Source organism: Chiloscyllium plagiosum, unplaced genomic scaffold (genome assembly GCF_037043375.1).
Source record: "Chiloscyllium plagiosum isolate Xiang-an unplaced genomic scaffold, Cpla_swu_hap1 HiC_scaffold_24, whole genome shotgun sequence".
NCBI lineage: Eukaryota > Metazoa > Chordata > Chondrichthyes > Orectolobiformes > Hemiscylliidae > Chiloscyllium > Chiloscyllium plagiosum.
Window position 1 is genome coordinate 72,912,179 of NW_028270162.1, and position 144,179 is coordinate 73,056,357.

Below are 144,179 nucleotides of genomic sequence, written 5' to 3' on the forward strand. Positions count from 1 at the left end.
TGGTTTGGTGTACACAGCCCTACATGCTGGGAGGGTAACTGCTCCTCGGTTACAGATCAATGCCCTGGTTTGGTGTACACAGCCCTATATGCTGGGAGGATAACTGCTCCTGGGTTACAGATCAATGCCCTCGTTTGGGGTACACAGTCCCACATGCTGGGAGGGTAACTGCTCCTGGGTTACAGATCAATGCCCTGGATTGGTGTACACAGCCCTACATGCTGGGGGGGTAACTGCTCCTGGGTTACAGATCGATGCACTGGCTTGGTGTACAAAGCCCTAAATGCTTGGAGTGTAAGTGCTCCTGGGTTACAGATCAATACCCTGGTTGGGTGCACACAGCCCTACATTCTGGGAGGATAACTGCTCCTGGGTTACAGATCAATGCCCTGGATTGGTGTACACAGCCCTACATGCTGGGAGGGTAACTGCTCCTGGGTTACAGATCGATGCCATATTTTGGTTTACGCAGCCGTACATGCTGGGAGGATAACTGCTCCTGGGTTACAGATCAATGCACTGGCTTGGTGTACACAGCCCTACATGCTGGGAGGATTACTGCTCCTGGGTTACAGATCAATGCACTGGAGTGGTGTACAAAGCCCTAAATGCTTGGAGTGTAAGTGCTCCTGGGTTACAGATCAATGCCCTGGTTTGGTGCACACAGCCCTACATTGTGGGAGGATAACTGCTCCTGGGTTACAGATCAATGCACTGGCGTGGGGTACACAGTCCTATATGCTGGGAGGGTAACTGCTCCTGGGTTACAGATCAATGCACTGGTTTGGTGTACACAGCCCTAAATGCTGGGAGGGTAAATGCTCCTGGGTTACAGATCAATGCACTGGGGTGGCGTACGCAGCCGTCCATACGGGGAGGGTAACTGCTACTGGGTTACAGATCAATGTCCTGGTTTGGTGTACCCAGCCCTACATGCTGGTAGAGTAAATGCTCCTGGGTTACAGGTCAATGCACTGGGGTGGGGTACACAGCCCTACATGCTGGGAGGGTAACTGCTCCTGGGTTATAGATCAATACCATGGTTAGCGGTACACAGCCCTACATGCAGGGAGTGAAACTGATCCTGGGTTACAGATCAATGCACTGGTTTGGTGTACACCGCTCTACATGCTGGGAGGGTAACTGCTCCTTGGTTACAGATCAATGCCCTGGTTTGGTGTACACAGCCCTACATGCTGGGAGGGTAAATGCTCCTTGGTTACAGATCAATGCCCTGGTTTGGTGTACACAGCCCTACATGCTGGGAGGATAACTGCTCCTGGGTTACAGATCAATGCCCTTTGTGTGGGGTACACAGTCCCTCATGCTTGGAGGGTAACTGCTCCTGGGTTACAGATCAATGCCCTGGATTGGGGTACACAGACCTACATGCTGGGAGGGTAACTGCTCCTGGGTTATAGATCAATACCATGGTTAGCGGTACACAGCCCTACATGCAGGGAGTGAAACTGATCCTGGGTTACAGATCAATGCACTGGTTTGGTGTACACAGCTCTACATGCTGGGAGGGTAACTGCTCCTTGGTTACAGATCAATGCCCTGATTTGGTGCACACAGCCCTACATGCTGGGAGGGTAACTGCTCCTTGGTTACAGATCAATGCCCTGGTTTGGTGTACACAGCCCTACATGCTGGGAGGGTAACTGCTCCTGGGTTACAGATCAATGCCCTGGATTGGGGTACACAGCCCTACATGCTGGGAGGATAACTGCTCCTGGGTTACAGATCAATGCACTGGCTTGGTGTACACAGCCCTACATTCTGGGAGGATAACTGCTCCTGGGTTACAGATCAATGCACTGGCGTGGGGTACACAGTCCTACATGCTGGGAGGGTAACTGCTCCTGGGTTACAGATCAATGCACTGGTTTGGTGTACACAGCCCTATATGCTGGGAGGGTAACTGCGCCTGGGTTACAGATCAATGCACTGGGGTGGGGTACACAGCCCTACATGCTGGGTGGGTAACTGCTCCTGGGTTACAGATCAATGCCCTGGTTTGGTGTACACAGCCCTACATGCTGGGAGGGTAACTGCTCCAGGGTTACTGATCAATGACCTGGTTTGGGGTACACAGCCCTACATGCTGGGAGGGTAACTGCTCCTGGGTTATAGATCAATGCATTGGGGTGGGGTACACAGCCCTACGTGCTGGGAGGGTAACTGCTCCTCGGTTACAGATCAATGCACTGGGCTGGGGTCCAAAGCCCTACATGCTGGGAGGGTAACTGCTCCTGGGTTATAGATCAATGCCCTGGTTTGGGGCACACAGCCCTACATGCGGGGAGGGTAACTGCTACTGGGTTATAGATCAATGCCATGGTTTGAGGTACACAGCCCTACATGCTGGAAGGGTAACTGATCCTGGGTTACAGATCAATGCACTGGCGTGGGGTACACAGTCCTACATGCTGGGAGGGTAACTGATCCTGGGTTACAGATCAATGCACTGGCGTCGGGTACACAGCCCTACATTCTGGGAGGATAACTGCTCCTGGGTTACAGATCAATGCACTGGCGTGGGGTACACAGTCCTACATGCTGGGAGGGTAACTGCTCCTGGGTTACAGATCAATGCACTGGTTTGGTGTACACAGCCCTATATACTGGGAGGGTAACTGCTCCTCGGTTACAGATCAATGCGCTGGGGTGGGGTACACAGCCCTACACGCTGGGAGGGTAACTGCTCCCGGGTTACAGATCAATGCACAGGGGTGGGGTACACAGTCCTACATGCTGGGAGGGTAACTGCTCCTGGGTTACAGATCAATGCACTGGCGTGGGGTACACAGTCCTACATGCTGGGAGGGTAACTGCTCCTGGGTTACAGATCAATGCACTGGTTTGGTGTACCCAGCCCTACATGCTGTGAGGGTAACTGCTCCTGGGTTACAGATCAATGCGCTGGGGTGGGGTACACAGCCCTACATGCTGGGAGGGTAACTGCTCCCGGGTTACAGATCAATGCACAGGGGTGGGGTAAACAGCGCAACATGCTGGAAGGGTAACTGCTCCTGGGTTAAAGATCGATGCCCTGTTTTGGTGTACACAGCCCTACATGCTGGGAGTGTAACTGCTCCTGGGTTACAGATCAATGCCCTCGGGTGGCGTACACAGCCCTACATGCAGGGAGTGTAACTGCACCTGGGTTACAGATCAATGCCCTGGTTTGGTGTACACAGCCCTACATGCTGGGAGGGTAACTGCTCCTGGGTTACAGACCAATGCCCTGGTTTGGTGTACAGAGCCCTACATGCTGTGAGGGTAACTGCTCCTGGGTTACAGATCAATGCCCTGGTTTGGTGTGCACAGCACTTCATGCTGGGAGGGTAAATGCTCCTGGGTTACAGATCAATGCCCTGGTTTTGGGTACAAAGCCCTACATGCTGGGAGGGTAACTGCTCCTGGGTTACATATCATTGCCCTGGTTTGGTGTACACAGCCCTACATGCTGGGAGGGTAAGTGCTCCTGGGTTACAGATCACTGCACAGGGGTGGGGTACACAGCGCTTCATGCTGGGAGGTTAACTGCTCCTGGGTTAAAGATCGATGCCCTGTTTTGGTGTACACAGCCCTACACGCTGGGAGTGTAACTGCTCCTGGGTTACAGATCACTGCCCTGGGGTGGGGTACACAACCCTACATGCTGGGAGGCTAACTGCTCCTGGGTTACAGACCATGCCCTGGTTTGGTGTACAGAGCCCGACATGCTGGGAGGGTAACTGCTCCTGGGTTACAGATCGATGCCCTGGTTTGGTGTACACAGCACTTCATGCTGGGAGGGTAACTGCTCCTGGGTTACAGATCGATGCCCTGGTTTGTAGTACACAGCACTTCATGCTGGGAGGTTAACTGCTCCTGGGTTACAGATCAATGCACTGGGGTGGGGTACACAGCCCTTCATGCTGGGAGTGTAACTGCTCCTGGGTTACAGATCGATGCCCTGGTTTGGTGTACACAGCACTTCATGCTGGGAGGGTAACTGCTCCTGGGTTACAGATCAATGCACTGGGGTGGGGTACACAGCCCTTCATGCTGGGAGTGTAACTGCTCCTGGGTTACAGATCAATGCACTGGGCTGGGGTACACAGCCCTACATGCTGGGAGGGTAACTGATCCTGGGTTACAGATCAATGCACTGGTGTGGGGTACACAGCCCTACATGCTTGGAGTGTAAGTGCTCCTGGGTTACAGATCATTGCCCTGGTTTGGTGTACACAGCCCTACATTCTGGGAGGATAACTGCTCCTGGGTTACAGATCAATGCACTGGCGTGGGGTACACAGTCCTACATGCTGGGAGGGTAACTGCTCCTGGGTTACAGATCAATGCACTGGTTTGGTGTACACAGCCCTATATACTGGGAGGGTAACTGCACCTGGGTGACAGATCATTGCACTGGGGTGGCGTACGCAGCCCTACATTCTGGGAGGATAACTGCTCCTGGGTTACAGATCAATGCACTGGCGTGGGGTACACAGTCCTACATGCTGGGAGGGTAACTGCTACTGGGTTACAGATCAATGCCCTGGTTTGGTGTACACAGCCCTACATGCTGGGAGGGTAACTGCTCCTGGGTTACAGATCAATGCCCTGGTTTGTGGTACACAGCCCTACATGCTGGGAGAGTAACTGATTCTGGGTTACAGATCCATGCACTGGGGTGGGGTACACAGCCCTACGTGCTGGGAGGGTAACTGCTCCTCGGTTACAGATCAATGTACTGGGCTGGGGTTCAAAGCCCTACATGCTGGGAGGGTAACTGCTCCTCGGTTACAGATCAATGACCTGGTTTGGGGCACATAGCCCTACATGCTGGGAGGGTAACTGATCCTGGGTTACAGATCAATGCACTGGTTTGGTGTACACAGCCCTAAATGCTGGGAGGGTAAATGCTGCTGGTTTACATATCAATGCCCTGGTTTGTTGTACACAGCACTACATGTTGGGTGGGTAACTGCTCCTTGGTTACAGATCAGTGCCCTGGTTTGGTGTACACAGCCCTATATGCTGGGAGGGTAAGTGCTCCTGGGTTACAGATCAATGCCCTAGTTTGGTGTACACAGCCCTACATGCTGGGAGGGTAACTGCTCCTGGGTTACAGATCAATGCACATGGTTGGGGTAAACAGCGCTACATGCTGGGAGGGTAACTGCTCCTGGGTTAAAGATCGATGCCCTGTTTTGGTGTACACAGCCCTACATGCTGGGAGTGTAACTGCTCCTGGGTTACAGATCAATGCCCTCGGGTGGCGTACACAGCCCTACATGCTGGGAGGGTAACTTCTCCTGGTTTACAGATCAATGCCCTGGTTTGGTGTACACAGCCCTACATGTTGGGAGGGTAACTGCTCCTGGCTTACAGACCAATGCCCTGGTTTGGTGTACAGAGCCCTACATGCTGTGAGGGTAACTGCTCGTGGGTTACAGATCAATGCCCTGGTTTGGTGTGCACAGCACTTCATGCTGGGAGGGTAACTGCTCCTGGCTTACAGACCAATGCCCTGGTTTGGTGTACAGAGCCCTACATGCTGGGAGGGTAAGTGCTCGTGGGTTACAGATCAATGCCCTGGTTTTGTGTACAAAGCCCTACATGCTGGGAGTGTAACTGCTCCTGGGTTACACATCACTGCCCTGGGGTGGGGTGCACAGCCCTACATGCTGGGAGGGTAACTGCTCCTGGCTTACAGATCAATGCACTGGGGTGGGGTACACAGCCCTTCATGCTGGGAGGGTAACTGCTCCTGGGTTACAGATCAATGCACTGGGGTGGGGTACACAGCCCTACATGCTGGGAGTGTTACTGCTCCTGGGTTACAGATCAATGCCCTGGTTTGGTGTACACAGCCCTACCTGCTGGTTGGGTAACTGCTCCTGGGTTACAGATCAATGCCCTGGTTTGGGGTACACAGCCCTACATGCTGGGAGGGTAACTGCTCCTGGTTTATAGATCAATGCCATGGTTTGCGGTACACAGCCCGACATGCTGGGAGAGTAACTGATCCTGGGTTACAGATCAATGCACTGGGGTGGTGTACACAGCCCTACGTGCTGGGAGGGTAACTGCTCCTCGGTTACAGATCAATGTACTGGGCTGGGGTTCAAAGCCCTACATGCTGGGAAGGTAACTGCTCCTCGGTTACAGATCAATGCCCTGGTTTGGGGCACATAGCCTACATGCTGGGAGGGTAACTGCTCATGTTTTATAGATCAATGCCAAGGTTTGCGGTAAACAGCCCTACATGCTGGGAGGGTAACTGATCCTGGGTTACAGATCAATGCACTGGTGTGGGGTACACAGCCCTATATGCTGGGAGGGTAACAGCTCCTGGGTTACAGATCAATGTTCTGGTTTGGGGCACACAGCCCTACATGCTGGGAGGGTAACTGCTCCTGGGTTATAGATCAATGCCATGGCTTGCGGTACACAGCCCTACATGCTGGGACGGTAACTGCTCCTTGGTTACAGATCAGTGCACTGGGGTGGTGTGATCAGTCCTACATGCTGGGAGGGTAACTGCTCCTGGGTTATAGATCAATGCCATGGCTTGCGGTACACAGTCCTACATGCTGGGAGGGTAAATGCTCCTGGGTTACAGATCAAAACACTGGGGTGGTGTACACAGCCCTACATGCTGGGAGGGTAACTGCACCTGGTTTACAGATCAATGCCCTGGTTTGGGGTACAGAGCCCTACATGCTGGGAGGGTAACTGCTCCTGGGTTACAGATCAATGCCCTGGTTTGGTGTACACAGCCCTACATGCTGGAAAGTAACTGCTCCTGGGTTACAGTACAATGCCCTGGGGTGGGATACACAGCCCTACATGCTGGGAGGGTGACTGCTCCTTTTTTACAGAGCAATGCACTGGAGTGGGGTACACAGTCCTACATGCTGGGAGGGTAACTGCTCCTGGATTACAGATCAATGCTCTGGTTTTGTGTACACAGCCCTACATGCCGGGTGGGTAACTGGTCCTGGGTTATAGATCAATACCCTGGTGTGGTGCAAACAGCCCTTCATGCTGGGAGGGTAACTGCTCCCTGGGTTACAGATCAATGCCCTGGGGAGGGGTATTCAGCCCTACATGCTGGGCGGGTAACTGCTGCTGGATTACAGATCAATTCACTGGTGTGGGCTACACAGTCCTACATGCTGGGAGGGTAAGTGCTCCTGGGTTACAGATCAATGCCCTCGTTTGGGGTACACAGCCCTACATGCTGGGAGGGTAACTGCTCCTGGGTTACAGATCCATGCACTGGGGTGGGGTACACAGTCCTACATGCTGGGAGGGTAACTGCTCCTGGGTTACAGATCGATGCACTGGGGTGGGGTACACAGTCCTACATGCTGGGAGGGTAAAGGTTCCTGGGTTACAGATCGATTCCCTGGTTTGGTGTACACAGCGCTGCATGCTGGGAGAGTAAATGCTCCTGGGTGACAGATGAATGCCCTCGTTTGGGGTACACAGCCTTACATGCTGGGAGGGTAACTGCTCCTGCGTTACAGATCAATGCACTGGGGTGGTGTACACAGTCCTACATGTCGGGAGGGTAACTGCTCCTGGCTTACAAATCAATGCCCTAGATTGCAGTACACAGCCCTACATGCTGGGAGGGTAACTGCTCTTGGGTTACAGATCGATGCCCTGGTTTGGTGTACACAGCACTTCATGCTGGGAGGGTAACTGCTCCTGGGTTACAGATCAATGCACTGTGGTGGTGTACACAGCCCTACTTGCTGGGAGGGTAACTGCTCCTGGGTTACAGATCGATGCCCTGGTTTGGTGTACACAGCCCTACATGCTGGGAGGGTATTTGCTCCTGGGTTACAGATCAATGCCCTGGTTTGGGGTACAGAGCACTACATGCTGGGAGGGTAACTGCTCCTGGGTTATAGATCAATGCACTGGGGTGGTGTACACAGCCCTACATGCTGGGAGGGCAACTGCTCCTCGGTTACAGTTCGATGCCCTGGTTTGGTGTACACAGCCCTACATGCTGGGAGGGTAACTGCTCCTGGGTTACAGATCAATGCCCTGGTTTGGTGTACACAGCCCTACATGCTGGGAGGGCAACTGCTACTGGGTTACAGATCATTGCCCTGGTTTGGTGTACACAGCCCTACATGCTGGGAAGGTAACTTCTCCTGGTTTACAGATCAATGCCCTGGGGTGATGTTCACAGCCCTACATGCTGGGGGGGTAACTGCTCCTGGGTTACAGATCAATGCACTGGGGTGGGGTACACAGCACTTCATGCTGGGAGGGTAAATGCTCCTGGGTTACAGATCAATGCTCTGGTTTGGTGTACACAGCCCTACATGCTGGGAGGGTAAATGCTCCTGGGTTACAGATCAATGCTCTGGTTTGGTGTACACAACCCTACATGCTGGGAGGGTACCTGCTCCTGTGTTAGAGATCAATGCCCTGGTTTGGTGTACACAGCCCTACGTCCTCGGAGGGGAACAGCTCGTGGGTTACAGATCAATGCCCTGGTTTGGTGTAAAGAGCCCTACATGCTGGCAGGGTAATTGCTCCAGGATTACAGATCAATGCACTGGGGTGGTGTACACAGCCCTACATGCTGGGAGGGTAACTGCTCCTGGGTACATATCAATGCCCTGGCTTGGGGTACACTGCCCTATATGCTGGGAGGGTAACTGCTCCTGGGTTACAGATCAATGCACTGGGGTGGTGTACACAGCCCTACATGCTGGGAGGGTACCTGCTCCTGGGTTACAGTCCAATGCCCTGGTTTGGTGTACACAGCCCTACATGCGGGAAGGGTAACAGCTCCAGGGGTTTCAGATTAATGCCCTTGTTTGGGGTACACAAAACTACATGCTGGCAGGGTAATTGCTCCAGGGTGTCAGATCAATGGACTGGGGTGGTGTACACAGCCCTACATGCTGGGAGGGTAACTGGTCCTGGGTTACATATCAATGCCCTGGTTTGAGGTACTCATCCCTACATGCTGGAATGGTATCTGCTCCTTGGTTACAGATCAATGCACTGGGGTGGTGTACACAGTCCTACATGCTGGGAGGGTAACTGCTCCTGGGTTACAGATCGATGCACTGGGGTGGGGTACACAGCCCTACATGCTGGGATGGTAACTGCTCCTGGGTTACAGATCAATGCACTGGGGTGGTGTACACAGTCCTACATGCTGGGAGGGTAAATGCTCCTGCGTTACAGATCAAAGCACTGGGGTGGTGTACACAGCCCTACATGCTGGGATGGTAACTGCTCCTGGGTTACAGATCAATGCCCTGGTTTGGAGTACAGAGCCCTACATGCTGGGAGGGTAACTGCTCCTGGGTTACAGATCAATGCCCTGGTTTGGTGTAGACACCACTTCATGCATGGAGGGTAAATGCTCCTGGGTTGCAGATCAATGCTCTGGTTTGGTGCAAACAGCCCTACATGCTGGGAGGGTAAATGCTCCTGGGTTACAGATCAATGCCCTGGTTTGGTGTAGACAGCCCTACATGCTGGGAGGGTAACTGCTCCTGATTTACAGACCAATGCCCTGGGGTGGTGTTCACAGCCCTACATGCTAGGATGGTAACTGCTCCTGGGTTACAGTTCGATGCCCTGGTTTGATGTAGACAGCCCAACATGCTGGGAGGGTAACTGCTCCTGGGTTAAAGATCAATGCACTGGGGTGGGGTACACAACACTTCATGCTGGGAGGGTAAATGCTCCTGGGTTACAGATCAATGCCCTGGTTTGGTGTACACAGCCCTACATGCTGGGAGGGTAACTGCTCCTGGGTTACAGATCAATGCCCTGGATTGGTGTACACGGCCCTACATGCTGGGAGGGTAACTGCTCCTGGGTTACAGATCAATGCCCTGGTTTGGTGTACACAGCCCTACATGCTGGGAGGGTAAATGCTCCTGGGTTACAGATCAATACACTGGGGTGGTGTCCACAATCCTACATGCTGGGAGGGTAACTGCTCCTGGGTTAAAGCTCAATGCCCTGGTTTGGTGCACACAGTGCGACATGCTGGGTGGGTAACTGCTCCTGGGTTTACAGATCAATGCACTGGGGTGGGTACACAGCCCTACATGCTGGGAGGGTAACTGCTCCTGGGTTACAGATCAATGCCCTGGGCTGCGGTACACAGCCCTACATGCTGGGAGTGTAACTGCTCCTGGGTTACAGATCAATGCCCTGGTTTGGTGTACACAGCCCTCCATGCTGGGAGGGTAACTGCTCCTGGGTTACAGATCGATGCCCTGGTTTGGGGTACACAGCCCTACATGCTGGGAGCGTTACTGCTCCTGGGTTACAGATCAATGCCCTGTATTGGTGGACACCGCCCTACATTCTGGGAGTGTAACTGCTTCAGGGTAATAGATCAATGCCCTGGTTTGGTGTACACAGCCCTACATGCTGGGAGGGTAACTGCTTCTGGGTTACAGATCAATGCGCTCGTTTGGTGTACACAACACGACATGCTGGGAGGGTAACTGCTCCTCTGTTACAGATCAACGCCATGGTTTGGGGTACACAGCCCTACATGCTGGGTGGGTAACTGCTCCTGGATTACAGATCAATGCCCTGGTTTGGTGTACACAGCCCTACATGCTCAGTGGTTAACTGCACCTGTGGTACAGATCAATGCCCTGCACTGGGGTACACAGCCCTACATGCTGGGACGGTAACTGCTCCTGGGTTACAGATCGATGCCCTGGTTTTGTGTACACAGCCCGACATGCTGGGAGGGTGACTGCTCCTGGGTTACAGATCAATGCACAGGGGTGGGGTACACAGCACTAAATGCTGTGAGGGTAGCTGCTCCTGGGTTACAGATCAATGCACAGGGGTGGGGTACACAGCACTAAATGCTGTGAGGGTAACTGCTCCTGGGTTACAGATCAATGCACAGGGGTGGGGTACACAGCACTAAATGCTGGGAGGGTAACTGCTCCTGGGTTATAGATCAATGCACTGGTTTGGAGTACACCGCCCTACATGCTGGGAGGCTAACTGCGACTGGGTTACAGATCAATGCACTGGGTTGGTGTACACAGCCCTACATGCTGGGTGGGTAACTGCTCCTGGGTTACAGATCAATGCACTGGTTTGGTGTACACAGCCCTACATGCTGGGATGGTAACTGCTCCTGGGTTACAGATCAATGCATTGGGGTGGGTTACACAGTCCAACATGCTGGGAGGTTAACTGCTTCTGGTTTATAGATCAATGCCCTTGTTTGGTGTACACAGCCGTACATGCTGGGAGGGGAACTGCTTCTGGTTGACAGATCAATGCCCTGGTTTGGTGTACACAGCCCTACACACTGGGAGGTTTAATGCACCTGGGTTACAGATCAATGCACTGGGGTGGTGTACACAGCCCTACATGCTGGGAGGGTAACTTCTCCTGGGTTAAAGATCAATGCCCTGGTTTGGGGTACCCAGCCCTATGTGCTGGGTGGGTAACTGCTCCTGGGTTACAGTTCAATGACATGATTTGGTGTACACAGACCTACATGCTGGGAGGGTAACTGTTCCTCGGTTACAGATCAATGCCCTGGGGTGGGGTACACAGCCCTACGTGCTGGGAGGGTAACTGCTCCTGGGTTACAGATCAATGCACTGGGGTGGGGTACACAGCCCTACATGCTGGGAGGGTAACTGCTCCTGGGTTACAGATCAATGCACTGGTTTGGTGTACACAGGCCAACATGCTGGGAGGGTAAATGCTCTCGGGTTACAGATCAATGCACTGCAGTGGGGTACACAGCCCGACATGCTGGAAGGGAAACTGCTCCTGGTTTACAGATGAATGCCCTGGTTTGGTGTACACAGACCGACATGCTGGGAGGGTAACTGCTCGTCGGTTACAGATCAATGCCCTGGGGTGGGCTACACAGCCCTACATGCTGGGAGGGTAACTGCTCCTGGGTTACAGATCAGTGCACTGGGGTGGGGAACACAGCCCGACATGCTGGGAGGGTAACTGCTCCTGGGTTACAGATCAATGCCCTGGTTTGGTGTACACAGCCCTACATGTCGGGAGGGTAACTGCTCCAGGGTTACAGATCAATGCCCCGGTTTGGTTTACAAAGCCCTACATGCTGGGAGGGTAACTGCTCCTGGGTTACAGATCAATGCCTTGGGGTCGGGTGCACAGCCCGACATGCTGGGAGGGTAACAGCTCTTGGGTTACAGATCAATAAACTGGGGTGGGCTACACCGCCCTACATGCTGGGAGGGTAACTGCTCTTGGGTTACAGATGAATGCCCTGCTTTGGTGTACACAGCCCTACATGCTGGGAGGGTTACTGCTCCTGGGTTACAGATCAATGCCCTGGGGTCGGGTGCACAGCCCTACATGCTGGGAGGGTAACTGCTCCAGGGTTACAGATCAATGCACTGGGGTGGTGTACACAGCCCTACATGCTGGGAGGGTAACGGCTCCTGGGTTACAGATCAATGACCTGGGGTGGGGTACACAGCTCTAAATGCTGGGAGGGTAACTGCTCCTGGGTTACAGATCAATGCCCTGGTTTAGGGTACACAGCCCTGCATGCTGGGAGGGTAACTGCTCTTGGGTTACAGATCAATGCCCTGGTTTAGGGTACACAGCCCTACATGCTGCGAGGGTAACTGCTCCTGGGTTACAGATCAATGCACTGGAGTGGGGTACACAGCCCTGAATGCTAGGAGGGTAACTGCTCCTGGGTTACAGATAAATGCACAGGTTTGGTGCACACAGCTCTACATGTTGGATGGGTTGCTGCTCCTGGGTTATAGATCAATGCATTGGGGTGGGGTGCATAGTCCTCCATGCTGGGAGGTCAACTGCTTCTGGTTTATAGATCAATGCCCTTGTTTGGTGTACACAGCCCTACATGCTGGGAGTGTAACTGCTCCCGGGTTACAGAACAAGGCCCTGGTTTGGTCAACACAGTCCTACATGCTGGGAGGACAACTCCTCCTGGGTTACAGATCAATGCACTGGTTTTGTGTACACAGCCCTACATGCTGGGAGGGTAACTGCTTCAGGGTTTACAGATCAATGCCCTGGTTTGTTGTACACAGACCTACATGCTGGGTGGGTAAATGCTCTCGGGTTACAGATCAATGCACTGCAGTGCGGTACACAGCCCTACATGCTGGAAGGGTAACTGCTCCTGGGTTACAGATCAATGCACTGGTGTGGGGTACACAGCCCTACATGCTGGGAGGGAAACTGCTCCTGGTTTACAGATGAATGCCCTGGTTTGGTGCACACAGACCTACATGCTGGGAGGGTAACTGCTCCTGGGTTACAGATCAATGCCCTGGTTTGGGGTACAAAGACCTACATGCTTCGAGGGTAACTGCTTCTCGGTTACAGATCAATGCACTGCAGTGCGGTACACAGCCCTACATGCTGGAAGGGTAACTGCTCCTGGGTTACAGATCAATGCACTGGGGTGGGGTACACAGCCCTACATGCTGGGAGGGAAACTGCTCCTGGGTTACAGATCAATGCACTGGTTTGGTGCACACAGGCCTACATGCTGGGAGGGTAACTGCTCCTGGGTTACAGATCAATGCACTGCAGTGGGGTACACAGCCCTACATGCTGGGAGGGTAACTGCTCCTGGTTTACAGATCAATGCACTGGGGTGGTGTACACAGGCCTACATGCTGGGAGGGTAACTGATCCTGGGTTACAGATCAATGCACTGGGGTGGGGTACACAGCCCTACATGCTGGGCGGGTAACTGCTCCAGGGTTACAGATCAATGCACTGGGGTGGGGTACACAGCCCTACATGCTGGGAGGGTAACTGATCCTGGGTTACAGATCAATGCACTGGGGTCGGGTGCACAGCCCTACATCCTGCGAGGGTAACTGCTCCTGGGTTACAGATCAATGCCCTGGGGTCGGGTACACAGCCCTACATGTTGGGAGGGTAACTGCTCCTGGGTTACAGATCAATGCACTGGAGTGGGGTACACAGCCCTAAATACAGGGAGGGTAACTGCTCCTGGGTTACAGATCAGTGCACTGGGGTGGGGTACACAGCCCTACATGCTGGGAGGGTAACTGCTCCTGGGTTACAGATAAATGCACTGGTGTGGTGTACACAGCCCTACATGCTGGGAGTGTAATTGCTCCTGGGTTACAGATCAATGCCCTGGTTTGGTGTACACAGCCCTACATGCTGGGAGGGTAACTGCTCCTGGGTTACAGATCAATGCCCTGGGTCGGGTGCACAGCCCTACATGCTGGGAGGGTAACTGCTTCTTGGGTTACAGATCAATGCACTGTTTGGTGCACACAGCCCTACATGCTGGGAGGGTAACTGCTCCTTGGTTACAGATCAATGCACTGGGGTGGGGTACACAGCTCTACATGCTGCGATTGTAACTGCTCCTGGGTTACAGATCAATGCACTGGTTTGGTGTACACAGCCCTACGTGCTGGGAGGGTAACTGCTCCTGGGTTACAGATCAATGCCCTGGTTTGGTGTACACAGCCCTACATGCTGGGAGGGTAACTGCTCCTGGGTTACAGATCAATGCCCTGGTTTGGTGTACACAGCCCTACATGCTGGGAGTGTAATTGCTCCTGGGTTACAGATCAATGCCCTGGTTTGGTGTACACAGCCCTACGTGCTGGGAGGGTAACTGCTCCTGGGTTACAGATCAATGAACTGGGGTGGCGTACACAGTCCTACATGCTGGGAGGGTAACTGCTCTTGGGTTACAGATGAATGCCCTAGTTTGGTGTACACAGCCCTACATGCTGGGAGGGTAACTGCTCCTGCGTTACAGATCAATGCCCTGGTTTGGTTTACAAAGCCCTACATGCAGGGAGGGTTACTGCTCCTGGATTACAGATCAATGCCCTGGGGTCGGGTGCACAGCCCTACATGCTGGGAGGGTAACTGCTCCAGGGTTACAGATCAATGCACTGGGGTGGTGTACACAGCCCTACATGCTGGGAGGGTTGCTGCTCCTGGGTTATAGATCAATGCATTGGGGTGGGTTGCATAGTCCTACATGCTGGGAGGTTCACTGCTTCTGGTTTATAGATCAATGCCCTTGTTTGGTGTACACAGCCCTACATGCTGGGAGGACAACTGGTCCTGGGTTAAAGATCAATGCCCTCGTTTCGTGTACACAGCCCAACATGCTGGGAGGGTAACTGCTCCTGGGTTTCCGATCAATGCCCTGATTTGGTGCACACAGCCCTACATGCTGGGAGGGTAACTGCTCCTGGGTTACAGACCAATGCCCTGGGGTAGGGTGCACAGCCCTACATCCTGGGGTGGGGGTGCGGTAACTGCTCCTGGGTTACAGATCAATGCCCTGGTTTGGTGTACGCAGTCCTATATGCTGGGAGGTTAACTGCTGTTGGGTTGCAGATCAATGCACTGTTTGTTGCACACAGCCATACATGCTGGGAGGGTAACTGCTCCTGGGGACACTCCGGGATTCCCTATCTCTCACGCACACTCGGGGACACTCTGGGATACCCTATCTCTCACACACATTCGGGACTCTCTGGAATTCCATATCTCTCACACACTCCCGGGGACACTCTGGGATTCCCTATCTCTCACACACTCCCGGGGACACTCTGGGATTCCCTATCTCTCACACACTCTCGTGGACACTGGGATTCCCTATCTCTCTCACACTCTCGGGGACTCTCTGGGATTCCCTCTCTCACACACACTCGGGGACTCTCTGGGATTCCCTATCTCTCACACACACTCGGGGACAATCTGGGATTCCCTATCTCTCACACACTCCCGGGGACACTCCGGGATTCCCTATCTCTCACACATACTCGGGGACCCTCCAGGATTCCCTATCTCTCACACATACTCGGGGACACTCTGGGATTCCCAATCTCTTTCTCACCCTCGGGGATTCCGTATCTCTCACACACACTCGGGCACTCTCTGGGATTCCCTATCTCTCACACACTCTCGAAGACACTCTGGGATTCCCTATCTCTCACACACATCGGGGACACTCTGGGATTCCCTATCTCTGACACATTCGGGGACTCTCTGGGATTCCCTATCTCTCACGCACACTCGGGAACTCTCTGGGAATCCCTAACTCTCACGCACACTCGGGCACACTCTGGGATTCCCTATCTCTCACACACACTCGGGGATTCCCTATCTCTCTCACACACACTCGGTGACGCTCCGAGATTCCCTATCTCTCACACACAGTCGTGGACACTCCGGGATTCCCTATCTCTCACACACACTCGGGGACACTCTGGGATTCCCTATCTCTCACACACAGTCGTGGACACTCCGGGATTCCCTATCTCTGAGACACTCCGGGACCCCCTGTGATTCCCCATCTCTGACACACACTCGGGGACACTCCGGGATTCCCTATCATTCACACACACCCAGGGATCCCTATCTCTCAGAGACACTCGGGGACTCTCTGGGATTCCCTATCTCTCACCCACATTCTGGGATTCCCTATCTCTCGCACACACTCGGGGACACTCTGGGATTCCCTATCTCTCAGAGACACTCGGGGACTCTCTGGGATTCCCTATCTCTGACACACTCGGGGACACTCGGGGATTCCCTATCTCTCGCGCACACTCGGGGACACTCGGGGATTCCCTATCTCTCGCGCACACTCGGGGACACTCGGGGATTCCCTATCTCTCACCCACACTCGGGGATTCCCTATCTCTCACCCACACTCGGGGATTCCCTATCTCTCACCCACACTCGGGGATTCCCTATCTCTCACCCACACTCGGGGATTCCCTATCTCTCACCCACATTCTGGGATTCCCTATCTCTCACCCACATTCTGGGATTCCCTATCTCTCACCCACATTCTGGGATTCCCTATCTCTCACGCACACTCGGGAACTGTCTGGGAATCCCTAACTCTCGCGCACACTCGGGAACTCTCTGGGATTCCCTATCTCTCGCGCACACTCGGGGACACTCGGGGATTCCCGATCTCTCGCGCACACTCGGGGACACTCGGGGATTCCCTATCTCTCGCGCACACTCGGGGACACTCGGGGATTCCCTATCTCTCACCCACACTCGGGGATTCCCTATCTCTCACCCACACTCGGGGATTCCCTATCTCTCACCCACACTCGGGGATTCCCTATCTCTCACCCACATTCTGGGATTCCCTATCTCTCACCCACATTCTGGGATTCCCTATCTCTCACAGACACTCGGGGAGTCTCTGGGATTCCCTATCTCTCGGGGAGTCTCTGGGATTCCCTATCTCTCGGGGAGTCTCTGGGATTCCCTATCTCTCACGCACACTCGGGGATTCCCTATCTCTCTCACCCACTCGGAAACTCTCTGGGATTTCCTATCTCTCAGAGACACTCCGGGACCCTCTGGAAATCCATATCTCTCACGCACACTCGGGGACTCTCTGGGATTTCCTCTCTCACACACATTCTGGGACTCACTGGGATTCCCTTTCTCTCTCATACTCTGGTATCCCCTCTCTGACACACTCTGGGACTCACACACACACACACACACTCTGGGACTCTCGCTCTCTTTCTCTCTCTCTCTCTCTCTCTCACACACACACACGGACTCTCACACACACACAGGGACTCTCACTCACACACACACACACACACACTTGGACTCTCACTCACACACACACACACACTCTTGGACTCTCGCTCTCTTTCTTTCTCTCTCTCTCACACACACACGGACTCTCACACACACACAGGGACTCTCTCTCTCACACACACACAGGGACTCTCTCTCTCTCTCACACACACACACACACACACAGGGACTCTCTCACACACACACACACTCTTGGACTCTCTCTCTCTCTCTCACACACACACACACTCTTGGACTCGCTCTCACTCACACACACACACACACACACTCTTGGACTCTCACACACACACACACACACACACACACACACTCTTGGACTCACACTCACACACACACACACACACTCTTGGACTCACACTCACACACACACACACACACACACTCTTGGACTCTCACTCACACACACACACACTCTTGGACTCTCACTCACACACACACACACACTCTTGGACTCTCACACACACACACACACTCTTGGACTCTCACTCACACACACACTCTTGGACTCTCACTCACACACACACACACACACACACTTGGACTCTCGCTCTCTTTCTCTCTCTCTCTCTCTCTCTCTCTCACACACACGGACTCTCACACACACACAGGGACTCTCTCTCTCACACACACACACAGGGACTCTCTCTCTCTCTCTCTCTCTCTCACACTCACACCCACACCCACACACACACACAGGGACTCTCTCACTCTCTCTCTCACACACACACACACGGACTCTCTCACACACACACACACACACTTGGACTCGCTCTCACTCACACACACACACACACACACTCTTGGACTCGCTCTCACTCACACACACACACACACACACACTCTTGGACTCTCACTCACACACACACACACACACACTCTTGGACTCTCACTCACACACACACACACACACACTCTCTTGGACTCTCACTCACACTCACACACACACACACACACTCTCTTGGACTCTCACTCACACACACACACACTCTTGGACTCTCACTCACACACACACACACACTCTTGGACTCTCACTCACACACACACACACACACACTCTTGGACTCTCACTCACACACACACACACACACTCTTGGACTCTCACTCACACACACACACACACACACACACACACACACTCTTGGACTCTCACTCACACACACACACTCTTGGACTCTCACACACACACACACACTCTTGGACTCTCACTCACACACACACTCTTGGACTCTCACTCACACACACACACACACACTTGGACTCTCGCTCTCTTTCTCTCTCTCTCTCTCTCTCACACACACACGGACTCTCACACACACACAGGGACTCTCTCTCTCTCACACACACACAGGGACTCTCTCTCTCTCTCTCTCTCTCTCTCTCACACACACACACACACACTCTTGGACTCGCTCTCACTCACACACACACACACACACACACTCTTGGACTCTCACTCACACACACACATACACACACTCTTGGACTCTCACTCACACACACACACACACACTCTCTTGGACTCTCTCACGCACACACACACACACACACACACACTCTTGGACTCTCACTCACACACACACACACACTCTTGGACTCTCACTCACACACACACACACACACACACTCTTGGACTCTCACTCACACACACACACACACTCTTGGACTCTCACTCACACACACACTCACTCTCACACACACACACACACTCTTGGACTCTCACTCACACACACACACACACACACACTCTTGGACTCTCTCTCTCACACGCACACACACACTCTTGGACTCTCACTCACACACACACACACTCTTGGACTCTCACTCACACACACACACACTCTTGGACTCTCTCTCACACATACACACACACTCTTGGACTCACACACACACACACATACACACTCTTGGACTCACACACACACACACTGGGACTCTCACAGACACACTACGCTGGGTCTCAGGAATTCACACACACACACACTCTCTCTCTGGGACACTCTCACATCATCTGGGACTCTCTGGGATTCCCTCTCACAAACTCTTGGACTCCCTCTGCCACTTTCTGGGGCTCTCTTACACTCTGGCACAGCCTGGGACTCTCACACACACACCCTGAGATACTGTTCCACACTCACGGATTCTCTGGGATTCCCTTACACACTCTGGCACACTCAGAGATTCTCTCATACACTCGGGGCTTCCGTTACACACTCTGGGACTCTCTCTCACTCACTGTGGGATTCTGTTTCACATTCTGGGATTCCCTTCAAACACTCTGGGATACTGGGACTCTCTCACACCCCCTGGGACACTCTCAAATTCTTTCACACACTCAAGTATCCCAAACACACTTTGGGACAATCTGGGATTCCGTTACGCAATCTGGGACACTGGGACCCTCTCCCACACACTCTCGGTACACAGTCTGGGACACACTGGGATTCTTTCACCAACTCTGGGACACTGTGGGACTCTCTCTGACACTCTTGGACGCTCTGGGATTGCCTCACAGACTCTGGGATTCCATTACACTCTGGGTCACACTGGGACGCTCTCTCTTGCGCGCTGACACCCTGGGACACGCTCTTGCACGCGCGCACACACACTGGGACGCTCTCTCTCTCGCGCGCGTGCACATACCCTGGGATATTCTGTGATTCTCTCACAAACCATGGGACTCACTCACGCACTCAGAGTGGTGGCAACCGTGTTGGGGCAATGGGTTTGGGGGCAAAGGAGTTGGATGGGGTGGGGTGGAATGGCGTTGCACGGGGTTGGGGGGGAAGGGCGTCGCACGGGGTTGGGGGGGAGAATCGGCGTTGCACGGGGTTGGGGAGGAGAAACGGCGTTGCACGGGGTTGGGGGGGGAGAAACGGCGTTGCTCGGGGTTGGGGGGGGAGAAACGGCGTCGCACGGGGTTGGGGGGGGAGAAACGGCGTCGCACGGGGTTGGGGGGGGAGAAACGGCGTCGCACGGGGTTGGGGGGGGAGAAACGGCGTCGCACGGGGTTGGGGGAGAACGGCGTCGCACGGGGTTGGGGGAGAACGGCGTCGCACGGGGTTGGGGGAGAACGGCGTCGCACGGGGTTGGGGGAGAACGGCGTTGCACGGGGTTGGGGGAGAACGGCGTTGCACGGGGTTGGGGGAGAACGGCGTTGCACGGGGTTGGGGGAGAACGGCGTTGCACGGGGTTGGGGGAGAACGGCGTTGCACGGGGTTGGGGGAGAACGGCGTTGCACGGGGTTGGGGGAGAACGGCGTTGCACGGGGTTGGGGGAGAACGGCGTTGCACGGGGTTGGGGAGAACGGCGTTGCACGGGGTTGGGGGGGAACGGCGTTGCACGGGGTTGGGGGGGAACGGCGTTGCACGGGGTTGGGGGGGAACGGCGTTGCACGGGGTTGGGGGAGAACGGCGTTGCATGGGGTTAGGGGAACGGCGTTGCACGGGGTTGGGGAGAACGGCGTTGCATGGGGTTAGGGGAACGGCGTTGCACGGGGATGGGTGGAATGTGGATGGGGGAATGGCGATGCACAGGGTTGGAGGAACGGGGTTCTGGGGGCAGAATGGCATTGCACAGGGTTGGGGGGGGTCGGCGACGCACGGGGTTGGGGGAAACGGCGTCGCACGGGGTTGGGGGGAACGGCGTCGCACGGGGTTGGGGGGAACGGCGTCGCACGGGGTTGGGGGGGGAACGGCGTTGCACGGGGTGATGGGGACGGGATTGGGGGAACGTCGTCGCACAGTGTTGGGGGATGGGGATGTGGGAACGGCGTTGTACGGGGTTGTGGGGAACAGGGTTGGGGGAGCAGCCTTGCACGGTGTTGGCGGGGTGGGGGGACAGGGTTTGGGGAACGGTATTGCACGGGGTTGGAGGGGAACGGTGTTGCACGGGGTTGGGGGACGGGTTTGGGGGAACGACGTTGCACAGTGTTGGGGGATGGGGTTGGGGGAACGGCATTGCACGGGGTTGGGGGACGGGTTTGGGGGGAACGGCATTGCACGGCGTTGGGGGGAACGGCGTTGCACGGCGTTGGGGGAACGGTGTTGCACAGGGTTGGAGGGATGGGGTTGGGGGAACGGCGTTGTACGGGGTTGTGGGGAACAGGGTTGGGGGAGCAGCCTTGCACGGTGTTGGCGGGACGGGGTTGGGGGACGATTTGGGGGAACGTCGTTGCACAGTGTTGGGGGACGGGGTTGGGGGAACGGCGTTGCACGGGGTTGGGGGAACAGCGTTGGACGGGTTTGGGGGGGAATGGAGTTGCACGGAGTTGCGGGATGGGGTTGTGGGGGATGGCGTTGCACGGGGTGGGGGGACGGCATTGAACGGGGTGGGGGGAACTGCGTTTCATGGGGTGGAGGGGACGGCGTTGGGGACGAACAGTGTTGGGGGAGAACAGTATTGCATGTGGTGCGGGGGAATGGCGTTGCATGGGTTTGATGGGACAGAGTTGGGGGGGAGCGGCGTTGCATGGGGTTGGGGGGACAGAGTTGGGGGGGAGCGGCGTTGCATGGGGTTGGGGGGACAGAGTTGGGGGAACGGCATTGCATGGGGATGGCGGACAGGATGGGGGGGAATGGGTTGGGGGAACGGGTTTGCACGGGATGGGGGGACAGGGTTGGAGGGAACGGCGTTGCACGGGGTTGGGGATGGGGTTTGTGGGAATGGCGTTGCGGGAAAACCGCGTTGCATGGGGTTGGGGGAACGGCGTTGCACGGGGTTGGGGGACAGGGTTGGGAACAGCGTTGCACGGGGTTGGTGGGATGGGGTTGGGGAAGCGGGTTTGCACGGGGTGGGGGGACAGGGTTGGGGGGAATGGCGTTGCACGGGGTTGGGGGAAACGGTGTTGGAGGAGGTTGGGGGGGAACTGTGTTGCACGCGTTTGGGGTGACGGGGTTGGGGGGAAAGGCATTGCACAGGATTGGGGGAGCAGTGTCGCACGGGGTTGGGGGGGAACGGCGTGGCACGGGGTTGGAGTGAACGGCATCGCACGGGGTTGGGGGAATGGCGTGGCACGGGGTTGGGGGGGAACGGCGTGGCACGGGGTTGGGGGGGAACGGCGTGGCACGGGGTTGGGGGGATGTGGTTGGAGGGAATGGTGATGCATGGGGTTTGGGGGAACGGCATTGTGGGGGTACGACGTTGCACGGGGTTGGGGGAACGGCGTTGGGGGAACGGTGTTGCACGGGGTTGGGTGGAACGGCATTGCGCGGGATTGGGGGAACGGCGTTGCGCGGGATTGGGGGAACGGCATTGCGCGGGATTGGGGGGACGGCGTTGCGCGGGATTGGGGGAACGGCGTTGCGCGGGATTGGGGGAACGGCATTGCGCGGGATTGGGGGAACGGCGTTGCGCGGGATTGGGGGAACGGCGTTGCACGGGGTTGGGGGGGAACGGCGTTGCACGGGGTTGGGGGGAACGGCGTTGCACGGGGATGGGGGGAACGGCGTTGCACGGGGATGGGGGGAACGGCGTTGCACGGGGATGGGGGGGAACGGCGTTGCACGGGGATGGGGGGGAACGGCGTTGCACGGGGATGGGGGGGAACGGCGTTGCACGTGGATGGGGGGGAACGGCGTTGCACGGGGTTGGGGGGCACGGCGTGGCACGGGGTTGGGGGGCACGGCGTGGCACGGGTTTGGGGGGCACGGCGTGGCACGGGGTTGGGGGGCACGGCGTGGCACGGGGTTGGGGGGCACGGCGTGGCACGGGTTTGGGGGGAACGGCGTGGCACGGGGTTGGGGGGCACGGCGTGGCACGGGGTTGGGGGGCACGGCGTGGCACGGGGTTGGGGGGAACGGCGTGGCACGGGGTTGGGGGGAACGGCGTGGCACGGGGTTGGGGGGAACGGCGTGGCACGGGGTTGGGGGGAACGGCGTGGCACGGGGTTGGGGGGCACGGCGTGGCACGGGGTTGGGGGGCACGGCGTGGCACGGGGTTGGGGGGCACGGCGTGGCACGGGGTTGGGGGGCACGGCGTGGCACGGGGTTGGGGGGCACGGCGTGGCACGGGGTTGGGGTCACGGCGTGGCACGGGTTTGGGGGGAACGGCGTGGCACGGGGTTGGGGGCACGGCGTGGCACGGGGTTGGGGGGCACGGCGTGGCACGGGGTTGGGGGGCACGGCGTGGCACGGGGTTGGGGGGCACGGCGTGGCACGGGGTTGGGGGGCACGGCGTGGCACGGGGTTGGGGGGAACGGCGTGGCACGGGGTTGGGGGGAACGGCGTGGCACGGGGTTGGGGGGAACGGCGTGGCACGGGGTTGGGGGGAACGGCGTGGCACGGGGTTGGGGGGAACGGCGTGGCACGGGGTTGGGGGGAACGGCGTGGCACGGGGTTGGGGGGAACGGCGTGGCACGGGGTTGGGGGGAACGGCGTGGCACGGGGTTGGGGGAACGGCGTGGCACGGGGTTGGGGGGAACGGCGTGGCACGGGGTTGGGGGAACGGCGTGGCACGGGGTTGGGGGGAACGGCGTGGCACGGGGTTGGGGGGAACGGCGTGGCACGGGGTTGGGGGAACGGCGTGGCACGGGGTTGGGGGGAACGGCGTGGCACGGGGTTGGGGGAACGGCGTGGCACGGGGTTGGGGGGAACGGCGTGGCACGGGGTTGGGGGGAACGGCGTGGCACGGGGTTGGGGGGAACGGCATGGCACGGGGTTTGGGGGAACGGCGTGGCACGGGGTTGGGGGGAACGGCGTGGCACGGGGTTGGGGGAACGGCGTGGCACGGGGTTGGGGGGAACGGCGTGGCACGGGGTTGGGGGGAACGGCGTGGCACGGGGTTGGGGGGAACGGCGTGGCACGGGGTTGGGGGAACGGCGTGGCACGGGGTTGGGGGGAACGGCGTGGCACGGGGTTGGGGGGAACGGCGTGGCACGGGGTTGGGGGGAACGGCGTGGCACGGGGTTGGGGGGAACGGCGTTGCACAGGTATATGGGGAATGTGGTTGGGGGAATGGCGATGCACAGGGTTGGGCAGAGCGGTATTGAATGGGGTTGGGGGGACAGCGTTGCACAGGGTTGGGGGAACAGTGTTGCACGGGGTTGCGGGGATGTTGTTGGAGGGAATGGTGATGCATGGGGTTTGGGGGAACGGCATTGTGGGGGTACGACGTTGCACGGGGTTAGGGGGAACGGCGTTGGGGGAACGGTGTTGCACGGGGTTGGGTGGAACGGCATTGTGGGGGTACGACGTTGCACGGGGTTAGGGGGAACGGCGTTGGGGGAACGGTGTTGCGCGGGATTGGGCGAACGGCGTTGCGCGGGATTGGGGGAACGGCGTTGCGCGGGGTTGGGGTGGAACGGTGTTGCACGGGGTTGGGGGGAACCGTGTTGCACGGGGTTGGGGGGGAACCGTGTTGCACGGGGTCGGGGGGGAACGGCGTTGCACGGGGTTGGGGGGAATGGCGTCGCACGGGGTTGAGGGGAACGGTGTTGCACGGGGTTGGGGGGGAACGGCGTTGCACGGGGTTGGGGGGAGAACGATGTTGCACGGGATTTGGGGAGAACGGGGTTGCACGGGATTGGGGGGGAACGGTGTTGCACGGGATTGGGGGGGAACGGCGTTGCACGGGGTTGGGGGGGGAACGGTGTTGCACGGGATTGGGGGGGAACGGTGTTGCACGGGGTTGGGGGGAGAACGGTGTTGCACGGGATTGGGGGGAACGGTGTTGCACGGGATTGGGGGGGAACGGCGTTGCACGGGATTGGGGGGGAACGGCGTTGCACGGGGTTGGGGGGGAACGGTGTTGCACGGGATTGGGGGGAACGGTGTTGCACGGGATTGGTGGGGAACAGTGTTGCACGGGGTTGGGGGGGAACAGTGTTGCACGGGGTTGGGGGGAACGGCGTTGCACGGGGTTGGGGGGAACGGCGTTGCACGGGGTTGGGGGGATGGAGATGGGGATGGCATGGGACGGGTATGGGGAGAAACAGCGTTGCACGGGATTGGGGGAACGGCGTTGCATGGGGTTGGGGGGACGGAATTGCACAGGGTTGGGGTGAACGGCGTTGCACAGAGTTGGGGGAAAAGGCGTTGCACTGGGTTGTGGGGGTGGTGTTGCACGGGGTTGAGGGGAACGGGGTTGTGTGGCGGGACACGGCATTGCACAGGGTTGGGGCAACAACGTTGCACGGGGTTGCGGGGACAGTGTTGCACTGGGTTGGGTGGAACGGTGTTGCACGGTGTTGTGGGGACGGCGTTGCACAGGTTTGGGGGATGTGGTTGGTGTAATGGTGATGCACGGGTTTGGGGTGTCGGAGTTGGGGGAATGGTATTGGGGGGTAGGGGGTTGCACGGGGTTTGGGGAACGGCATTGGGAGAACGGCGTTGCACCGGGTTGGGGGAATGGCGTTGCACGGGTTTGGGGGGAACGGCATTGGGGGTACGGCGTTGCACGAGATTGGGGGGGCGAAAGGCGTTGTACGGGGTTGGGGGAAACGGTGTTGCACGGGGTTAGGGGCTCGGGGTTGAGGGGGAACGGCGTAACACAGTTTTGGGGGGGATGGGGATGGGGGAACGGCGTGGGATGGGTTTGGGGGGAATTGCGTTGCACGGGGTTGCGGGCGAACGGCGTTGGGGGGAACAGTGTTGCACCGGGTGGGGGGGAACGGTGTTACATGTGGTGGGGGGAAACAGTGTTGTATGGGGTTGGGGGGAACGGCGTCGCACTGGGTTGTGGGGGCGGTGTTGCACGGTGTTGAGGCAATGGCGTTGCACGATGTTGGGTGACAGGCTTGGGAGGAACGGCATTGCACAAGGTTGTGGGGAGGGTTTTACACAGGGTTGGAGGGATGTGGTTGGAGGGAATGGTGATGCACGAGGTTGGGGGGTCGGGGTTGGGGGGAACAGCATTGGGGTGTACGGCGTTGCACGGGGTTGGGAGGACGGGGTTGGGGGGACCAGCATTGGGGTGTACGGCGTTGCACGGGGTTGGGAGGACGGGGTTGGGGGGACCAGCATTGGGGGGTATGGCACTGCACGGGGTTGGGAGGACGGGGTTGGGGGGACCAGCATTGGGGTGTACGGCGTTGCACGGGGTTGGGAGGACGGGGTTGGGGGGACCAGCATTGGGGTGTACGGCGTTGCACGGGGTTGGGAGGACGGGGTTGGGGGGACCAGCATTGGGGTGTACGGCGTTGCACGGGGTTGGGAGGACGGGGTTGGGGGGACCAGCATTGGGGGGTATGGCACTGCACGGGGTTGGGCGGAACGGCGTTGCACAGGATTGAAGGGAGCGGCATTGCACGGGGTTGGGGTGAACGGTGTTGGGGGGAAACAGTGTTGCACGGGGTTGGGGGGACGGGGTTGGGGGGAACGACGTTGTACGGGGTTGGGGGACAGGGTTGGGGGGAACGGCGTTGTATGGGGTTGGGGGACAGGGTTGGGGGGAACGGCGTTGTATGGGGTTGGGGGACAGGGTTGGGGGGAACGGCGTTGTACGGGGTTGGGGACAGGGTTGGGGGAAAGGGGTTGGGGGGAATGGCGTTGAACGGGGTTGGGGGGACGGGATTGGGGAAACGGGGTTGTGGTGGAGGGAATGGCATTGCACAGGGTTGGGGGGACGGCGTTGCACAGTTTGGGAGGATGGGGTTGGGGGGACCGGCATTGGGGGGTGTTGGGGGGGGCCGGCGTTGCACGGAGTTGGGGGTGAACGGCGTTGCACGGGGTTGGGGGAACGGCGTTGCACTGGGTTAGGGGGAACGGCGTTGCACTGGGTTGGGGGAACGGCGTTGCACTGGGTTAGGGGGAATGGCATTGCACGGGTTTGGGGGGGGAACGGCGTTTCACGGTGCTGGGGGGAACGGCGTTTCACGGGGTTGGGGGGACGGGGTTGACGGGGAACGGGGTTGCACAGTATTGGGGGGACGGGGTTGGGGGGAACGGGGTTGCACAGGGTTGGTGGGACAGGGTTGGGGGAACGGCGTTGCACGGGGTTGGGGACAGGGTTGGGGGGGAACGGCGTTGCACGGGGTTGGGGGACAGGGTTGGGGGGGAACGGCGTTGCACGGGGTTGGGGGAAAGGTTTGGGGGAGAACGGCGTTGCACGGGGTTGGGGGGATGGGATTGGGCGAACGGGGTTGTGGTGGGGGGAACGGCATTGCACGGGTTTGTGGGGGAACAGCGTTTCACGAGGTTGGGGGACGGGGTTGCACGGGGTTGGGGGTGAATGGCGTTTCACGAGGTTGGGGAACGGCGTTGCACTGGGTTAGGGGGAATGGCATTGCACGGGGCTGGGGGGGGAACAGCGTTTCACGGTGCTGGGGGGAACGGCGTTTCACGGGGTTGGGGGGACGGGGTTGAGGGAGAACGGGGTTGGACAGTATTGGGCGGACAGGGTTGGGGGGAACGGGGTTGCGCGGGGTTGGGGGGAACGGGGTTGCGCGGGGTTGGGGGGACAGGGTTGGGGGAACGGCGTTGCACGGGGTTGGGGGACAGGGTTGGGGGGGACGGCATTGGGGGGAACGGCGTTGCACGGGGTTGGGGGGATGGGATTGGGCGAACGGGGTTGTGGTGGGGGGAACGGCATTGCACGGGTTTGTGGGGGAACGGCATTTCACGAGGTTGGGGGGACGGGGTTGCACGGGGTTGGGGGTGAATGGCGATGCATGGGTTAGGGGGAACGGCGTTGCACTGGGTTGGGGGAACGGCGATGCATGAGTTAGGGGGAACGGCGATGCACGGGTTAGGGGGAACAGCGTTGCACTGGGTTGGGGGGAACGGCGTTGCACTGGGTTGGGGGGAACGGCGTTGCACTGGGTTGGGGGGAACGGCGTTGCACGGGGTTGTGGGGATGGGGCTGAGGGGGAACAGGGTTGCTCAGTGTTGGGGGACGGGGTTGGGGAGAACAGGTATGGGCGGGGACGGCGTTGCACTGGGTTGGGGGGACGGCGTTGCACGGGGTTGGGGGGGAACGGGGTTGGGGGTAATGGGGTTGCACAGGGTTGGGGGGATGGGGTTGGGTGGGGATGGGGTTGGGGGAACGGTTTTGGGCGGGGACGGCGTTGCACAGGGTTGGGGGAACGGGGTTGGGGGGTCATTGCATGGGGTTGGACGGGGACGGAGTTGGAGGAACGGGGTTGCACAGAGTTGGGGGAATGGGGTTGGGGGGAACAGCATTGCACAGTGTTGGGGGACGGGTTTGGGCGGGGATGGCATTGCACGGTGTTGGGCGGGTACAGGGATGGGGAACGTGGTTGGGGGGGAACGGCGTTGCACGGGATTGGGGTACGGGGTTGGGAGGGCGGCGTTGTGGGGGACGGGGTTGGGGGGACGGTGTCAGACGTGGTTGATGGGAGCAGCGTTGGACGCGGTTGGGGGTGGGTGGGGAGACAGGAGCCCCCTGTAAATTGAGATACATCCCACCCAGCCCCTCAGCGTCCCCTGTACACACTGACACATTCCCCCTCCTCAACCCCCCACCTCGGAGCCCCCTGGAAACACTGACACATTCCCCTCCGCCCACCCCTCTCGGAGCCCCCTGGAAACACTGACACATTCCTCTGGTGTATTAATCCGTTCCTGAAAGTTAGTGTCAACATCCCCACAATCACGCTAAATCAGCTTCTCTCAAGCTCCCACTCACAATGAAAGCAATAGCTCCCTCTACAAATGGGTGAAATGAACAATCCAAATGATACCCTTCCATTTCCTACACTAAAGCAGTGACTACTCTTCAAGCTGACAATCTGGGCCTCCAATTAATCTCTCTGTTCTAGGAATTCACTGAGTAAATATTAAAGAAATATCCATTATGAACCTGACAGACCACTTTTCAGGGATTCCCCCTGAGGGAGAATGTGTATATTGGGTATCTCCTGAATTGTCCCAACTGCTGGAAGTGTTTCTCCATCGAGATCCTCTGATTCAGAGTCCAGAAGCCGGGATGTGTGGAAGGACAGGACTGTGAGAGCTACTGTATACCACATCTGACTGTGTCAGTCACAAAAATAAATCTCTCGGTTTGTATCCTGTCATGGTCAGTGAGGATCAGTAATGGACGTCTGATTCCCTGTCTGGGAGAAAACCTTGCTATTTTGCAGGATCAACATTTTAAATTGAATATTCCCATGTATCAGAACTGTCTCCAGAGTCAGCGATGAACAATGGACCCTAATTTACACCCAGACATCAATGAGACTCAGAAAGAGTCCTTGCTGTTTCAATAGCGCAATCACAGTGCCACAGCCAAGCCAAGCAAATGAGGGGATTGTTTCTCCCAAAAAAACTTTAGCAACACAGACAGAACGATACCATTTAGCCCCAGGAGCCTGACTGCAGCTTAATAACATTCTTTGTTCTGATTAAAAGATTGTAGGCAGCACGTGGCACAGTGGTTAGAACTGCTGCCTCACAACGCCAGAGACCCGGGTTCATTTGCCGCCTTAGTCGACTGACTGTGCAAACTCCACCCATTCTCCCTGTGTCTGCATGGGTTTCCTCTGGGTGCTTGGGTTTCTTTCCACAGTCACAAAGATGTGCAGGTTAGCTGAATTGGCCATGCTGAATTGGCCGTAGTGTTAGATGTAGGAGAATGGGTCTGGGTGGTTTGCGCTTCGACGGGTCGGTGTGGACTTGTTGGGCCGAAGGGCCTGTTTCCACACTGTAAGTAATCTAATCTAATCAAATGCAAAACATTAACTCTGCTTGTCTCTCTCTACATTAGCTGCCGGTCTGTTTCAAATTTCCAGCAGCCACAGCATTTGTGTTCATTTTAGTAACATCATCGTTAACTTTTCAGAACTCACCCAGTTTCTGCAACATCTTTTGATCCACTTAGTATTGCAAACATTGCAAATTATTCTCTGGAATGTAGTCAGTGATTCCATTCTTGAGGTGGAAATGATCACAGATTCCCAGGTGTTTGAGTGAAGTCATTTCTCCTTATCTCAGTCACTCAGGCTGCTCTCCAGTCCTGAGACTGTGACCCATCGTAGATTCCTATCAGCAGAGACAGCTGCCAACATCAATCCTGCCAATCTCTTTGGTCATAATATCCAATTCAATGAAAACACCTCCTATCACATGCAGTACAGGATATCTGAATCTCACCCACTTATTCAACAATCTCCAGAACCAGGAATAAGTTGGTGCCCCTCTGTTACAAACACTCTGATGGCAACGTGTGCTTCCTTCAGTGAGGAAAACAAATTTGCACCCATCTGTGTCGATCTGTCTGCCTGAGGTTCCAATAAGTGCATTGATGGAAATCACATTGGAAAACCAAATCCCTTTCCAGGTGTTTAAATCACTTCATGCAGAATTTACAAAGGAAATCTGCATTATTGGGAGCATAATCTTATTAGTGACAGTCTGTTGCACACAGTAACATGATCCTCTCACAAACACAAGCTTTTGTTTTATGTTGAAATTGAAATATTAAGCCAAAAAGGTTATGTAAACAATCTACTGCTTGTCACTTTAATAAACGAACTTTCTGATAAGGTAATGCTCAAAGTGTTATAAAGTTGAAGGTGTGTACTCTATCTTCAAGAGGGAGGGAACACTCTTCTGAACTGTGTACTGTATATGACTAGCCAGCAAGCCAAAGTGTACTGGGAAAAGAAACAAATGTAACATTTGGCTGTGAAATATAGACCTATGTTGGTTGCTGTTTTGACAAAATTCAAATTTAACCTATCAGTTTAAATTATACCCCAAGATTCTAAAACCCAATTGAATTTGAATTTATTGTTTTGCCAGCATCAAGCCAATGAGATGATCTGATGGGGGCGTATAAAATGTGGACATTTTAAAAATTGGTCAGAGAGTAACTGCTGTCTGGGAGAGTCAACATCTTGCTCACCAATAAATTAGGAAAGTCTCTCAATCAAAGGGTACCTTTTCATATGAAACAAACTCGGAGTAAAAGAAGACAACGACGACCCAGGGAGATCCTCAGCCAGAAGCAGAAAGACACAAAATTCACGAGTCACTGTGTGGGTTAGAAATTAAATTGATGTAATTTTAATAAGTGTCTTATTGAAATAACATATAGTTATAGGGCTGGAGGCAGATAATATGCAGTGAAGAGAAAGGGAGAGCTTAGATTTATGAATAGTTGTTTAATATTCACTTTGAGTTAAAAATAGATTAATGCTATTTTCTTTAAATAGTGGAATGTGTGAGTTTTCTGTCACTCAGACTTTAACAGATTATGTGGGGAGGTGAACTTTTCTGGGTGTTTGGTTTAACTAACAGAGGGGGTCACCGTCATGTTGTAACAAAAGAAACACGACAAAGAACAGTACAGCACAGGAGCGGGCCCTTCAGCCCAGAATGTTGTGCTGAATGTGACACCAAATTAAACTCATCCTTTCTTCCTATCTTTGTTCCATATCCTTGCATATTCACATGCTCACCCAAAAACCCCTTAAACAACCCTCTCATTTCTGCCTCCTCCACCATCCCTGGCAACATGTTCCAGATTCCGACCACTCTCTGTGGAAAACACATTACCCCTCACATCTCCTTTGAGCTCTCCCCCTCTCACCTTAAATGCACATTCTCTAGTAAAGTTATTTCAACTCTGGGTAAAACATTTTGACCAGCAACCCTGTGCATCTCATGGCGATGTGCTGACTGTCCCTAATTAGGTCATTCTTAACTAAATGCACATAAATCCTATCCGTAAAAATTCTGTCCAAAGCTTCCCAACCACTGAGGTGAGACTCACCAGGCTATAACTTCCTGGATTGTCCCTATTTCCCTTCTTGAAGAGAGGAACACCATAAGCTACTCACCAGTCCTCTGCGACCTTTACACTGGCAAGTGAGGACTCAAAAATCATGTCCAAGACCCCAAAAATCTCCTGTCTTGCCTTTCTCAATAACCTGGGGTAGCTACCGTCAGATCCTCGGGATTAATCCACTTTAATGCTGTTCAAGAAATCTAACGCTTCTTTCTCGACCTCAAAAATACCCGAGCACATTAGCATACTCCACACAAATCTCATTATCCCCAATATCCTTTTCCTGGGTGAATGCCGATGCAAAGTAATTATTTAGGATCTCGTCCACTTCCACTGACTTCAAGCACAAGTTCCTTCCTTTAGTCTTGACTGGCCCGACTTCTTTCCAAGTTATGTGGAAGCTGTGGAAAGAGTGCAGAGTAGATTTACTAGGATATTGCCTGGTATGAAAGGAAGGTCTTACAAGGAAAGGCTGAGGGAATGGAGGCTGTTTTAGTTGGAAAGAAGAAGGTCGAGAGGTGACTTAGTTGACTGCAACAGTAGTAGAATTGCCGACGCAAAGGGCATTTAAATGGGCATTGGACATACATATGGGTAATATTGGAAGGGTGTAGGTTAGATAGGCATCAGATTATTTTCACAGGTCGGTGCAACATTGAGGTGCCAAAAGGCCTGTACTGCGCTGTAACGATCCATGTTCACATCCTCTTGTGGGTAATTATCTCCAGAACGATTTGGGATGCTCTTTAACCCTACTTGCGAAGGGCATGCCCCTCCTTGCTCTGCTCATTCCCGGTTCAGGTTCCTTCCAGCTTTTGTTTTTTTACGTTCCTCACATGCCATGCCCAATTCTAGCTTCCCAAACCTTGCATAGGCTTGTTTTTTTCCCCTTTTGACTAAATTCCCAGCCTCCCTTGTTATCCAAGGGGCCCTTACATTACCAGCCTTATCCCTCCTCCTTACTGGAACATGCTGGTCGTGAACTCCAATCAGCAAGCCTTTAACTAACTCCCACGTGCCCAATGTGGCATTGTCTGATGACAGCTCCTCCCAATTAACACTCCCTAGCTCCTGCCTAATACTGACATCATTTGCAATCCCACAATTTAGAAACATCCCATTTATTCGTAGCTGCCTTAAAAAAAACTTAAGTTGTGATCACTGTTTCCAAAATGGTCTCCCACTGAAAGGTCAGTCACCTGGCCAGGCTCATTCAGCAATATAAGGTCCACTATGGCCCCTACCCCTCCTTTACACTACTATTTCAAGAAACCCTCTTGGATACACTTAATAAACTCTGCACCGTCTCAGCCTCTTGCTCTAAAGTAGTGCCAGCAAATGGTGGGGAAGTTAAAGACACTTTGAAAACTCTGTTGTTATTGCCTCTGCCGAGATATTCTGCCAAGATATTTGTACCTCGAGGTATCGTTGGCAGATTGAGGGTCCTATAGTATAATCCCATTAACTGCATCCTTCTTATCCACGTTGCCTCAGTGGGCGAGCCCCTCCAGTATGTCCTGGGTGCAGACATAACATTCACCCGATTGGTAATGCAGCTCCTCCACCTCTTTTACCCTCCTCTCCATCTCATCTGAAACAATGAAACCCTGGAATATTGAGCAGCCAGTCCTATCCTTCTCCGAACCAAATCTCTGGAATGGCCACAATATCGGATCTGTGCTTATCTACTTTAACTATGTTGCGCCTTGTGTTGAAATTAACACAATCAGCCCATTCGTACAATGGTGTTCATTTCTCTGTATTTCCTTTCTGATTGACTCGTATACATCTTCCGACCTTCCTTACCCCCCACGTGCTGCCCTGCTGCTGTGATTCTCAGGACCTTGCCATTCTAGGTTAAACCCTTCCCTTGTAGCAGGAACAAGCCTCCCAGTGAGGATATCAGTTCCCCTCTAGTTCAGGTCCCAATTATTCAAGATCCTGAAACTCTTCCCCCTATACCAGCTCTTCAGCCATGCATTCATCTCTGCTATCTTTCAATTCCTTGTCTCACAAGCACATGGGACTGGTGGTTACGCAATGATTACTCGCCTCAAGGTTCTGCTTTTCAGTCGTTCCCTACTTCCTGTGCTTACTCCTCAGGATCTCATCCCTCTTTCTACTCGTGTCATTGGTAGCAATGACCTCTGGCCTCCCATTCTCCCAATTCAGAATTTCAAGCAAATGCTCAGAGATGTCCTTGACCAGGCACCAGGGATACAACAGTCTCAGACGCAGCCACAGTAACACCTGTCTATGCCCCCAACTAGTGCTTCTCCTCCCATTTTCGCTCCCTTGGATTTTGCCCGACCTTGGTCTACAGCAGAGTCAGTTATAGAGTCATAGAGTCCTACAGCACAGAGAGAGGCCCTAAGGGCCAGACTGATCCCTGGCAACCATAATGTCCATCTATGGTCACCCCATTTCCCTGCCCATGCCCCATCTCCTTCTAATCCTTTCCTATCCATGTATTTGTCCAAATGCCTTTTAAATGTTGTTAATGTACCTGCCTCAGCCACTTCCACTGACAGCTAATTCCGTATGAGAATCAGCATCTGTGTAAAAAAGTTGCTGCTAACGTTCCCATTTATTCTTTCCCCTCTAACGTTAAACTGATGCCCTCTAGTCCTCAATTCTTCAACCCTGGGAAAAAGACTGAATGCATTCACCCTATCCATGCCTCTCATGATCATATACATTTCTATAAGATCTCCCTTATGTCTCCTGTCCTCTGAAGAAAAATGTCCCAGCTTGTCCAACCTCTTCCGATAACTCAGGCCATTGAGTATTATAGACCTGGCTACCGCTGTGCTACTCCCCTGAGAAGCTATCCCCAACAATACACCAGCTCTCTCTCCTTAAACATCCCGCATCCAACCCCATCTTTGTCCCCTGTACGATCCTCAGTTTCCTGCTCTTGCTCCAACCCAACCACGTGGACACCCACCTACCTGATGGAACCTGGATGCTTGGACAGGACAAGATCATGGGTGTTTTTAAACGCAATGAATGGAATTCTGAAATTATATTTGGACTGAATGTAATGTAGAGCAGCGTGAAATGGAGGTGGATGACTTACGTGACTTGCTGTAAGGATACTGACAGTAGAACCTGAGGCGATCGTGAGTATATGGAGGTAGAATGTGGGAAACGAGCTGGGACTGTATTGGAGTAGTCATGGTGAGAGAGAACAAATGCTGGATGGAGGGTTTCAGCAGCTGACGGCCTGACACTGAGGTGAACCATTGGAAACTGTGCAAGTGGCCACCATCTAATAGGACAGAGAAACTGATCCATCGGCCTGAAACTGACTGACCACGTGGCTGTCAATGAATCTAATACAAGTGAATGGAAACATTGCTCAGAGTCTGTTTCTGTAACATTCAACACAACCAGGAAATGGAAAGTGAATAATGAGCTGAAAACAAGGCCACTGCTCTGTTAGAGTCAAAATCATTCAATGTTCAGTCACTGAATATTCTCACCTGCAGAAAGGAATCTCCCAGAATCACAGCAGAAGGAGAAAACAAACTTGGCAGAGACAGAATGAAGCCACCGCCTGCATCACAACAGCTCAGAACAAAGAGGCTGAATTCTCAATCAACTGACAAGCAATACAGATACTTTCAGAGTTACAGATAGAGTTCAGAATTATTCAGGAAACAGACTTACCAGATACATTGGTAGGTGGTGTGTGCCAGAAATCCATGAAATAGCTTTGTGATGTGCCGTTTTTTCGTTGAGAAATGATTCTTTGTTTTCGCTAAGAAGAGCAGATGCATAGTTCACTGATTATTAGATTTACAGACAAAGGAAACCTGATCAAGGACTCACAGGTCAATTACACTGTTAGTGACAGTCCATCGCACACAACAACAGCCTGTTACACAGAGAACAGAACAGATTCTAGTTTAACAGAGACACTCTCACAATGAACATCTGCTGCTTTAATAAAAATGTTACCTGTTTGAAGAAAAGGAACATATCAACAATACAGCGAGACTTTTAAACTGCCCAATGTAACTGTGGAGTTTTTACCCAATTCAGTGATCACTGTTTCTATGTATTTTGAAGCTATTTTGAGCAGGGTATGTATCGCGGGTCGGTGTGGACTTGCTGGACTAAGGGCCTGTTTCCACACTGGAGGGATACTATTCAATATAATTATCAACCTGTCCCACAGCAGGATGGGTAAGGCTCGAGGGGAGTCTGAACTGGGGTGGGACACAACCCCTCGTCTGTCTGGAGTGGAGAATTCTGTTTGCTCAGGATCTGGAGTAGCTGCAAGAGCGAGGGACACTGACAGAGGCAACAATTCGACCCACACAGTGAGGGATACCACATGGAGAGTTACTAAGTAATATCACCAGAGTGCAAGATCAAACAATTGTGCAGGAAGAAAGGATTTTGATTCTTGTTGCACTGGGATGCGCAACTTGTGAGCAGGCGAAGTAATGGCCTATTGGCATTATTGTGGAACAATTTATCCAGAAACTCAGCAAGTGTGCTCTGGACACAGGTTCAAATCCCACCATTGCAAATGATTGAATGTGAATTAAATGCTTCAAAAAAGATGTAACTAAAAACCTGTGAGTGAGTATTAAACAATTGCTGAGGTTAAGAAAAATCCACCGGGTGCATTCATGTCTTTAGTGAAGTAATCTAAGGTGGGTCTTTCCTCCAATTGTCCTCGACCCCAATAGCCCCACCCACCTGCGCATTGACCTTCTCAAGATGGCGGCTCTGAGGCCCGCACTCCCTCTTCCCTCAAACAAATGGCGGCCGTCACCCTGGGCCGCTTTCCCGACAGAGACCACCATCTCCTTATCAGGGCCTAGAGAGTCTTTTTCGGGTTTTTTCACCTATATCTGCGTCTTGTGAATTCTCTCCGCTCCTTTCTCCCAGTGAGTCTCCCACACGCCACTCTCTGAAGCCGAGCGTAGCCGCACTCGGAGAAAGCTGGTCTATGTCTCGCCGTGTCCTGGTTAATGTGACACTGCGCATGCCCTTCATAGAAACCAAACTGCGCGTGCGTCGGAGGTTATCAGTGAGTTTATAGAGAATATTCATAACTGCATAGAATCACGGGAGAAATATTAGACATGAGCAATTGCTCTGTCGAGTTACAGTCATTGAGATGGTTCATATCCAAATAGATTTTTCCATCCAACTTAATCATACCGGCCAGGTATGTAAATTTCCAATCATTCTGGGAATTTGAAAATAAGTTTGTTACTCGAGTTGTGTAAATCGATTGGAAATATGTACATTGTCAGATTTACATCTTAACGATTTCTTTAAAACCTCACATTGCTTTATGAGAGGGGATAATACTCCACTATGTCGTGAGAATGATCAATCCTACAAAACAGTTTACTTTCTGACCAATGCTGAAGCGTTCACTCCCGAGAATGCATTGGTCCCGCTCCTCAGTCACTCTGTTTGGAGGACCAGACGCTGCTCTGTCCTCCAGTTCCGCCCCTTCCTCCCAATTGCAGTGTTGATTGTGGCGCGACTCAGCAGCTAAGCAACAGAAACATTAAGGGACAAGGGAATAAGAGAGAATCTGGATAAAGTAGACTGGAAACAAAAATTTTATGGTGGGAAGTTGATGAGCAGTGGAAGAGTTTCAAAGACATTTTACAAAGGTCTATTCCAGTGAAATGGAAGGACTGTATGAAAAGGCATACTCAGCAATGGGTATCTGAGGAAAGTGATCAAATTAGACCATAAGACCATAAGACATAGGAGTGGAAGTAAGGCCATTCGGCCCATCAAGTCAACTCCGCCATTTAATTATGGCTGATGGGCATTTCAACTTCACTTACCCACATTCTCCCCGTAGCTCCTAATTCCTTGTGACATCAAGAATTTATCAATCTCTGCCTTGAAGACATTTAGCGTCCCAGCCTCCACTGCACTCCATGGCAATGAATTCCACAGGCCCCACGCTCTGGCTGAAGAAATGTTTCCGCATTTCTGTTCTGAATTTATCCCCTCTAATTCTAAGGCAGTGCCCACCGGTCCTAGTCTCCTCACCTAACGGAAACTATTTCCAAGTGTCCACCCTTTCCAAGCCATGTATTATCTTGTAAGTTTCTATTAGATCTCCCTTAACCTTCTAAACTCCAATGAATACAATCCCAGGATCCTCAGCTATTCCTCATATGTTAGACCTACCATTCCAGGGATCATCCCTGTGAATCTCTGCTGGACACGCTCTAGTGCCAGTATGCCCTTCCTGAGGTGTGGGGATCAAAACTGGACACAATACTCCAAATGGGTCCTAACCAGAGCTTTTTAAAGTCCCAGTAGCACATCGCTGTTTTTATATTCCAACCCTCTTGAGATAAATGACAACATCGCATTCGCTTTCTTAATCACGGATTCAACCTGCATGTTTACCTTGAGAGAATCCTCGACTAGCACTCCCAGTTCCCTTTGTACTTTGGCTTTATGAATTTTCTCACCGTTTAGAAAGTAGTCCATGTTTGTATTCATTTTTCCAAAGTGCAAGACCTCGCATTTGCTCACGTTGAATTCCATCAGCCATTTCCTGGACCACTCTCCCAAACTGTCTAGATCCTTCTGCAGCCTCCCCACTTCCTTAGTACTACTTGCCTGTCCACCGAACTTCGTATCATCAGCAAACTTCATTGGAATGCCCCCATCCCTTCATCCAGATCATTAATATATCATGTGACCATGCAGGTAACCATGCCTGGGATTCAATCAACAACAAGTCCAGCAGTAACTTTAGTGCAATTGCTGAATGGGCAGACTGTTCAAGTCCAAGTCGTTATCCAAGCAGCTCAGTCCTTAGTCACGCAGTCCCCTCAAGTTCAGACTGCTCAGATTTCTACTATACTTTAAAATGAAGACTCCCAGGAATCTGTGGATAGCACGACTGACTCTCAGAAACGTAGAGAAATTCTATTGAGACGGCCTTCATACAGGAAAATCCTGAATGAACTTTCTTCTGATCCCCCCAGTGTGCCAAGAAATCGATGAGGAGAAATCAGAAGAAGAGACTGTCTCAACCATTACTACAACGATGATGCAGACACCCATCTATCAGATTAGCAGTGGACAATACATTGCTATGACACAGGGGGAAGCAATTCAGCTGGCCAACAATGGTACAGATTAAATGCAAGGACTCCACACATGAACAATGACCAATACAGCCACAGCCAAGGTTGGAGCAGCTATTATACAGTATGCACAGAGCCCTGATGGACCGCAAATCTTTGTGCCGGGCAGCCAAACGCTTGTTCAAGGTGCTGCTGGAGATGTCCAAACCTATCAGATCTGTAGAACTCCTACCTCCACTGCTGACCAGGGAATGGTTATGGCATCTTCACCAGTCCTGCAAAGCCAGCCCCAGAATGCTGAAGAAACCACTCGTAAACGTGAGGTCCGCCTCATGAGAAACAGGGAAGCAGCTCGAGAGTATCATCGCAAGAAGAAATAGTATGTGAAATGCTTGGAGAATTGGGTTGCTGTTCTGGAAAATCAAGTTGAAAGAGAAGTCGGACAAAGTGGCCAAAAACAGCATGAAACTAGAACTGGGAAAATGTTAAAGGTCAACCGAAAGCCACAGGAGCTATAAAGAAAAGTAATATAGAACATGAGAAAAATAAACTAGCACAGATTACAAAGACAGAAAGGAAAAGTTTATATAAATATATATAACGAGAAAAGAATGGCTAAAGTAAATGTTGGTCCTTTGGAAAATGAGAAGAAGCATTTAGTTATGGGATATCACAGTGGAGGATACTAATATCTTTCCAGTAACTAGCAAAGAGACAAAGGTAGGTGAGGATTTGGAAACTATCATTATTACAGAACAGCGAGCTTTAGACTGTTTTGAGGTAATTGAGCTAACGATAGAATAGTCTCCTCACCTTGATGGAATGCATTCCAGGGTACTAAAAGAGATGCTAGGAAAAATAGCAAATTCACTGGCAGTAATTTTCCAAAATTCACTGGAGCCGGTGGCAGTCCCAGCAGACTGCAAAACAGCAAAGGAGGTAGACAAAAAATGGGGAATTATGTACCAGTTACTTTATTCTCTGGAGTGGAAAAGATGCTTGGGTCTATTATCAAGGAAGAAATAATAGAGAATCTCGATCGAAGTTGTCCCATTGTACAGACACAGCATGAGGGGCAGGTCATGCTTGACCAATCTTTTTGAATTCTATGAAGACTTTTCAAGCAAGGTAGACAACGGGGACCCAGTAGATGCGGTGTACCTGGATTGCCAAATGACCATCAACAAGGTGCTGTGCAAGAGGCTGTTGCATAATATAAGGGTGCATGGCATGACCGGCAGGGTATTAGCATGGATAGAAGATTGGTTGACTAATAGGAAGCAAAGTGTGGGGATAAATGAGCATTATTCTGGCTGGCAATCATTGACAACTAGTGTGCCTCAGGGATCGGTGTTGTGACTGCAATTATTTACAACTGATACAGATGATTTGGAGTTGGAACCACATGTAGGGTGTCAACGTTTGCATGTGACACTAAGATGATTAGCGGAACAAAGTGAGCGGAGGACTGTGAAACTTTGCAGAGGAACATTGGCAGGTGAAGCTAGGACAAGAGGACATCACCGCAAGACTAGAGGCAGCAAATTTAAGACTGAATTGACAAGGAACTTCTTGACCACTATGGAATTCACTGCCCAGGGAAGTAGTTGGTGCTCGTTCAGAAAACGTTTTTAAAACTAGGTTAGATTTTTAAAAATGTAATTAATTAATGAACATGGCGAGAACGTGGGTAAATGGTTCTGTGTCCATGAAATGATCAGCCATGATCTTATTGAATGGCAGAGCAGGCTCGAAGGGCAGGACGGCCTTCTACTGTTCCTAGATCTTAGGTTATACATCCCCCCCTCATTCGTGACTTGGAGGTGTTGGTGTTGGATTGGGATGGACAAAAGTAAAATTCACAGAACACCAGGCTATTGGTCAACAGGATTATTTGGAAGCACTAGATTTGCTGCTTCTTCATCAGGGGGTTTTGAGATGCTGTTGTCATTTTTGTAACTCATGAACAGCAACAAAAGCCACGAAGCAATCCGCATGCTCCAGCCAACAATGCGCCCCGGGTGATTGATGTCAGCGGCGGACCAATGGAAAGGCAGGGACAGAGCTGGGGGACCTGGCGCACAGTTGGTCCTCCGACCAATCAGGGTGAATGAGGGGCGGGACTAGACTAGACCACTTGATCATCCTCGCGGTCTGTTCGGGATGTGTGGATGGAGAGCTGTTGGTAAAGATAGAAATAAACAGCAGGAAGCGGGAGGGAAATGGTGTCGGTATGGGTTGAGAGGGTTTACAGACATTTGGTGCACATCGAAAATACAAATTTGAAACTCAGTCCCGTTTTTGCAGTAAACGGGAAATTGCCTCATCCAGCGATTGATTCGAGTAAGCACCACCATCTTTATTCGGGGCAACGATTCACTGGACCCGTGCAGCCGCCAGCTTTGTTGGGGGCAAAGTTCAGCGGGACGCATGTGCAGCCCTCTCTGGTAGGGAGTCACAGGGCAGGATTTGCACAGAGCATATTCACACCCAGAGAAATGGATTTTTTTTTTCTGGATTTGTTTTTTCATTCATTTAAATGATTTGGATGTGAATAGAGGCGGTACAGTTAGTAAGTTTGCAGGTGACACCAAAATTGGAGGTATTGTGCACAGTGATGAAGGTTATCTCAGAGTACAATGGGACATTGATCGGATGGAACAATGGGCTGGGGAGTGGCAGATAGGGTTTAACTTAGATAAATGTGAGGTGCTGCATTCTAGAAAAGAAAATCAGAGCAGGACTCACACACTGAATTGTAAGGTCTTGGAGAGTCTTGCTGAACAAAGAGACCTTGGAATGCAGGTTCATAGTTCCTTGAAAGTAGAGTCGCAGGTCGATAGGACAGTGAAGAAGGCATTTCGTATGCTTCTCTTTATTGGTCAGAGCATTGCGTAAAGGAGCTGGACAGGACATTGGTTCGATCACTTTTGGAATATTGTGTGCAGTTCTGGTCTCCCTCCTATCAGAAGGAGGCACTGAAACTTGAAAGGTTTGAGAATTGATTTTCAAGGATGTTGCCAGCGTTGGAGGATTTGAGTTGCAGGGAGAGGCATAACAGGCTGGGGCGATTTTCCCTGCAGTGTCATAGGCTGAGGTGAGATGTTAAAGCGGCTTATAAAAATCGTGAGGGACATGGATAGCGTAAATAGACAAGGGTTGGTAGACCCCAGAACTAGAGGATATAGGTTTAGGGTGGTGGTGGCGGGGTGGGCGGTGGGGGGGGCGGGGGGGGGATTCAAAAGGAGCCGAAGGGGCAACTAAAATTGTAACATTTCAAAGGCATTTGAATAGGAAGGGTTCAGAGGGATGTTGGCCAAGTGCTGGAAAATGGGAATACATTAGGTTAGAATATCTGGTTGGCATAGATGGGTTGGACTGAAGAGTCTGTTTCTGTGCTAGACATCTCTGACTGTGGGATCATAAAAATGAACATTGCTCTGATTCATCTCTGGGCTCCTTGATGTCCACTTATTTGTTATCTAGCTTTTTCAGTCTCTCTGGTGTATTTTTGCTCTGTGTAGTATTTTACTATTAAGTTCACAGACCTCTTTGTAAATGGACTGTCCACTGCTGCCTGGCTCCTGACCATATGATCCATTATCAGTATTTTTTTTCCACAATATCTTTGACAGTGAAGAGTTCTTTTTTCCAATAAGTTAGTGGATTTTCCTTCCATTTTTAACAGTCAAATTCTGCACCATTTTCATTCCCTGTAATTCATATTGCACTCCCTGAAACATGATGTGTATTTCTCCTTCTACAGATACCAGTGATCAAGGCCAAAGCTCTATTGCCTATTGAGAAGGTGATGTTTGACTTCCTTGTACTGCTGCAGTTCGTATGGTGAAGGTGCTCCCACAACGTGGTTGTGTAGGAGACATTACAGAGTATTCACTCAGAGATAGTGAAGAGTAGAAGATATCTGTACAAATCAACAAATTTTAAATTTCACAAAAAAATATTGAGAACTTCTGACATAAGGCCACAGCTGGAGAATATTATGTCCGGTGACCAAAGTTTTGCGAAATAAGCATTTTTTAAGGAATGTCTTAAAGGAAGAAAGCAGATCTTAGAGGGTGGGAATTCCAGACTGTGTTGCCTTTGAATCTGTAGAAACAGTCATACAGCTGAACTCAAAAATAAACATATCATTGGGAGTCTAAACTAAAATGAGTTATTGAGATGTGAAAGTGTGTCTGGTGCATAGAGCTCGGAATGATTACAGCTCGGAATTAAGTCAAGGGTGTGAAAGTAAATTGCTGTTGTTTATAAATGGGAGCCTTTTGATGGATCAGCAAGTTCTGGTACAAGTGAACACTTGGGTGGTAGAGTTTTCAATATTCTGGAGACTATAGGGAGGGTGATGTGGGATGCTGGCCAGGAGTGGGTTTAGATAATGAAATCTAGAGTTAACAAGATGAATGAATGAGAGTTTCAGTAAATGAGCTGAGACTGTGGTGAGGTCAGGTGATATCACTGAAGTCGAAATAGTGGTCTTGGAGTGGGACTGGGCTGTCACCCTCAGCTCTGGGATTCAGCTGTTTGTCAGTTTGTGAATCAAGTCTGTAACAAGCTCAGAAGCTGATTGGCCCTGGAAGAACCCAAACTGGCCGTCATTGAGCAGGTTATTGTGAGCATGTGCTTGACAGCACTGTCGATGACAACTTCTGTCACTTCACTGCTGAGCGAATGTGGACTGATGGAGGGAAATTGGCTGGGTTGGATGTGTCCTGCGTTTTTGTGTTGAACAACACTGGGAAACATTTCCCAATGTCGGTAGATGCCAGTGCTGGAGCACGACTTGTCTTGATGGGCAGCAAGTTCTGGAGGAGAAAGTGAGGACTGCAGATGCCGGAGATCAGAGCTGAAAATATGTTGCTGGAAAAACAGGTCAGGCATCATTCAAGAACTCATTCCTGAAGAAGGGCTCATGCCCGAAACATCGATTCTCCTGCTCCTCGGATGCTGCCTGACCTGCTGCGCTTTTCCAGCAACACATTTTCAGCAAGTTCTGGAGCACAGCCATCAGTATTATTGCCACAATGCTGGCAGGGCCCACAGCCTTTACACTACTTGTACATTTCTTGATCTGATTTGAAATGAGTTTTCAACCAATTCGATTCACATCTGTGATGTCATGGACAAATGGAGAAGGCTCATCCACTTGGCACTGCTGGCTGAAGATTGCTGCAAATGCTGTCATCTTATCTGTTGCATAAATGTGTGAGGCCCCTCCATCAGTAAGGGTGGGGATATCTGTGATGCTTCCTGCAGTGAATTGTTTAATTGTCCATCACCATTCCTGACTAGGTGTGGCAGAACTCAGATCTGATCCATTGGTTGTTGGATCACATAGTTCTATTTGGTGTTGCTTGCACTGTAGCTTCACCAGGTTGGCACCACATTTTTAGGTATGCCTGGTATTGCTTCTGGCATACCCTGTGGAAGTCTCCATTGAACGAGGGTTGATGTTAATGGTTGAATGGTGAATATACCAGGCCATGAGATTTCAGATTGGGCTGGAGTACAGTTCTGCTGCTGCTGTTTTGGCCCACACTGAGACAGAAGTTGCAGGTCAAGAGGGCTGATTGTGTTGTTGTATTTTCTAGTGCATTGGTAGATGTAATGTGGTCCATCCAGTTTCATTCCTTTGTTGAGACTGTGCAGTGATTAATACAATGAGTGATTTGATGGGCCACTGTCAGGAATGCAACTTTTTTAAAAAAAGGGTTTGTGATTTACACATGAAAGAAGTGAAACTATCATGGTATTCGAACAGATGAAAGATTGAACAGACAATCAAGGTATTTTTCAATGGATAATTTCAGTTACATCACACTATATATTTTTGCTATAAATTCTGTGCCTTTGAATTGTGCACTCCACAATCACCTGATGAAGGAACGGCACTCCGAAAGCTAGTGTACTTCAAAATAAACCTGTTGGACTATAACCTGGCGTTGTGTGATTTTTAACTGAGAATATGACAGCACTAATAACAGGGCTGCATGTAAACAGGATCAGTCCAGTTAATCAATACATTCGGAAGGATTTCCTCCAAGTTTGATGACGAAATATTCGTCAAAACCGTCAACTTCAACCTGCAATGATGCTCTTAACAAAAACTTCAGGCTGACACAAAGCTCCTCACCCAACTGCAATGTGGTAACCGGGCCCGGCCCAGGAACTGGAACTGGGACATTTGTGGACTGTGATCTCAAAGGAAGCGAGCAAACACAATTCTGACAGATTAGTCCTCAAAGATGAGTAGCAAGTTTGAGACAAGGCAGATGGTATGCCGCCTTGCACTTAGCTTAATTGCATTTCTTATTTACAGTAGTGTTTTGCAAAATATAAACAACTGGTTTGTTTTCCGTGGTTGGGGAGTTTTATCCTCGTTGATCACAGTTGCTGCTTCTCGCTCCCCAAGTCAAATCATAGGATCGATAACAAAACAATACACTGCAGGTGCTGGAGATCTGAACCCCAGAAACAAAGTGCTGGAGAAACTCAGCAGTTCTGAGGGCATCGGTGAAGAGAAAAAAATGTTACATTTCAAGTTCACTGACTCTTCATCTGAACGGACAAATGTCACTGGACTTGGAACTTACAATGTTTAATTCCCCTCAGAGATGCTGCTGAACCTCCGGTTCTCCAGCACTGTGCATTCTATATTGAACTTTCATATTTTTCCAATCTGTTTGTAAATAATCTCCAAAAGTGAAAGGTTCATTGCAAACATGAGCATAGTTTCCACACGTGAGTTACACAAGCACATCTCAGTTTAAAAACAAGATTTAACTCAAAGTAACATTCCATCACAAAATTAGCCAAGTTACACCAGTAATAAAGCTCATCCACCCAATGAGGCACTTCAGCACAACATCCTGCAGTGTTGCACACAGCCACCTTTATCAAAGAATGATCACATGTCACAAAATTGAAGGCCAAGAGCATGTCTCTTTAAAGGAGCTGAAGTCAAACTCAATTTTTGGAAGGATTTTTATTAAACCTGATTGAACATTTAAATCTCAGGGCATAATCTTTGCTTTTTTAAACAAAGTGTGTGGGAAACATCCCACATCTTGGTCAAGGTTCAGTTCGGCCTGATTCATAGAGCCAAAGGTCAAGCAAGCATCACAATTTCCATTCACTTCTACAAAGGGCTGACATCACATTTCTTCAGGATTTAAAGTATTCTATAAATTGTTTGTAAAATCCTTTGTCACATTAAAGATCTGGGCAATAAATGTCATTGTATACAATAAGAGTGAAGCCTGTGACAACAGATTTAGCTTTGGAGGGCAGTGTGTGCGCTATCTAAATTCTGGGAGCACTTTGGGAGACTGCTCCCAGATGGTGATAGTGAGCGTATCTGGAATGCACATTTTAGATTTGGTAATCCATGGGAAACAATCTGTGATTTAAATAGTACTTGGCTTATGTTGTTGGTGTACAGTAAGTAATTCATCAAGTTACTTATGTATTGTTGTTGACTACCTGAATGGTATTCAAATCTGCCAGGTTGCCTTCAATAGTGTGAATGCATCTATTGTAAATATTTGGAATATTCCAGAACTGCCCAGTGCTTGGCAATTTCAGGGGGGACAAAAAATCACATTGAGTAATTTGAAATTAAGTATCCAAGAGGAATTAACTACTGAAGTATTCAATTCAAATAGTTAAATGGAGTGCTCACATTTAAAATACCTCTTATCCATAGGAATGGATGGACTGACAGAATTGGGACCAAATTCCTGGCTGGGGAGTGTGAAATGTGCTTTGATAATGTCACCTGCATTTACCCACAATAATTTGGCAAGCTTGGAAATTAGAAACAATGCAAGCTTCATTGCTGCTCCAGTCGCGTCCCAAGCTCTGTGAAAAAATAACAATGTTCAGGTTTATTGCATACACTCTGAAACACGTGTTCCTTCTACAGATCCTGCAAGTTTCCCCAATGAGCATAGTCCATCCAAATGATGTTGCTAACTTTGGCCAACTCATTTCTTTCCGAGCCTCTATAACCTGAAGAGTGACCAGAAGCAATTACTCCACATATGTGGGAACATTAATGACGAGGATTATTTCCTTCAGAATTGACTTATATATTCAGTGCCCAGAAAAGATAAAAAGCTTGTTACCTTTTATCGAGCAACTATTCAGTGGGAGTAAAACGCTAACCTTTTCTTGCTTAATAATCAAGCTGCCTAAATTGTAAAATGAACACTTCTTAATAGTTCACTAGATCCGAACGAAATATTTTGTGCAAAACAAATCACATGATACATCGTTATTCAGATAACAAAACAAGTTTGTTCATTGAAGAACCGAGAGGAAAAGGTAATGAAACAATGTGAGTGTGATATACCTCAATCATCATTGCAAGTGCATTCTCTGCATAAATTCTCCTTTTCCTCCTCGAAGTATTCAACTTCTTGAATAATTAAGAGAATGAAGTCACAGTTGTACAACACAAAATCAGACCCTTAAGTCCAACTTGCCCAAGCTGACCAGATATCAAGAATTAATCTAATACAATTTGCCAGCATTTGTTCCATATCCATCTTAAACCCTTCCTACTGATTATCAGTTTATTTTACTTGATCAGCACTTGAAATACTGACTTTTTTTTTCTCCCAACATTGGTTAAAGAAATCATAAGTTCAGTCATCTAAGTTAATTTTGTAATCTTTCACAAAGACACAAGTGAGAACAACATATAGCTGAGTGCAAAACAAATACTGCAGCTGCGCGATATCTAGGAACACTTTTTAAAGGTGAGGCACTGATACTGCGCAAGTTTGTCAGCACGGTTTCAATTACTGATAATAATTTAGTAATGTCTTTGCCTTCACATAGTTAAGGTAAATGTGAAATATCTGAATTTCATGAATTGGTTCCTATTGCACTTTAAACCAAGAATAATTTTTGTTGATCAATCTACTCAAAGGAGAAAGTGACGACCAAAGAAGCTGGACATTGGAGTCGAAAAGTGTCATGCTGGAAAAGCACAGCAAGTCAGGCAGCATCCGAGAAGCAGGAGAGTTGATGGTTCTGGCATAAGCCCTTCATCAGGAATCACGGGCTTCAGAAAAATAACTGGCATAGACTTATGCCAATACATACGTAGAAGGGTCAAAGCACGTTACTATCAGATTAGAGACTAATTTCAGATTTGGTACCATTCAGTGCAACATTTCAGTATGATCTTTCCATATGTACCTAAAAGAAAAGCTGTCTAAAATTACAAGCTCTAGAATGATTATATGATTAAACCTGGAAATAAAGCTGGTGAACAAGAATGGCAAAGTGACGTCCCACCAGTGTCGCCTTGGGCAGTGTCAAGTAAGAATTTGAGAGCAGAGTTGCCACTTTGGTGTAACCTGCAGTCTGGCCAAATTGCAGCAAAAGTCTGTTTGATTTTATCTGCAAACTATTGAATGCAAAATTCTCCTTGCACAATAATGAGGCAGCATTTTGGGATGTCATTTTTAAAATATATCATTTTCAAAGTTACTCACAATTAAGAGTGATCACTTGGTGCTGTCTGCATAACACAGTACGAAAAGGAATTAACAGAAAAAAACATTATAACCCAAATTCAGAGTCACTAATTTATTGATATTGCATGGGTCCAGCATTTATAACTAATCGATTTTAAAAAATAAATACAGATACATTTACTAACTACATTGGAGTACAGCCAAGTTTCTTCCTGAACAGTGACAGGATTGGACAGACTCCGCATGGATTTAAGAGAGGGGAATCATACTTAGCAAATCTACAGAGTCCAATATTAAAGTAAGAAATTGCAGGACATTTCGAAAAACGTATCATTAAACATGGTAGACTGGGTTTTGTGAAAGATAAACTATATTTGACAAATTTTCGACAGTTCATTGAGGTGATAACAAGCAGGGCTGATAAAGGGCAATCCAATGATGTTCTGTATTTGGATTTTAAAAATGCAAATGATAAGGTGCTCCATAAAAGTTATTTGCACAATTTAGGAGCTCATGGTATTGGCTTAATGTATTAGCATGGATTGGGGATTGGTTAACCACACTAGCTATTGCTGAGTCCTCACTTGTAGTGCTGTATACAATGTTAGCTCCCATATTTAATAAAGGATAAATCAACATCGGAGACCATTCAAAACAGATTCACTTAGGTGCTTCGAGGACGAAAGGGTTGACCTATCAAGAATAGATATGCAGGGGTGATCTTATGGAAACAAGATTCTGAGGAGCTTGACAGAGTAGATGTTGACTAGATCTTCTAGCACCAGTGAAGTCTCAAACCTGGGGACATTACATAAGGGAACATTCATTTTAGAAAAAGTAAAGATTTTTTTCTCTCAGTGAATGGCTAAAATTTTCTCACCCAAACAATTGTGAAAGTTAAATGTGGGGTTACTCTTTGGAGGGTTGTTCTGGCTTGTTGGGCTGAAGGGCCTGTTTCCACACATTAGGGAATCTATGATTCAATCTCAAATTATTTTAAAAGAGGGCAGATAGATTTTTGAAATATTGGGCAGTTGAGGGCTTTGAGGATCAAGCATAAAAGAGGTGTTGAGTTCTGGGTTGGCCAAGCCATGGTCTGATAGAATGGGGGAACAAGCTGGAGGGGATGAATTGCCTACTCCTGCTCCGATTCCTTGAGGCTCTGTTTCATGTTTTTTATATCTCCAAAGAAGAGCGTGATACAATGTGCTTAAGATCTCAGATGTTGTGAAAATGGGGTGTTTATGTACTGGTTCAGGTGGTATTGATTCATCAATCACAGCTATACAGTCATGACTAGGAAGGCAATTCCCTCCATGAATAAAGGAAATCTACTGCAGAGCTCACACAAAGGGAATTCTTACCCTCAGCAAATTCTCCCATCACATTACCCAACATATCAGCTAAAGCAGGACGCACTGCGCATGTTCTCGCCAACAAAGGGACTCCGGGTGATTGATATCAGCACCGAACCAATGAAAGGATGGCGGGCGAGGCTGGATGACCAAGCGGGATGTTGGTCCTCCAACCAATCAAAGTGAATGTCGGGCGGAGCTAAAGTAAACCATGTGATCACCCTCGCGCGCGGCGCAGTGTCGCTGTAATGAATGCTCGGGAAGTTATGGAGAGAAAGGATACGGTAAGGAAAGAAATAAACAGGGAAACGGGAGAAAAACTGTATTGCCATGAGCGGAGAGGTTTTACAAACAAATTGTGCACGTCGGAAAATACAAATTTGAACGTCCCAGTCCCGTGTTTGCAGTAAATGGGGAATTGCCTCAGCGCGGCTGCAGGTCTGAGTGAGCGCCGCCATCTTTATTCGGGACAACGATTCACTGGACACGTGCGGAACCGCCATCTTTGTAGGGGGCAAGGTACAGCCAGGCGCATGTGCAGCCTTTCTCCAGTATACAGTCTTTGGGATTATAGCAGTCAATACTGCTCTGATTCACCTCTGGGCTCCCTCATGGCAACTTTGTCAATATCTAGCTTCCTTAGTCTCGAACCATGGGTGTATTTTTGGTCTGTTTGCTACTGTATTATTACTTTTATAGACCCTTTGCAAATGAGTTTTTCATTGGAGTCCAGCCCCTGACCATGTGCTGCTCTATTATCAGATTACTTTTTTCTTGAATATTTTTGACAGTCAAGAATTCTTTTTTCCAACAAGCAAGTGTATTTTCCTTCCATTTCTGACTATCAAATTCTACACCATTTTCATTCCCTGTAATCCATTTTGCACTCCATGAAACATCAACTGTGTTTCTCCTTCCACAGATACCAGTGATTAATGCTAAAGCCCTGTTGCTTGTGGAGTGGAGAGGGTGATGTTTGACTTTCTTGTACAGCTGCAGTTTGTGTGGTGAAGGTGCTCCTACAATGTGGTTGGGTAAGTGGCATTATATATTCTTCATTACAGCAACAGTGATGATTTGAAAATAATGTCAAATCAACAACAGTTTGTATTTTTATTATCATGCTTATAATTTCACAAAAATACTATTGAGAACTTTAGACATAAGGCCAGAGATGGAGATATTGGGTCAGGTGACCAAAAGCAGGTTTTGAGGGATGTCTTAAAGGTGGAAAGCAGACCTGTGAGATTTTGGTTGCAAATTTCAGATAATGCTGCTTCAGCAACTGTAGAAACAGCCACACAGATGAAGTAATGAATTAACAAATGGTTGGCAGTCTCAAAGAAAATGGGTTGTCGAGGTCTCAAAGCGTGTGTGTGGTGCAGGGAGCTAGGGATTATCACTGCCAGGAATTAAATCAAGTGTGAGAAATTTAAATTGAGGGATATTGGCCACATGCTGGCAGTTGAGACTAGATTGGGTTGGGATATCTGGTTGGCATGGAAGGATTGGACCGAAGGGTCTGTTTCCATGCTGTACATCTTTATGACTCTATGTTGTTGCTTATGAATAGGAGACTTTTGATGAATCAACAAGCAGATATTTAGATGTTCTTTAGATTACAGGGAGGTTGAATGTGGGAAGCTGGCCAGGGAGTGAATTTGGATAATGAAGTCTAGAGTTAACACAATGTGGATGAAAGTATATGAGCTGAGACAAGGGTGAAATCAGCTAGAAATAGTGATCTTGGTGTGGGACTGAGCTATCACCCTCACCTCACCTCTGGGATTCAGCTGGTTGTCAGGTTGTGAATCAGGGCGGTAACACAATCGGGAGCTGAGTGGCCCTGGTGGAGCTTAAAGTGAGTGTCGCTCAGCTGACTGTTGCAGAGCAGCTGCTGCTTGGTAGCCCTGGTGATGACATCTTCCATCACTTTACTGCTGATCAGTCTAATAGAGGGAAATTGCCTGGGTTGGATTGTCCTGTGTTTTTATGTTGAACATCCCTGGGCAATGTTTCGCATTTTTGGTAGATGCCAGTGCTGGAGTGGTACGTGGCTCGGTGGGTGGCAAGTTCTGGAGCACAAGCCATCAGTATTATTGCCAGAATATTGGCAGGGCCCGTAACCTTTGCACTACTTAACCATTTCTTGATGCTATTCAAACTGAATCGAACTGGCTTAAAACTCACATCTGTGATGTTGGAAACCACTGGAGAAGGCTGAGATGGATCATCCCACTTTGCACTTCTGGCTGCAGATTGCTGCAAATGCTGTCATCTTATCTGGTGCATGGATGTGTGAGGCTCCTCCATCAGTAAAGGTGGGGATATCTGTGATGCTTCCTCCAGTGAGTTGTTTAATTGTCCATCACTGTTCACAACTGGGTGTGGCAGAACTGCAGAGCTCCGATCTGTTCCATTGGATGTTGGATCACTTAGCTCTGTTGCTTACTGCTGATGCTGTTTGATATGCAGGTAATTCTGTTTGATAGCTTCACCAGATTAGCACTTCATTTTTAGGTCTGCCTGGTGCTGCTCATGGTATGCCCTCCTTTCCTGTCCATTGTGATGGGTGAGACCAGGATTTACAACCCCATGAGATTACAGATTGTGCTGGAGTACAGTTCTGCTGCTGTTGATGTCCCACAGTACCTCATAGATACCCTGTTTGAGATCCTACATCTCTTTGAAGTCTGTCCCATTTAGAACGGTGATAGTGTCACTCAACACAATGGAGGTTTTCTCAACTTTAAGGCAAGGCATTGTCTCCAAAAGGAACATGTGATGGTCGTTCTTACCGATAACTGTCATGGCCAGGCGTATCTGCAGCTTGTCAATTCATATCAATGAGATCAAGTATGTTTTTTTCCCTCTTGTTGGTTCCCTCACCACCCGCTGCAGACTCAGTTGAGCAGCTATTTCCTTTAGGATCTGACCAGCTCAGTCAGTAATTCTGTTGCAGAGCTAGTCTCGATTGTGGACATTGAAATCCTGTACCCAGAGTACGTTTGACACCATTTTGTTGCCTCAATGCTTCCTCCAAATGTTCAACATGAAGGAGAACTGATCCATCAGCCAAGGGAGGACGGGACGTGGTAATCAGCAGGAGCCATGAGACTCCCAGGGCGAATCCTCCCTGTCTGAACACCACTGTGCCACCACCTCTGTCTGGTCTGTGGACATATCCAGAGATTTTAGGAGAAATTGAAGGCTGCAGATGCTGGAGATCAGAGTCGAGAGTGTGGTGCTGGAAAAGCACACCAGATCAGACTGATGAAGGGCTGAGGCTCAAAACATCGATTCTCCTGCTCCTCTGATGCTGCCTGACTGTTGTGCTTTTCCAGCACCACACTCTCGATATCTCGGATGGTGATGGTGGTGTCTGGTCATTGTCTGTAAGGGATGATTCCGTGAATATGACTATGTCAGGCTGCTTCTTGACTAGTCTGAGGTACAGCTCTCCACATTTTGGCACCAAAAACTAGATGTTAGTGAGGAGGACGTTGCACCATCGAGAGGGATGATTCTGTGGTTGTAAAATCCAGCTTCATTCCTGTGTTGAGACTTTGCAGTGATTAGTACAGTGAGTAGCTGGCTGGGCTGCTGTCAGGTTGGCAGGATTTTTTTTACCATTGACAATGGTTTCATGGAAATCAGGAGATTCCTAATTCCAGTTATTTTTTCGTGAATTCAGATTCCACCATCTGCCCAGACGGGATTCTAACCAGGACTTCAGTCGTTTGTTTTAATAATCTGGATAAAAGCTAAATACATCAGGTTTGTTCACTCATTTTAAATATCACTAACCCTGGTTTTGTTTCTTGTAAAACACTGTCCATCATCCTGTCTCCTCCATCCTCCCCTCCAACAACGAGTGAGGAGCACATGGAGTTTCTCTGTCACCAAGACTGAGATAATCCGATCTGCTGCTTCCCTCCCTCCCACTAGCCAACCGAGCCAAACTGCCTCACGTGGTGTTCCTGGTTTTTGTTCGGCACGGTGGCATAGTGGTTAGCACTGCTGCCTCGCAGCGCCAGAGACCCGGGTTCGATTCCCGCCTCAGGCGACTGAATGTGTGGAGTTTGCACATTCTCCCCGTGTCTGCGTGGGTTTCCTCCGGGTGCTCCGGTTTCCTCCCACACTCCAAAGATGTGCAAGTCAGGTGAATTTGCCATGCTAAATTGCCCGTAGTGTTAGGTAAAGGGGTAAATGTAGGGGTATGGGTGGGTTACGCTTCGGCGGGTCAGTGTGGACTTGTTGGGCCGAAGGGCCTGTTTCCACACTGTAAGTAATCTAATCTAACCTACATCTTTCTCCAGTCTCTTGTTAAGCCTTATCAGAGCTCATCTTTACAATTTACCCAAAGCTCGCTAAACCACAGACTTTCCAACACTCTGTCTCCTCCTCCTCCTCACCGATTCACAGATATTGTTCCTTGTTCTGTCTGTCTGTCTTTTCTGGTTATGCCCTTCTCTCCCCTTCTTTGAAAAACTTCCTTTTGACCTCACGGTTTTTGGAAAATCCTGCTCCATTTCCACTCTCTCTTTCCTTTCTGAATTCCTTGCATTTGATGTCTCTCCAGTATCTATCCTTGCTCTCTCCTATATCTCACCTACATAATGCCAGGAGTTGACATTGTGAAAAAGCACCATGTTAGGTTTCACATGTACACTGACAATGCCCAGCTCTCCCTCCCCATCATCCCTCTCCATTACTCCACTGTTACTCAGTTACCAAACTGCTTATCACATTCCCACTACTCGATTAGCTGCAGTTTCCTCCAATGAAACATTGTAACAGTTAAACCCATTGCCTTCAGTTGTTATTCCAAATTCCTTTCTCTTACTGCTGAGCCTCTCCCTCTCCCTGGTAACTGTCTGAGGCAGAAATATGTTCTTCACAATATTGCTGTTATATCTGACCCCAAGGTGACCTTCTGATCAGGCATCTACACAATCACAAACACCAGGAATTCCAATCTCTTAAACATTGTTTGTCTCCTCCTCACCCCAGCTCCATTGCTACTGAAACCCCTTACCCGCCTCTGTGTCGCCTTAAACTTGACGAATCTGAAGCAAAACCCTTGATTCCGCGACTGACCCAGAATCTGGTTCCAGACTCCCTTTTCAGTATTAACACTCGGAAACATCCACTCACTATTTGTCCTGTCAAACCCCTTAAGAATCCCATCTGTCTCAATGAGATCACTTCTCTTTCTCCAAAATCCAGTGAGTAGAGTCTCAACCTGTTCAGCCTTTATTTAAAAGATAATCCCTCCAAACCAGGGATCATCCCAGTGAATCTTCCCTGCTGAAAAATGTGTTGCTGGAAAAGCACAGCAGGTCAGGCAGCATCCAAAGAGCAGGAGAATGAATGTTTCTGGCATAAGCCCTTCTTCAGCTTATGCCCAAAACGTTGATTCTCCTTCTGCTTGGATGCTGCCTGACCTGCTGCGCTTTTCCAGCAACACATTTTTCAGCTCTGATCTCCAGCATCTGCAGTCCGCACTTTCTACTAGTGAATCTTCCCTGAAATGCCTCCAATAAAGTGACACATTTCCTTATCTAAAGGGACCAAAACTGCTCACATTACTCCAGATATGGTGGTCTCACCACCACTTCCTCACGTTACTCTCAGGTATATACTCCAAACTCTCATACTGAAAACCCTCTAAACAAAACATTCCATTCCCCTTCCTGATTCCCTGTTGTAACTATGTACAGTAATCCTGCGCCAGGAGGAGGGGATGGTATGGGTTTCTAACTTGAATTGAGAGTGACAGATTTTATAAACTTGTATTACAGGATATTACAGGTGGACATTCAGATGGTAATCTCAGTAAATGTTCTGCCAAACTCTGAATTACTCAGTACATCAGGATCTGGATATTCGGATTGTGACTATTGCGTTCCAGATCAATCCCATTTGCTGCTTAAAAATTCTCCTTTGAATCATCACATTGTCTCAAAAGGTCTCCCCAAACCTTCAATGTGTAATGTAATCCTTTTATGATGATGTGATGAGTGTAAGGTTTATTATTCGAATGTGTAATTTTTGTACAAGGATGCCTCAGAGAGGGAGCAGAATATTCTTAAAGGGGAGAATAACCATTTTGAGGGGCGGCTGTTGTTTATTGGTATCAATGACATAGGAATAGAAGAGTTCACATTGTTGGATCATTCGAATCTCTTGTGGGGTAGAATTGACCTCCATCAGAAGGTTGGATTGTACCTGCACTGAAAGGGAAGACTTGCTATTCAGGAGGCATTAAACCAGTGAAGGAATGGAGGTACACTCAAAGAGAGAGTGAGGAAAGAGCCAAGTCTGAGGCTGGTACAGTTCAGGCGTCAAACAGTCAAGGCAGGCAAGGGCAAGGCACAGAATGAGGTCGGACTGAGCAGTTACACTGCATTTATTTCAATGCAGGAGGCCCGATAGGTCAGGCAGATGAGCTCAGGGCATAGTTTTGAACATGGCACTGGGATATTACAGCAATTACAGAGGCATGACTTAGGAATGGTTAGGACCAGCAGCTTAATGTTCCAAGGTATAGATGCTATAGCAAGGATAGAAAGGGGGCAACGGAGCAGGGGGGTGAGATGGTTTTGATGAGGGATAACATTATGGCTGGGCTTCAGGAGGATATTCCTGGAAGTACATCCAGGCAAGTTGTACAGGTGGAACTGAGAAATAAATAGTCAGCCGGGAATTGAGAAGCAAATTTACTAACAGATCACTTATCTGTAAGAATAGTATGGTTGTATACAAGACGTGACCTTTTTTAATTCATTCACAGGATGAGGGTGTCACTGGCTGGGCCTCAAGGGCAGTTAAGATTCAACCATGTTGCTGTGGGTCTGGAGTCACATGCAGGCCAGACCAGGTAAGGATGGCAGATTCCTTCCCTGAAGGATATTAGTGAATCTCGTTGTTTTTTTTTTTTTGCAACAATCAACAATGGATTCATGGTCTTTAATAGATTCTTACTTCCAAATTTTTATTGAATTCACATTCCACTGTCTGCTGTAACGGGATCCAAACGCTGGGACCCAGAACGTTATCTGGGTGTCTGGATTATCCATCTAGCGATAGTATCACTAGACCATTGGGAAGGGTGAGTGACTGAGGTATCAGTGGGGCAGCACATCAGCACCAAATATCCCATGGTCTCTGTGGAACATAGAAAGGGCTGGGGAGGGAAATATATGCCTGGTGGTGGGGTCTGACTGTAGGTAGCGGAAATTGCAGAGGTTAATGCGCTGTATCTGGAGATTCGTGGGGTGGCAGGTGAGGACCGGTGGATTATATTCTTATTGTGGTTGGAGGGGTGGGGGGAAGGCGGAGGTACGGGAAGTGGAGAATATGCATTGGAGGGAATTTTTGATCACGTGGGAGGGAAATGCAGTCCTTGAAATAGGAATCCTTTCTGGGGTGTCCTGGAGTGGAATTGCTTTTCCTGGAAGCAGATATGGCAGAGGCGGAGGAATTGGGAGTACAGGTTCATGTTTTTACAGGAATATACTCAAGGGAAATCAGATGAGCAAAAAGGGAACATGAAATATCTCTAGGAAATGGTTTAAGTAGAATCCAAAGCGATTCTACAAATATATCAAGGATAAAAGAAAAAATAGACAAAGAATACAACTTCTTAAAGATCAAGAAGGCCATCTGTGGAACAACAGGAGGTGGGAGAGATACTACGCTACTCTTTTCTGAAGAGTTTGGAGAACTTGATAGTTAACAACAGTGATAAGTTGAAAAGTGTCCATGTTACAGAGGAGGTGGTACTGGATGTCTTAAATGGCATCAAGGTGGATAAATCCCTGGGTCCTGATCAGGTGTATCCCAGAAATTTGTGGAAAGCTAGGAAAGCAGTGCCCCTCCCTGAGGTATTTATATCATCGTTTGTGACAGGTGAGGTGCTGGAAGACAGGTGTTGTTATTTTAAAAAGGTGGTAAGGAAAGGCCAGGGAACAACAGAACAGGCAGCCTGAAGTCAGTGGTAGGCAAGTTATTGGAAGGGATTCTGAGGGATAGGATTTACATGTATTTGGAAAGACCAGGAAAGATTAAGGATAGTCAACATGACTTTGTGTGAGTAATTCTCTCTTTCTAACTTGATTGAGTTTTTTTGAAGATGTGACAAAGATGATTGATGAAGACAGACTGTGGACGCTGTCTATATGGACACTGAACGATGTTCCACAAAGCAGACTGGTTAGCAAGGTTAGATAACATGGAATGTTGGGAGAACTAGCCATTTGGATACAAAACTGGCTTGAAGATAGGAGGCAGAGGGTGGTGATGGAGGGTTGCTTTGCGGACTGGAGGCGTGTGAGCAGCAGTGTGCTGCAAGAATGGATATTCGGTCCTCAAATAAATGACTTGGATGTGAATATATGAGATATAGTCAGTGGTTTTACAGAAGACACCAAAAGTGGAGGTGTAGTGGACAGCGAAGAAGGTTAGTTCAGAATACAACAGGATCTTGATCAGATGGGCCATTGGAGCAAAGAATGGCAGACGGAGTTCAATTTAGACAAATGCGAGGTGCTGCATTTTGGAAAGGCAAATCAGGGCAGGATTTATACACTTAATGGTAAAGTCCTTCGGAGTGTTGCTGAACAAAGAGACCATGGAGTTCAGATTCATTGTTCGTTGCAAGTAGAGTCGCAGATAGGCAGACTAGTGAAGGTGGTGTTTGGTATGCTTATATTTATTGGTCGATGCATTGAATACAGAAGCTGGGGCATCATATTGTGGCTGGACAGGACATTGATTAAGCCATTTCAGGAATTCTGTTTTAAGTTCAAAATCCCCTGTTCTGGGAAGGATGTTCTGAATCTTGAAAGAGTTCAGACAAGATTGACAAAGACTTTGCCAGGGTTGGAGGATTTGGGCTACAAGGAGAGGCTGGGGGTAATTTCCCTGGAGAGTCAAAGACTGAGAGGTGACTTCATGTAGATTTGTAAAATCATGAGGGGCATGGATAAGGTGAACAGCCAGGGTCTTTCCCCCCCCCCCCCCCCCCAGGTTAGGTGGTTCCAAAACAAGATCACATGGGCTTAAGTCAAGAGAGCAAAGATTTAAAAGGGATCTGAGAAGCAAAGTTTTCAAGCTGTGTGTGGTGTGTGTATTGGATGAGCTGCCAGATGAAGTAGTGGAGGCTGATACAATTACAACATTTGAAAGGCATCTGATTGGGTACATGAATAGGAAGGGTTTCGAGGGATACGGATCAATAGCTGGGAATAGGATTCCATTAGATTAGGATTCCTAGTTGGCATGGACAAATTGGACCAAAGGTCTGATTCTGTGCTGTACATCTCTATGACACGAATAAATGAAAATAAGATGTGTTCCTCTTTTGTGGAGAGCTAGCAGAAGCACAGATAATTGTCCTTGGAGCTGAGACGGTTAAGCAGTGAGTTTGACCAGTTGCAAATTTGTGTCTTGGATATTTAATTTGCAGAGAGAAGGGAATTGTGAACAATGCCACAATTTTAGTAACTATTTTCAGGTAATTGGCAAATAATATGTGAACATGTGAACATTATTTTATTCAGTAAAGTCTGAGCATCTGGAACTGTCTGATTGGCAGCTGGACACAGACTCAGCAGTTATTCATAAACAGATTTGGAATTTTACTTTTTAGGGGAAGATTTGGGGGGCTATGGGCAAATGGGAAGGGAATTGGGACAGATGTGCAGCATCTCCAGAGGGAGATAGTACAGTCCCAACGGGCTGAATAGCCCCCAGCCCCTGTGCTCTGAGATACTGCCCCATTCACTGTGAATGATGAAGCTCATTCCAGGGCAGAGAGAGGGAGGATCCCACCACTCACCTCACAATGGGTCTTGTGTGATTGATGTCAGCGCAGGCCAATAGGGGGCAGAGGGCAGTACTAGAGGACCAGGTCGTACCAGTTTGTCTTCCAACCAATCGGAGTGAATGAGGGCATCCTCAATGCTGGAACTAAAGAAAGGCACATGTAGCAGAGATCTGAGAAACTGGAGGTCATGAGATAGGGAGCGTTCTGTGGCTGGTGAGGAATTATATAAATAAGGAAGAGTTGTGAGGCTGGATGAGGTGACAGTGATCAGGAGAGTTGAGGATGGAGGAATTTAGAGTTAGTGAGGATTAGAGTCATAATGTTATACAGCAAGGAAACAGGCCCTGTGGTGCAACCAGTCCATGCCAACCATAATTCCAAACTGAACTAAGTGTACGTGCCTCCGCTTGGTCCACATCCATCCAAATATTTCCTATTTATGTACTTATCTGAATGTATTTTAAATATTGTAATTGTATTCATTCCTCTGGAAATTCATTCCACACGTATTTTTTTTTTTAAAACCCTTATGTCTTTTCTCAAACCTTTCTCATTTCTTCTCAAAATGAATGCACCCAAGTTTTGAATCCCCCTCTCCCCTGGCTATTCACCTTATCTGCACTCTTTTTCTGATTTTATAAACCTCTAATAAGGTCACCCCTCAACCTCATGCACTGCAGTGGAAAACATTCCCAGCCTATCCAGCCTCTCCTTAGAACACAATCCCTCCATTCATGGCAACATGCTGGTAAATCTCTTCTGAACCTGCTCCAATTTAATAATATCCTTCCTATAACAGCACAACCAGAACTGGACAGAGTATTCCAGAAAAGGCCTCTCCAACATCCTGTACATCCTCAACATAACGTCCCAACTCCTGTATTCAAAGGTCTGAACAATGACGGTAAGTGTGCTAAGCACCTTCTTAACCACCCTGTCTACATGTGACACAAACTTCAAAGACGTGAAGCCCTCTGTCTCTTTGTTCCCATATCACTACTCAAGGTCCTACTTTTATTGAGTGTCACTCCTACCCTGGTTTGTTTTATCAAGATGTAATATTTTGCATTTATTCCAATCCAAAACATTTTCAAGTATAAAGGCAGCAGGAGTATAATTAAGAGGGAAATCAGGAGACAAAAAGGGGGCGTGAGATAGCTTTGGCGAATAGGGTTAAGGATAATCCAAAGGGCTTTTGTAAATACATTAAGAACAAAAGGCTAACTAGGAGAAAATAGAGATCAGCAAGGCAGTCTTTGTGTGGGGCTTCAGGCGATGGGCGAGATAGGGAAACAAGTACTTTGCATCAGTGTTTACTGTGAAGAAGTACATGGGAGATATAGAATGTGGTGAAATAAATGGTGATATCTTGAAAAATGTCCATATTACAGAGGAGGAGGACGTGCTGGAAGGAGCTGGTGCAGGGGAAAATGATTCACATTTTTGCATCATTGTGATCTCCTCTGGAGTAGAGTTGACCTGCATAAGAAGGATGGATTGTACCTGATTTGGAAGGTGTCTAATATCTGGGCAGGGAGATTTGTTAATGCTACTCAGGAGGCATTAAACCAGTGAGGGAGTGGGTGTGATTGCAAATAGATAGTGAGAAAAGAGGTATGTCTGAGGCTGGTACAGTTCTGAGGTCAAATAGTCAAGGCAGGCAAGGGCAAAGCAGAGAATGAGGTCAGACTGAGCAGTTACACTGCATTTATTTCAATGCAAGAGGCCTGACAGGGAAGGCAGATGGGCTTAGGGTATGGTTTTGAACATGGCACTGGGATATCATGGGTATTACAGAAACGTGGCTCAGGGATGGATAGGACTGGCAGCTTAATGTTTCAGAGTATAGATGCTATAGGAAGAATAGAAACGGGGCCAAGAGAGGAGGGGGAGTAGTGTTTTTGATTAGGGATAGCATTATGTTTGTGCTTAGGGAGGATATTCATGGGAGTCCATCCAGTGAAGTTATTTGGGTGGAACTGGGAAATAAGAAAGAGATGATCACCTTATTGGGGTTGTCTGCGTGGATTTCATCCGGGTTCTCTGGTTTCCTCCCACAGTCCAAAGATGTGCAGGGTAGATTGGATTATCCAGGCTGAATTGCCCGTAGTGCTCAGGGATGTGTAGGTTGGGTGGCCCTGGAAAATGCAACGTTACAGGGGGAGGTTAGGAGACTCTGAGCGTCAGTATCGATGTGATGGGCCGAATGGTCTCATTCCACACTGTTGGGATTCTGGGATTCTCTGATAATTCTACTAGTTTTAAAGTAGTTACAGAAAATAATAGACCAGATTATCCAATTTCGAAACTTAACTTTTCAAAGGTCAATTTTGATGGCACAAGGCAAAAACTTTCATCTGACCCCTCAAACCTGCTCTGCCATTCAATAAGGTCAGGGTTGATCTTTTCATGGCCTCAGCTCCACATTCCTGCTCTCTCACCATAACCCTTAATTCCTTTCATGTTCCTTAAAGGCAAATAAAGTTGATAGCTCAGCTGCTTCACTCAGCAGGGAATTCCACAGATTCACAACCCTTTAGCTGAAGAAGTTACTCCTGAACTCAGTCCTAAATCTGCTCCACCTTATTTTGACGCTGTGTTCTCTAGTTTCACCCACCCCTGGTGAAAATAAACTCCCTGCTTCTATCTTACTTACTCCCTTCATAATTTTGTTTTTTTTTTACCCCATCCAACCTCCCATTCTTCTAAATTACAATGAGTATAGAACCAGTTTTCTCAATCTCTCCACATACACCAACCCTCTCAACTCCAGGCCCAAACTAGTGACCCTCCTCTGCACCCCCTCCAGTGCTAGTACATCCTTGCTGAAGTAAGGTGATCAAACCTGTACACAGTACTCCAGGTGTGGCCTGTACAGCTGCAGCATAACCATCCCTCTAGCAAGGAAGCACAATATTCCGTTCATTGCCTTAATTACCTGCTGCACCTGCAAACCAATTCCTGTGATTCATGCACAAGGACACCCAGCTCCCTCTGCACAGCAGCATGCTGCAAGTTTTCACCATTTCATCATCCAGTTTGCTGTTAGTTCGACCAAAATGGATGACCCCACATTTCCCAACATTGTCCTCCATCTGCCAGATCCTTACCCACTGACTCAACCTATCTGTATCCCTGTGCAGACTTACGGTGGCCTCTGCACACATTGCTCTACCTCATCTTTGTATCAAATCTGAACTCTGACACCGTACACTTGGTCCTCAACTCCAAAACATTTGTGTAAATTGTAAACAGTTGTAGTGCCAACACTAATCCAAACTCACATTTATCCCCATTCTTTACTTTTTGTTGGTTAACCCATCCTGTATCCTTGCTAATACATTACCCATAATGCCGTGCAGCCTTTATCTTATACAGCAGCCTTTCATGTGGCAACTTGTCGATTACTTTCTGGAAATCCAGATACACCACACCAACCGGGTCCCCCTTGTCCAACGCATTTGTGATGTCCTCAAATAGTTCAACTAAATGCGTTAAACATGAGCTGCCTTTCATGAATCCATGCTGTGTCTGCTCAATGGGATAGTTTCTACCCAGATAACTCGCTACTACTTCCTTGAGAGGTTCAAGCATTTTCCCCACTACAGAAGTTAAACTAATGGGTGTTTTTTTTTTAAATAGTGGCATCACATTTGCAGCTTTCCAATCTGTCAGATACGTCCCAGAGTCCAGCAAATTTTCGCGAATTATCATGAACACATTTGCTATTTTCCCGGCCATCTCTTTTCGCCCCTGGGATGCATTCCATCACGGCCAGGCGCCCCTTTTACCTTTAGGCTGTTACCTTTCCCAACACTTCCTCTTTACTGAGAATGATTGGTTCTCTGTCCACATCTGCCATTGCCTCCATAGACCTGTAAAAATGAGACAATGAGAGTACACAGACAGTATATTCCTGTTAAGGCCAAGGCTGGGAAGCGTAGAGAATGCTGCCTGTCGAGAGAAATTGAGGCTCTGGTCAAGAAAATGAAGGAGGGATATGGCAGGTACAGACAGCTGGGTTTGAGTGGATCCCTGGAGGAGTATAGAGACAGTAGGAGAATACTTGAGGGAAACCAGGAGGGCAAAAAGGGGACAAGCGATGGCTTTGGGAAATAGATTTAAGGAGAATCCAAATAGATTCTAGAAATACACTAAGGACAAAGAGTGACCAGGCAGAGAATAGGGACCCTCAAAGACCAACAAGACTGACTATGGAACCCCAGGAGTTTGGAAAGATTCTATATGAATATTACACATTGGTTTTTACTGAAAAACGATGTGGAAGCTAGAGAATTTGCACAAATAAATAGTGATAACTTGGCAAGTGTCCATGTTACAGAGGAGGATACCCTGAATGTCTTAAAATGGATAAAGGTGGATAAATCCCTGGGACCTGATCAGATGTATCCCAGAAATTTGTGGGAAGCTAGGGAAGTGATTGTTGGGCCCCTCCCTGAGATATTTGTGTCATCAATAACCACAGGTGAGGTGCTGGAAGATGTGTGCCATTATTTGAGAAAGGTGGTAAGGAAAAGCCAGGGAACTATAGACCGGTGAGCCTGTAGTCAGTGGCAGGCAAGTTGTTTGGAAGGGATTCTAAGGGACAGGATTTGCATGTAATTGGAAAGGCAAATAATTGGGGAGAATCAGCATGGCTTTGTGCATGGACATCGTTAACTCGGACTTCAGGAAGACACAATGTTCCACATAACAACAGACTGGTTAGCAAGTTCAACATCATAGAATACGGGGAGAACTAGCTATTTGGATAAAATTCATCACAGAGACATACAGCACAGAAACAGACCCTTCGGTCCAACCCATCCATGCCAACCAGATATTCCAGCCCAATCTAGTCCCACCTGCCAGCACCTGGCCCATATCCCCCCAAATCTTTCCTATTCATATACCTATGAATGTTACAATTGTACTCGCCTCCACCACTTCCTCTGGCCACTCATTCCACACACGTACCACCCTCTGTGTGTAAACGTTGCCCCTCAGGTCTCTTTTATATCTTTCCCCTCCACCCTAAACCTATGCCCTCTAGTTCTGGAAGCCCCCACTCCAGGGAGGAGACTTTGTCTATTTATCTTATTTATCCTGTCCATGCCGTTCATGATTTTATGTTTCTCTGTGAGGTCACTCCTCAGCCTCCGACACGCCAGGGAAAACAGCCCCAGCCTATTCAACCTCCCCCTGTCGTGATTTCGACCAGGAGCAGATTTGTCTCCAGGATATTTAGTTGACAGAGAGGGAAAGTAGAAAGTTTGTCACAATTTTTAGTAACTGCATTCATGTAACTGGCAAATAATGCAAGGTAAAAATGAGAAGATTATTTTACTGAGTCAGTTCTGAGCATCTGGAACAGTTTGAACAAGAGCTGAATGCAGATTCAACAGTTAGTGTCAAAACAAATGTGGAATTCAACTTTTTAAGGAAAGATTTGGAAGGCTATGGACAGTTGGGAGGGGAGTTGGGACAGATTTGCAGCATCTGCAGAGGGAGAGAGTACAGCCCCAATAGGCTGACTAGCCCCCAGCCCCTATACCCTGTGATAATGCCCCATTCGCTGTGAATGATGAAGCTCATCCCACCGCAGAGCCATCGAGCCATAGAGATGTACTGCACAGAAACAGACCCTTCTGTCAAACTCGTCCATGCTGACCAGATGTCTTAACCTAATCAAGTCCTATTTGCCAGCACTTGGCATATATCCCTCTATACCCTTTCTATTCATATACCCATTCAGATGGGGTAATTGTACCAGGCTCCACCACGTGTCCTGACCGAAAATTCAATGCATGTAGCAACCTCTGATTGACAGAAGCCCGTTAGGTCCCTTTTAAATATTTTCCCTGTCAACTTAAACCTCTCGTTCTGGACCTGTCTATTTATCCCATTCATGCCCCTCATGATTTTATAAAACTCAATGAGGTCACCCTTCAGCCTCCAACACTTATGGGAGGATCCCACCAACATGACACAATGGGGCCCAGGTGATTGACAGCAGCTGCAGACCAATAGGAGAGTTGGCGTGATCCTCCAGCCAATAGAAGTGAATGAGGGGTGTGGCCAGCAGGCCAGCACGTGACCATGAGCTGTGCAGGCGCAGTGTCACTGTGAGGGGGGACTCAGTGAGTGTGAAGGGAGTGGCATAGACTGGGAGAAAAATGGAGTTTGTGGGTACTGGGGCGGTTTATAAACACACGGTGTAGGCTGCTTGACATGAATTACAAGCTCCCGCTAAATAAAAACCAGAAAAAATTGTGGATGATGGAAATGATAAACAACAACCAGAAAGTGCTGGAAAAGCTCAGCAGGTCTGGCAGCATCTGTGAAGACAAGTCAGAGTTAACATTTCTGAACCTATGAACCTTCCTCAGAACTGATGTGACTGAGGGAAAAATGTTGGTTTATATGCAGAAGGTATAGGTAAAAGAGTAAATGATTGGGAATAGAGTGCAAAGAGAGAGATAGGAGACATTGGACAAAGGAGTGTATATCGATCTGGCTGGGGGAGAGTGAATAGCTGTTCATGGGGACTGTTGGTGGCTAATCACAGATAGTGTGTAATAGCAGGCTATGTAATAACAAGGCCTGGTGTGTGGGGTGTAGGGGGCTAGGATGCTAGGACGTGGGAGAGTTCAGGATCTAAAATTATTGAATTTGATATTGAGGCCAAAGGGCTGAAGGGTCCCCGAGTGAGTGATGAGGTTTTGTTCTTCCAGCTTCGTTAACATGTGGCACTGGAAACGCACAGCAGGTCAGGCAGCATCCAAGTAGCTGGAGAATTGCCGTTTTAGTATATGCCCTTCATCAGGAATGTGCGGTGTGGGAAAGAGTGCTGAGAGATAAATAGGAGGGGGTGTGTAGGGCTGGGGGGGAAGGGATCTAGGAAGGCAATAGGTAGATGCAGGTGGGAGGTAATGGTGAGACGGTGGAGTGGATAATGGGGAAGGAAGATGGACAGGTGGGTCAGTTCAAGAGGCCAGTGCCGAGTTGGAGGGTTGGAGCTAGGATAAGGTGGGGTGAGGGGAGATGAGGAAACATTGATGCTGTGTGGTTGAAGGGTCCCAAGGCGGACGATGAGGTGTTATTCCTCCAAGCTTCGGGTGGCTTGATTTGGCGATGGAGGCAGCCCAGAACCTGCATGTCCTTGGCGGAGTGGGAGGGTCCGTTGATTGTGTCGGCCACAGGGCAGTGGGGTTGGTTGGTACATGTGTTCCAGAAATGTTCCCTGAAATATTCCGCAAGTTGGCATCCTGTCTCCCCACTGTAGAGGAGACCACATCGAGAGCAAAGGACTCAATAGGTGAGGTGTTTGAATGTAAGAACTATCTCTGCTGAATGTGGAAGGATCCTTTGGTGTCTTGGATGGAGGTGAGGGGAAGGTGTGGGCACAGGTTTTCCACCTCTTGCAATGGCGAGCGAAGGTTCTGGGAGTAGAGGATGGGTTGGTGGGGAGCGTGGATCGAACAAGGAAGTCACAGAGAGAATGGTCTCTGAGGAATGCTGAAAGGACTGGGGAGGGAAATATATCTCTGATGGGGTCTGATTGTAGGTGGTGGAAATGGTGGAGGATGATGTGTTGTACCTGGGTGGAATGTGAGGACTTGGGGGATTCTATCCTTGTTGCAGTTGAAGTAGTTGGGTTCAAGGGTGGAGGTGTGGGAAGTAGAGGAGATACGGTGGAGGGTATTGTTGACCACATGGGAGGGGAAATTGCTGTAATTGAAATACGGAGCCATTTGGTATGTTCTGGAGTGTTCTGCCAGTTTGTATCAAGCTTCACTGGAACATTGCAGTAAGTATGAGACAGGGATGTTGCCCAGGGAACAGGCTCGTGTGTTGAAGTGGCAGGCAACTGGAAGCTCAGGGTCTTTTTTGCGGCAGAATGTACATCAGCCACCATTTCCATCCCATCCACTGAGATGCTGCCAGACACCAGTTCCTGTTCCCTCCATTAACAGCTATACACTCTCCCAGCCAGATCGCTATCCAGTCCTTTTTCTTTCCAAATGTTCCTTTGGGCTCTGTCCCCACCTATTATTCACTCTTTAACCCCTATCTCCTTTGCCATTGCACTGGGAGCTAAATTGCCCAGAGTTTTCAGAGATGTGTAGGTTACGTGCAAGATAAATATTTGTCTTTACTATTCATCCTGCACTGACTGTGAGTGTTGTTGTGTGAATTCATTTTATGGGATATTAATTGAGACTGGGATCTCAGAAACAGGTTTTTACAGTCAGCAGAGACATCAGGACCTGAATATAATTGGCATTTAACTGTGAAAACAGAAAGGTTTGTCTGTTCTGTCTGTGAGAAAATATCTTCAATACTTTTGTCAAGCAAAAATCAGAGAGATGGACAAATTTGTGGCTGGATCACCCTTTGGGTGTGTGCTCTGTTCTGGGCCCTGCAGCTGAGGAAGGACATATTGCCCTGAGAGGGAGCACAGATTTATCCAAATTGCACCTCATCTCTTTGCAGCAACTGTCAGATTTAGTCCCCCAATCACCCACTTCGTAATGTTAACCTGTAAACTCCTTATTTTCAGTTCTCTGCAAACTACCCACTAAAATTCCTTATGGACTCAAATTCCTTATGAACTAAAATTCCAGCATCTTTTCAGGTGGAATGTTCCAGATTCTGACAACTGAAAATGACAGGGCTGCACTGAGAGTGCTGCTTGGCTCAGTGAGTGTGTTTTGGAATTGGGTGAAAACAGTGAGGTGAGACAGGGAGAAGGTGATGCTGAAACTCAGGTTTAGTTCAGGCCGTTCAGAAATTCATATGCTCCCAATGGGAATAGCCAATTTTTATGAGATACCTGCTGAATATTTTGTAACAGGTTTTAAAGTATAACATGTCAGCTTAAGTAAAGGTCGGGGATTTAGATTATAATGGACATGCTTGAAGTGAAGAAAGGTTGCTAGCTCATTTAAGTTCTCGCGATGGGAGAACTAGCTGAATCTAGAGAGACATTGTTACAGGAGACCTCAGATCCGCGGTGTTCTCCTCTTGCACAATGTGGGAAATAAGGGATGCTTCCAGTGTCCCTGGCGACAATATGTGCAGGAAGTGTGCCCATCTGCAGTTACTGGGAAACTGCTTTTCAGATCTGAAGCTGTGAGTGGACTCACTGTGGAGCATCTGCAATACTGAGGATGTTATGGACAGCACGTTCAGTGAGTTAGGAAAGGGAATGGATGACTATCAGATCAAGTAAAAGGCTCAGGAAGGAAATGCAGGAGTTCCCAGTGATCATCCCATTATCAAACAGATACTGTATCCCGCTTCGGATTCTGCACCGAACGGAGGAAAGAGAGTAACGGGGATTCAATAGTCAGAGGTACAGATAGGCACTTCTGTGGCCACAGACATGAATCCAGGATAGTATGTTACCTCCCTGGTGCCAGGATCCGCGATAGCATGGATAGGTTATTGGACATTGTGGAGCTGGAGGGTAAACAGCCAGTGGTGGTGGAATCCTCTCACTATGCAGACCATGTATCATTTACATTCTCCACTGCTTCTCACTCATGTCTGCTTCAAAAAGAGGGAATCACTGAGAAACACGGAATAAAATGGGGTCAGAGTCTCTGGTATAAAACTGTTGAACACAATGCCCCCATCTTCTCCATATTGGTCATCAAGCACACAGACCCACTGCGATCATCTCATACCTTTTTGATATTAGAATAGATGATAGATGATTGGTTAATGTTTTGGGGAGGCAAATGAGCAGAGAGGTTTAGTAGGAAATTCTGGAGCTCAGGGTGCAGGAATCTGAGTTAAAAATGGGCTATCCTCAAGGCTGGAATTACAGAAAGGCACTTAGCAGAGAGATTTGTGGGGATCGAGATTACAGAGATAGGGAGGATTGTGTGATTGGAGGATGTTACAGAGATGCTTATGATAGCAGAGATAAGGAAGAGTTGTGAAGCTTCATGAGGTGACAGTGATAGGGAGAGTTGTGAACACGAAGACACCGAGAGTTAGAGTTTCAAAGTTATATATCATGGAAATGGACCCTGTGGTCTAACCAATCCATGTCGACTATAATTCCACCTAAACTAATCACACCTGCCTCTGCTTGGCCTATATCCCTCCAAATATTTCCTATTTATGTACTTATCCAAATATCTTTTAAGTATTGTAATTGTGTTCACAGCTACCACTTCCTCTGGGAGTTCAACCCATAAGTGCAAAAATAGAAAAACTCATGTCTTTTTAAAATCTTTGTCATCTCTTCTCAAACTGTATGCACCGGTGTCTTGAATCCCCCTCCCATGCAGCCATTCATCTTGTCTACACACTCCATGATTTTATAAACCTCTAATAAGGTCACCCCTCAACCTCCTGCTCTCCGGTGACAGACATCCCAGCCTATCCATCCTCTCCTTCTAAAACAATCCCTCCGTTCATGGCAACATCCTGGGAATCATCTTCTGAACCTTTTCCAATTTAATGACATCCTTCCTCTAACAGGGGGACCAGAACTGAACACAGTGAAGAGGCCTCACCAACATCATGTATAACCTCATGATAGTGTCCCAACTCCTATACCTAAAGGTCTGAGCAATGAAGGTAAGCGTGCTAAACACCCACTTAACCACCCTGTCTACATGTGACACAAACTGCAAAGACCTGAACCCCTCGGTTTCTTTGTTCCACATCACTACTCAAGGCCTTACTTTTAATTAGTGTAATTAATTAATGAGGCTAAAGGAGATTTTGTTTTATAAAATATAATATCTTACATTTATTCAAATTAAATTCCATCTGCCACATTTCAGCCCATTCACCCAATTGATCAGGATCCCTCTGTATTCGTGGATAACCTTTTGTTACTGTCTACCTTAACAGTTTTTGATGTCACCCACAAACAAACCATGCTTTGTGTATTCTAATTCAAACCATCTACACACATGACAAACAAAAATGGACCCAGCACCGATTCCTGGAGAACACTGCTGGTCACGGGCCTCCAGTGTGAAAAACAACCCTCCACTATTACTGTCTCCTATTGTTAAGCTAATTTTGTATCCAGTTGGCAAGCTCTTGCTGAATCCCATGGGATCGAACTTTACAACTTCGTCTCCCCTGCACAACCTTTTTAAAGACTTTACTAAAGTCCAAATAAACAATGTCTGCCACTCTGCCCTCATCGATCTTCTTGGTGACTACCTTAAAAATCTCAATCAAGTCTGTGAGACACCCTGTTAAGTAACCATGTTGAGTGTCCCTAATCATTCCTTAACTCTCCAAATACATGCAAATCCTATCCTTCCGAATCGCTTCCAGCGGCTTACCCACCACTGAGGTCTACAGTTCCTAGGCTGCTCATTATACCCCTTCTTGAACAAAGGTACAACATTAGCCACTCTCCAGTCATCAGGCAGCTCACCTGTAGTTATCGATTACACAACTATTTCTCCATAGTGCCCACAATTACCTCTCACCCAAACTGTTCCCGTCCTATCACTTCCGTCACTTGCCCTGTCTGATCAGACAAGAAAAGGTCAGGTGTTGCTTGCTTCCTGATAGGAACATTTAAATATTGATAAAGAACATTTCTTGAACTCATTTAACACATTCTTTACCAACCAAACCTTTCACACTATCGTAATCACCTACTACTATAACCTTATTGTTGTGACTGTATATCGGAGATCTCTCTGTATATTTGTTCCTTATGTTCTCCCTGATTATTGCAGCGTCTATAGTGCCATCTGACCAAGGTGATTTTTTTAAAAGTTTGAAAACACCATTTTGTTTTTAAAAAAGCTTTCCTCTGCGATTTAAATATAAATCTCTTTTTGTTTATTCACTCAGATGTGGATGTTTACCCTGAGGGCAGTTGGGAGTTAACCACATTGCTGTGGGTCTGGAGTCACATGTTGGCCAGACCGGGTGAGGATGACAGTTTCCTTCCCTAAAGGGCATTAGTGAACCAGATGGGTTTTTTCCTAACAGTCGATAATAGTTTCATGGTCATCATTAGCCTTTTCATTCGAGATTTTATTGATATCAGATGCCACCATCAGCCATGATGCTACCATCTAACCCTAATCCTCGGAACATTGCTCATATTACTCGTCTAGCAAGAATATCATCTGGCCATTGCCTCCCTTTTTAGCAATGTATTATTTTTAAAAAAGCTCCATCATTCTCCGTGTACAATTTGAGGTAAAATTACACACATGCAATTTCTGAAGCCGGAGGGGGATTACAGAGACAGAGAGGGATGTGGGTCTAGTGGGGGATTGTTGTCCAAACATCACTGTGGTGTACATGGACTGCAGCATTTCAGGGAGGCCGTTCACCACCACTTTCTCCAAGACACATAAAGGTGGCCAATAAATACTGGTCTGGGCAGCAAAGGCAACCTCCAGTGAATAAAACCGAGCAGTGACCTCTCCCAGCTGACTGGTTGTGAAGGTATAAACCGCTCGGAAATGCAGCTTGGAGAAAAGAGAAACAAACAGTGACATTTCACAGCTGCCCTCCGAGAGACCTCGCTCTCTGAGCTGCTCACAGCCGGATCAGCTCAGTGGGTTTCAGTCTCTTGAAATATCAATTTTAGACGGTTTTATTATATTAATAGTGAGAAATGTGAGGGTTTTTTTTCATGTCTTTCGGTCTGTTGTTTAAATGTTTAAAATATAAAGCGTAAGCATTAAGTTATTCTCGGGCAGTATTTTTCGAGCAGTAAGACTGTGCCTTTGTCTTGGTCTGTAGATTGTTAAGGTGGAGAGATGGCCTGTTGTAGAGTGGTGTGCTGTTCCTGTCGGATGTTGGGAGATTAGAGAGAGTTTCAATGATCCTGATGATTGTGTCTGCAGGAAGTGTGTTTGCAAATCCTATCAGATCACATGGATTGGTGAAGGAGTGATTAAAGGCAGTGAGGAATTGACAGGAGCCGGGGGGTGTGATAGGTGGCAGTCTCAGGATTGCAGGATACTGCAGATACAGTCAGGTAGATGGGTTACCTCTAGGAAAACTGGGAGGGGTAGGCAAGTACTGCAGGAATATCCAGTGGTTATCCCCAGCTCAAACAAGTGTACTGTTTTGGAAAATGTAGGGGGTAATAGACTTTCAGGGGAATATAGCACTGACTGCCAAGTTACTGCGACTGAGACTGGCTCTAACATAATGTAAGGTATACCCAGTTCCAAACAAACGATGGTGTTAGGGGACACTCTAGTCAGGGGCACAGTCTGCCATTTCTGCAGCTGACAGTGAGACATCAGAATGGGGTGGTGCCTCCCTGATGCTAGGGTCAGTGATGCCTTGGAGAGGGTGCAGAATATTCTCAAAGGGGAGAATAGCCAGTGGGAGGACATTGTACATTGGTACCAATGGCATAGGAAGGGGAAAGCATGGGGTCCTGATGAGCAGAGAGATTTGCTAGTTCCACTCGGGAGGCATTAAACCAGTGAGGGAGTTGGGGTAAACCTAAAGAGATAGTGAGAAAAGAGGTATGTCCGAGGCTGGTACTGTTCAGATTAGACTGTCGAGGCAGGCAAGAGCAAGCCACAGAATAAAGTGGGACGGACCAGTTACCCTGCATTTATTTCAGTGCAAGATGCCTGACAGGTCAGGCAGATGGGCTCAGGGTATGGTTTTGAACATGGCACTGGGATATTATAGCAATTACAGAGGCATCACTCAGGGATGGATAGGACTAGCAGCTTAATATTCCAGGGTGTAGATGCGATAGAAAGGGGGCAACAGTACAGGGGGAGTGGCGTCTTTGATTAGGGATAACATTACAGCTGGGCTTCGGGAGGATATTCCTGGGAGTACATCCAGGCAAGTTACTTGGGTGGTACTGAGAAATAAGAAAGGGATGACCATCTTACTGGGATTGTATTATAGACTCTGTCCCAATAGTCAGCGGGGAATTGAGACACAATTTTACCAGGAGACTTCAGTTATCTGTAAGAATAATATGGATGCAATGATAAGGGGTTTTAATTTTACCAACATAGCCTTGGAGTGCTGTAGTGTTAAGGGTTTGGATGGAAAGGTATTTGTTCAGTGTGTACGAGAACGTTTCAGATTCAGTTTGTAGGATGTACCTACTAGAGAAGGAAAAAAACCTGACCTGTTTTCTTTATTCATTCACAGGATGAGGCTGTCACTGGCTTGGCCAGCATTTATTGCTGCGTTTAACCAGAGGGCAGTTAAGAATCAACCACGTTGCTATAGGTCTGGAGTCACATGCAGACCAGACCAGGTAAGGATGGCATTTTCCTTCCCTAAAGGTCATGAGTGAACCAGATGGGATTTCCCAACAATTGACAATGGATTCATTGTTGTCACAAAATTAATTTTTCCAGATATTTATTGAATTCACGTTCCAAAATCTGCCGTGATGGGATTCAAACCCAGGTCCCCAGAACGTTATCTGTTTCTCGGGATTAACAGTCTAGCGATAATTTCACTCCATTATCACTGCCACTTAGAAAATGAGGCAGGGTGAGTGACTGAGTTATCAGTGGGGCAGCACATCAGCACCAAAGATCTTGTGGCTTAGTGGTTAGCGCTGCTTCCTCAGCACCAGGGACCTGGGTTTGATTCCAGCCTCTGGCGACTGCCTGTGTTCAAGTTGGCACGTTCTCCCCAGTGTCTGTGAGGGTTTCCTTCGGGTGTTCCAGTTTGCTCCCACAGTCCAAAGATGTGTAGGTTAGTTGGATGAATCATGTTAAATTTCCCATAGTGTCCAGATGCAGTAGATGAGGTTTTGGGATGTGCAGAGAAATCTCTGCCTGATGTGAAAAGATCCTTTTCGGGTCTTGGACAGAGGTCAGAGGGAGGTGTGGCCGCATGTTTTACATCTCCCGTGGCGGCAAGGGAGGGTCAAGGGTGTGGAGCATGGGTTGGTGGGAGGGGGTGGGCCTAACGAGGGTGTTGCTGAGGGAATGGTTTCTGTGGAACGCAGATAGGGATGGAGAGGGAAATATGTCTGTGGTGGTGGGATCTGACTTTAGGTAGCAGAAATAGCAGAAATAATGCACTGTATCTGGAGATTAGTGGGGTGGAAGGTGAAGATTGCAGGGTTATAATCTTATTGTGTTTGAAGTGGTGGGATAAAGGTGGAGGTGCAGGAAGTGGAGGGTATGCATTGGAGGGCATTGTTGATCAAGTGAGAGGGAAATTGTGGTCCTTGAAGTAGGAGGCCTTTCTGGGATGTCCTGGGGTGGAATTGCTCCTCCTGGGAGCAGATATGGCAGAGGCAGAGGAATTGGGAGTACAGGATCATGCTTTTATACTTGAAGGAAATCAGGAGAGCAAAAATAAGACATGAAATAGCTTCAGGCACTGGTTTAAGTAGAATCCAAAGAGATTAAACAAATATATCACAGACAAAAGATTAACTGGACCAGAGAATAGGACCCTTTAAAGATCAACAAGGCTGTCTATGGAACCACAGGGGGTGCGAAAGATATGCAAATATTTCATGTCATTTTTACTGGAGAAGTATATGGAAATTCAAGAGTTTGGAGAAATAAACAGAGATAACTTGAAAAGTGTCCATGTTACAGAGGAGGTGGTATTGGATGTCTTAAGTGGCATCAAGGTTGATAAAGTCCTGGGACCTGATCAGGTGTATCCCAGAACTTTCTGGAAATCTAGAAGTGATTGTTGGGCCTCTCCTGAGATATTTGTATCGTTGATAGCGACAGGTGAGGTGCTATTATTTTAAAAAGGTGGTAAGGAAAGGCCATGGAACAAGAGAACAGTGAGCCTGAAGTCAGTGGCAGGCAAGTTTGTTGGAAGGGATTCTGAGGGACAGGATATCCATCTATTAGGAAAGGTAAGGAATGATCAGGGACAGTCAATGTGGCTTTGTACATGCACAATTATGTCTCACTAACTTAACTGAATGTTTTGAAGTGACAAAGAAAATTGATTATGCCAGGCGGTGAATGTTGTTTATGTGGACGTTCAACAAGGTTCCACAAAGCAGATTGGTTAGCAGGGTTAGATAACACGGAATGCAGGGAGAGCAAGCCATTTGGATACAAAACTGACTTGAAGGTAGGAGACAGAGGGTGGTGATGGAGGGTTGCTTTGCGGACTGGAGGCCTGTGGGCAGCAGTGTGTTACAAGGATCGATATTGGGTCCTTAAATAATTGACTTGGATGTGAATGTGTAAGGTATGGTCAGTAGGTTTACAGAAGGCACCAAAATTGGAGGTGTAGTGGACAGTGAAGAAGGTTAGTTCAGAATGCAACAGGATCTTGATCAGATGGGCCAATGGTGCAGATGGAGTTCAATTTAGACAAATGTGAGCTGTTGGATTTCGGAAAGGCAAATCTGGGCAGGACTTATACACTTAAAGTCCTGGGGAGTGTTGCTGAACAAAGAGACATTGGAGTGCAGGTTCATAGTTCCTTGAAAGTCGAGTCACAGGTAGGCGGGTAGTGAATGCAGTGTTTGGTACATTCCCCGTTATTGGTCAATGCATTGAATGCAGCTGTTGTGACGTCATATTGTGGTTGTACAGGACATTGATTAATGCTCTTCTGGGATTCTGTTTTCAGTTCCAATCTCCCTGTTCTCGGAATGATGTTGTGAAACTTCAAAGGTTTCAGACAAGGTTTGCAAGGACTTTGCCAGGGTTGGACGGGTTGAGCTATTGGGAAATGCTGAATAGGTTGGGACTATTTTCCCTGGAGAGTTAGAGACTGAGAGGTGACCTGATAAATGTTTATAAAATCATGATGGACCTGGATAAGGTGAGCAGTCAGGGACTTTTTCCCAGGTTCTGTGGGTTCAGAACTAGAGGACACAGGCTTAAGATGAGAGGGAAAAGATTTAAAAGGGATCTTAGGGCATCTTTTTCTCAATGAACAGAGTTATCAGAATCTGGAACATTCCACCTGAAAAGGTGCTAGGATTTGAGTCCATAAGGAGTTTACAGGTTAACATTATGAATTGGGTGATTGGGACTAAATCTGACAGTTCCTACAAAGAAATGAAGTGCAATTTGGATCAATCTATGCTCCCTCTCAGGCCAAAAAAGACCCTGAGCTCCCGGTTGCCTGCCACTTTAACACACGAGCGTGTTCCCTGGCCAATATCTGTCTCATGCTTAGGTGCAGTTTTCCAGTGAAGCTTGTTGCAAGCTGGCAGAACACTCCAGAACATACCAAATGGACCATATTTCAAGGACTGCAATTTCCCCCCACATGTGGTCAACCCCAATGCCCTCCAGTGTATCTCCTCCACTTCTGACACCACAGCCCTTGAACCCCACCCCTCCAACCCTTAACTCACACACATTGTTATCACATTGCCTGCCATTACACACTACCCACGATTAACCACTAATTGTCTCCTTTGACAGCTATCCCCCACCTACATCACTCAACGATTGGAGCTGCCAAGGACACAAACCTCTGGAATATCCTCCCTAACACCCTCTGTCCTCCGTTAAGATTGTTGGGCCTCTCCTGAGATATTTGTATCATTGATAGCGACAGGTGAGGTGCTATTATTTTTGAAAAGGTGGTAAGGAAAGGCCATGGAACAAGAGAACAGTGAGCCTGAAGTCAGTGGCAGGCAAGTTGTTGGAAGGGATTCTAAAGGACAGGATATACGTGTATTTGGAATTGATTAGGGAGAGTTAAAGTGGCTTTGTGCAAAATCGTGTCTCACTAACTTGAGTGTGTTTTGTTTCTTGAAGAAGTGACAAAGACAATTGATGATGGCAGCCTGTGAACGTTGTCTACATGGGAATTGAACAAGGTTCCACAAAGCAGACTGGTTAGCAAGGTTAGATAACATGGAATGCTGGGAGAACGAGCCATTTAGATACAAAACTGTCTTGAAGGTAGGAGACAGAGTGGTGATGTAGGGTTGCTTTGTGGACTGGAGGCCTGTGAGCAGCAGTGTGCTGCAGCAATGGATATTGGGGCCTTCAACAAATGACTTGGATGTGAATATATGAGATATGGTCAGAAGGCACTAAAATTGGAGGTGGAGTGGGCAGTATAGAAAGTTAGTTCAGAATACAACAGGATTTTGTTCAGATGGGCCATTGGAACGAAAAATGGCAGACTGAGTTCAATTTAGATAAATGTGAGCTATTGTATTTTGGAAAGGCAAATCAGGACAGGACTTATGCACTTAATGGTAAAGTCCTGGGGAGTGTTGCTGAACAAAGAGACCTTGGAGTTCAGGTTCATTGTTCCTTGAAAGTAGAGTCGCAGGTAGGCAGACAAGTGAAGGTGGTGTACAGTATGCTTATATTTATTAGTCAATGCATTGAATACGGAAGCTGGGACGTCATATTGTGGCTTCACAGGACATTGATTAAGCCATTACAGGAATTCTGCTTTCAGTTCAAATATCCCTGTTTTTGGAAGGATGTTATGAAATTTGAAAGGAGTCAGACAAGATTTGCAAAAACATTGCCAGGGTTGAAGGATTTGGGCTACTGGGAGAGACTGGGGCTATTTTCCCTGAAGAGTCAAAGACAGAGGTGACTTTATGGAGATTTATAAATCGTGAGGGGCATAGATACGGTGAACAGCCAGGGTCTTTCCCCCCCAGGTGAGGTGGGTCCAAAACAAGAGCACATGGGCTTAAGTTGAGAGGGCAAAGATTTAAAAGGGATCTAAGGGGCAACGTTTTCAAGCAGAGTGTGGTGTGTGTTTGTGGAATAAGCTGCCAGATGAAGTAGTGGAGACTGATACAATTACAACATTTGAAAGGCATCCGTGAATGGGATGGGTTTTGAGGGATAGGGCCCAATAGCTGGCAAATGGGACTCCAGTAGTTTAGGATCCCGAGTCGGCATGAAAGAATTGGACCGAAGGTCTGTTTCTGTGCTGTCCATCTCTATGACACTAATAAATTAAGATGCGTTCCTCTTTTGTGGAGAGCTAGCAGAAGCACAGATAATTGTCCTTGGAGCTGAGACGGTTAAGCAGTGATTTGGACCAGGTGCAGATTTGTTTCCAAACAATTAATTTGCAGAGAGAGAGGAATTGTTAGCACGATCACAATTTTTCGTAACTACTTTCAGGTAACTGGCAAATAATGCAGAGTGAAAATGGGAACATTATTTCACTCAGTAAGTTCTGCGCACCTGGAATAGGCTGAACGGCAGCTGGACACAGATTCAGCAGGTGTTCTCAAACAGATTTATAATTTTACCTTTTAAGGAAAGACTTAGTGGGCTTTGGGCAAGTGAGAGGGGAGTTGGGACAGATTTGCAGCATCTCCAGAGGGAGAGAGTACAGTCCCAATGGGCTGAATAGCCCCCAGCCCCTGTGCTCTGTGATACTGCCCCATTCACTGTGAATGATGAACCTCATCACAGGGCAGGGAGAGAGAGGATCCCACCACTTACCTCACAATGGGGCCCGGCTGATTGATCTCAAACAAGTACACTGTTTCGGAAAGCGTCGGAGGTCACACTCTCAGGGGCATATCGCACTGACAAGCAAGGTACTGGTATAGAGACTGGCTCCAATGTAATGTGAGATATATGAGGTTCCTGGTGATCGATGGTGACAGGGGATTCGCTGGTATAGGGCACAGACTGCCGTTTCTGCAGCTGACAGTGAGACATCAGAATGGGTGGTACCTCCCTGGTGCCAGGGACAAGGATGTCTCTGAGAGGGAGCAGAGTATTCTCAAAAGGGAGTATGATCAGTGGGAGCTCATTGTACATTAGTACCAATGACAACGGAAGAGGAAAGGATGAGGTCCTGACGATAGAATATAGCAAATTGTCCTGGAGGATAAAAAGTAGGTCTTCGTGGGTAGCAATATCTGGATTACTCTTTGTGCCACATGCTAGTGAGAGTAGGAACAGCAGGATAGAGCAGATGAATGTGTGGCTAAGGATCTGGTGCAGGGGAGAAGGATTGCCATGTTTGGATCATTGGAATCTCTGCTGGGCTAGAATTGACGTGCATAAGTAGGATGGATTGTACCTGAATTGGAAGGTGTCTAATATCCAGGCAGGGAGATTTGCTAGTGCTACTCAGGAGGCATTAAACCAGTGAGGGAGTGGGGGGTAAACCTAAAGAGATAGTGAGAGAAGAGGTATGTCTGAGCCTGGTACAGTTGAGAAGTTAGACAGTCAAGGCAGGCAAGGGCAAGGCACAGAACGAGGTGGGACAGAGCTGTTTCACTGCATTTATTTCAGTGCAAGAGGCCCGTCAGGGAAGGCAGATGAGCTGAGGGTATGGTTTTGAACATGGGACTGGGATATCATGGATATTACAGAAACGTGGCTCAGGGATGGATAGGACTGGCAGCTTAATGTTCTAGGGTGCAATGGGAAGGATAGAAAGGGGGACGAGAGGAGGCAGAATGGCGTTTTGGATTAGGGATACCTTTATGGTTGTGCTCAGGGAGGATATTGGGAGTATTTCCAGTGAAGTTACTTGGATAGAATTGGGAAATAAGAAAGGGATGATCACCTTGTTGTGGTTAACTGCTTGGGTTTCGTCTGGTTGCTCTGGTTTCCTCCCACTGTCCAAAGATGTGTAGGATGGGTGGGTTATCCAGGCTGAATTGCCCATAGTGGTCAGGGATGTGCTGGCCAGGTGGATTGCTCATTGGAATTGCAACGTTATAGGGGTAGGGTAGAAGGCTCTGATGTTCAGTGTGGATGTGATGGGCTGAATGGCCCGCTTCCACGCTGTCTGGATTCTCTGATAATTCTACTAGCTTTAAAATAGTTACAGAAAATAATAGACCAGATCTAATAGGTAGCCTTCTAAATTGGACAATTTCGATGGCACAAGGTAAGAACTTGCAAAATTTGTTTGCGGGAGGTTATTTCCAGGGAAAGAGATGGCTGGACAAAAGAGTAACCAGGCAGAGAATAGCAACCCTCAAAAATCAGTAAGGCTGTCTATGGAACCGCAGGCGGTGGGAGAGATTCTGTAAGTATTTCACATCAGTTTTTCCTGAAAAATGATATGGAAGCTAGAGAGTTTGGAGAAATAAATAGCGATAATTTGGCAATTGTTCATATTTCAGTGGAGGAGCTACTGGATGTCTTAAAAAGCAGAAAGGTGGATAAATCCCAGGAATCTGAGCAGGTGTATCCCAGAACTTTGTGGGAAGCCAGCGAAGTGATTGCTGGGCCCCTCGCTGAGATATTTGTATCATCAATTGCCACAGACAAGGTACTGGAAGATGGGTGCCATTATTTGAGAAAGTTAAAAATCACACACCAGGTTATAGTCAAACAGGTTTATTTGGAAGTGTGCTTCCAATTAAACCGGTTGGACTATAACCTGGTGTTGTGTGATTTCTAACTTTGTACACCCCAGTCCAACACTGGCATCTCCAAATCATTATTTGAGAAAGGCAGTAAGGAAAATCCAGGGAACTATAGACCGGTGAGTCTGAAGTCAGTGGCAGGCAAGTTGTTGGAAGGGATTCTCAGGGACAGAATTTATATGTCATTGGAAAGGCAAGAAAAGATTAGGGATAGTCAGCATGGCTTTGTGCATGGAAGTCATTAACTTGGACTTGAGAAAGACACAAGGTTCCACATAACAGGCTGGTTAGCAAGTTCAACACCATAGAATACAGGCGGAGCTAGCTATTTGGATACAAAATTGGCTGGAAGATCAAAGAGTCATAGATGTACAACACAGAAGCAGAGACCCTTCGGTCCAACCAGTACATGCTGACTAGATATCCCAACGCAATGTAGTCCCACCTGCCTGCACCCGGCCCTTATCCTTCCTATTCATATACCCAATAAGATGCCTTATAAATGTTGCATTCGTCCAACCTCCTCCACTTCCTCAGGCAGCTCATTCCATACACGTATCACCCTCTGTGAAAACGTTGCCCCACAAGTCTCTTTAAAGTCTTTCCCCTCTCACCCTAAACCTATGCCCTCTCGTGCTGGGATCCACCACCCCAGGGAAGAGACTTTGTCTATTTATCCTATCCATGCCCCTCATGATTTTATGTACCTCTATAAGCTCACCTCGCAGCTTCCGACGCTCCAGGGAAAATAGCCCCAGTCTATTCAAAATCTATTCAACCCCCAGCTGAGCTCAAATCCTCCAATCCTGGTAACTTTCTTGTAAATCTTTTCTGAACCCTTTCAAGTTTCACAACATCCTTCCGATAGGAAGGAGACCAGATTTGTACGCAATATTCCAATAGTGGCCTCACCAATGCCCTGTACAGCCACAACATGACCTCCCAACTCCTATACTTAATGTTCTAACCATATGCCGCCTTCACTATCCTATCTACCTGTGGCTACACTTTCAAGGAGCTATGAACCCGCACTCCAAGGTCTCTTTGTTCAGTAACACTCCTCAGGACCTTACCATTAAGTGTATAAGTCCTGCTAAGATTTGATTTCCCCAAATGCCACTCCTCAGCTCATTCACTCATCTGATCAAGATCCCGTTGTACTCTGAGGTAATTGTTTTCACTGTCCACTACACCTCCAACTTTGGTGTCATCTCACTAACTATGCCTGCTATGTTCACATCCAAGTCATTCATATAAATGACGAAAAGTAGTGGATCCAGCACTGACCCTTGTGGCACTCCACTGGTCACAGGCCTCCAGTCTGAAAAACAACCCTCCACCACCACCCTCTGTCTTCTGCCTTTGAGCCAGTTCTGGATCCCAATTGGCTAGTTCTCCCTGTATTCCATGAGCTCTAACCTTGCTGAGCAGTCAGTGTCTTGGTGGAGGGTGCTTTTAGGACTGGAAGCCTGTGGTGAGCAAAATGCTGTCAGGCTGGGTGTTGGGTCCACTGCTTTTTGTCATTTATATCAGTGATTTCCATGTGAATATAGGAGCTATGGTTAGTAGGTTTACAGTAGACACCAAAATTTGAGGTGCAGTGGACAGTAAAGTTACCTCAGAGTACAATGAGACTCCGATCAAATGGGCTGAGGAGTGGCAGATGAAGTTTAATTTTGATAAATGTGAGGTTCTGCATTTTGGAAAAACAAATCAGGGCCGGACTTCTACACTTAATGGGAAGGTCCTGGGCAGTGTTGCTGAACTAAGAGATCTTGGAGTGCAGGTTCACAGTTCCTTGAAAGTGGAATCATAGATAGGCAGGGTAGTGAAGAAGGTGTTTAGTATTCTTGCCTTTATCGGTCAGTGCATTGAGTACAGGAGTTGTGACGTCATTTTGCGGCTGTACAGGACATTGATTCAGTCACTTCTGGAATTCTGTTTTCAGTCCTGGTCTCCCCACTATCGGAATGATATTGTGAAACTTGAAAGGATTCAGAAAAGATGTGCAAAGATGTTGCCAGGGTTGAGGGATTGAGCTATAGGGAGAGGCTGAATAGACTGAGGCTGTTTTCACTGGAGAATCTGATGCTGAGGGGTGACCATAGAGGTTGATAAAATCGTGAGGGGCATGGATAAGGTTAACAGTTAGGGTCTTATTCCTGTTTAGGTGAGTCCAAAACTAGAAAGCACAGGCGTGAGGGAAAAGATTGAAAAGGGATATTAGGGGCAAAGTTTCAAGCTGAACTTGATACGTGTATGGAATAAGCTGCCAGAGAAAGTATGGACGCTGGTATAGTTACAACATTTAAAACGCATCTCATTGGATATGTGATTGGGAAAGGTTTAGAAGGCTATGGGCCAAGTGCTGGCATATGGGACGAGATTAATTTAGGATATCTGGTCGGCATGGACAATTTGGACAAAAGGGTTTGTTTCTGTGTTGTACATCTCTACGACACTAATAAATTGAAATTAAGATGGGTTTCTCTTTTATGGAGAGTTAGCAGAAGGTCAGACAATTCTCCTTGGAGCTGAGAAGGTTAAGCAGTGATTTCGACCAGTAGTTGATTTGTTTCCAGGATATTTCATTTATAGAGAGACAGAGTGAGAAATTTTTAACGTCACAATTTTTAGTAACTACTTTCAGGTAACTGGCAAATTATGCAGGTTAAAAATGTGAAGATTATTTTACTCACTAAGTTCTGAGAATCTGGAACAGTTTGAAAGACAGCTGAATGCAGATTCAGTAGCTATTGTCAAAACAAATTTGAAATTTAACTTTTTAAGGAAGGATTTGGAAGGCTATGTCCAAATAGGAGTTGAGTTGGAACTGACTGGTACCATCTCCAGAGGGAGAGAGTACAGCCTCAATGGGCTGAATAGCTCCCAGCCCCTGTGCTCTGTGATACTGCCTCATTCACTGTGAATGATGAAGCTCATCACAGGACAGAACTGTAGAGATGTACAGCATGAAAATACACCCTTTGGTTAAACTGGTCCATGCTGACCAGATATCCCAACCTAATCTAAGTTCCATTTGCCAAAACTTGGCTCATATCACTCTGCACCCTTCCTATTCATATACCCATCCAGATGCCAAATGGTATAATTGTACCAACATCCTCCACTTCCCGACAGAAGATTCCATACACGCACCAACCTCTGTGGGAAAAAAAATTGCCCCTCTGATCCATTTTAAATTCTTCCCCTCTCATGTTAAACCTATGCTCTCTCATTCTGGACTCACCCACCCCAGGGAAACGACCTTGTCTATTTATCCTACCCATGCCCCTCATGATTTTATAAACCTCTGAGGTCACCCCTCAGCCTCTGATGCACCTGGAGGATCCCACCACTCAGGTCACAATGGGGCCTGGCTGATTGACACAGCTTCAGACCAATCGGAGAGTTGGCATGATCCTCCAGCCAATGGGAGTGAATGAGGGGTGGGTCCAGCAGGCCAACACATGACCATCAGCTTTGCAGGCGCAGTGTCACTGTGAGGGAGGACTCAGTGAGTGTGAAGGGAGTGGGAGAGAATGCAGAGACAGGGAGAGAGATGGAGTTAGTGTGGAATGGGAGGGTTGATAAACACTGTTTCAGTCTGCTAGAACTGAATTAGATTCTCCGGGTAAATCGAAAGAACTGTGGATGCTGTAAATCACACACAACAACTGAAAGTACTGGAAAAGCTCAGCAGATCTGGCAGCATCTGTGAAGTGAAATCGGTTCGCATTTTGGATTCGGTGACATCCTCAGGAACTGATGCTACTGAGAAAAAAATGTTGGTTTTTATGCAGAAGGTAGGGGTTAAGGAGTAAATGATAGGGGGGGATAGAGTCCAAAGAGAGAGATAGGAGCAGTTGGACAAAGGAGTGGATAACGATCTGAGGGGGAGGGTGAATAGCTGTTTATGGGGACTGTTAGTGGCTAACCATAGGTAGTGTGTAATGCCAGGCTATGTAATAACAAGGCCTGGTGTGTGGGGTAAGGGGCAAAGACACTAGGACGTGGGAGAGTTCAGGACCTAAAATTATTGAATTTGATGTTGAAGCCAGAGGATTGTAGGGTCCCCGACTGGGAGATGAGGCGTTGTTCTTCCAGCTTGTGTTAAAGTGTGGCGCTGGAAAAACACAGCAGGTCAGGCAGCATCCAAGGAGCAGGAGAATTGACATATTGGGCATGTAAGCACTTCATCAGAAATGTGGGAGTTGGGGGAAGAGGGCTGTGAGATAAATAGGGAGGGGTGTTTGGGGTTGGGAGGAAGGGAGCTACGAAGAGACTAGGTAGATGTAGATGGGGTAGTGGTGAGAGGGTGGAATGGATAATTGGGAAGGAAGATGGAGAGGTGGGACAGTTCAGGAGGCCAGTGCCGAGTTGGAGGGTTGAATCTGTGATGAGGTGGGGGAGAGGAGATGAGGAAACCTTGATGCCGTGTGGTTGAAAGGTTCCAAGGTAGAAGATGAGGTGTTCTTCCTCCAGGCGTCGGGTGGCTTGGATTTGGGGGTGGAGGACACCCAGGACTTGCATGTCCTTGGCAGCGTGGCGGCGGAGGGGATGTAGCTGAAGTGGTCGGCCAAAAGGTGGTGGGGTTGGTTGGTGCATGTGCCCCAGAAATATTCCCTGAAATATTCCACAAGTTGGCGTCCTGACTCCCCAGTGCAGAGGAGACCACATTGAGAGCAAAGGACACAATAGTTGAGGTGTTTGGGTGGGCAGGGAATTCTCTGCTGGATGTGGGAGGATCCTTTGGGCCTTGGATGGAGGTGAGGGGAAGGTGTGGGCACAGGTTTTACACCACTTGCAGTGGCAAGCGAAGGTGCTGGGAGTGTAGGATGGGTTGGTGGGGAGCTTGGACCTAATGAGGAAGTCACAGAGGGAATGGTCTCTGTGGAATGCTGAAAGGGGAGGGGAGGGAAATATATCTCTGGTGGGGTCTGATTGTAGGTGATGGAAATGGCAGAGGATGATGTGTTGTATCTGGGTGGAAGGTGAGGAGTGGGGGGATCCCATCCTTGTTGGGGTTGGAAGGGTGGGGTTCAAAGGCAGTGGTGTGAGAAGCGGAGGAGATACACTGGAGGCCATTGTTGACCACATGGGAGGGGAAATTGCAGTCCTTGAAATAGGAGGCCATTTGGTATGTTCTGGAGTGTTCTGCCAGTTTGTATCAAGCTTCACTGGAACACTGCAGTAAGCATGAGACAGAGATGTTGGACAGGGAACAGTCTTGTGTGTTAAAGTGACAGGCAACTTGAAGCTCCGGGACCTTTTTGCAGCCACAATGTAACTCATCAGTCACCATTTCCACCACCGCCACTCAGATGCTACCAGGTTCCTGTCTCCTCCACTAACAGCTTTCCACCCTTCCACCAGATCGTTATTCACTCCTTTGTCTTTCCAAATGTTCCTGTCTCTCTTTGCACTCTATCCCCACCTATTATTTACCCTTTAACCCCTATCTCCTGTAGTCCAAAGATGTGCAGGTTCAGTGAATTGGCCCAGCTAAATTTCCCGTAGTGTTCAGGGATGTGCATTAGTCCGGGGAAATGGAGAGTAATAGGGAGGGGAGTGGGTCTGGGTGGGATGAACTTCGGAAGGTGGGTGTGTAATTGTTGGGCCGAAGAGCCCGTTTCCACGCTATAGGGATTCTACTTTTCCCAGCTGTTTTCGGTTCTGATGAAAGGTCACAGAACCCGTGATGACCCTTGGTGTTTGCAGGAGGCGGAAAGGGGAGAGTGGCAGCAGAAACCGGATGAGATGTATCAGTGTAGACTGGGAGGGTTTAGTCATACTCTGTGCAGGTCGTTAATCTGAATTAGAAAATCCTGGTCCCACATTTGCAGCAAAGGGGAAGATGGCTTGGGCCTCATGCAGTGAGAGGTCCTGGGTTATGGCCGCCATCTTTATTTGGGGCACGGTACAGCAAGGCGCATGCACATGTCCTCTTTTGGTGGGGGGAGGAGCGGGGTGATTTCAAGAGGAGTGTTTACACATCAAACACATACCAAGAGAAGTGTTCGCCTTCACTATTCATCTTGCACTGATTGTGAGCTTTGTTTTGCGAATTCATTTTCTAGGATAACAATTGAGACTGGGATCTCAAAAACAAGTTTCTACAGTCAGCGGAGTCATCAGGATCTGAATATCATTGGCATTTAACTATGGAACGAGAAAGGTTTGTTCAGTCTGGGAAAATATCACCAATAGTTTTGTCAAGCAAAAAGCAGAAAGATGTTCAAGTTCATGGTCAGATCACCCTTTGGGTATGTGTTCAATTCTTGGCCCTGCAGCTGTGGAAGGAGGTATTGGCCTGAGAGAGAGCACAGATTTATCCAAATGCCAGATTTAGACCCAGTCACCCACTTCATGATGTTAACTGTAAACTCCCTACTTCCAATTCCCTGCAAGCTTCTCATTGAATTTCCTTGTGGACTCAAATTCCAGCACCATTTCAGGTGGAACATTCCAGATTCTGACAACTGTCTGTTCATCCAGAAACTGTTGAAGTCCATGTTGACTCTGGGGTTACAAAGGGCTGAACTGAAAGATGAGATGCTGTTCCTGAGCTCCCATTGAGATGCGTTAGAACAGTACAGGAGGCTGAGGGCAGTGTAGGTATGAGCAGACATTGAAAATGACAGGGCTGTACTGAGAGTGCTGCTTGGCTCAATGAGAGTGTTTTGGAGTTGGGTGTAAACAGAGTGAGGTGAGACTGGGAGAAGGTGAAGCTGAAACTCAAGTTTAGTTCAGGCCATTCAGTAATTCACGTGGTCCCAATGGGAACAGCCAATTTCTCAGTGATACCTGCGGAGTATTTAAGTTTTTAAAGTATGACATATCTGCTGAAGTAAAGGTTTTTTTTTATTATAATGTACATGTTTGAAGTGAAGGAAGGTTGCTCACTCGTTTAAATTTTCTTAATGGGAGTAACGAGATGAATGTAGAGAGATGTTGTGATAGGAGACCTCAGACCCGTGGTGTGGTCCTCTTGTACAATGTGGGAAATAAGGGACGCTTCCAGTGTGCCTGGCGGCTATGTGTGCTGCAAGTGTGTCCATCTGCAGTTACTGGGAAACTGCTTTTCAGACCTGGAGCTGTGAGTGGACTCACTGTGGAGCGTCTGAGAATGTTATGGACAGCATGTTTAGTGAGTTAGTCACACTGCAGGTGAGGGCTACACAGGCAGAAAGGGAATGGATGACCATCAGATCAAGTAAGAGGCTCAGGAAGGGGGTGCAGGAGTCCCCAGTGGTCATCCCCTTCTCATACAGATACTGTATCCCGCTTGGGATTCTGTAAGGGCGGGAATGGGTGGGGTAGCTTCTCGGGAAATCAGCACCAGCTAGGGTCATGCCACCACAGAGAGCTACGCTGCAAAGAGCGGGAGGAAAGAGAGGAAACACGGCTATAGTGACAGGGGATTCAATGCTCAGGGTTAGGGCGGGCACTGCTGTGACCACAGACATGAATCCAGGATGGTATGTTACCTCCATAAAGCTAGGATCCGCAATATCATGGAGCGGCTGCAGGACTTTCTGGAGCTGGAAGTTAAACAGCCCGTGGTGGTGGAACACACAGATACCAACAACATCGCTAAACAGAGGGATGAGGGCCGGAAAGCGAGACATAGGGAGAGCAGAGATGCATTAAAATGTAGCTCCTGAAATGTAATAAGGTCAGACTTACTCCCAGTGCCATGTGCTACTGAGAGCAGGAATAAGAGGGTAGATCAGCTGGATGTGTGGCTGGGGAAATGGTGTACCAGAGAAAGGTTTAGATTCTTCAGGCACTGGGACTGTTTCTGGGTGGGACCTATACCAGCCTGACCGGTTACTCCTGGGCAGAGCTGAGACAAATCTGATGGGGGCTTTTGCAGTTCCATTGGTGAGGTTTTAACTAGTCTGGCAGGGGGTTGGGAAATCAAGTGTCGGCTTAGATGGGTCAGATTCGGGTCAGGGAATGGGAGGTAGAATATTAGTGATGTAGTCAGCAGCTCAGAAAGCCAAAGAAAAGGAGGATTAAACGAGGATTGAGTCCCTCTTCAGCCATCAGTCCTGCCATCTCAGAAATGTGAGTCAACAAAATATGGAGCTGTATACATGTCTATGACTCTATGTGCTTCAGCAAAATGGTGGAAATCTACAATAAGAACATAAATTGCTGGACATCCTCAGCACGTCTGTCAGCATCTGAAATGGTGACAGATGCAGGAAACATTGCAGCCTTGAAGAAGTGTTTAGATGATCACACCAAGATGTTACACGGAGTGCCAGAACGTGGGACTAGAATAAATAGGCGCTTGATGACCAGCATGGATACGATGGGGATGGAAAGTTGATGTTTCGGGTCAGGACTATTCATCCGGACTGACAAACTGTCCTGACCAAAACATCAACTTTCCTGCCCCTCTGATGCTGCTTGACCTGCTGCACTTCCCCAGATCCACATTGTATAAACTCTGACTTCCAGCATCTGCAGCCCTTAACTATCTACACATCCCAGGACTCAGGCTGGTGACCCTCCTTTACTCTCTCTCAGTAACCAGGAGAGCCTTCCTTGGGAAAGGGGAACAAAGGTACACACAGTACTCCAGGTGTGGTCTCACCAAGGCCCTTCCAGAAAGGGATCCCTGCTCCGGTACTCGAATCCTCTCACTAGGAAGGTTACACATCATTTACATTCTCCACTGCTTCCCACTCCTGCCTGCTTCTGAAAAGAGGGAATCTCAGAGAAACACGCAATAAAATGGGGTCAGAGTCTCTGGTATAAAACTGTTGAATACAATGCCCCCATCTTCTCCATACCGGTCATCAAGCACACATGCCTGGTGTGATCATCGAAACACTTCTTCAAGGCTGCAATGTTTCCTACATCTGTCACCATTTCAGATGCTGCCAGACCTGCTGAGGATCTCCAGCACTTTGTTTTCTCTGTAGTAGAGTACTGAAAGGGGGAATTTGTAGTTGAGAAATACACATTGAACTTCATGTTCAGTTTTGATAGTCACTGGATCTGTGCCGATCTGGATATCATTGGCCTTTTCATCTGGAAGGAAAGGTGTGCATTCTGTCCAGAGACGAATATTTCAAATGTCAGTGTGGCTGGAAAAAGTACTGAGACAGCAAAGTCCGTGTTAGTGTGATGACTGTAGAGAGAGATTTCATTTGGTTTTTGAAAGTCTAAAAAATCATGGCACATTTCCCAGGAGCAGTTAAACCCCAAATTGGTTAATTGTCCTCATACAAAACCATGAAACCAGAAAGACAAAAGGATTCCTGCATCATGGAAAAAGCTATGAAAATGGGATTGTTGTAACGGAGTGAATTATCGATCATGGATTGCAATCCATTGGTGTTGTCACGTCGGTTCCAATGCCGTGGGGAAAACGCGTGAAATGTGATGGATGCAGTGTAGGTTTCAGTTATTAAACTGGAAAGGTGCAGAAGAAATTTACAAGAATAATGCCAGGTCTCAGGGGTCTGAGTTATAGGGAGAGGTTGGATAAGCGAGGACTTTTTTGTTTAGAGCAGAGGAAACCGAGGGGGAATATATTAAAGAAGTGTATGAGATCATGAGAGGCCTGGGTAAGGTGAATGCACTCAGTCTTTTTCCCAGGGAACTAAGGACTGGAGGGTATCAGTTTAAGGTTAGAGGAGAAAGAATAAAAGGGAACCTGAGGGGCAACTGTTCTACACAGAGGGTGGTATGTATATGGAATGAGCTGCCAGTGGAAGTGGTTGAGGCGGGTCTGTTAACAACATGTAAAAGACATTTGGACAAATACATGGATAGGAAAGTTTCAGAAGCAGATGAGCCAAGTGCAGGGAAATGGGGTTAGCGTGGATGGACATTCTGATCGGCATGGGCCAGTTTGGGCCAAAGGGCCTGTCTCTGCTGTAGGATTCTATGACTAGGTGCATTTGCTATTTCTCCCCCTAACTCTGTTGGTATCTTGGGATGTATTCTATCAGGGCAAAGAGACTTGTCTACCTTTAGCTCCATTAGCTTGCCCAGCTCTAACTCTTTCATGATAACGGTTATTTATAGGTCCTCACCTTCCTCAGTCTCCTTATCAATTACCGGCATGTTCTTCGTATCCTCCACTGTGAAGACTGACTACTGTGTACTCATATTCCTGAACCCTGCTGGGTAGGAATAACTGGGCACAGAACTCTGAGAGGTATTCTTTAGAGTCTTTATTGATGAGACATGGTAGTTACGTGCAAAATGCCTTCAGACAACATCAGGTAACTCCCCGCCTGTCCGGTGTACGCCTCCCATTTTTCTACCTTTGTGGTTTGTGATTTTGAATAGAGACTATCTCTCAGGATTATCTCCATGGCAACAGCAGTTAAAAAGTCTTGTTCAGTTCAGCACTTTGTGGTTAAACCATACACCCCTCCCCCACACCCCTGTGGCTCAGTCAGGTATCTGACAGGCAGTTCAGTTTCAGTGGGGCTGTCTGTCAGGATTCTGATGTGGAGGAGCCAGGGTTGGGGTGGGATGGACAAAGTTAAAAACCACACAACACCAGGTTATAGTCCAACAGGTTTATTTGGAAATACAAGTTTTTGGAGTGTGCTGTGATTTTTAACTTGATCAGGATTATCTCTATGGTAACAGTTAAGTGCTTCAACAATTACAGAGGCCATATGTTCCCCACACAATAGGTTCCCCTCCAGCAGTGTAAACTGCTATTCTGGCCCTGGAGATAGCTACTCATTACATTTTATCCGTAATCCCATCAAGCTTTCTGTTAATCTTTGAAGTTTTTCTAATCTCCTGGTTTCTCCTTGGTCCTTACCAATTTGTATGCCTTCAATTTCAATTTGACAGACTCCATTATTTCCTTAGACACCCATGGCAGATTACTCCTTTTCCGACAGTCCTTCCTTTTCACTGATACATGTTTTTACTGAGCACTTTGAAAAATTGCTTTGATATTCCTCCACTGTCCGTCAACTGTCCCACCCTAAAGTCTTTGCTTCCAGTCTACATTAGCCAACTCCTGCTTCATCATATTGTAGTCTCCTTTGTTTAAGCACAGGATCTGGATTGGATTTAATCTTCCCGCTTTCCATTTTGTGTTCTAAATTCAACCAGACTTCTCAGGTCTTTTATCAGGTTACGTGGGGAGGCGGTGTTTTGGGTTTCATTGTCAGAGACCTTGGCTTTGTAGTAAAGTATAGGATAGATATTCCCAACAGAGTATTCTGGACGCTGTGAATGTCCTACACAGTCGAACACCATAAATCACTGTGTCCCCTCAGTTTAAAATTGCAAAATCATTATCTCCTACTCGCTTCCTCACTATCTAAGTTTGGAATGCTAATCCACCTGAGTATCCTGCATTTTGTGAAGGTGGTGATTTTTGGATTCAGCTTTCCAGTTATTACCGTAAGAAGATAAGCACTGGGCACAGGAGAGGCAATGCAGCCCTTCGAACCAGCTCCACCATTTAATACAATGATGATTGAGCTCACCTCGCTCTCAGCTGGATTTTCCCGCCTGCGCGCTCTCACCCTTCAACTCATTGCAAATGAAACATCTGTATCTTTTTATTAAGTTTGCTCATTGCCCTGGCATCCACTGCATTTTGAATAGGGAATTCCACAGATTCAGAACACATGGAGACAGGTACATTCTTCTTCATGAGAATAGAATAGAGTCCCTATAGTGCAGAAACAGGGTGTTCATCCAACCCTATAGTCAGCATCCCATTTAGACCCATCCATTCCCTGTAACCCTGCATTTCCTGTTGTTAATTGTCTAACTGGCACATGCGTGGACCCTGTGGGCAATTTAGCATGGCCAATCCAGCAAACCTGCACATCTTTGGACTGTGGAAAGACACCGGAGCACCCAGAGGAAACCCACGCAGCCAGAGGGAGAATGTGTAAACTCCACACAGTCGCCGAAGGCTGGAATCAAACCCGGCTCTCTGACGCTGTGAGGCAGCAGTGCTAGCCACTGAGCCACCTCTCTTAAAATTTGCTGCCCCTTATTAACCTCCCCACCCCGCAATTGGCTGAATGTATATTCCTTACGTCAGAACTCGGGTTGTCTAAGCAGATGTCTCAGTAAAACCCAGTGACAGCCCACATGTCCTGTGTGTCTGAATGGGGATCCAACACCCTCCAGCCCACAATTTTCATTCACTTTCCAGAGGCTTCATGGGGACAACAACTCCCACAATCCCTGAGGCAGGGACCACACGTGTGGGGAAACCCGGCATTGTACATGTATGGAATGTGGGCGTGTTTTGGAGCATTTGTTTTGGGTAACTAGCAGAAAGCATTTCACACTGATTGGCTGGAGAAGGGATGCATCTACTTATAGTATTGATTGGTTGTGGGGGGGGGGGGGGGGAAGGAGGGGTCAATGTGCCATCACACCCACGTGGAACTAAGTTCCATCCCCAACTCGTTGTAATGCTGGGAATCGACCTATGGGAAACGAGGAAGGATCTGACACCTTCTCCCAGACTGAAGGTTCCTCTTCTGTCCAGGATCTGCCACCTCCCTTTCTGTCTCCTTTTGTTTCATTCTTATGTTACATTACTGACTTGCAGCAACTGAAGGGAAAGGAAGTGAACCCAGAAAGGGTGCAGAGTCTAACCAGGGACGGGAAGTGGTGGCATGGATCTGTTTATCAGCAACTCCATGAGAATGGGGAAGGTGTACATTAGGGGGTAGCAGAGGCAGAACAGTGGGAGAGAGTAAGTGGGCTGGAGGGTTACAGCTTTGGGGGAAGAAAGGGGAAAAATATTCAGGAGAAATTAGAATTGTCTGTTCTGAATTTCTAACCTGTACATATTCCTTTATACAGGGTGCTAGATGGTGAAGATTTGCAGACTGAAATCTCAAAATCATGTGCAGATCGTGATTACGTTAACCAGCATTTGAAGAACCAAAGACTGAGACTCACTCGGCCAAAATCGTGCAACACTCTCCCTCCCAGCATTGTCGGTCTATCTGCACCAAATGGACTGTGAATGGTTCAAGACAGCAGCTCACTACCATCTTCTCAAGGGTAACTAGAGATGGGGTATAAATGCTGGCTGAGCCAGTGATGCCCATATCCTGGAAATGGGTTCTCTCTCTAGTTGCTGAAGCGCGGTTGATGTTACTGCAGGATGATGAGGGATGCTGAGTGCATCCTCCAGGAGGCAGCACCATCACATTACCCCTGCCTACACCCACACAGTAACACAGCAACGTCACTGAAACAAAAGGTGGTGAAGCCAAAGGAGGACTTCGATGAATTTACCTCGAAGAACTATATCTAAGGGGATTGGGACACAGCAGGAACAGGTGATGGATGGTCAGCTGGTTCCCATTGGTTGGTGGAGCAGGATTGAAAAGCCGAATAGCTGCTTCTTGCTATCTCCCAGGTATGTATATAGCCATGGAGCCCGAGTAGGAAGAAGTAGGCAGGGCAGGGATTCTCCTGGAGATTGCACCTCCACATCAGTTTTCAGTGAGAGAGGGTTTGATGGATTTTATTTAATATTTGTCTTTTACATTTAAAAAAAATAAATTTGCAAACCTTGTGTTCAAGTTTATCCCAGAATAAAAGTAAAAGAATCGAAACGATCTGAATATAAGTTTTTAAAATTTCAAACGCCCTGTAAAACAAAATCCTGTCTATTCCCGGACACCATCACTTCCCAGTTGCTCAAACTCCAAGGAAATATTCCCTCCCTGTCAGAACCTTTGGTTTGATTTAACTGCTTTTCAGTTCTCGTTCTGTGAGCTGTGAAGTGTTCTTTTTCCCCCCCATTTCTCCTACCCAGGAATGTTATCTCTCACAGCTGTGCAACCTTCCCACCATCAACATCATCATTACTCCATTTTGCTTTTTGTTACCAGCAGGAAGCCACCCGTGTAACCAATTGAATATTTCCAAACAAGACCCCTTACAGGCAAAGCAAACCATTACAAGTGACAAAGTGAGAAGGGACTAAATCAAGGCAGAGTTGTAGGGAGGGGGCAGCGACAGAGATAAAGCACATATCCCCTGCGGTGCCCACCTCTATCTAAAGGCATTGAGAGCATTGATACACACCACATGCTCCTTCTCCAGGGACACCCTGCTGTGTAACGTTTATCCTCAATCATAGAACAGAATCCCAACAGTGTGGAAGGAGAGCATTGGCCCATCAAATCCCACCGACCATCTGAAGAACATCCCACGCACTGCACTCCATCCCTGTAACACTGCATTTCGCATGGCTGATCCACCTAGTCTGCACATTCCTGGACACCATGGGCAATGTAGCACGACTGATCCACATAACCTGCACATCTTTTGACTGTTGGAGGAAACCAGAGGACCCACACTATCGTGGGGAGAATGTGGAAACTCCACACAGGCCGTTGACCAAGGCTGGCCTCTGACCTTGTACCTGGTGCTTTGAAGCAGAGGTGCTTCAATCCCAATATAAATCAAAACAGATGATCCCTGCTCATTGTCACATTGCTGTTTGTGTAGCCTTGTGCTCAGAGAGACATCCTGAGCTTCAGAAAGTGGCAATATAAATTCAGTCAACTCCAGCCCAGTTAATGTGGTTAACACCACAACAACATCAATATTCCAAAAGTGTCATCGTGTACAAGGTCCACTCCTGACTCTGATTAACAGTAACTGCAGAATCAGAGTCCTGCAGTGATGTGTGAACTCTACCCCACACGGAGCAGAGGGATGACCACTTCCCTGTGTGCACTCGCTGGTCTCTGTCATGTTGAAGATGCAGCAAATCCCTTGTCACACTGAGAGGTAAACAACTCCTACCCAGTGTGAACCCTCTGGTGTATCAGCAGGAGGGATGAATCACTGAAACTCTTTTCACACACTGAGCATCTGAATGGCCTTTCCCCAGAGTGGGCTCACTGGGGTCTCAGCAGATCAGAAGACTGGGCGAATCCTTTCCCACACATGGAGCAGGTGAATGGCCTCTCCCCGGTGGGAACGCACTGATGTCTCTGCAGGAGAGAGATTTGAATGAATCCTTTCTAACACATGGAGCAGGTGAATGGCCTCTCCCCGGTGGGAACGCACTGATGTCTCTGCAGGAGAGAGATTTGAATGAATCCTTTCTAACACATGGAGCAGGTGAAGAGTCTAAATCCTCTGTGGCCTCTCTGGTGCCTCAGCAGATTGCAAGAGTGAGTAAATCCCTTCCCATACATGGGGCAGGTGACCAGCCTCTTCCCAGTGTGACTGTGTCAGTGAGTGTCCCGCTGGGAGGGGTAAGTGAATTCCTTCCCACAATCCCCACATTTACACAACCTTGCCCTGGTCCTATCACATTGGTGTCTTCCCAAATCACATGACCAGTTAAATCCTCAACCACATGCACAACACGAATGGTTTCTCTGGGCTGGGAATGCTGCTTTCCCCTTCCGTATTATGTATAATGTTCAGGACCTGCGGAATTGGGTGTGTTAAATGTGATGTTAAAGCTGAGTTTCCCATCTGTGAACTCTCTCTGTAAAACAAATTTATCTCCTTCATTACTACAGCTCCCAACACCAGCTCTCCCTTTAGTTCTCCTGAAATTCTAAATTTGGACTAATGCAATAATGTGGCTTTCTCTCACTTGTTTCTGAAAGTAAATTAGGATGATTTTGAATAACTGGACTTTACTAGCCAAACTCGTTCCTACTCTATCATATACGACCTTTAACCCATGGGAAATGTGTTACCAGCTTCGATGACCGTTATAATGTTCTGACCACTTCTATGGAGTCTGTATATGTTGATTCTAACAATTATCAATAGATCGTATCTAAACAGGATGCCCACACAACAGTGGGCGCTCTGACACTCAATGCCTGTAAGTTATTTTTCTTAAAGCCCCACATGTGTCTGGCAATCTGGCAATACAATTGAAGATAGTTTATACAGTAACCTTACAGTCTTAGTTGCCAATTCCAATCCATGAAGCAGTCAGTAACATTCCCCAGTGAATTGAATTCTATTAGCAGCTTTGTCCTGTCAGGAGAGATTGAGGATCATGAAGCTGTCTTCTCTGGAGGACTGAAATATGAAACACTTGAAATGAACAAAATTCTTCAAGAGCTCAATAGGATAGATATAGGACGATGTGCAGCCTGGCTGATATGTCTTGAATGAAATACGCACTAACTGCGGTGTCTTTACCCAGCATCCCCTTTAGCTGCATAAATGTTCAAGATTTATTTGCTGCTCTAATTCCACTCTCTTATTGAATCCCATTTGTAACTGCTGTAATGTTGGTTGCCGTGCAAATTGGTAACATTTGATTCAATCTATCCTAAAACCTCTCTGTATCTGTGTCTCGCTTTTGTTCACCAAGACCCTCATTCAATCTGACCTCTTTACAAACCCTGCCCTGATATTTTCTTAGAGGGCTCAGAATTAAATGTCCACAGAATTGTTACTGCACAAAAGGAGGCTGATTGGCTCATCAGCTCTCCAAAGGCTCTCGATGAAACACCGGCGAGTTCACAAGTAACCACAGCGATTGGATTTATTTTGTTTGTTCATGGGATCATGGCAACACTTGCTGGGGCAGCATTTGTCAATCATTCTGACTGCCAAGAAGATGGTCCAGGGTCAACCCCATTATTCAGGGTCTGGATTCACATGTAGGCTGGTCAAGGTCAGAATTAACATAGTTTCCGAGACTCAGTGACATGAAGAGGGAAAACACTCAGACACTGACCAACCCATCTGATTGTCAACTCAGACAGAAAGACAGAAAGAAAGATGCACATTTAGATAGCACCTTTGATGACCTGGGGCAATAACGCATGCTTCTATCCCAATGATTTCAACCACAAATCTCTGAAAACACAGGCACAAAGCTTCCTACTTGTACCAGGTTGTCTCTCAGCCTCCTCTTGAGAAAAGAGTTTTAAGCTGTTAAGACTTTCCTGGTGATTATAACCTCTATGTTCCTATAAGATTTGTGACTGAACCTTTATTTTCCTGTTCCTTGTGAGTGATGCCAGCAGCAGAAACAGCTCCTGACCTGTGCGGGTTTCGATTGGAGTATTTGTATTTAAAAATGCATTTTCACCCTCATGTACAGTGTGAAATTGCTATAAAACAGAAGGAAAGGATTGAGTGAGAACCCACAGAAACACAAAGGCAGTATGTGTACCTGAACTGAATGAACCGGGCATGAGGAAAACATGACGACAATCACAGCTAGTTAGAGTCACAGAATCCCGTAGGTGCAGAAAGAGGCTATTCAGTCCATCAAGCCTGCAATGAACTGCTCTCCCACCCTCCCTCCATAACCTCTCATCTACCATGGCTAACCCAACCCGCTAAACCTGCACACTACAGGCCATGTTAGCACAGCCAATAGAGCAAACCTGCACATCTGTGGGAGGGTCACAGATTACATCCAAATGCTCGGAATTGTGGATGATGTCTCACGAATATTTGACTCTGATACAAATGCTCTGTTTTTAAAAATAAAATCTGGGAGAAACTGCAACCAGAAAGATTTCCAATTATCTCTGGAGGAAGAGAATTCAAAACTCGTGCCATTGACCCAAGGGGACACAGTGAAGTCACAGAGGTCTGGGAACCATCAGAAATGTAACAGGTTGTGAGCAAGGAGGAGGTGAGACAAGGACAAACAGACAGTCTGTCACACAGGGGAAGGCAGGAGAGATTAAACAGCAGAAATGGTAGTCCCTCAAGGCCACAGGGAATAGTGTTCAGGCTGGGATTGAAACTAGGAAACAAGGTGTGCAGCTGTCAAAGAAATACATTGAAAAACAGATAATAAGAACATAGAGGGCAGAGATCACAGTCTGAAATTGTTGCTGTCAATGGTGAGTATAGAATGCTGTAAAGCCTGGATAGTTCTATTACAACCAACACATACAGGATGGGCCAAGTGGCTGCGATCTGTGCTGTAACTTTCTGATAAATTTATTCCGACATTTGGATATCAAGTCTGATGATGCTAATAAATTCTCAAATTCGACTTGAGTTGAATATGCTGGAGAAATGTCAAATAAATCACATTGATCCCATTCTGCAGACTTTAGTCTGCAGCCCTGCATGTTCCAGCATCTCAGTTACATCCATAACCTTTTGTCCTAATGTGATGCTGGTTACTGCCTCTGCCACCCCATCAGTGACTCACCATCTCCAGGTGAAATGAATTCTCCCCTCCCCTTCTTTCTGAGAATTAGTTTCAATCTAAAACCTCCAGTTTCTGACCTCTCTGCTTATGAATAGCTCCCCCCTATCCACTCGATCTGTATTCTTCAGCATTTTATCACTTCAATTAAATCTCAGCTCATCCTCCTCGGAAATCATCCCCAGCCTACCCAACCTTTCCTCAGAGCAGAAATTTTCCAATCGGAGAAACATTCTGATCAATCTCCTCTGTACCCTCTCTGGTGTGATCACATCAACCCTGGAATGTGGGGATCAGAAGTGTGTGCAGTACTTTAGCTGTGGTCAAACAAGTGTTCCTGACCTTTCCCACGTCACCTCCGTGTTCTTGTGGTTGTCGCTCAGACAAGAAGTGTCCTGGTTTTCCCACATGGAACTGGATGTGCACTCCATGAGCCTGGGATTCCCTACCATGTGTTTATTTGTTAACTAATCCTAAATTAACTTCAGATTAAAACAAGATTATCAGCTACCCACCAATCAACTTCTTCCATTATACTCAAGTCACCTTACTTTTTAAAAATATCTTTAAAATTATTACTATCTAAACACAACAGGCTTTAATTTGCTGATCAAGTATTCAGATGTCTCCACTGTTACAATCACTTGAAGATTATCTTTACCTTCAGCTACATTTGGTGAATTGAACACTGATTGTAAATATATGAATATCAAAAGGACTTGAGTTTTATGATAATTAATCCAGTCTGACATTCTTGTTGGTTAATATCTTGAAGAGAACTGTCCTCAGAACTCCAGCTGTGCTCTGACTTCATTGACAACAGTCCATGGCTGGACTGCAGAGCTTCGATCTGTTCTGTTGTTTCCCGGATTGCTTCACTCTGTCTATCACTTGCTGCTTCTGCTGTTAGGAACACAAGTAGTCCTCTTTGGTAACTTCATCAGGTTAACACCTCATTTTTGGGTATTCATGCTGCTTTTACTGTAAGTTTTGTTGGAGTACAATTTTACTGCTGTTGGTGGAAGGAGAGAGCTAAACTCTTACACTGTCGGCCCCATACCCAAGAAGCTACATGCAGTATCATGATCACTGAAAGGCCAAGACATGAAATACAAGCAACTCTGTACAATGATGCAGGATCACAACTGCAGCAAGGGGAGTTTAAGATCCAACCCGACATAGGAGTATGGAAAGAAGCAGCTGATCAGATTGTCTCATTCAGAGTCACAAAGAGACTCTGTGAGATTATTGTGCTGTTGGGGGTGAGGATGGAAGAGGTTGGGGAGATGGAGAGTCCTTCAAAAGAAACTAATCTGCCTGAGAGTTATGGGATTGACTTGATTGCCATGCATTTAACAGAAAGCTAATTGAAACTGTTTTTATCCCCAATAGATAACAAGGCATCAGAAACAAACCCCATGATACATGGTTCTGAGATGGATGTCAATAGCCCATCAACATCCAACTCCTGCAATGAATAAAGGAAAATAAAAGTCTTTACCCAGTGTGAATCTGCATGTTCAATGATGTTGTGAACATTTCCAAAACTAAGTTCTCTATATACAAAACTTTATGAACTGCCAAAACCATTGTTCATTACTTGGTGTGAACAAGAGAAAAAAAATCCTTCAACTTGTGGTTATGAGTAAATTGACTGGTGTCTCAGCAGGATGGATGCCTGAGTGAATCCCTTCCCACCCACCCTCCCCCCCCCCCCCCCCCACCCCCAACCACACACTCACAGAGCAGCAGAGCAGGTGAACAGCTTCTCCCCAGTCTGACTGGTTTGTCCAATTTCCAGGTGGGATGGGTAAAGAATTCCTTTCTGGCATTCCCCACATTTCCAGAGTCGGTCCCTAGTGTGGCTTCACTGGTGTTTTGCCATTTCAGACAAATGCTGGCAGACTGTTATACACACCGTCACACCCCCTCCCCTCCCCCACACCCGAACCCAGTATAAAACAGTAAACATTATCTCCTGCTGTGGAGGGACAGCCTGTATTAGTCTGTGTAGGAACCCTGAGCAGATTTACCTCAATGACAATTTAATCGGTGACCAGAGCAAGTTAAGCAAGTCCAAATAAAATGCATTATAGCACAGAGAGAGGCCCATCAAATCCAAGCTGGCTCTCTGTAGCAGAATCCCATATTCTCGCTCCCTATACTTCCCCCAAACTCTGCAAGTTTACTTCCCTCAGATCGGATATAATTGTTTTTATCAATTATTCATCTTCTCCTCTGCCTGCACTACCATAATAGGCAGTATGTTCTGCATATTTCCAGCCAATACAGACAGCAGAAACAATGGCTCATCTCCCACTGTCTCAAAGTGGGGGTGGCGTTTTTGCCAGTTTGATGGTGAGTTTGGTGTTGGAGCGGACGGGGGTGGAGGTTTTTGTTGGTTTGATGGTGAGATTGGGGAGGCGCAGTGGTAGTTTGGCGCACTGATCTTTACACCGCTGAGGCTAAACGCCAGCTCACGGACACCTTCTCCTACTGTCCCCTCGACCATGACCCCACCACCTCCCACCACCAAACCATCATCTCCCAGACCATCCATAACCTCATCACCTCAGGAGATCTCCCATCCACCGTCTCCAACCTCATAGTCCCACAACCCCGCACCGCCCGTTTCTACCTCCTGCCCAAAATCCACAAACGTGACTGCCCCGGCTGACCCATTGTCTCAGCCTGCTCCTGCCCCACTGAACTCATTTCTGCCTACCTCGACACGGTCGTGTCCCCCTTAGTCCAAGAACTCCCCACCTACATTTGGGACACCACCCAAGCCCTCCACCTCCTCCATGATTTTCGCTTCTCCGGCCCCCAACGCCTTATCTTCACCATGGACATCCAGTTGTTATACACCTCCATCCCCCATCATGAAGGCCTTCAAGCGCTCCACTTCTTCCTTTCCCGCCGACCCAATCACTACCATTCCACTGATACCCTCCTTCGACTGACTGAACTGGGTCCTCACTCTTAACAACTTCTCCTTCCAAACCTCCCACTTCCTCCAAACCAAAGGAGTAGCCATGGGCACCCGCATGGGCCCCAGCTATACCTGCCTCTTCGTCAGATATATGGAACAGTCCATCTTCCGCAGCTACACTGGCACCACCCCCCACCTTTTCCTCTGCTACATCGATGACTGTATCGGCGCTACCTCGTGCTCCCACGAGGAGGTTGAACAGTTCATCCACTTTACTAACACCTTCCACCCCGACCTCAAATTCACCTGCACTGTCTCAGACTCCTCCCTCCCCTTCCTAGACCTCTCCATTTCTATCTTGGGTGACTGACTCAACACGGACATTTACTATAAACTGACCGACTCCCACAGCTACCTAGATTACACCCCCTCCCACCCTGTCCCCTGTAAAAACGCCATCACATATTTCCAATTCCTTCGTCTCCACTGCATCTGCTCCCAGGAGGACTAATTCGAATACCGAACAACTCAAATTGCCTCCTTCTTCAAAGACCACAATTTCCCCTCCGATGTGGTCGATGATGCTCTCCACTGCATCTCCTCCACTTCCCGCTCCTCTGCCCTTGAACCCCACCCCTCCAATCGTCACCAGGACAGAACCCCACTGGTCCTCACCTTCCATCCCACCAACCTCCAGATACATCGTATCATTCTTCGTAATTTCTGCCACTTCCAGACAGACCCCACCACCAGGGATATATTTCCCTCTCCACTCCTATCAGCATTCAGGAGAGACCACTCCCTCCGCGACTCCCTCGTCAGATCCACAACCCCCACCAACCCAACCTCCACTCCCGGCACCTTCCCCTGCAACCACAAGAAGTGCAAAACTTGCGCCCACACCTCCCCCCTCACCTCCCTCCAAGGCCCCAATGGATCCTTCTATATCCATCGCAAATTCACCTGCACCTCCACACACATCATTTACTGTATCCGCTGCACCCGATGTGGTCTCCTCTACATTGGGGAGACAGGCCGCCTACTTGCAGAACATTTCAGGGAATACCTCTGGGACACCCAAACCAACCCACCCAACCGCCCCGTAGCGGAACACTTTAACTCCCCCTCCCACTCCACCAATTACATGCAGGTCCTTGCCCTCCTCCATCGTCACACCCTGGCCACACGACGCCTGGAGGAAGAGCACCTCATCTTCCGCCTAGGCATCCTCCAACCACGAGGGATGAATGTAGATTTCTCCAGCTTCCTCATTTCCCCTCCCCCCACCTTATCTCAGTCCCAACCCTCGGATTCAGCACCGCCTTCTTGACCTGCAATCTTCTTCCCGACCTCTCCGACCCCACCCCCTCTCCGGCCTATCACCGTCACCCTCACCTCCTTCCACCTATCGTATTCCCAGCACCCCTCCCCAAATTCCCTCACCCCTACCTTTTATCTCAGCCCGCTTGGCGCACTAGTATCATTCCTGCAGAAGGGCTTATGCCCAAAACATCGATTCTCCTGCTCCTCGGATGCTGCCTGGCCTGCTGTGTTTTTCCAGCACCACATTTTTCAACTCCCGCTGTCTCAAAACCTTACATCTGATCTTAATTCTTATGCCATCACCTATCGAATACACATATTTTTGTCTGCTATATCTAGGTCTGTTGTAATCTTATACGCTCTATCAAAAATATATTCTACATCTTCACTTCAAAGAAAATAGCAATTTCTTCAAATCAATCCAGTGACAGCATTTTCTTCATCAGTGAACTACTCCAGTAAGTCTGTACTCTATACTCTGAAGATCACTCATATCCTTCATTGTTGATGTCTATTTTGTTCCACAAATCCAGACGACGCAAGTTTTCTGCACAACAGCAGTAGCTTTATTATTGGACAGGCGGCGAGAGCTTCAAAGCATCTCTAAAGTAGCCGAGTGTCTACTTGCAGAGGCTGTTCTTCCTGAATCTCTGCCTTACCCACAGAGACAGTATATTTAATAGGAATTAGACAAAGGCATATCAGTCACATGGAAGATTGTCAATAGATAGTTTAAAGTAGGTAATTATGACCTTACAAAGCTTGATGAATGACGATGTCCTGTGATAACGTGTGATGGATTACAGAAACTGATTATCGTATTGTTCATGTTTATGTGTTGATGGGAAGAGATTAAGGCAGAAGGGTTCTTCCTTCAGTTAATGGGGCATTCACTTACCTATGCTCATATGGAGGGGATGTAAGACAATGGACCGGGAGGCAGTTTAACAGGCTTGTTCCCAGGACTCTCAGTCTTGTCTGGCAAGGGCCAATTCGTCTGTCTGGGGATATGGTGGAATCCACATGTCCTGAAAGAGAAGCAAATTATGGAACTGGCCCCTCTGTGGTATTTTAACTTCCTCATTCTGATCAGAAATCTGTTGACCAGAATTGGATGCAATGATTGTCTGTGACCTAACTAGAGCTTTGTCAAGGGTTAGCATCTTTTCCGTGTATAAAGTTAAAAATCACACAACACCAGGTTATAGAACATAGAAGAATACAGCGCAGTACAGGCCCTTGGGCCCTCGATGTTGCGCCGATCCAAGCCCACCTAAACTACACTAACCCACTATCCTCCATATACCTATCCAATGCCCTCTTAAATGCCCATAAAGAGGGAGAGTCCACCACTGTTACTGGCAGGGCATTCCATGAACTAACGACTCGCTGAGTGAAGAACCTACCCCTAACATCAGTCCTATATCTACCCCCCCTTAATTTAAAGCTATGCCCCCTTGTAATACCCGACTCAATACGCGGGAAAAGGTTCATACTGTCGACCCTATCTAACCCCCTAATCATCTTGTACACCTCAATCAAGTCACCCCTAAACCTTCTTTTCTCTAGTGAAAACAGCCCCAAGTGCCTCAGTCTTTCCTCATACGATTTTCCTTCCATACCAGGCAACATCCTGGTAAACCTCCTCTGCACCCGTTCCAATGCCTCCACATCCTTCCTATAGTATGGCGACCAAAACTGCACACAATATTCCAGATGCGGCCGTACCAGAGTCTTATACAACTGCATCATGACCTCAGGACTCCGGAACTCAATTCCTCTACCAATAAAAGCCAGTACGCCATATGCCTTCCTCACCGCACTATTTACCTGGGTGGCAACTTTCAGAGATCTGTGTACATGGACACCAAGATCCCTCTGCTCATCCACACTACCAAGTATCCGACCATTAGCCCAGTACCCCATCTTTTTGTTATAAATGCTCCTTCATCAGGTTTATAGTCCAACAGCTTTAATTGGAAGCACACTAGCTTTCAGTGCGACGCTCCTTCATCAGGTTTATTAGATTAGATTAGATTACAGTGTGGAAACAGGCCCTTCGGCCCAACAAGTCCACACCGACCCGCCGAAGCGCAACCCACCCATACCCCTACATTTACCCCTTACCTAACACTACGGGCAATTTAGCCAATTCACCTGACCTGCACATCTTTGGATTGTGGGAGGAAACCGGAGCACCCGGAGGAAACCCACGCAGACACGGGGAGAATGTGCAAACTCCACACAGTCAGTCGCCTGAGGCGGGAATTGAACCCGGGTCTCCGGCGCTGTGAGGCAGCATTGCTAACCACTGTGCCACCGTGCCGCCCATATATTGGACTATAACCTGGTGTTGCGTGAATTTTAAATTTGTACACCCCAGTCCAACACCGGCATCTCCAAACCACATTTTTTCCGTGAGTTTGTTATCATTCCCCCATTAATGAAGCGGAGCATCCCATATGTTTTCCTCAAAACAATTTATGTTCTCTCTCACCTTAATGATTTGTACACTTTGTTCCCCATTCCTGCTGTCACGCTCTCTGTTTCTGTGCCATTCAAATTATATATTCCCTTTCTACATTGCTTCTCTCAAAATGCATCAACTTACTGTATGTTCTAAAGAAGAGACATATTCCATTCAAAATATTAACTGTCACTTCATACATTCTACCACCTGGAAAACAGAACATCACAGCACCGGAATAATCAGCCCACTATGTCTGTGCGGATCATGATGCTATCCCAAACTAATTCAATCTCCCTGTATATGATCCATATCCCTGACAACCCATGCCCGCTTATGTGCCTGTCCAAATGCCTCTTGAACGTTGCGATTGTTTCTGCTTTTACCGACTCCCAGGAGAGTACATTCTAGTCACTCACCACCTTCTGCTCAATAAACTTGTCTGACACAGCTTCCTTTAAACTTGCAAAGATGTTGTTGGAAATGCTCACCAGGTCATGCAGCATCTGTGAAGAAAACTCAGTTAATGTTTCGGTTCTGGTCACACTTCAACAGAAACGTTAACTCTGATTTCCCTTCACAGGTGCTGATAGAACTGCTGAGTTTTTTTCCAGAAACTTCTGGTTTACAGCATCTGCTGTTCTTTCGGTTTTCATTTCCTTTGAACTTGCCCCCTCTCCCCTAAAATCTATGGCCTCGAGAATTTATCATTTCCACCATGGAAAAAGATTCAGATTATTCACTCTGTCTGTGCCTCTCAGATTATTCCGCAGCCACTGACTTTCCAAAGACAGCAATTCAAGATTTTCCAACCTCTCCCAATCCAGGCAACATCCTGGTAAACCTGTTTCCACTCTCTCCAAAGCCTCCACATCCTCATTATAATGTGGTAATCCAAACAGCACAAAATACTCCAAAGGTGGCCTAATGCCAGTTTTATATTCACTCCCCTGACAGAAGAAAGCTTTATTCCTGATGAAGGGCTTTTGCCCGAAACTTCGATTTTACTGTTCCTCGGATGCTGCCTGAACTGCTGTGCTCTTCCAGCACTACTAATCCAGCAGAAGGCAAGCCTGCCATCCACCTTCTTCACCACATTCAGGGAGCTGTGAACTTGCACCTGAAGATCCCTCTGTATCCCAATGCTGCTCAGGGCCCTTCCGTTTAGTGTACACATTCCTCTTACAATGAGCCTCCCAAAATGTATCACCTCACACTTATCTGAATTAAAATCTGTCTGCAATTTCTCCACATAACCTTCCACCTGCCCTCTTCCTTGCTGTATCCTTTGACAACATTCTTCATGTACCATGTACCATCGACAAACTTGCTAATTAAATCGTTTACATTTTCAAACTAATCATTTATATACATTACAAACAACAGATGTCCCAGTTCTGATCCTTGTGGAACAGCACTAGCCACAGACCTCCAGCCGGCAACTTGCCCCAGCACAACTGTTGTTGGGAGAAATATCAAAGAGGAGCCTTCAGTTCTGTGCTGTGCAGCATGACCAATGTTTATTCAGAGCTTACTAACGCATGATGGGAGAGTTCCCTCTCTGGCTCCCCCAACCAAATCCAGCATTCTGCTGCATTTCCTTCATACGTTCCGGTAATATATCCCCCCTGACCCAATCTCCTGGGTTTGGGATGTCAGCTTGGAGGTTTCTCTGCTCCCTTTTCCAGTTTCTGAATCTCTACCGTTCTGCAACTTCCCCTCTCAGCTCATGCAGTTGCTTATCCAGTTCTTTCACAAATTGTTTAACCCTATCCTTACCATTGCACATCTCGAGCCCTCCCACTGCCACGCCCTCTGGTAGCTGCATAGTCCATTCAGTCACTAATTCAAAGGTAAACAGTCCTGTTCCCTTTGCTGGGGTTGCCCTCAGTTTCATTGGGATGATGGGGAGTACTCTAACCATCCCTGCCTGTCTCTGTCAGGGCCTTAGTCAGACTAGCTGTCTGTGTCTGCTTCATTCCTTCTGCTGTACCTGAGCACTGGGGGTGGTGTGGGAGATGGGATTTCTGTTCAGTATCAAACAGGGCACAGATGTGTTTAACTATGTGTCCCTTGGTCAGAATCTGCAGGGGAATGCTTTCACTCACTGCGTAAACCTATTTATTAAGATCCAGCAGGATTTCCTTCCCTGGGCTTGGGATGGAGGTGTATGTAAAATCCATCTTAATTATTCCCATGTCCTTCTGGGTCTCAGCTGCTCGATCCACTTTACCCTGATTGCTTTCTCTGGCTCACACAGTGTACAGACTACACACCTTCGACAAAACCTCTCCCTGTTCCAGGTCACCCCGGTAGTAGGTCATCTGATATTGCATGTATCCTGCCCAATATGGTTCAGCCTATGATATGTTTTTAATAATGTTTGTTGGAGACAGTGTAGTGGCACTGCTGGATCATCCAGACTCTGTCGTGTCCTATTATTGCCCCATCCTTTTCCTGTTCCTGTTTCTCCAGTTCTGTGACTGTTTCTAAGAATGTCTTTAAACTTTCCTTTCTCGCTTCTGTAGCTACTGTCACTGCCACTTCCCCAAATGTCTGCACTGTTTCAGTCAGTATTTTACCTGCCTTACCCACATACTCACTGCTCTGTTGGTGTGGAGTTTCTACTTTTGTGAGCTCTAATCTTCATCATTGTTGCTTCACTGGGAAATTTAGCTGTTTCCACTAAGTCTCTGACCTGTTCCTCATGCTCTATGTGGCCCCCAGAGGGTGATGTACCCTCACTGAGCCCAGGCCAACACATGGTCATGAACAATGTCAAAGGCATGCTGTGTACATGTTTCCTCCCTGTCCCCTGGCTCATCCAGTGCTTCTTTCAGGGCTTTAGATGGCTCTACCAATTCTGGATATTACTTACAAAATTCCCACAGTAGTTAAACAATCCTAAGGTTTGCCTTACGCCCTTCACGGTGTGCGGGTGGACAGTTTTAATATCATAGTTTTTGGTTCTGCTGGGACTGTCCCCTCACGCTTCATGATTTGATCTCCCCAGTATGATATCCCTACCTCCCCAGTTGCACTCTCTGTGAGTTAATTTTAAGCCCAGCCTGGATGACCTGACCCAATACTCTGTTTAATATCCAGAGATGTTCTATCTCACCGACTGAGGTGATAAGGTGTTGGTAAGATCAATTTGACTAACTCCATCAGCCATATACCGGTGGGATATACTGGAATATTGTGGGATCCCTGAGGTAACTGGATCAAGGTGCACTGTTTCCTCAGACAGCTATCCGGCTTCTGTCAATTAGTAAGGGATACTGTCAGTCTGATGATTCTCTACTTCTCTCAATCTGTTACTGTCACAATTACTGCCTCCTCAGCCCCAGCTTTAATGGGATCCTGTTTGTGTGGGGAGTGAGAGGGCCCTCAATCTTTACAGGATCTACAGATAATAACCCACATTCCTGTTTGGGTTACCCACACCGCTGAGTGGGTCCTAGCTGTAACTCCCAAGATTCCCTGACTGTCCCACTCTCCCTGCAATTCAGCTACTTTGGTGATGTCGCCTCTTATTTTCTTCCTGTCCCATTACTGGCTGGAGCGTCCCTATGTTATAGTCCAGGTCTCTACATCAATAGTTGCTCCTAATTGTTCTAAAATGGCAACTCCCAGAATGGTCCTTTCCTCAGTTTCACACTCCCATATCTGAATGTATTTTGTTATATTCCTGATCTACATCAGGATAGCTTCCTCCAGCTTCATCCAGCTTCCTCAGTTCCCACTCCGACTGCTCTCATTTTAGTAATTGAAAGGGTGAGGGGTAAATCCATATCAGTAACTGATATAGATGCGCCTGTGTTAACATCATGTGTTGCTCGAGCCCTAACAGCGTGTCAATAAATATTTATGGGCTATGCATATGCACACGTGAACACAGGCCACACACAATGTGAACACCTATCTCCCTCTCTCTGCCTACGTTCCTTGTCTATATGCGCTTTTCTGCTTCCCTTGCAACATTGCGAGTCTGGTTCCCCTCCCTGTACTGCAGCTATTCCCTTGTGTTTCTGAGTTTGCCTCAGCTCTCATGGCCCAATTCAGAATTTGTTTAGAATTATCTCCCACTGGGAGTCCCATGTTTATAATTACAATTACATGGGGTCCCATGTCATCTTTTAAATACATCAAACAAATTTCATCACCACAGGTTGAGGTTTGGTAATCCCCCGTGGTCCTTATACACCTCAAGCTTCCTCTCTGTACGATCGTTGATATTACCCTTGCGGCCCTGAGTCACTAAGGTTATTTTAGCCCATTCAGCCTGTCCCCTCCCCAGTGTGTCCCTGTAATATCTGTAAATGCCTGGAGCCACTGATCGGCTGTGCACTGAAGGGAACCGGCTCACACCCCCACCCTCTCATTGCAGGGACAGATTCTGCTGTACACGTCAGGGCATCTTGGCCTGAAAGGTTTTAGCCTGACATCCTCATCAGTGAGATTGTGTACTTCAATTAATTCATCCATATTCTCCCAATAAGACCCATTATTACCATTTCTCTATCAGGCTGGGTGTTCATTCACCAACATCTGTCATTCAGCCAGGTAAACAGTTCAGGTTTAGTTTCTGTCAGTTCCCTTTGTTGCCCCCTCCTGTCTGTCCAAGTTTGAGTTTTGATGCCAGGCGGTGCCATAGACACGGCCTTCTGGACTTTACAGGGCGGTGGGTCATCCCACCCAATGCCGGCCCTCTCTCTATACATACAGTCATAGAGACATAGAGATGTCCAGCATGGAAACAGACCCTTGGGTCCAACTCGTCTGTGCTGACCAGATAACCCAATCCAATCGAGTCCCACCAAACCTTTCCTATTCATATACCCATCCAAATGCATTTAAGTGTTGCAATTGTACCAGCTTCTAACACTTCCTCTGGCAGCTCATTCCATGCACATACCACCCTCTGCATAAAAAAGTTGCCCCTTAGGTCTCTTTTATATCTTTCCCCTCTCACCCTAAACCTATGCCCTCTAGTTCTGGACTCCCCAACCCCAGGGAAAAGACTTTGTCTATTTATCCTATCCATGCCCCTCATAATTTTGTAAACACCTGGAAGGTCAACCCTCAGCCTCCGACACTCCATGGAATACAGACCCAGCCTGTTCAGCCTCTCCCTATAGCTAAAATCCTCCAACCCTGGCAACATCCTTGTAAATCTTTTCTGAACCCTTTCAAGTTTCACAACATCTTTCCGATAGGAAGGCAACCAGAATTGCACACAATATTCTAACAGTGGTCTAACCAATGTCCTGTACAGCCACAATATGACCTCCTAACTCCTGTACTCAATACTCTGACCAAGAAAGGAAAGCATACCAAAAGTCTTCTTCACTATCCTATCTACCTGCGACTCCACTTTCAAGGAGCTATTAACCTGCACTCCAAGGTCTCTTTGTTCAGCAACACTCCCTAGGACCTTATCATTAAGTGAATAAGTCCTGCTCAGAATTGCTTTCCCAAAATGCAGCACCTCGCATTTATCTGACTCCATCACTACTTCTCAGCCCATTGGCCCATCTGGTCCATATCCTGCTGTAATCTGAGGTAACCCTCTTCGCTCTCCACTACACCTCCAATGTTGCTCTTATCTGCAAACTTACTAATTGTACCTCTTATGCTCGCACCCAAATCATTTATGTAAATAACAAAAAGTAGAGGAATCAACACCGATTCCTGTGGCACTCCACTGGTCAGAGGCCTCCAGTCTGAAAATCAACCCTCCACCACCACCCTCTGTCTTCTACCTTTGAGCCAGTTCTATATCCAAATGGTTAGTTCTCCCTGTATTCCATGAAATCTAACCTTGCTAATTAGTCTCCCATGGGCAACCTTATCGAATGCCTTACTGAAGTCCATATAGATCACATCTATTGCTCTGCTCTCATCAATCCTCTTTGTTACTTCTTCAAAAAACTCAATCCAGTTTGTGAGACAAGATTTCCCATGCACAATGCCATGTTGACTATCCCAAATCAGTCCTTGCCTGTGATGGCTGTAATAGAACTACCCAGGCTTTACAGTATTCTGTACTCACCAATGAGCAATAATTTCAGACTCTGAATTCGGCCTTTTTTTTCTGTTTTTGTTTTCATTGACAGCTGCATACCTTGTTTCCTTATTTGTTTCCCAGGCCTAACTCCATTCCCCGTGGCCTTGAGGCAATACCATTTCTGCTGTTTAATCTCTCCTGCCTTCTCCCGTGTGACAGACTGTCTTTTTGTCTTTGTCTCACCTCCACCTTCCTCACAACCTGTTACATTTCTGATGGTTCCCAAGTCTCTGTGACTTCACTGTGTCCCCTGGGTCAATGGCACGAGTTTTGAATTCTCTTCCTCCAGAGATAATCAGAAATCTTTCTGGCTGCAGTTTCCCCCAGATTTTATTTTCGAAAACACAGTATTTGCATCAGTCAAGTATTTGTGAGAATTCATCCACAATTCCAAGCATTTTGATGTAATTTGTGACTCTCCCACAGATGTGCAGTTTTGCTCTATTGGCTGTGCTAACATGGTCTGGAGTGTGCAGGTTAGGTGGGTTGGGTTAGCCATGGTAAATGTGGGGTAATAGGGATAGGGTGGGAGAGCAGGTCATTGCAGACTCGATGAGCTGAGTAGCCTCTTTCTGCACCTCAGGGATTCGAACGAGTTGTGATTGTCATCACATTTTCCTGATGCCCGGTTCATTCAGCTCAGGTACACATGCTGCCTTTGTGTTTCTGTGGGTGCTCACTCACTCCTTTCCTTCTGTTTACATCAATTTCTCACTGTAGATGAGGCTGAGAATGAATTTGTAAATACAAATATTCCAACCAAAACCACTCACAGGTCAGGACCTGTTTCTGCTGCTGCCGTCACTCACAGGAACAGGAAAATAAAAGTTCAGTCACGAAACTTACAGGAGCATAGAGATTATAAACACCAGGAAATGCTGAACAGCTCAAAACTCTTTTCTCAAGAAAAGAGGAGGCTGAGAGACAGCCTTTTACAAGTAGGAAGCTTTGTGTTTTTGTGTTCAGAGATTTGATGTGGGGATCATTGGGTCTGGAGCATGGTTCAATGCCCCAGGTCATCAAAGTTGCTACCTAAATGTGCATCTTTCTTTCTGTCTATCTATCTGAGTTAACAATCAGGTGGACAGGTCAGTATCTGAGTGTTTTCCCAAATCCCTGATTGAATCTTCCTCCCCCACAATCTCAGGTGCCTCACCACTCACTGGGTCATGGAGAAACTCTGCCGTTACAATGAGAACTGTCTTTGCTGTCGCCTCTTCTCGTGCTTCTGCCTAATCCCCATTTCCCATCATTAAATCCCAGCTGCCTATAGCCCACCCACATGGGCATGTTGAAGAGCATGACAGGAGATTGGATTGAAACCGAGAGTTCAATAGCCAGAATGAAATAGGAAGAAGGAAATAAACCGGGTTTGTGGATCCCAGGGGATACAGACTCCAGGTTGGGTCCTTTGTGGGCATTCCCGCAGTAATACGAGACAACATTCCATGATGAGAGTTAAACCCGGATGGCAGGAGAGGGAGCCACTGAACATTAGCAGGTTTAGCTCAAACACAGGTTTGTTCAGTCAGTAACAGTGTGTTAGACATGGAAGTGAAGTGAGCAGTGAGGGGAAATGTTGCCGAAAGCTGCAGATGGGCAAATTTCATTGGAACAGGAGGAGGCTATTCAACCCCTCAACCCTGCTCTGCCATTCAATAGATCATGGCTGATTTCTGGCCTAACTTGCAATGTTCAAAACTCTCCAAACTCATCAATAAACTCCTCTGCAACAGACAAGATCAACATTGAAAAACTAACGATCTGCAAATGCTGGTAAATCAGACACAAAAACAGAAATTGCTGGAGAAATTCAGCAGATTTGGTAGCATCTGTGGAGAGTGAACCTTTGGGGTCAGGTGACCAGCTGCAGCTGACCATTCTTCCTTTTCTGTAACACTATCTGGAACAGGTTGTCTGTGAGAGGGGGATGAGATTGTCAATAACAACTGAGCAAACAGGAGGGCATGCTCAATTAGAATAAAACCCATTTTGGAAAAAGTGAGGACTGCAAATGCTGGAGATCAGAGCTGAAAATGTGTTGCTGGAAAAGCACAGCAGGTCAGGCAGCATCCAAGGAGCAGGAGAATCGACGTTTCGGGCATGAGCCCTTCTTCAGGAATGAAGAAGGGCTCATGCCCGAAACGTCGATTCTCCTGTTCCTTGGATGATGCCTGACCTGCTGCGCTTTTCCAGCAACACATTTTCAGCGCTAAAACCCATTTTGGTCTTGCACTTTTAATTCAACTGCAAACATTATTCATTACCATTTCCAAAATAGGATAATAGATCATAAATCAACTCTTAATGTCACTGAGTCTAGGAAACTGTTACTTCTGACCTGGTCCAGCCGGCATGTGAATCCAGACCCTGAATAATGGGGTTGCCTCTGAACCATCTTCTGTGCAGTTAGAATGGATGACAAATGCTGCCCCAGGAAGTGATGCCATGATCCCATGAACAAACAAAATAAATCCGATCACTGTGGTTACCTGTGAACTCGCCGGTGTTTCATCAAGCTGGATATCTGAGTGAATTTCTTCCCACACTGAGAGCAGGTGAATGGCCTCTCCCTGTTGTGTATTCACTGGAGTACAGTGAGGCTGAATAATGTCCTGAACCCAATCCCAGAATGAGAGCACCTGAATGGTCTCGCACTGCTCTCCTGTGACCGGGAGAGATGTAGACACTATCCCAGGGTATGGTGGGTAAAGATATCTCCAAAAGGGATCTAGTGAGAGTAGATCAAGACAAACTGTTCACATGCATGAAAGAATCAATAATGAGGAGGCACCGCTGTAAAGGGATTGACAAAAGAAGCACATGGGACATGAGACAAAATGTTTTCATGCAGAGAAAGTTTATGGTCAGGAATGCACTACCAAAGAGTGTGGTGGAGTCAGGTACAATGAAGAGGATAGAATTGAACAGTCATTGGAAGAGGATGAATGGGAAGGTTTATGGGGTAAAGGCAGAAGAATAGCATTCAGTGAGGTGATCCTTTGGAGAACTGATAAGCCAATCAGCCTCCTTTTGCACAGTAATAATTCTGTGAACAATTAATTCTGAGCCCTCTAAGGAAATATCAGGGCAGGGTTTGCAAAGAGGTCAGATTGAATGAGGGTCTTGGTGAACAAAAGTGAGACACAGATACAGAAAGGTTTTGAGATGGATTGAATCAAATGTTATCAATTTGCACAGCCACCAACATTACAGCAGTTACAAACAGGGGTGATCAAGAGCATGGAATAAGAGCAGCAACTAAATCCTAAACATTTATGCAGCTGAAGGGGGTGCTGGGTAAAGATAACACCGTTAGCGCTTATTTCATTCCAGACACACCAGCCAGGGAGCACATCCTTGCTGTATTTATCCCATCGAGCTCCTGAAGAATTTTGTTCATTTCAAGTGTTTCATTTTAGATACTCCAGAGAAGACAGTTTCATGCTCTGCAATCTCTCCTGCCAGGGCAATGCTGTTGTTAGAATTCAATTCACTGCGGCATGTTACTGGCTGCTTCATGGACTGGAACTGGCAATTGAGACTGTAAGGTTACTGTATAAAATATCTTCAATTGTATTGCCAGATTGCCGGACACATGAGCGGCTTTAAGAAAAATGACAACTTACGGGCATTGAGTGTCCATTGTGGGGGCATCCTGCTTAGATAAAATCTATTGATAATTGTTAGAATTGACTTGCACTGGCTCCGGTGAAGTGGTCGGAGCATTATGACTGTCATCGGAGCTGGCAACAAACTTCCCATGGATTAGAACTCGTACATGATAGAATAGGTGTGGGTCCTTCTTGTAAAGTTATTCAAAATGGTCCTAATTTACTTTCAGAAACAAGTGAGAGAAAGGCACATTACTGAGGTCATTGCATTAGTCCAAAATTAGAAATTCAGGAGAACTGAAGGGAGAGCTGGTGTTGGGAGTTGTATTAATGATATGGAGAAACTTTTTTTTTACAGAGAGAAAGTTCCACATGGGAAACTCAGCTTTAACATCACATCAACTGCAGAGTCGTCCAATTCCGCAGGTCCTGATCCTTATCGGTAATATGGAAAGGGAAAGCAGCATGCCTAGCCCAGAGAAATAATTCCTCTGCTCTGCATGCAGTTGAATATTTAACCGGTCATGTGATTTGCGAAGACACCAATGGGACGGGACCAGGGCTAGGGTATGTAAATGTGGGGACTGTGGGAAGGAATTCGCTTATCCCTCCCAGCAGGACACACACTGACACAGTCACACTGGGGAGAGGCCATTCACCTGCCCCACGTATGGGAAGGGATTTACTCAATCTTACAATCTGCTGAGGCACCAGAGAGGGCACAGAGGATATCGACCCTTCACCTGCTCCATGTGTGAGAAATAATTCATTCAAATCTCTCACCTGCAGAGACATCGGTGCATTCCCACAGGGGAGAGGCCATTCACCTGCTCAGTGTGTGGTAAAGGATACACTAGGTCCTCTGAAATGCTGAAACACCGAGCTCACTCTGGGGAAAGGCCATTCACTTTCTCACAGTGTGGGGAGACATTCACTCAAATGCACTACCTGCAGTGACCCCAGAGAGCTAACTCTGGGGAAAGGCCATTCACTTGCTCCCAGCGTGTGGGGAGAGATTCACTCAAATGCATCACCCCCCGAGACACCACTGAGCCCACACGGGACAGGCCATTCAGATGATCAGTGTGTGAGAGGGGATTCAGTGATTCATCCCACCCCCTGAGACCCCAGCGAGCCCACACAGGGGAGAGGCCATTCAGATGCTCAGTGTGGAAGAGAGGATTCAATTATTCATCCTGTCCCCTGAGACCCCAGCGCGTTCACACTGGGTAGGATCGTCACTGCGTGACAAGGGATTTGCTGAGTCTTCAACACGACTGAGAGCCCAGTGAGTGGACACAGGGAAGTGGTCATCCACCTGCTCCGTGTGGGGTAGAGTTCACACATCACTGCAGGACTCTGATTCTGATGTTACTGTCCATCAGAGTCAGGACTGGACTGTGTTCATGATGACACTGTTGGAGTATTGATGTTGTGGTTGTTAATCACATTAACTGGGCTGGAGTTGACTGAATTTATATTGCCACTTTCTGAACTTTGAGATGTCTATCTGGGCAGTGAGTCTCCACAAACAGCAATGTGACAATGAGAAGGGGCCATCTATTTTGATTTAAATTGTGATTGTAGCACTGCTGCTTCACAACATCAGGTATAAGGTCGGAGTCCAGCGTTGGCCAACGGCCTGTGTGGAGTTCCCACATTCTCCCCATGATAGTGTGGGTCCCCTCCCGGTGCCCTGGTTTCCTCCCACAGACTAAAGATGTGCAGGTTAGGTGGATCGGTCGTGCTAAATTGCCCATAGTGTCGAGGATTGTGTAGACTAGTGGATCAGCCATGGGAAATGCAGTGTTACTCTGGATTGCTCTGGGTGGGATGCTCTTCGGATGGTTGGTGGGATTTGATGGGCCAATGCTCTCCTTCCACACTGTAGGGATTCTACTCTATGATTGAGGATAAAGGCTACACAGCAGGGTGTCCTTGGAGAAGGAGCATGTGGTGTGTATCAGTGCTCTTGATGCCTTTAGATAGAGGTGGGCACCCCTTTATCTCCAGCGCTGCCCCCTCACCCCCAACTCTACTTTGATTACGTCCTTTCCCACTCTGCCACTTGTAGTGGTTTGCTTTGCCCATAATGGCTTTGTTTATAAATATTCAATTGGTTATTCAGGTGGTTTACTGCTATAATGGCGAAATGACGATTTTGATGGTGGGAAGGTTGCTGTGATAACACTTCTGGGTCGGAGAAATGGGGAAAAAAGAAAACTCCACAGCTCACACAACGAGAACTGAAAAGCAGTTAAATCAAACCAAAGGTTCCGACGGGGGGGGAATATCTCCTGGAGTTTGAGAAACTGGAAAGTGATGGTGTCCGGGAGTCGTCGGGATTTTGTTTTATACGGCGTTGAAATTTTAAAACTGTTATATTCAGATCGTTTTGTTTCTTTTCTTTTTGTTTCATTTATCGTGGAATAAACTCGTACATGTTTTAAAACCAAATTTACAAACTTTGCATTAAAGACAAATGTTAAACAAAGTCCATCAAACCATCCCTCACTGAAAACTGATGTGGAAGTGCAATCTCCTGGAGAGTCCCTGTCCTGCCTACTCCTTCCTACCCGGGTTCCATAGTTACATACAGACCTGGGAGATAGGGGCAGGAGGGGGGCTTTCGGCTTTTCAATCCTGCGCCACCATTCAATGGGAAACAGCTGACCATCCAGCTCAGTCTCCTGTTCCTGCTGTGCTCCAATCCCCTTTGATGCCTTTACCTTTAAGAACTATATCTAAGTCCTCCTTTAGCTTCATTGCCTTTTGTTCCAGTGCCGTTGCGGTGTTACTGTGTGGGTGTAGGCAGGGGTAATGTGATGCATGCACTCATCATCCATCATCATCCTGCAGTAACAATCAGGTTTCAGTAAATAGAGATAGAAACCATTTCCAGGATATGGGCATCACTGGCTCAGCCAGCATTTATTCCCCATCTCTAGTTACCCTTGACAAGATGGTAGTGAACTGCTGTCTCGAACCATTTGCAGTTCATTTGGCGCAGATAGACCGACAATGCTGTGAGGGAGAGTGTTGCAGGATTTTGGCCGATTGACTCTCAGTCTTTGGTTCGTCAAATGCTGGTTAACTTAATCACGATCTGCACATGATTTTGAGATTTCAGTCTGTGAATCTTCACAATCTAGCACCCTATATAAAGGAATATGTACAGGTTAGAAATTCAGAACAGGCAATTTTAGTTTCTCTGGAATATCTTTTTCCCAGTCTTTCCCTTAAGCTGTAACCCTGCAGCCCACTTACTCTCTCCCTCCATTCTGACTCTGCTACCCCCTAATGTACACCCTCCCCATTCTCATGGAGTAACTGATAAACAGAACCATGCCACCACTTCCCGTCCCTGGTTAGATGCTGCACCCTTTCTGGGTTCACTTCCTTTCCCTTCAGTTGCTGCAAGTCAATAATGTAACAGCAGAATGAAACAAAAGGAAACAGACAGGGAGGTGGCAGATCCTGGACAGAAGAGGAACCTTCAGTCTGGGAGAATGGGTTAGATCCTCCTTGGTTTCCCATTGGTCGATTCCCAGCATTATGACGCATTGGGGATGGAACTTGGTCCCACGTGGGTGTGGTGACACCTTAATTCCCCGGCAGATCAATACTAAAAGCTGATATGTTACTCCTCCAGCCAATCACAGTGTGAAGTACTTTCCGCTCGGTACCCCAAAGCACATGCTCCAAAGCCCACCCACATTCTGTACATGGACAGTGCCGGGTTTCCCCACTCACGTGTGGTCCCTGCCTCAGGGATTGTGGGAGTTGTAGTCCCCAGGAAGCTACTTGAGCCCTGTCTCTGGAAAGTGAATGAAAAGTGTGGGCTGGAGGGTGTTGTCTATCAAATCCCCATTCACACACACAGGACATATGGGCTGTCATTGGGTTTCACTGAGACATTCGTTTCCACGACCTGATTTCTGACGTGAGGAATATAGATTCAGCAAATTGGGTGATAGAGAGGTTAATAAGGAGGAGCAGAGTTTAAGCAGAGGTAGCTGAGTGGTTAGCACTGCTGCCTCACAGCGTTAGCGATCTGGGTTTGATTCCAGCCTTAGGCGACTGTGTGGAGTTTACACATTCCCCCCCATGTCTGTACGAGTTTCCAACCGTGCTCCAGTTTCCTCCCATAGCCCAAATATGTGCAGATTAGGTGGATTGCCCATGTTAAATTGCCCAGTTTCCATGCATGTGCTGTTTAGGCAATTAGCCACGGGAAATGCAGGGTTACAGGGAATGGGTGGGTCTGAATGGGAGGCTCATCATCGGGTTGGTGTGGACTCTGCACTATAAGAACTCTATTGTATTCTCATGAAGGAGAATGTACCTAACTCAATGTGTTGTGAATCTGTGGAATTCCCTATTCAAAATGCGGTGGATGCCAGAACAATGAGCAAATTTAATGAAGAGATACAGATTTTTAATTTTCAATGAGTTGAAGGGTGAGATAGAGCAGGCGGGAAAATCCAGCTGAGACCGAGGTGAGCTCAGTCATCATGGTATTAAATGGTGGAGCTGGTTCAAAGGGCTGCATTCCCTCTCCTGTGCCCAGTGCTTATCTTCTTATGTTAATAACTGGAAAGCTGAATCCAAAAATCACCACCTTCGCCAAAGGAGATTTTCGGGAAAAGTAGGATAGTCAGGGGGATTAGCATTTCAAACTTAGAAGATGAGGAAGCGTGTAGGAGATAATGATTTTGCAATTTTAAACTGAGGGGAGACAGTGATTTATGGTTTTTGATTGTGTAGTAAATTCACACCGTCCAGAATACTCTGTTGTGAATATCTATCCTGTACTTTATTACAAAGCCAAGGTCTTTGACAATGAAAACCAAAACACCCAGGTAACATCATCTCACCTCGTAATCTGATAAAAGACTTGTGATAAGTATGGTCAAATTTAGAATACAGTTGGAAAGTGGGAAGATTAAATCCAATACAGATTCTGTGCTTAAACAAAGGAGACTACAATAAGATGAGACAGGAGTTGGCTAATGTAGACTGGTAGCAAAGACTTTACGGTGGGACAGTTGACGGACAGTGGAGAAATATCAAAGAATTTTTTCAAACTGCTCAGCAAAAGTATATATTAGTGAAAAGGAAGGACTGTAGGAAAAGGAGTAATCTGCCATTGATGGCTAAGGAAATAAGGGAGTCTATGAAATTGAAATAGAAAGCATACAAATTGGCAAAGACCAAGGAGAAACTAGGAGATGAGAAAAACTTTAAAGATCAACAGAAAGCTAGATGGGATTGGGGGAGAAAAGTGATGAGTAGCTATCCCCAGGGACAGAATAGCAGTTTACACTGCGAGAGGGGAACCTATTGTGTGGGGAACATATGGCGTCTGTAATTGTTGAAGCACTTAACCGTTACCATAGAGATAATCCTGATCAAGTTAAAAATCACAGCACACTCCAAAAGCTTGTACTTCTAAATAAACCTGTTGGACTATAACCTGGTGATGTGTGGTTTTTAACTTTGTCCACCCCGTTCCAACACCGGCTCTTTCACATCAGAATCCTGACAGACAGCCCCACTGAAACTGAAGCGCCTGTCAGATACCTGACTGAGCCACAGGGGCGTGGGGGAGGGGTTTTGTGGTTTAACCAATCAGTGCTGGGCTGAACTCAACTTTTAAACTGCCATTGCCGTGGAGATAATACTGAGAGACAGCGTCCATTCAAAACCACAAACCACAAAGGTATAAGAATGGGAGCGGCACATCGGACAGGCGATGTATTACCTGATGCTGCCTGGAGGTGTTCTGCATGTACACTATCCAGGTAACTGCCATGTCTCATTAATAAAGACTCAAAGAAGACCTCTCAGAGTTCTGTGCCCAGTTATTCCTATCCAGCAGGGTTCAGGAAGTCTTCACAGCAGTCAGTCTTCACAGTGGAGAACACGAAGAACATGCCAGTAAATGATAAGGAAACTGAGGAAGGTGAGGAACAAGAAACAACCATTATCACGAAAGTGTTAGAGCTGGGCAAGTTAATGGAGCTAAAGGTAGACAAGACTCGTCGCTCAGATGGAATACATCCCAGGTTGCTACCAGAGATAGCGGGAGAAATAGTAAATATACTTAGAGTCAGAGTCCTACAGCAGAGACAGGCCTTTGGCCCAAACTGGCCAATACTGACTAGAATGTCCATCCACGCTAACCCCATTTCCCTGCACTTGACCCATCTGCTTCTGACCCTTTCCTATCCATGTATTTGTCCAAATGTCTTTTACATGTTGTTAATGTACCCACCTCAAGCACTTCCACTGGCAGCTCAGTCCATATACATACCACCCTCTGTGTAAAACATGTGCCCCTCAGGTTCCCTTTCATAATTTCTCCTCTAACCTTAAACTGATGCCCTCCACTCCTTGATTCCCTGGGAAAAAGACTGAATGCATTCACCTTACCCAGGCCTCTCATGGTCTTATACACTTCCAGAAAACATTCCCCCTCTGTTTCCTCTGCTCTAAACAAAAAAAAAAATCCTCGCTTGTCCAACCTCTCCCTTTAACTCAGACCCCTGAGCCCTGGCAAAAATTCTTGTAAATTTCTTCTGCACTTTTTCCAGTTTAATAACTGAAACCTACACTGCACTCATCACATTTCCAGTGTTTCCCCACGGCGCTGGAACTGACGTGACAACGCCAATGGATTACAAGCCACGATCGATAATCAACTCCTTTACAACAATCCCGTTTTCATAGCATTTTCCATACTGCAGGCATCCTTGTGTGTTTCTGGTTGCATGATTAATTAAAACTTTGTCCTCATACAAAACAAATCTGTAGCTTAATCGTTCCTGGGAAATGTGCCATGTTTTTTCAGACTTTTAACAACAAATGAACTCTTTCTCCACAGTCACCACGCTAACATGGACTTGGCTGTGTCTCAGTACTTTTTCCAGACACACTGACATTTGAAATATTCGCCCATGGACAGAATACACACCTTTCCTTCCACATGAAAAGGCCAAATGATATTCAGATCGGCACGGATCAAGTAACTATCAAAACTGAACAGGAAGTTCAATTTGAATTTCTCATCCACAAATCCGCCTTTTCAGAACCCTACAACTGAGAAGACAAGTCACCACCGTTAACACAGGATGGAAATTCATAAGACAATGATAGTATTAAATTGTAGTTTCTTTGCTCCCCCAAAGCTTTAAATCTCAGTCTCACAATTGCTCTCTTCTGTGAACTGAAATCCAAACCAATCTCCTCACCATTTTTCCTCCACACCCAGTTCTCAGACACTCTCTCTTCTCTTTGAAATCAGCTTCCTAGCTCCTGCCTGCAGACTAAGAACCAAAAAAAGGTTTCCTCCCACAATCCAAAGATGTGCAGGTCAGATGAATTGGCCATGCTAAATTGCCCATAGCGTTAGGTATATTAGTCAGAGGGAAATGGGTCTGGGTGGGTTACTCTTCCGACGGTCGGTGTGGACTGGTTGGGCTGAAGGGCCTGTTTCCACACTGTAGGAAATCTAATCTAATCAAATCAATGAGTCTGACTCGGAGCCTCCTGGATGTTGGTGAATCCTCCCCCCATCTCCCAGGTTTCCTTCCTCGTCAGAACCAAACTGATTTTTTTCCCCCAATCTGGAACATTTTATTTATTTCCCCCACACGGACCCTCTGATGAGAACCATCCTGCAAACACTGACCAAATCATATCTGATTGAACTAAGATGAACCAAATTAGAACTTTAATTGCAGGCCCATCTGTGTTGTTTTCCATAACATTCCTGAATATTCACACGAGTTCTGATAACTTTCTGCAAAATGCTCCCCCCACTGATAGCCGACTACTTGTCACGATATCAGGGCAGGGGCCATTTCCCTGAGTTCTGTTCCCAGAGGGAGGAAACTGCCAATGACAGATTAACCCCACACACGCACAGCCTCCCTCCTGGCCCTGACCAGCCCTGCACATACACCAACAATTGCCCAGCACTGCGCCCGTGCACTGGTCTCCCCTCCTACAGCACATGCTCCAGATCACACAGAAGCTGGGTGATTGACAGCAGCCGCTGCCCAATAGGGTGGAGGGGGCAGGGCTGGAGATTGTAAACAATGAATGAATCTGGAGGACACTGGGGGATGGACAGGTCAGTGACGGACAGGAGCAGTGCAGCAGTAGGAGGGAACCCTGGACAAAGTGAGCAATGGGAGAGTCTGACAGGAGAGAAACTACAGGAAAGTTCTGTTGAGGCTCAGGCGGGGACAGCTGGGAGACAGTATGGCCTGGCGGCTTGGTCATGTTTTCCAATCACCCTTTTCAAAGATGCTGTTACTCAACTCTGAGCCCGATCCTCCTGGTTCAGAGGAAAGGACACTACCATCATTTTCTGGTGAGCTAGTGGAAAGAAGGGAAGATTTTCTCAATCTCTCTTACATGAAAACTCCATGAGCTCCTCCCACTTACTGTCTATGGTGGGGATGGAGACAGAGCAGATGGGAGCGGGGTTCTGGATATAGGGACTGCCTTTCAAATGGAACTTATCTGTGTGGGTGATATCAACAAGACTCAATACACAGTCACTAACACAAACCTGATGTACTTGAACTTTATCCAGAATATTAACAGTCATAACTGGGTGACACAGATCCCAATGTACAGAGTTAAGTCCTGGATATTAATAATGGCTTTGTGTATGAGAAATCACGTCACATGTACTTGAGTCAATTTTTTTTTTGAAGTAACAAAGAGGATTCATGAGGGCAAAGCAGTGGAAACGATCTACATGGACTTCAGTAAGGCGTTCAACAAGGTTCCCCATGGGAGACAGATTAGCAAGTTTAGATCTCATGGAATAGAGAGAGCACTAGCCATTTGGATACAAAACTGGCTCAAAGGTAGAAGACAGAGGATGGTGGTGGAAGGTTGCTTTTCAGATTGGAGACCTGTGACTAGTGGGGTGTCACAAAGTATCAGTGCTGGATCCACTAATGTTCATAATTTATATCAATGATATGGATGTGAATATAGGAAGTATTGTTAGTAAGACGACACCAAAATTGGAGGTGTAGTGGACAGTGAAGAGGATTACCTCAGATTATAACAGGATCTTGATCAGATGGTTGAATGTGCTGAGGACTGGCAGATGGAGTTTAATTTAGATAAATGTGAGGTGCTGCATTTTGGGAAAGCAAATATTAGCAGGATGTATACACTTAATGGTGAGGACCTTGGGAGTGCTGCTGAACAAAGAGACCTTGGAGTGCAGATTCATAGCTCCTTGAAAGTAGAGTCGCAGGTAGATAGGATAGCGAAGAAGGGGTTTAGTATGCTTTCCTTCATTGGTCAGAGTACTGAGTATCGGAGTTGGGAGGTCATATTGCGGCTGTACAGGACATTGGTTAGGTAACTCTTGGAATATTGCGTGCAATTCTGGTCTCCTTCCTATCAAAATAATATTGTGAAAGTTGAAAGTGGCCAGAATAGTATTAGAAGCACATTGCCAGGGTTGGAGGATTTGAGCTACAGGTAGAGGCTGAATACACTGTTTTCCCAGGAGCGTCAGATGCTGATAGGTGACCTTATAGAGGTTTATAAAATCAGGATGGGCATGGATAGGGGAAATACACAAGGTCTTTTCCCTGCGGTGGGGAGGAGCCAGAAGGGGGAGACCGAGAGCGGAGGGTGACGGTTATTTTGTAGAGCTACAACACAACCCTGTTCCTGTTTTCTCCCCATTCCCTTCAATCCCTCTGAAGGGCTCAGAACAAGTGCACAGGCCCTGAAAGGTAGAGCTTCAGGGTGATTAAGTGCTGAAGGTTGCATTTGGGACACTGGCCTTTATTGGTCTGTGCACTTATCAATAAATGGACCTAGGTTCAATTCCACTGTCCTGGATTCATGTCTGTGGCCACAGACGCGCCTGTCTCTGACATTGACTACTGCATCCCCTGTCACTACAGCTCTGCCATTCTCCTTCCTCCAGTTCTGTGCAGCGGAGCTATCTGTGGTGTCATGAACCTGGCTATTGCTGACTTCCCCTGAGAGTCCACTCCACCTGATCCCCGCTTGTAGAATCCCAAGCGGTGCACAATATCTGTTTGAGAAGGGGAATGATCACTGGGGAGTCCTGCACTTCCTTCCTGAGCCTTTTACTTGATCTGATGGCCACTCATTCCCTTTCTGCCTGTGTAACCCTAACCTGCAGTGTGACTAACTCACTAAACGTGCTGTCCATAACATTCTCATTATCGCAGATTCTCAACAGTGATTCCACTCTCAGCTCCAGGTCAGAAAAGCAGTTTCCCAGTAGTTTCAGATGGGCACTCTTCCTGCACACATAGCCATCACGGACACTGGAAGCGTCCCTTATTTCCCACATTGTATAAGAGGAGCACACCACGGGTCGGAGGGCTCCTGTCACAACGTCTCTCTAGTTTCAGCCAGATACTCCCATTCAGATAATTGAAATGAGCTAGTAACCTTCCTTCACTTCAAACATTTCCATTATAACCAAAAGCCCCGATCTTTACTTAAGCTGACATTTTACACTTTAAAAACTGTTAATAAAAACTCAGCAGGTATCGCTTACAACCTGGCAGTTCCCTTTGGGAACATGTGAATTTCTGAACGGCCTGAACTAAAACTGAAGCTGAGGTTCACCTTCTCCCTGTCTCCCCTCGCTCTGTTTATACCCAACTCCAAAACACTCATTGAGCCAAGCAGCCCTCACAGTGCAGCCCAGTCATTTTCATTGTCTGCTCATACCGACACTGCCCTCAGCCTTCTGTACTGTTCCAATGCATCTCAATGGGAACAGCATCTCATCTTTTAATTCAGCCCTTTGTAACCCCAGAGTCAACATGGACTTCAGCAGTTTCTGAATGAACGGACAGTTGTCGGAACCTGGAACGTTTCACCTGAAATGGTGCTGGAATTTGACTCCACAAGGAATTTTCATGAGAAGTTTGCAGGGAATTGAAAATAAGGGGTTTACAGGTTAACATCATGAAGTGGGTGATTGGGTCTAAATCTGACAGTTCCTATAAAGAGATGAGGTGTAATTTGGATAAATCTGTGCTCCCTCTCAGGCCAATACCTCCTTCCACAGCTGCAGGGCCCAGAATTGAGCACAAACCGCAAGGGTGATCCAACATCTTTGAACATCTTTCCGCTTTTTGCTTGAAAAAAAAGATACTTTCCCACAGAGAGAACAGACACACCTTTCTCCTTCCACAGTTAAATGTCAATGGTATTCAGATCCTGATGACACTGCTGACGATAGAAAATTGGTTTTGAGATCCCTGTCTCAATTATTCTCAATTAATATCCTATAAAATGAATTCACAAAACAAAACTCACAGTCAGGGCAGGCTGAACCGTAAAGACAAATATTTCTCTTGGTATGTGTTTGATGTGTAAATGCTCCTCTTCAAAACGCCCGCCCCCACCCAGGAAGAGGACATGTCCATGCCCCAAATAAAGATGGCGGCCATAACCCAGGACCTAGCACCGCCTGAGGGCCACAGCCATTTTCCCATTTGCTGTAACCGTGGAACCAAGAGTTTCTAATTCAGGCCTAACTACCTGTACAGGGTGTAATTAAACCCTCCCAGTCTAAACTGGATCCAACTCCCCTTTCCAGTTTCCTCCTCCTGCACACACCAAGGGACATTCTAGGTCCAGTGACCCTTCCTCAGAACCGACAACAGCTGGGAAAATTAGAATCCCCACAGTGTGGTAACAGGACATTCGGCCCAACAAGTCCACACCCACCCTCTGAAGCGTTTCTCAACCAAACCCATTCCCCGACCCTATTATTCTACATTTCCCCTGACTAATGCACCTAACCTATACATCCCTGAGCACTCCGGGAAATTTCGTTGGGCCAATTCACCGAACCTGCATATCTTTGGATTGCAGGAGATAGGGGTTAAAGAGTCAATAATAGGTGGGGATGGAGCCCAAAAGAGACAGTAACATTTGGAAAGACAAAGGAGTGGATAACAATCTGGCTGGGAGGGTGCAGAGCTGTTAATGGAGGGGACAGGAACCTGTGTCGGGCAGCATCTCAGTGGAGGTGCTGGAAATGGCAGCTGATGATCTACGTTCTGCTGCAAAACCGACCCTGAGCTTCCAGTTGTCTGTCACTTTAACACACGAGCCTGTTGCCTGGCCAACATCTCTGTCTCATGCTTACTGCAGTGTTCCAGTGAAGCTTGGTGCAAGCTGGCAGAACACTCCAGAACATACCAAAATGCCCTGTATTTCAAGGACTGCAATTTCCCCTCCCATGGGGGTCAGCAATATTCTCCAGCGTATCTCCACCACTTGCCTCACCTCTGCCAGTGAACCACACCTCTCCAACTGCAGCAAGTATAGAATCCCCCAGTTCTCATCTTCCACCCAGATACAATGCGTCATCCTCTGCCATTTCCATATATTAACATTGAAATCATTGATATAAATGATGAAAAGCAGTGGACCTAGCATCAATCCTTACACCATATTGCTCATCACAGGCCTCCAATCCGAAAAGCACTACCTTCCGTCTCCAACCTTCCAGCCAATTTGTTTCCAAATAGCTGGTTCTCTCTGCATCCCATGGTGTCTAACTTGCTAAATGTGGAACCTTTTTGAATGTCTTTTTGAAGTCCAAGTTAGTGATTTATGTACAAAGCCATGCTGACTATCCCTAATCACTTCATGCCTTTCCAATTACATATAAACCTATCCTTCAGAATTCCTTCCAACAAATTGTCTGCCACAAACTTCAGACTCACCAGTGTATTGTTCCCTGGTATTTCCTCATCACCTTTCTCAAATAATGGCGCCTGTCTTGCAACACCTCACCTGTGGCTATCGGTGATAGAAATATCTCAGCGAGGGGCCCGGCAATCACTTCTCTAATTTCCCACAAAGATTTGGGGTATACCTGATCAGGTCCCACAGATTTAATCAGCATTATGTATAAGACATCCAGTACAACCTCCTCTGTAATATGGACAGTTGTCAAGTTATCACTATTTATTTCTCCAAAGTCTCTAGCTTCCATATCCTCTTTCAGTAAAAGCTGACATGAAATCCTCGAGACACATGATGGAATGCATCCCAGGGGACTAAACGAGATGGTGAAGGGTCTATTGTACTTCCTTGCTAGAGGGATGGTTATGCTGCAGCTGTACAGGGTGCTGGTGAGGCCACACCTGGAGTACTGTGTACAGGTTTGATCGCCTTACTTCAGCAAGAATGTACTGACACTGGAGGGGGTGCAGAGGAGGGTCACTAGTTTGAGTCGGGAGTGGAGAATGTTGGTGTATGTGGAGAGATTGAATAGACTGGGATTATACTTGTTGGAATTTAGAAGAATGGGAGGTTGTATTGGAAAAACTAAAATTAAGAAGGGAATAGATAAGATAGAAGCAGGGAGGTTATTTCCACCTGGGGGGGGGGGGGGGGTCAACCTCGAGAGTATAGCGTCAAAGTAAGGGGGTATCTGATTTAGGACAGAGTTCAGGAGCAACTTCTTCAGCAAAAGGGTTATGAATCTGTGGAATTCCCTGCTGAGTGTAGCAGTTGATGTTATCAATTTGAATGTCTTTAAGGCAAAAGGTAGATTTGTGAACAGGAAAGGAATTAAGGGTTATGGTGAGAGAGCAGGAAAGTGGTGCTGAGGCCATGATAAGCTCAGCCCTGACCTTATTGAATGGCAGTGCAGGCTTGAGGGGCCAGATGGCCTACTCCTGCTCCTATTCCTTCTGTTCTTATGTTCCCACTTTCCAGCCGTCCCTTTACCTGGGGGGTTGCAAAGAAATATTGAAAGTTCTTGCCTTGTACCGTGAAAATTAACCTTTGTCCAATTTTGAACAACAACTTTTAGATCTGGTCTATTATTTTCTGAAACTATTTTAAAACTAGTAGAATTATCGTCAGAGAATTACCAAGTGTGGAAGCAGGCCATTCGGCCCATCACATCCACACTAACCCTCAGAGTCTCCTGTCTTAGCCCTGTAACGGTGCATTTCCCATGACCAATCCCCCTAGCCTGCTCATCCCTGAACACTGTAGGCAATTTCGCATGGCCAATCCACCCAACCTTCACATCCCTGAACAATATGGGCAATTCAGCCTGGATTATCCCACCCAACCTGCACATCTCTGGACTGTGGGAGGAAACCAGAGCACCCGGATGAAACCCACACAGACAACCTCAATAAGGTGATCATCCTGTTCCTATTTCCCAGTTCCACCCAAGTAAGTTCACCGGGCGAACTCCCATGAATATCCTCCCTAAACACAACAATAATGTTATCCCGAATCAAAAACACCATTCCACCTTCTCTCTTAATCCCCCTTTCTATCCTTCCTCTTCCATCTATTCCCTGGAACATTAAGCTACCTGTCCTTTCCAACCTAAAACACGTTTCTGTGATACCCACTATATCCCAGTCCCATGTTCAAAACCATATCTTAAGCTCATCTGCTTTCCCTGTCAAACCACTTGCATTGAAATAATTGCAGTGGAGTGCTATCAAAAGGACAGTCTGATGGGCAGAGGGGATGGGATGGCCCTGTTGGTGAGGGATGACGTTCAGCCCTTTGCGAAGGGGGAGACACAGAGTCAGGAGATGTAGAGTCAGACTGGAGGGTGGCTAATGTTGTCCCACTTTTCAAGAAAGTTGGGAGAGAGAAAGCAAGGAATTATAGACCAGTTAGCCTGAGGTCAGTGGTGAGAAAGATGCTGGAGTCAATTATAAAAAATGAAATTATGGCTCATTTGGAAGCGGTAATAGGATTCGTCAGAGTCAGCATGGATTTACAAAGGGGAATATACTGACTTGGATTGAAAATTGGCTGGCTGACAGGAAGCAAAGAGTAGTGATACACGCTTCCTTTCGGAATGGCAGGCAGTGACTAGTGGGGTACGACAAGGTTCGGTGCTGGGACCGCAGCTGTTTACAGTAAACATTAATAATATAGATGAACTTATTAAAAGTAATATTAGCAAATTTGCTGATGACACAAAGCTGGGTGGCAGGGTGAAATGTGAGGAGGATGTTATGAGAATACAGGTTAACTTGGATAGGCTAGGTGAGTGGACGGATGCATAGCAGATGCAGCTTAATGTGGATAAATGTATGGTTATCCACTTTGGAAGCAAGAACAGGAAGGCAGATTACTATCTAAAAGGAGTCAAGTTTGGTTAAGGGGAAGTACAACGAGATCTAGGTGTTCTTGTACATCAGTCAATGAAAGCAATCATGCAGGTACAGCAGGTAGTGAAGAAATCTCGCTGCATGCTGGCCTTCATAACAAGAGGAATTGAGTATAGGAGCAAAGAGGTCCTTCTGCAGCTGTACAGGGCCCTGGTAAGACCATACCTGGAGTATTGTGTGCAGTCTTTGTCTCCACATTTGAGGAAGAACATTGTGGCTATTGAGGGAGTGTAGGGTAGGTTCATGAGGTCAATTCCCGGAATGGCGGAATGATCATATGTTGAAAGATTGGAGCGACTGAGCTTGTATACACAAGAGTTTAAAAGAATGAGAGAGGATCTGATAGAGACCGACAAGATTATTAAAGGGTTGGACACTCTGGAGGCAGGAAGCATGTTTCCACGGATGGGTGAGGCCAGAACCAGAGGACACAGTTTAAAAATAAGGGAGAGGCCATTTAGAACAGAGTTGAGGAGAAACGTCTTCACCCAGAGAGTAGTGGACACAGGGAGTGCACTGCCCCAGAAGGCAGTGGAGGCCAAGTCTCTGGATACTTTCAAGGAAGAGATGGATAGAGCTGTTAAAGATAATGGAATCAAGTGTTACGGAGATAAGGCAGGAACAGGATAGTGATTGTGGACGATCAGCCATGATCATAATGAATGGTGGTGCTGACTCAAAGGGCAGAATGGCCTATTCCTGCACCTATTGTCTATTGTACCTTGTCAGTCCGACCTCATTCTGTGCCTTGCCCTTGCCTGTCTAACTTCTAAACTATACCAGTCTCAGACTTGCCTCCTTTCTCACTATCTCTTTAGGTTTACCCCACGCCCTCACTGGTTTAATGTCTCCCGAGTAGCACTAGCAAATCTCCCTGCTTGGATATTAGACACCTTCCAATTCAGATGTAATCCATCCTTCTTATGCACGTCAATTCTACCCCAGCAGAGATTCCAATGATCCAAAAACGTGAATCCTTCTCTCCTGTATCAGATCCTTGGCCACGCATTCATCTGCTCTACCCTGCTATTCCTACTCTCTCTAGCATGTGGCACCGGGAATAATCCAGATATTACTACCCACAAGGACCTGCTTATTATACTCCAGGCTAATTTGCTATATTGTCTCATCAGGACTTCATCCATTTCTCTTATGTCATTGGTACCAATGTACAGCGACCTCCCACTCATCATTCTCCCCTTTCAGAATATTCTGCACCCTCGGAGCCATCCTTCACCCAGACAGTAGGGAGGCACTACCCCATTCTGATGTCTCACTGTTAGCTACAGAAACTGCAGTCTGTGCTGCAGACTAGAGAGCCCCCATCACCATCGATCGCGTGGAACCTGATATACCTCATATTACACTAGGAACTTGGCTGTCAGTGCGATATTCCCCTGAGAGTCTGTGACCCCCGATGCTTTCCAAAACATTATACTTGTTTGAGATGGAAATAACCACAGGAGACTCCTGCACTACCTGCCTTCCACTCCTCCCTTTCCGAGAGGAAACCCATCTACCTGACTGGATCGGCAGTTTTCCTAACTTTCTGAAACTGCCACCTATCACACCCCCCGGCTCCTGTAAATTCTTCATTACCTTTAGCCATCGCTCCATCTGATCCATGAAATCCTACAGGATTTGCATCCTCACTTCCTGCAGACAATCAGGATCATTGAAACTTTCCTTAATCTCCTAAATCCAACAGGAAGAGCACATCACTGTACGAATGGCCATCTCTGCACCTTAACCGTCCACAGACCCAGAAAAAGGCACATAGTCTTACAGCTTTACAAAACACTACCCTAGAATAAATTAGTACCAATATTTTATATTAAAACACTTAATCAAAGTATCATAAGATGTGTACTTAAAGAAATAAACCGCCACCCTACTGAATGTTGTAGCTTTACTAAAATAAAACAGACTAAGATTTATCTTTGAAGAGACCGAAACCCACTGAGCTGTGAGGCACAGATAAACAGCACTAAACAGAATCTTCGGTCAAATTTGTCCATGCCGACCAGATATCCAAACCTAATCTTATCCCTCTTGCCAGCGCCTGGGCCATATCCCTCTAAATCTTTTCTATTCATGTCAATGTCCAAATGCCTTTAAAATGCAATAATTGTCAGCCTCCACCACTTCTGGCAGCTTATTCCATACACGCACCACTCTCTGCGTGAAAAAGTTGCTCCTTAGTTCCCTTTTATATCTTTCCCCTCTCACCCTCAACCTCTGCTCTCGATTTCTGGACTCTCCTACTCAGAGAAACGACCTTGTCTGTTTACTCTATCCATGCTACCAATGACTTTATAAACCTCTACGGAGGTCACTCCTCAGTCTCTGATGCTCCAGGGAAAGAAAGCCCAAGCCTTTTTGCTCTCTTCCTGCAGCTCAAACCCTGTCAATATCCTTGTAAATTTGTGTTGAACCCTTTCAAGTTTAACAACATCCTTCCGATTGATGGAGAACAGAATTGCACACAATATTCCAAAAGAGGCCTGACCAATGTCCTGTACATGACCTTCCAACTTCTATACTCAATGCTCTGATCAATAAAGGAATGTATTCCAAACACTTTCTTCAATATTCTATCTACCTACAACTCTACGTTCAAGGAAATATGAACCTGCACTGCAAGATATCTTTGTTCATCAACACTATCTAGGAATTTGCCACTAAGTGTATCAGTCCTGTTAAGATTTGCTTTTCCAAAATGCAGCACGTCACATTTATCTGAATTAAACTCCATCTGCCACTTCTCACCCATCTGAACAAAATCCTGTTGTAATCTGAGGTAACCCTTTTCGCTGTCCACTATATCTCCAATTTTGGTGTCATCTGCAAACTTACTAACTATACCTGCAATGCTCATAACTAAATCATTATATATATATATATATATATATATATATATATATATATATAACCACCACCCTGCCTTCTACATTTGAGCCAGTTCTGTATACAAACGGCTAGTTCTCCCTGTATTCCATGAGATCTAACATTGCTAACCTGTCTTCCATGGGGAACCTTGTCGAGCGCCTTAATGAATTCCATAGATCATGTCCACCTCTCTGCCCTCATCAATCCTCTTTGATACGTCTTCAAATAACTCAATCAATTTTGTGAGACATGATTTCCCACGCACATAGTCATGCTGACTACCACTAATCAGTCCTTACTTTTCAGAATACACACGCATCTTGTTCCTCAGGATTCCCTCCAACAACTTGCCTAGCATCAATGTCAGGCTCACCGGTCGATAGTTCCCTGGCTTGTCCTTACCACCTTTCTTCAATAGCGGCACAACGTTAACTAACCTCTAGTCTTTCGGCATCTCACCTGTGATAATCAATGATACAAATATCTCAGCAAGAGGCCCAGCAACCACATTCCCAGCTTCCCAGAGTTCTAGGGTTCACCTGATCAGGTGCTGGGGATTAACTAAGCTTTAAGGGTTACAAGACTCCCAGCACGTCCTCCTCTGTAAGATGGACATATTCAACATGTCGACATCTATTTCCCCACATTCTATATTGCCCATGCCCTTCGCCACAGTACACACTGATGCAAAATATTCAGTTAGTATCTCTCCCATCTCCTGCGGCTCCACGCAGAGGCTATCTTACTGATCTTTGAGGAGCCCTATTCTCTCTCGTGTTACCCTTTTGTTCTTAATGTATTTATAAACACCCTTTGGATTATTCATAACCCTATTTGCCAAAGCTATCTCATGTCCCCTTTTTGCCCTCCTGATTTCCCTCTTAAGTATACTCCTACTGTCTTTAATGCTCAGGGTTTTTTGGATTGGAATAAATGCAAATATTACATCTTGATAAAACAAACGAGGGCAGACTTACACTAATTAAAAACAGAGCCTCGAGTAGTGATATGGAACAAAGAGGCCGAGGGGTTCGGGTCTTTCAAATCTGTGTCACATGTAGACAGGGTGGTTAAGAAGGCGCTTAGCACACTTGCCTTCATTGCTCAGACTTTTGAGTACAAGAGTTGGGACGTTATTTTGGATGTTGGGGAGGCTTTATCTGGAATTCTGTGTGCAGTTCTGGTCATGCTGATATCGGGAGGACATTATGTAGTTGGAGCGGATTCAGAAGAGATTTACCAGGATGTTAATGGGAATGGATAGTTTGAATTATAACCAGAGACTGGATAGGCTGCGACTTCTTTCACTGGTGCGCAGGAGGCTGAAGAGTGACCTTATTAGATGTTTCTCAAATCATGGAGGTGTGGTATCAGTAATGTGAACAGCAGGTGTCCTTTTCAGGAAGGGACGCGATTCAAGACTGGGTACATACCTTTTAAGGTGACAGCAGAACGGCTTTAAAAAGGCGTTTGGGATTTTTTTTATTTTTGTTCAGATAATGGTTTATGTGTGGAATGAACTATCAGAGGAAGTGGTAGTTGTGAATCAAATTACAACTTTAGGGTGGCTCTGTGATTAGCTGTGCTGCCAGGGCCCCAGGTTCCTGCTGCTCAGGAACAGGGAGAAACAGGAGGTAATCACTCAACTGCTCGATTCTGGGACATAGGGACAGGAGACAGTCTTTCAACTGTTTGAAATTGGGACACAGGAACAGGAGGTAGTCACTTAACTGCTCAATACTGGGACACAGGAACAGGAGGCAGTCACTCAACTGCTCGTGACAGGGATACAGCTAAACATGGAGGCTAGTGAGGCCCCAGATTTCTGTTCCCCAGGAACAGGAGGCGGTGACTCACTACCCATCAGTCTGGGACACTGGGAGAAAAGGGAAATCGGCGTGTTACTAACAGAAAAATCTGAATAATTTGCATGAACGAGCCATTTAATCCTGCTCCAACATTCTTCAAAACCATGACTGATCTGATTGCAATTCCATCATTCCATTTTACAGAGATTCCCCTCTCTGAAACCTCTGCTCCATTTGTTGGTCATGTTGCAGATCCAGATGCTGCAACTACAGTCACCATGTTTCATCCATATTTGGATCATCAAAGCCTCTGGTCTTCCTGAATTGCCAGAGCAGTTTAAAACATAGCCTCCCGGAAACCATCCACAGCACTTCCACGAATGTACAAAAACTAGAGTTAAGTCAATTGCCAGTGAAATGCAAGTGAGAAGACTGGTCTGAATCACTAACAGTTGTGGGGATTCCTCATGTTACTGACCACCTGAGCAGCAGAGAATGATTAAAACAGGACAGGCGTTCAATGTTAGACACAGAGCAAGTTACAAAGATGTGCCTCAAAACTGCTAAAACCCCACTCTCCAACATGGAGCACAGGGCAGGACACTGGGACAAACACAGAGACAACACATGCACACAGACCCACACGGACACACAGACACATTAGCATCTTGAGGATATAACTAGATAAGTTATGCTTAATCATGGGATCAAGGCTTGTTGTGAGAAGGCAGGAGAATTGGCTTGAAAAGCATGTCAGCCATGATCAGTAGCTCCGTAGACTGGATGGGTCAAATGGCCTTTTATTCTGCTCTAATTATTTACAGTCTACGGTACATGCATTTGTCTGTGCTTGTGCGCATACTTGTATGTGCATGTGTCTGTGTGTGTGACCGTGTTTTTGTGTGTTTGAGTGTGCCTGTGTGTGCATGTCTGTGTGTGTGTTTGTGTGTGTGTGTGTGTGTGTGTGTGTGTGTGTGTGTGTGTGTGTGTGTGTGTGTGTGTGTGTGTGTGTGTGTGTATGTTTGTGCTCCTCAGTATTTTCAGAAACGGAAATTTCAATGTACATTTTTTAAAAATGTCTATTCTGTTTGATATTCACTTTTCCATCATAGTTTGAGGAACTTTGTTTTCGTCATGAATTTGTTATTTTAATAAATGAAGGAAATCAACCTGACCTCTTCCGAGGATGACCCTGACCGAATGTGAGACCTACAACATTGGCCATATCATCAACCTGGTTACAGCGTGAATTTGTTGTGACCAATGGAAGAGTGGCAGGAGAAAATAAAACAGTTACCCAACAACCCAATAAACTCTGGACCAGTGAACCTGACATTAGTGATGGGTGAGCAGTTGGAGGGGATTCTGAGGGATAGCCAATTGCATGCATTTTCAAAGGCAAGAATTGATTGGGGATAGTCACCATGGCTTTTTGCATGAGAAATCGCGTTGTACGAATTTGACTGAGTTTGTTAAAAAAGTGACAAAGCAGATTGATGAAGGCAGTGTTGTAGATGGTTTCCATACAAACTGGAACAAGTTGTTTGATAAGATTCTGCATATTAGGCAAGTTAGTAAGGTTAAGTCACATGGGAACCAGCGCATCCAAGCCAATTGAATACAAAATAAGATTGAAGGAAGGAACAGAGGTTTGTAAAGGATTGCTTTTCAGACTGGAGGCCTGTTTTAAGGTACGAGGGGAAATATTTTAGAGGGAGGTGTCCATATGGAATTATCTCCCAGAGGAAGTGGTGGAGTCTGGCATCTTTGGTATTTGAATAAGGAGGTTTAGAGGAATATGAGACAAATGCTCTCAAATAAGACTCGATCATAATGGGATGTCTGGGCAGCACTTACACATTTGCATGCTTTATGACTCTATAAGAGGGATGAGCAGAAATTCTAAACAGGTATTTCAAGTGGGAATTCTCATCCCCACAAGTTTGAGATGTCTTTTTGTTTATATTTATTCAACGCTGAGTTAGTTAAATATTGGACAGAGAAGTGATTCTTGGATAATAGCACACAGACAGAAATGTGGAGCTGAGACCACAACTTGATCAGCCACAATCTCAATCCCTAGTAGAGAAGGATCAAAGTGTCCAATGACCCACTCCTGCTCCTCAGTCCCATGTTTCTGTGTTCCATTTAGCCCATCAAACCGACTAGACGGAGCAATTAGAGGCTACTTACTCCTTTCACAGAAAAGGAGGAGACCATTCAGCCCCTCAAAACTGTCAAACCCAGTTTGGACTAGTTAGGAAAGTGTAATAGGAAATCCCAGGCACTGGTATGAAAGAGGGTCCTCATCACTCCTCACTGACCTTCCCCTTTCTGCAACTTGTGCTTCGTTTGTTGGTCAAGTTGTGGACCCAGTTTCACTGTGACTACAGCCCCCATTCCTCACCCTGCGGTGGTCCAGACAATCTGGTAATATTCAACAACAGAGCTTCTAGGAAAATAACAGCCTCTACTTTCAAATAATAGAACGTGAGAAGGCCACAAACAGGGATATGTCATTCATCCACACGCCACCCACCCCCGTCCATCCACCCCCCCCCCCCCCCCCCCCACCCACAAGCAGGTCTTCTCCCACAATAAGATCATAAGGTCTAATGTCCTCTTTCGTGTCCAATTCGTGTCAGAGCCCTCAACTCTGACTGGTCAAAAAGCACTCCCTGCCCCACACTGTGGCCTATTGATATGAGCAAAATACGTGAACACAAGGGCTCAGGGAAGAGTGACCGGCCCTGTCATCAAGGCATCATTTAACTAAGGACGGTCTCAAGGAGTCTGAGCAGGATTGCACTTAATGGGAATGAGTTGTAAACTTCCCCGGTTAGAGTGATTTAAAGCATAAAGCACAATGATTGTGGTTTGTGGACAAAACTCCATGCAGTCCTGGACATGTCTGCAAAAGATCCTCAAGGTAGCTTCCTCAGCACAAACATCTTCAGGTGCTTCATAAATGTCTTGCCCACACCATAAGATTAGAAGTGGGGGTGTTCACTGAAGATCATACAATATTCAGGAAAAAAATGTCCCCCTTCAGCTCCTGAACTAGTCTGTGTACATGTGCAGCAAGCCCTGCACAACATTCAGGCTTGTGATGTTGGAAGTATCGGTAACATTCATGCAACAGTGCTGCTGGACACTGCATATTTCCACAGTTAAAAGGAGGGAATTATTCCGCTCCTCACAGTAGCTTCACAGGAATATGAGTAAGTCATTCAGCTCAATGATATTATTGGGGAAGTGTAGAGATAGCCCATTTAATGCCTCCAACCAATTATACAGGGAGAGAAGGAGTCACGTGTTATGGACGACAGCAGAGCTCCTCAAAAATATTTGAAGGCGTTGGCCTAGACTCTATTAATAATTAAGTGTTCTGATACATGTAATTGGACAAAAGGAAAGATCAGACACAGATTTTCAGATGCAGTTCTCCAATCGAGGAGGGAAAACAAATCAAGTGAAAATTTAGAGAGAGATGCAGCCAGGATACTTCCACTGAAGCTCCCAACTCTGTAAAGACGCCAATACTTTCTGATGTTACTGAGAAACCAAAACACTTCTTGTAACGTGGCTGCCAGAACTGCACACAGTATTCTATCTATGGCCTAACCAATGGCATGGTTACCTCATATTATGTCGCCTTGATGAATAAACACTATGCCTACAGTCCCGTATGATTTCTACACTGTCTGGTCACATTCAGGGATGTGTGGAGAAACACCCTCTGATGTCCCTATTGTTCTGCTATTCATTGCATTCTACCCTGTCTGGTTACTTCTTACAAAGTGCATCACCTCATATTTATCAATTTTCCATTCCATCTGCCATTGATCTGACCATCTGACCACTCCACCTGTGTCTTCCTGTAACATAAGGCCTTCCTCCTCACTGCCAACCACCTGACCAATCTTTGTGTCAAACACAAAATTACTTATTATGCTCAGCCCTCAACCCCCACCACCCCCTCCACATTTACATTTACATCATTTATGAATACCACAAATAATTTGATACACTGCACTGCTTGCTGTGGTACACAACGAGACACTGGTCTATCTCTACCACCCTTCCAGTAACTTGGGACCACATAGCTGTTCTCCAGTCCTCTAGCACCTCCCTTGTGTGGTCAGATTCGACTAAAACATTTAGGTCAGGACATTTCCTCTCTTGTCTCCAACAGCATCCTGCGATACAACTCATCTGGACTTTACATTATCCAAAACCATCAATTCCAACTTGCATCTTATATCAATCTGTTCGAGAGCTTCCCAGTCCATCTTCTTGAATTATGTACCTGCATCTTCCTTATCCCAACTAAAACAGATGTAAGCTCTCGTGTTACAGTCTATTAAATGTTCCCCAGTTTCACATACTGATTACCCGCTTGGTTTCGAAATGGATTCTAATTTTTCCCTGGTTATTCAGCAATGGAGGAGAGCTGAACCATGCTGGAACTGATCTCAGCCAAGCTGCAGAAGCATGACCAGGAGATCCAGCGTCTCGGGCCACATGTCGTGGAGGTGGAAGAGTGGACTGCGGCTTTGGAAACCATGGCAGAATCCTCAGCAGGTCTGGTCCAAGACCTAGAATGGTAGGTACAGACCTTAGTAGAGCAGATCGAGGACCTCGAAATTAGAGCCGTCAGAAGAACATCAGCTTGGTCGGGCTGCCAGAACGGGAACAAGAAAGCCATCTCGTCAGCTTCTTGGTACAATGGCTCACACAATTTTTGAAACTGGAAGTCAGGGCAGACTGGGTGCGGGTCGAGCGGGCCCACCGGGTCGCAGTGTGCAGGCCCGGATCGGACTAGCATCCCTGTCCGGTGCTTGTGCAACTCCAGCACGATAGAGAAAAACAGATGCTGGAATCTTCTTGGGTCGTACAATTAAGGGGAGACTTTAAGTGACGTGTGGACCCGGAGGTGATAGGATGTCGAGGGTATCGGAGGTATTTCCCCGCCACCCAGGCAGCTGGTGGACCTGAACAGGTAGCTGGGTTGGCGGATGTGTGAGATGTCTTCATCCTGAAGATATGGACTTCACCTTTATTTCTAACCCGCATAAATGCTATACTAGGATTGACATGTTGTTTGCCCCATTGGTCTTTCTAAATTAGATGCTGTCTTTTAGAAATGGGAACCATTTATGATCATGTGGCAGTGTACATGGAGGTCAAGGATGGTGGCGATGGGACAGGCTCACGGCACTGGCACGTGGATCATTGCCTCCTGAAGGATAGCAAATGTTTCGGGGGAATTTATATTTTTTTGGAACATGAACTTGTGTACGGCCAGTAATCCGACGGTGCTATGGGAGACTGCCAAAGCCTATACAAGGGATTTGATTATTTCTTATTCAGTGACTCAGAAGCGGCAGAAGGGAGAACAGCAGAATATGCTTGAGGCTCGGCTGAATAGAACTGATACACCATATTTTGTCAGACCGTCTATAACTTAATTGCAGCAGATTGCAGCCCTCCGGACTGCTCTGAATGCTGCACTCGCCCAGAGAGCAAAGAGAGAGAGTTCCTTTGCGAAACAGAAGGTATTCGAGCATGGTGATAGCCAGAGCTGATAATGTGTTGCTGGAAAAGCGCAGCAGGTCAGGCAGCATCAAAGGAGAATGAGAATCGATGTTTCGGGCATGAGCCCTTTTTCAGGAATGAGGAGGGTGTGCCAAGCAGGCTTAGATAAAAGGTAGGGAGGAGGGACTTGGGGAAGGGGCGTTGGGAATGCGATAGATGGAAGGAGGTTAAGGTGAGGGTGATAGGCCGGAGAGGGGGTGGGGTCCGAGAGGTCGGGAAGAAGATTGCAGGTAAAGAAGACGGTGCTGAGTCTGAGGGTTGGGACTGAGAAAAGGTGGGGGGGGGGAGGAGAAATGAGGAAGCTGGAGAAATCTGCATTCATCCCTTGTGATTGGAGGGTTCCTAGATGGAAGATGAGCCGCTCTTCCTCCAGGCGTCGTGTTGCCATGGTCTGGCGATGGAGGAGGCCATGCCTTATAAGTATTATTGAATTTTTTGAGCATGAGGAAAAAACAGATTTATGAAGGTACAGCAGTGGATGTGGTGTATTTGGATTTTTGCAAGTCATTTGATAAAGTTACCAGTGGTATGTTCATTCAGAAAGTAAGGATGCATAGGATACAGGGAAATCTGGCTATCTGGATACAGAATTGGCTGGCCCATAAAAGACACAGGGTAGTGGTAAATAGAAAGTACTCAGCCTGGAGCTCGGTGACCAGGGGTGTTCTGCAGGGATCGGTTCTGGGTACTCTGCTCTTTGTGATTTTTATAAGAGAGTTGAATGGAGAATTGAAAGAGTGGCTTTCCAATGACAAGGAAGTTGGTGGAGTTGTGGATAGTGTGGAAGATTGTTGTATGTTGCAAAGAGACATTGACAGAACTGAGCTGATGAGTGGCAGATCGAGTTAAATCTGAAAAAGTGTGAAGCCATTCACTTTGGAAGGTAACATTTTCATGCAGAGAACAGGGTTAAAGGCCGTATTCTTGACAGTGTTAAGGAACAGTGGGATCTTGGGTTCCATGTCCACAGATCCACAAAGTTGCCACCCAGGTAGATGTGGTTGTTGAGAAGGCACAAGGTGTGTTGCTTTCACAAGCCGGGGAACTGGGTTTCAGTGCTGTGAGGTTATGCTGCAGCTCTAGTGCTTTTCTGCATTGAGAGCTTGCAAGCACCTGTCATATGACTAGCTAGCAGTTTCAGAGTGTACTGGAAAATTGAAAATGTGTAACATTTGGCTGTGAAACAGATACCTTGAGTTTTGGTTGTTCTTTTGACAACTTTCCATATTTAACGAATCTGTTCTAATCATGCTTCAGGGTAACAAACGCAACAGATTTTGAATTTACTCTTTTGCCAACATTGAACCAATGACATGATTTGATTTTGAGCGGATAAAGAGACAAGCATTATGAAAGTTAGACAAAGAGTAAACTGCCATCGACAGAGAGTGCCATGGAAAACACTCTCTATTAAAGTTATGTTTTTTGCATGATACCTCCTTGCGGTAAAAGGCAGAAGACGACCCAGAGACATTTACAGATGAAAGAAGGAGGACACTGGAGATGACAGCCGCTTCCTGGTTTTGAAATTAAATTGATGTAATTTTAATTTAGTTTCTTTTTAATGGGAACAGTATATTTTTGGAGAGGTGGAAGCAGATAACAAACAGTTCAGAGAAAGGGAGCTTAGAGCCGTGAATAGTTGTTGTTCAATGTTCACTTTAACAGTTAAGGAATAAACTGATATTATTTTTCTTTAAATAGTGGAATTTTCGAGCTCTCTGTCACTTGTGCTTTAACAAATTATAAGGCAAGGTGAGCTTCTCTGGGTGTTTGGTTTAATTAACAAACGGGTTCATTGCTGTGACGCAACAGTACACTTGGAACATTGTGTTCAGTGCTGGCCACCTTGTTATAGGAAAGATGTAGAAGCTATAGTGAGGGTGCAGAGGAATCCCAACGGATCAACAAAAATATTAGCACACACCACACGATCGAGTGAAATATTGAGGAAGTAACCACGCGAAAAATAAATACTGGCAGATTCTGCATGTCTGTATAAACGTCAGTGTGTCAGTGTTTGTGGTGCGTCTGTACTGATGCCTGTATATCTATGTGTGCACGTGCATCAGTGCATTGGCATTTGTCTCTGTGTGCTTTCGTATATGTGTGACTGCACCAGTCTCTACATGTGCCTGTGTATCTATATTCATATCTGTGTGTATCTGCGTGTCTCTGTGCGTATCCGTGTGCACAGCGGATCTGCCAGCCTCTGTGGTGTTTAAAGTGATGCAATGTCCGCCTCTGCTGGCCTTCACACTCTACTGCATTGATGGCAGTAGAGGGAGAAGACCATAAGGGATTCAGTCTAGGAGGTGGGGCGAGGGAGGTAGATCATAGCACGAACCAAACTGACAGCACCATCTGGACAAGCACACACACACACAGTTGGGCATAGGGTGGATCATAATTAGACTGAGGACACTCAGAGTGGCGAATGCTCCTGAGGAGTAATATCTGTGCTTGATCTGCAATGTGGAAGCGATTTGTCTTTGGAGATTATTCGTCACACAGAGTGCACACCTTGAAGAGTATTTCCACTGCAACCGCATCCAAGTAACTCTGACCAAAACACTTGTAAGGTGATGCGATGAATTTATTGCACGTTCGTTAAATTGAAATATTTTATATTTCACCCCTACAAGGTGTAAGTGAGAAAGGATTGAAATGTCCTGAAATTGACCCAGTGAGGATGGTAATATATCTAGGTATCAGACAAAACTGTTCTGTGC

The 144,179-nt window shown here is 47.4% G+C and overlaps 2 long non-coding RNA genes and 1 pseudogene across 3 annotated transcripts; 2 read left to right on the forward strand and 1 right to left on the reverse strand.

Annotated features, from left to right (window-relative positions):
* Nucleotides 1-39,048: 39,048 nt before the first annotated feature.
* On the forward strand, nucleotides 39,049-39,943 carry LOC148145790 (cyclic AMP-responsive element-binding protein 1-like; annotated as a pseudogene).
* An 11,306-nt stretch (nucleotides 39,944-51,249) lies between these two features.
* LOC148145791 (uncharacterized) lies at nucleotides 51,250-101,133 on the forward strand. Of its 2 annotated transcripts, XR_015761317.1 has the most exons (6): nucleotides 51,250-51,323; nucleotides 53,984-54,066; nucleotides 57,086-57,172; nucleotides 74,264-74,372; nucleotides 94,224-94,788; nucleotides 100,936-101,133. It is a non-coding gene; the product is annotated as an uncharacterized LOC148145791 (long non-coding RNA). The 2 variants fall into 2 exon arrangements; XR_015761318.1 differs by lacking the exons at nucleotides 51,250-51,323; nucleotides 53,984-54,066; nucleotides 57,086-57,172 and adding exons at nucleotides 70,683-70,717; nucleotides 71,966-72,043 and having other exon boundaries at nucleotides 100,936-101,121.
* A 17,414-nt stretch (nucleotides 101,134-118,547) lies between these two features.
* On the reverse strand, nucleotides 118,548-123,032 carry LOC148145792 (uncharacterized). Its single transcript, XR_015761319.1, has 3 exons — nucleotides 122,926-123,032; nucleotides 121,714-121,905; nucleotides 118,548-119,105 (listed from the first exon to the last, which is right to left on the reverse strand). It is a non-coding gene; the product is annotated as an uncharacterized LOC148145792 (long non-coding RNA).
* Between the last annotated feature and the right edge of the window lie 21,147 nt (nucleotides 123,033-144,179).